The sequence below is a fragment of the Seriola dumerili genome, unplaced genomic scaffold (assembly GCF_002260705.1).
Source record: "Seriola dumerili isolate Sdu_G_001 unplaced genomic scaffold, Sdu_1.0 BDQW01001815.1, whole genome shotgun sequence".
In the NCBI taxonomy this organism is placed as follows: Eukaryota; Metazoa; Chordata; class Actinopteri; order Carangiformes; family Carangidae; genus Seriola; species Seriola dumerili.
Window position 1 is genome coordinate 139,072 of NW_019176070.1, and position 138,427 is coordinate 277,498.

Consider the following 138,427-nt stretch of genomic DNA (forward strand, 5'->3'; position numbering starts at 1 on the left):
GCGTACTGATCTGCTGCTTATAGTAAATGGTGAGATGATTTTTAAGGTTCAGAAGAAGAAATTCAGTACAATGGTGGTTCTCAGTCTGGGAAGGAGACCATGAGATCAACTGGAGGTGTAAAAGAATTATATATTTCTACCAGACATCTTCATTGTCATATTTTCTGGTTTTTCCATTCCACTTCTTACATTTATATCCAGTTTATGCTCTAAACCCCTCTTGTGAGTAATTAAACAGCACAATGTGCAGAAGTGAAATCCATTATTTAATCTAATTGTCCACCAGTCAGGCACCACTCCATTATAAGAGGCCAGGAAGCAAAAATAATTTAGAGAGCTACAAAAAGGAATGAATATCATGCCCTTCATTTCAAGCTGGATACCACCCTGGCAGAAAGATTTTCCTACACAGCTTGATTCTTGCACCTGCAGACAACACCATGGTCCTCAGACCTGTTTTGGACCTTAAGGGCATTTCAGATTGGATACCAAGGTATCGCCCTAGTGAACCCCGACCTGCAGACCAGAGTGAAACCTGTGTCTGGTGTTTGTTTCAGAGGACAGGAGGGAGGCGACGGGGGGAGAGGTGGGGTGTGGCGGAATCAAAGGGTTGAGACTTATTGTTTCAATCTGAAAAGGAGCTAATGGTCGACCATCGCAACTCGGGATCTGAAATCCACGGGGTGCCCCGGGGCCACGTCGTACAATGGCACCCCCTCTCCTCCCCGCAGTGCGTCTTCCTGCCGCAATCTGCGGCAAACGACTCGCGCTGGGGGAGCGCATCTGTACCGGTGAATCGACCATCCAGGCTTTTGAATGGCCACCGATCAAGGGTGAATGGAGAAGTTCACCTGAATGCTGTTGGTGGTTTTATGATTTAACTGTCAGGTTTTTTTCATTTATTGTATGGCAAGAAATCTAGAATAAAATCAAACAAATAAATAAATAAACCTAAATTAAAATCAATATGTCCAAATTCAGCCTAAACACATCCTGACAGTGGCAGGTTTAGTGGAACCATGGATCCATTCTGTACAAATATTCATCTTGACAAAGCAGTGTTAAGACTTAAATCTTGCTTAACTTGTTAAACGTGGAAAAACCCTGCTTTATCTGATGTAAAATAAACTAAATGACTCAAATACAAAAAATGTCATGTCAGCTTATCTGCCACCATCTTTCATGGGTGTAAATGTCTCCCGTGTGTAGTACATGATTTCTAAATAGTCCTACACCTAGCCTACATTTCATTCAGACATTAAAAATCTTTTTTTTTTCTTTTTCATGTGTTGCCTAATTCATGAGATGTAAAATATTCTTAAAACTCCAAATTGACATTGTTGTTGTTTCAAATTAACCTGACCCGATTAGTCAAGTTAATTTGTTCTATCACAGTTATCAACTCCATTTTATTTATTTTAAATGTAAAAATTAAGCCGAAATCGGTGACAGGGATTTTAATATCAAAGCCATCTCCTTAAAGACGAATGATTTAAACAACCCAGCATTATGATTCATGTATGAGGCGAGCAAGTTACAGTATGTATTTACAGCAGCTGTGTGACCCGTGCCTACTTAGCAATGTAAATATGCTTTTAATGTGACTTAAAACTGTTGAATTATTAATGTTGTCCTGAGCAATGTTTAATTTCACTTAGTAGCTTTAATTTCACTTTAAAAGCAAGAAACACAGTGGATCTGTAAAAGGCTCAAACTTTATGTGAAAACACGCCCACTACTTTGGGAGGAATCAAGGTCATTCACAAACTCACCATCAGCTGTGCGCAATTGTCTGCGCCAGCCAATGGGTGACGAGATAGGGCGCTCTCCAACACCCGCAGCTGTGATTAGGAAAATGTGTGGGGCATTGCCAGGAGAGAGCATTTGAGCTTGAAGGTGAGGTGAGTGGCGGTGGTGTGAAAGACGGGACTTCATGGAGTAGGCCGTAGGCGTATTGGTGGTTATGTTGCACAAAAAACGGTAACTGCTTAGGCCTTTACATTTTTGCACAAACTCTTCATCCAAAACGGACTTAACTCGGACAGGCGCTGTTTGTTTGGAGAGCATCACCTCTGGTATCTCTTTTGTTTTGGGTTTGTTCGAAAACTTGAAACGGATGAACACGTTTAAAATCAATCACCAATAATCTTTTTTTTTCTTTTTTTTTTTTTTTTTTAAATTTCGGGACGCGTGTTTGTTATCAGCCTCTCACACCGCTCGGAAGATGTCTGAAAGGTCGCAGAGTCCTGAGTGCCAAAGCAGGCCTTATGACTTCAGCCGGGTCAACCCGTGCTCCCAGGTTTTGGGTCAAGATGGTTTGGGAGCGCTGCGTCATTCCAGCTTCCTCACGGCGTTCTGCCAGACCCGAGTCTTCTCTACAACAAAACCGCTTACAGTGGCATCACACCGGCCACTGCGCAGACATTTTTCCCTTTTCCCATCCGTGGCCAGTGACTACAGGGAACCGACCTACAGGCTGGAGAGTTTGGGCAACCCAAGCACTGGTATCCCTTTGCTGCGCCAGAGTACACCGGCCAGGTACCCGGCGTAACTGCAGCTACCCAGCCTACAAACCTGAGTCCCCCCATAGCTGAGACCCGGGAGCAAATCAAACTGCCCGAGATAAAGACTGAGAAGGACACTGGCGATGACTTCTCAACGGAGATGAAGGGTCAGCAGTATCCGACACCGCCTGCCTCCGCCGCCATGCCCCATGGAGTCCTTCTACCCTGCGGCCTGGAACCCGTCCTTCTGGCCGGGGATCGCCCATATTACCCGCCCGGTAACAGTAATCAAAATCCCTCAACATCCTCCGCATCGTCCCATCTATGTCCCCTTCACCCCCGAGCAACGGGCTTCCAGGAAACGCGTTTTTCAGCGTGAACACAACCCAAGCTGCCCCGGGCCCCAGGCGCAGAACCCGGCCTCCTCCACGCGGAGCAGCGGGTCCTCCAGTGGAGGTGCAGCGACTCCGAGGAGGTAAGAACAGTCACTACAATCATGTCTTCAATGTATGAGTTTTAAAATTGTTTCCTTAGGTAAGAAAGCAATTGAGTTTGTAGGGAATAACTATGTCATCTAGGCCTAAATTTGTTCAAGTTCAAATTTCATGTTTTTGATTTCCCTGTCACGCAGGAGAACCTCTCCACTGAGGAACTGGAACGTTTGCCAAGGAACTGAAAACAAGCGCATTACTTTAGGTTTCACACAAGCTGATGTTGGCCTGGCCCTTGGTAACCTTTATGGTAAGTTATGTTCAGCCAAAACAAAAAATGCTGAGATGCTGTTTATCTATGAGGTACTCTAAAAACTGCTTGGAAGTCCATGGACATTTTTTGGTTTGTATATTGATACAGTTAAGCTTTTAATTGGGCTGGTGACCTGAAAGAAAAATGGCTTCTGATATGGATCAGTGTTGCATAAACTGTCCCAACAGATTGGGACTCCGTGTAGACAAACATTGCATAACTTAACAATTCTGAGTTTATCGCATGGGATATCTGATGTTTTCTTTGCATAGGTAAGATGTTCAGCCAGACGACCATTTGCCGCTTTGAGGCTCTGCAGCTCAGTTTCAAGAACATGTGCAAGCTGAAACCCCTTCTTCAGAGATGGCTGAATGAGGCAGAGACCTCAGAGAATCCCCAGGATGTAAGTCTGCAACCCCTGACATCTGCCAGCTACTTTTACAAGACAACAGATGATCACCAAGGCTCATGGATCAGTTGGTCTTTTCAGGCTGAGCTAACTTCCTGCTGAGCTAACCTGAACCAAAGCGCTCTGCTCGTGTGAAGTGTAATATGCCACCTATTGGCTGTAATTTAGCCTTTTCATCACCACATTAAACCTTATTTGACCCTTACATGACTTGCACAAAAATGGACAACAATCTGTTCCAGTACACAAGTCCTGTTAGTGCTTAACCATACCTGTATTGTACGGCATACACATTCTAATAAGAAATGGTGTATTTAACACTACACACTAATTTTTGATTCCACAGATGTACAAGATTGAGAGAGTATTTGTTGACACCAGGAAGAGGAAGAGGAGGAGGACCAGTCTGGAGGGAGCAGTGCGCTCTGCTCTGGAGTCTACTTTATCAAATGTCCCAAACCCAACACCCAGGAGATCACACACATCTCAGATGACCTGGGCCTGGAGAGGGATGTAAGTACAAAATGAAGCAGTTCGCCTTCTGAAGAATATGTGTCTACTTGGTCTCTGTTTTGAAATGACATGCTGTTCTCGCCAGGTGGTACGTGTTTGGTTCTGCAACCGAAGACAGAAAGGAAGCGCCTGGCTTTGCCACTGGATGAGGAGTGCGATGGCCAGTATTACGAGCAGAGCCCTTCCCACTGAACATGGCTCCCTCCCCCATTCCCAGTCAGAGCTACCCTTCTACCAGCTATCCTGGAGCCCCTCCTCCACACTGTACATGCCCCCACTTCATCGGCCCGACGTCCTGAAACAAGCCCTTCACCCCGGACTTGTGGTCACCTGACTGGATAAACGTGCTCAGGCACTCCCTGCCAAATCCATAGATTTCATTCTCAAGCCTCTCTGTCCAACCCAACTCTAGCTGCAGACAAGCCTCTGAATCCAACTACCCGATTGGCCGATAATATCGGTGGACCTCGGGATAAAGAAACTTTAAGGCGGGAGGCTTTTCTCGACTGCAGCAACGAGAACGAATCAAATTAGCTTCTTGCTCCTGTTCTCATGCGGAAACTTAACATATTGCCACGGGCCACATTCTCCAACCACAACCTGAAACTCCACACCAGCAACTTGCTTTGAATGGAATGTTAAATGTGCCTTTGTGATTTTGTGTTTCTTGGATTATTCATAGTAAGTTTATTCATAGGCTTTAATCATTCACAGTTTTCAAACAAAGTAGGATTTGGTGCTACAATATATAGTCCAGCTGTGGAAATGATGGTGTAAATATGATCAGGGTTAAAGAACCAGGTATTCCTTCACTTGTGCTAAATCCTGAGTATGTTTTCTCTGGTGCAGACGAGGAAGGATCTGGGGTAACAAGGGAATCGCCATGTGAGGAAATACCTCTTTAAGCAGAATTCATCTTTTGACAGTTGGGTCAACATTTGGTACGATACTTGTGTCCCATCTGAAAAGAGCAGCTTGCAGTATTTGTCTAAACTGTCTTCCATTGAAATGGAAAATATAAATTCCTCATTAGGGTGAATTTTTTTCCCATTGATTTTGCACAAGTTGCTTTTGTTATGTTGAATAATCTTTTTAAAAAAATGTCCTGTGTGTATACCAAACCAGATTTTCTCCTATAGTTGTTGGGTTGTCATTGCCATCTTGAGCAAATATTTTTAGCAGCAATGGGGGTGGGGTGAGATTCAACATAATATTTTGAAGAATTGTGACAAATGTCTTGTTACTCACAAATGTTTTAGCTGCTATGGCTTCCATTTGCACAATGTCAATATTTTCTCTAAATGTCTCAGGGTGAATGGCAATGAGAGAAACGTCTGACCTGACTAGATCAACCATTGTCAAGTTGACAACTGTATTCAAATACCTCATTTTGATTTTTATTGTAAAGGGGTTTTTTTGTGTTAATGATGAAATAACACTCGATCCTCACTGGAGTTGTATTTTGAAAAGTTGCTTTTTACTCGTATGACCATAAGTTTAGAAATGAAGGCATTAAATGTCACTTATTCTCCTTCACAATACCTCACATGACTTGAATCCCTGAGTGACCATGAAATTATTAGCAAGAACCAATTAAGAGTTGTCACTTACACATTGGAGTAATTCTTGCTAGCACAGAGTTGCTTCAGTATTAATGATAAGCCTTAATATTACCGACTTGAATATTGACTGAAAGAGTGCAGTCATAACTCGACAATTAGCAATTAGTTTTAATACATTTTCTCAGCGGAATGTAAATGGTTAATTATAATTTATTGAAACATTAGCTACACAGATGTTTTCATTCAAAGCACATCTCTTGTACCAAGTAACACTTTTTTTTTTCTTTCAGACATTTGCATGCAAACTTCTGAATTATTGTCTTTCACCCCAGTAAATCTTTGCACGTCCCACCAAAAGTAAAGCCTTCTTTGTTGAACCTCTATACTATTGCACCAGGCACTGTTGATTTACAATCAATGGTTAACACCTGCAGAAACCACAAACGACAAACTAAAATGATGGTTTCTTTGATCTCCATTGAAGCATGCTGGCAAAATGAGTCATTAGTCTAACTGGAAAATGTCTTCTGTTTGAACACGCTGGCCATTCGATTTAGTTCACTTGTTTTATTAGGAAGGAGAGAAAGCCATGAAATAAACAGATTGAGTTGAACTGACCAAACATGAAATTACAGTCTTTTGACATACTAAAAGACACATATAATACAGATGAAAGAAATCAAATGTAAGCTTTTTGATATCAATCATATAAGCAAATGTTTCATCCGTTTAAAGTTGGCTAAAACATGATGAAAGTCTAACAGCTTACATTTATTGTTAGTAATTATTTCATTACTTTCAGCACAGATACTGCAATTGAAGCAGTGCAAGGAATCATGGATCAATTTCAAGCTGAGGCTTTGTCCTTTTGAACAAACTATTTGTATTTTATTGGTCACCTTTTTTGTATATTCTGGGGGCAATTCTGTGATTGCAAGGAAGATGACGTCATAAGGTTTAACATGGAATGTGTCCATCAGGAATCACTCAGATTCTTCTGTTTGATGATGGGTAAGGATGTAACTTAATCAACTTATTAATTAAGTTAGTTCAGGGATTGTCGTGTGTCTTAACATCTGTTCAAGCCTGGATGGTAAGCACAGAAATGTGTTTATTTGAGTGCAATTTAAAGGAATAGTTAACATTTTGGGAACACTCTTTATTAGTGGTCTTGCTGAGAGCCAGACGAGAGACTTGATAAAACTCTCAAATCTGTATGATAGATGTGAAGCTACAACCAGCAGCGTTTAGCTTTAAAAAGCATAAGGATCTAGGCAGAAGAAAGCCTGGCACTGTACAAAGGTAACAAAACTATAAGCTAAATTAGCCAGCTGCTGGCTGCAGGCTCATACTTTACATTATTGTGGTATCAACCTTCTTCATCTTACTCTCAGTAAAAAATGTGAATAAGTGTATTTCCCTTCTGGCAACACTTTTGTCAACTGAGAGGTCAGGTGTTTGGTTTTAAAGTGCTAGGGATCTACATACTTGGGTCAACGTTCTTAATATGAAGTAGTTAAGGCATGATGTTGTGTTGGTTATGTGACTTATAAACATAGCTGTTCTAACTTTGCTCTAAGCTGTTCTAACTGCTGAGAGTTCATTCAATCATTAAAATAAGTTTAGAAAGAAACAAAGCTAGCAATATCAACAGACTTCCTGCATGCATTGCTTGAGTTAAAACTCTCAGGCCTGTCCTTTTTTGTAGTTGTGAAGAAATGTGACATTGTGTAAACTTGCTGTGTCTTTAATATGTGCAAAGGTTAATCTGTGTTCTTTTCATAATAATGAAAACCAATGCTAACTACAATAAGGTTTTAATATTGATTTCAGTCCCTAACCGCGCAACACTTTAAATTAACAAAGTCACTATGAACAGCCTTGCCTGCTGTCTTTGTACTAACTCTGGTACAAAGTGATTCTTCTGCTGCAGCTGTAAGTTTTTCATGTCAAAGAAAAACTCTTTAAAACTGAGGAGATGGAAAAGAAAAAGAAGTCTGAACTAACTGTCCTTGTGACTAAACAGTTGATTCAACTCTGAATACTTTTTGTAAAATAAGAGTTTTAATGTTTGGTTTTTAATAAATCGGAAAAATGTCTAAAAACATTGGGGATGGTTTCATGAGTCTAGAGGATGTATTCATTTTCTCCAGTAATATTGCCTTCCCCCTATTTTTTTTTTTTTTTTTTTACAATCTTTTCATCCTTTTTCTGTTCATCTGAATATACTGATTGCATATTATTTTACCGGCACAGTAACAACATAAAAAATGTATTACTAGTCATGAAAAAAAGGTTGTGCTAGTGCACAAAACAAGGACGTCATGTCCTGCAATGTGCCAAAAAATGTGGTTAAATTTCACAATTTGTCAATTACTGATAACCACAATAGTTCAAGCTCAAATGTTAGCTTTAACCCAGGCCTCTAGGTCAGTGTAATATTTCTGCTGAGGGAAACTGTTATACTGTGAGCGATCTTACACAGTCTCTCTCTCCAGTCTGTGTAAAGTTTCACTTTCCACTGTTGTTTCCACGTAAAATATTCACTGTAGCGTTTCCTGTCCTCTGCAGCTGCTGTAGATACTTTCCTAAATCTTTCACTGATGCAAACTCATCAACATGAATGAAAGAATGAGGCGGAGCTACAGTTTTGTAATCATAACGACGGTCCCAGGACAACAGGAACTGCCCCACCAGATAAGCCATTCCTCCATAGCTTCTGTGATATAATCTTTCGCGATCGAGTTCTCAAAAGCCAAATAGAAGTAGCAGCGAGAGATTGTAGGTAAGAGGGGCTCCAGAGGTGAGGTGTGCCTTTTGTCCAATCCCCGTAAACTTCACAGGGACTACGGCTTTGAGCTCATGGTACACTTCGCTTCTCTTGTGATGGCGTCAAGTAATTGCTGACCACCCAACAGACCAGAGAGCTCTTATTCAGCGGCATCTTCCCCACAAGAAAGATCTGAGGCATCTGGGGGGGTGGTCAACTAAATCCCTAGATACTCCCCTCACACATCTCCTCCTCACTGTATCAAGCTATTCAACACTGCCCCCCCCCCCCCCCCCACCCCCCCCCCCCCCCCCCACTCCCTCCCTCCTTTGGACACCCTGAGAGCGCTGAGCTCTGCTGTCCCTTTCTCTCTGAAGCCCTACCTAAAGTCTACCATCTCTCTTGCTGTCTGTCTTTTGCATGACAATTATACTCCCAAGTCCATGGCCCAGGACAATGCTTGTATAGCTGGGGTTTGATGTCTTTTAAGCTATTGACCAAGCTCTTGTGGTCTCCCCAAGGTTTCCTCATCCTGGATTTACGTGGCTTTATATCTGTGATAGCAGCGAGCGTACTGATCTGCTGCTTATAGTAAATGGTGAGATGATTTTTAAGGTTCAGAAGAAGAAATTCAGTACAATGGTGGTTCTCAGTCTGGGAAGGAGACCATGAGATCAACTGGAGGTGTAAAAGAATTATATATTTCTACCAGACATCTTCATTGTCATATTTTCTGGTTTTTCCATTCCACTTCTTACATTTATATCCAGTTTATGCCTCTAAACCCCCTCTTGTGAGTAATTAAACAGCACAATGTGCAGAAGTGAAATCCATTATTTAATCTAATTGTCCACCAGTCAGGCACCACTCCATTATAAGAGGCCAGGAAGCAAAAATAATTTAGAGAGCTACAAAAAGGAATGAATATCATGCTCCTTCATTTCAAGCTGGATACCACCCATGCAGAAGATTTTCCTACACAGCTTGATTCTTGCACCTGCAGACAACACCATGGTCCTCAGACCTGTTTTGGACCTTAAGGGCATTTCAGATTGGATACCAAGGTATTCGCCCTCAGTGAACCCCCGGACCTGCAGACCAGAGTGAAACCTGTGTCTGGTGTTTGTTTCAGAGGACAGGAGGGAGGCGACGGGGGGAGGAGGTGGGTGTGGGGCGGAATCAAAGGGTTGAGACTTATTGTTTCAATCTGAAAAGGAGCTAATGGTCGACCATCGCAACTCGGGATCTGAAATCCACGGGGTGCCCCGGGGCCACGTCGTACAATGGCACCCCCTCTCCCTCCCCGCAGTGCGTCTTCCTGCCGCAATCTGCGGCCAACGACTCGCGCTGGGGGAGCGCATCTGTACCGGTGAATCGACCATCCAGGCTTTTGAATGGCCACCGATCAAGGGTGAATGGGAGAAGTTCACCTGAATGCTGTTGGTGGTTTTATGATTTAACTGTCAGGTTTTTTTCATTTATTGTATGGCAAGAAATCTAGAATAAAATCAAACAAATAAATAAATAAACCTAAATTAAAATCAATATGTCCAAATTCAGCCTAAACACATCCTGACAGTGGCAGGTTTTAGTGGAACCATGGATCCATTCTGTACAAATATTCATCTTGACAAAGCAGTGTTAAGACTTAAATCTTGCTTAACTTGTTAAACGTGGAAAAACCCTGCTTTATCTGATGTAAAATAAACTAAATGACTCAAATACAAAAAATGTCATGTCAGCTTATCTGCCACCATCTTTCATGGGTGTAAATGTCTCCCTGTGTAGTACATGATTTCTAAATAGTCCTACACCTAGCCTACATTTCATTCAGACATTAAAAATCTTTTTTTTTTCTTTTTTCATGTGTTGCCTAATTCATGAGATGTAAAATATTCTTAAAACTCCAAATTGACATTGTTGTTGTTTCAAATTAAACCTGACCCGATTAGTCAAGTTAATTTGTTCTATCACAGTTATCAACTCCATTTTATTTATTTTAAATGTAAAAATTAAGCCGAAATCGGTGACAGGGATTTTAATATCAAAGCCATCTCCTTAAAGACGAATGATTTAAACAAACCCAGCATTATGATTCATGTATGAGGCGAGCAAGTTACAGTATGTATTTACAGCAGCTGTGTGACCCGTGCCTACTTAGCAATGTAAATATGCGTTTTAATGTGACTTAAAACTGTTGAATTATTAATGTTGTCCTGAGCAATGTTTAATTTCACTTAGTAGCTTTAATTTCACTTTAAAAGCAGAAAACACAGTGGATCTGTAAAAGGCTCAAACTTTATGTGAAAACACGCCCACTACTTTGGGAGGAATCAAGGTCATTCACAAACTCACCATCAGCTGTGCGCAATTGTCTGCGCCAGCCAATGGGTGACGAGATAGGGCGCTCTCCAACACCCGCAGCTGTGATTAGGAAAATGTGTGGGGCATTGCCAGGAGAGGAGCATTTGAGCTTGAAGGTGAGGTGAGTGGCGGTGGTGTGAAAGACGGGACTTCATGGAGTAGGCCGTAGGCGTATTGGTGGTTATGTTGCACCAAAACGGTAACTGCTTAGGCCTTTACATTTTTTGCACAAACTCTTCATCCAAAACGGACTTTACTCGGACAGGCGCTGGTTTGTCTTTGGAGAGCATCACCCTCTGGTATCTCTTTTGTTTTGGGTTTGTTCGAAAACTTGAAACGGATGAACACGTTTAAAATCAATCACCAATAATCTTTTTTTTTTTCTTTTTTTTTTTTTTTTTTAAATTTCGGGACGCGTGTTTGTTATCAGCCTCTCACACCGCTCGGAAGATGTCTGAAAGGTCGCAGAGTCCTGAGTGCCAAAGCAGGCCTTATGACTTCAGCCGGGTCAACCCGTGCTCCCAGGTTTTGGGTCAAGATGGTTTGGGCAGCGCTGCGTCATTCCAGCTTCCTCACGGCGTTCTGCCAGACCCGAGTCTTCTCTACAACAAAACCGCTTACAGTGGCATCACACCGGCCACTGCGCAGACATTTTTCCCTTTCCCATCCGTGGCCAGTGACTACAGGGGAACCGACCTACAGGCTGGAGAGTTTGGGCAACCCAAGCACTGGTATCCCTTTGCTGCGCCAGAGTACACCGGCCAGGTACCCGGCGTAACTGCAGCTACCCAGCCTACAAACCTGAGTCCCCCCATAGCTGAGACCCGGGAGCAAATCAAACTGCCCGAGATAAAGACTGAGAAGGACACTGGCGATGACTTCTCAACGGAGATGAAGGGTCAGCAGTATCCGACACCGCCTGCCTCCGCCGCCATGCCCCATGGAGTCTTCTACCCTGCGGCCTGGAACCCGTCCTTCTGGCCGGGGATCGCCCATATTACCCCGCCCGGTAACAGTAATCAAAATCCCTCAACATCCTCCGCATCGTCCCCATCTATGTCCCCTTCACCCCCGAGCAACGGGCTTCCAGGAAACGCGTTTTTCAGCGTGAACACAACCCAAGCTGCCCCCGGGCCCCAGGCGCAGAACCCGGCCTCCTCCACGCGGAGCAGCGGGTCCTCCAGTGGAGGGTGCAGCGACTCCGAGGAGGTAAGAACAGTCACTACATCATGTCTTCAATGTATGAGTTTTAAAATTGTTTCCTTAGGTAAGAAGCAATTGAGTTTGTAGGGAATAAGCTATGTCATCTAGGCCTAAATGTGTTCAAGTTCACAATTTCATGTTTTTGATTTCCCTGTCACGCAGGAGAACCTCTCCACTGAGGAACTGGAACAGTTTGCCAAGGAACTGAAACACAAGCGCATTACTTTAGGTTTCACACAAGCTGATGTTGGCCTGGCCCTTGGTAACCTTTATGGTAAGTTATGTTCAGCCAAAACAAAAAATGCTGAGATGCTGTTATCTATGAGGTACTCTAAAAACTGCTTGGAAGTCCATGGACATTTTTTGGTTTGTATATTGATACAGTTAAGCTTTTAATTGGGCTGGTGACCTGAAAGAAAAATGGCTTCTGATATGGATCAGTGTTGCATAAACTGTCCCAACAGATTGGGACTCCGGTGTAGACAAACATTGCATAACTTAACAATTCTGAGTTTATCGCATGGGATATCTGATGTTTTCTTTGCATAGGTAAGATGTTCAGCCAGACGACCATTTGCCGCTTTGAGGCTCTGCAGCTCAGTTTCAAGAACATGTGCAAGCTGAAACCCCTTCTTCAGAGATGGCTGAATGAGGCAGAGACCTCAGAGAATCCCCAGGATGTAAGTCTGCAACCCTGACATCTGCCAGCTACTTTACAAGACAACAGATGATCACCAAGGCTCATGGGATCAGTTGGTCTTTTCAGGCTGAGCTAACTTCCTGCTGAGCTAACCTGAACCAAAGCGCTCTGCTCGTGTGAAGTGTAATATGCCACCTATTGGCTGTAATTTAGCCTTTTCATCACCACATTAAACCTTATTTGACCCTTACATGACTTGCACAAAAATGGACAACAATCTGTTCAGTACACAAGTCCTGTTAGTGCTTACCATACTGTATTGTACGGCATACACATTCTAATAAGAAATGGTGTATTTAACACTAACACACTAATTTTTGATTCCACAGATGTACAAGATTGAGAGAGTATTTGTTGACACCAGGAAGAGGAAGAGGAGGACCAGTCTGGAGGGAGCAGTGCGCTCTGCTCTGGAGTCTTACTTTATCAAATGTCCCAAACCCAACACCCAGGAGATCACACACATCTCAGATGACCTGGGCCTGGAGAGGGATGTAAGTACAAAAATGAAGCAGTTCGCCTTCTGAAGAATATGTGTCTACTTGGTCTCTGTTTGAAATGACATGCTGTTCTCGCCAGGTGGTACGTGTTTGGTTCTGCAACCGAAGACAGAAAGGGAAGCGCCTGGCTTTGCCACTGGATGAGGAGTGCGATGGCCAGTATTACGAGCAGAGCCCTTCCCCACTGAACATGGCTCCCTCCCCCATTCCCAGTCAGAGCTACCCTTCTACCAGCTATCCTGGAGCCCCTCCTCCCACACTGTACATGCCCCCACTTCATCGGCCCGACGTCCTGAAACAAGCCCTTCACCCCGGACTTGTTGGTCACCTGACTGGATAAACGTGCTCAGGCACTCCCTGCCAAATCCATAGATTTCATTCTCAAGCCTCTCTGTCCAACCCCAACTCTAGCTGCAGACAAGCCTCTGAATCCAACTACCCGATTGGCCGATAATATCGGTGGACCTCGGGATAAAGAAACTTTAAGGCGGGAGGCTTTTCTCGACTGCAGCAACGAGACGAATCAAATTAGCTTCTTGTTCCTGTTCTTATGCGGAAACTTAACATATTGCCACGGGCCACATTCTCCAACCACAACCTGAAACTCCACACCAGCAACTGCTTTGAATGGAATGTTAAATGTGCCTTTGTGATTTTGTGTTCTTGGATTATTCATAGTAAGTTATTCCATAGGCTTTAATCATTCACAGTTTTCAAACAAAGTAGGATTTGGTGCTACAATATATAGTCCAGCTGTGGAATGATGGTGTAAATATGATCAGGGTTAAAGAACCAGGGTATTCCTTCCACTTGTGCTAAATCCTGAGTATGTTTTCTCTGGTGCAGACGAGGAAGGATCTGGGGTAACAAGGGAATCGCCATGTGAGGAAATACCTCTTTAAGCAGAATTCATCTTTGACAGTTGGGTCAACATTTGTACGATACTTGTGTCCCATCTGAAAAGAGCAGCTGCAGTATTTGTCTAAACTGTCTTCCATTGAAATGGAAAATATAAATTCTCATTAGGGTGAATTTTTTTTCCCATTGATTTTTGCACAAGTTGCTTTTGTTATGTTGAATAATCTTTTTAAAAAAATGTCCTGTGTGTATACCAAAACCAGATTTTCTCCTATAGTTGTTGGGTTGTCATTGCCATCTTGAGCAAATATTTTAGCAGCAATGGGGGTGGGGTGAGATTCAACATAATATTTTGAAGAATTGTGACAAATGTCTTGTTACTCACAAATGTTTTAGCTGCTATGGCTTCCATTTGCACAATGTCAATATTTTCTCTAAATGTCTCAGGTGAATGGCAATGAGAGAAACGTCTGACCTGACTAGATCAACCATTGTCAAGTTGACAAACTGTATTCAAATACCTCATTTTGATTTTATTGTAAAGGGGTTTTTTTGTGTTAATGATGAAATAACACTCGATCCTCACTGGAGTTGTATTTTGAAAAGTTGCTTTTTACTCGTATGACCATAAGTTTAGAAATGAAGGCATTAAATGTCACTTATTCTCCTTCACAATACCTCACATGACTTTGAATCCCTGAGTGACCATGAAATTATTAGCAAGAACCAATTAAGAGTTGTCACTTACACATTGGAGTAATTCTTGCTAGCACCAGAGTTGCTTCAGTATTAATGATAAGCCTTAATATTACCGACTTGAATATTGACTGAAAGAGTGCAGTCATAACTCGACAATTAGCAATTAGTTTTAATACATTTTCTCAGCGGAATGTAAATGGTTTAATTATAATTTATTGAAACATTAGCTACACAGATGTTTTCATTCAAAGCACATCTCTGTACCAAGTAACACTTTTTTTTTTCTTTCAGACATTTGCATGCAAACTTCTGAATTATTGTCTTTCACCCCAGTAAATCTTTGCACGTCCCACCAAAAGTAAAGCCTTCTTTGTTGAACCTCTATACTATTGCACCAGGCCACTGTTGATTTACAATCAATGGTTAACACCTGCAGAAACCACAAACGACAAACTAAAATGATGGTTTCTTTGATCTCCATGAAGCATGCTGGCAAAATGAGTCATTAGTCTAACTGGAAAATGTCTTCTGTTTGAACACGCTGGGCCATTCGATTTAGTTCACTTGTTTTTATTAGGAAGGAGAGAAAGCCATGAAATAAACAGATTGAGTTGAACTGACCAAACATGAAATTACAGTCTTTTGACATACTAAAAGACACATATAATACAGATGAAAGAAATCAAATGTAAGCTTTTTGATATCAATCATTAAGCAAATGTTTCATCCGTTTAAAGTTGGGCTAAAACATGATGAAAGTCTAACAAGCTTACATTTATTGTTAGTAATTATTTCATTACTTTCAGCACAGATACTGCAATTGAAGCAGTGCAAGGAATCATGGGATCAATTTCAAGCTGGAGGCTTTGTCCCTTTTGAACAAACTATTTGTATTTTTATTGGTCACCTTTTTTGTATATTCTGGGGGCAATTCTGTGATTGCAAGGAAGATGACGTCCATAAGAGTTTAACATGGAATGTGTCCATCAGGAATCACTCAGCATTCTTCTGTTGATGATGGGTAAGGATGTACTTAATCAACTTATTAATTAAGTTAGTTCAGGGATTGTCGTGTGTCTTAACATCTGTTCAAGCCTGGATGGTAATGCACAGAATGTGTTTATGTGAGTGCAATTTAAAGGAATAGTTAACATTTTGGGAACACTCTTATTAGTGGTCTTGCTGAGAGCCAGACGAGAGACTTGATAACACTCTCAAATCTGTATGATAGATGTGAAGCTACAACCAGCAGCCGTTTAGCTTTAAAAAGCATAAGGATCTGAGGCAGAAGAAAGCCTGGCACTGTACAAAGGTAACAAAATCTATAAGCTAAATTAGCCAGCTGCTGGCTGCAGGCTCATACTTATACATTATTGTGGTATCAACCTTCTCATCTTACTCTCAGTAAAAATGTGAATAAGTGTATTTCCCTTCTGGCAACACTTTTGTCAACTGAGAGGTCAGGTGTTTGGTTTAAAGTGCTAGGGATCTACATCACTTGGGTCAACGTTCTTAATATGAAGTAGTTAAGGCATGATAGTTGTGTTGGTTATGTGAACTTATAAACATGAGCTGTTCTAACTTTGCTCTAAGCTGTTCTAACTGCTGAGAGTTCATTCAACTCATTAAAATAAGTTTAGAAAGAAACAAAGCTAGCAATATCAACAGACTTCCCTGCATGCATTGCTTGAGTTAAAACTCTCAGGGCTGTCCTTTTTTTGTAGTTGTGAAGAAATGTGACATTGTGTAAACTTGCTGTGTCTTTAATATGTGCAAAGGTTAATCTGTGTTTCTTTTCATAATAATGAAAACCAATGCTAACTACAATAAGGTTTAATATTGAATTCAGTCCCTACCGCCAAACACTTTAAATTAACAAAGTCACTATGAACAGCCTTGCCTGCTGTCTTTGTACTAACTCTGGTACAAAGTGGATTCTTCTGCTGCAGCTGTAAGTTTTTCATGTCAAAAGAAAACTCTTTAAAACTGAGGAGATGGAAAAGAAAAAGAAGTCTGAACTGACTGTCCTTGTGACTAAACAGTTGATTCAACTTCTGAATACTTTTGTAAAATAAGAGTTTTAATGTTTGGTTTTTAATAAATCGGAAAAATGTCTAAAAACATTGGGGATGGTTTCATGAGTCTAGAGGATGTAATTCATTTTCTCCAGTAAATATTGCCTTCCCCCTAATTTTTTTTTTTTTTTTTTTTACAATCTTTTCATCCTTTTTCTGTTCATCTGATAAATACTGATTGCATATTTATTTTACCGGCACAGTAACAACATAAAAAATGTATTACTAGTCATGAAAAATAAGGTTGTGCTAGTGCAGCAAAACAAGGACGTCATGTCTGCAAATGTGCCAAAAAATGTGGTTAAATTCACAATTTGTCAATTACTGATCAACCACAATAGTTCAAGCTCAAATGTTAGCTTTAACCCAGGCCTCTAGGTCAGTGTAATATTTCTGCTGAGGGAAACTGTTATACTGTGAGCAGATCTTACACAGTCTCTCTCTCCAGTCTGTGTAAAGTTTCACTTTCCACTGTTGTTTCCACGTAAAATATTCACTGTAGCGTTTCCTGTCCTCTGCCAGCTGCTGTAGATACTTTCCTAAATCTTTCACTGATGCAAACTCATCAACATGAATGAAAGAATGAGGCGGAGCTACAGTTTTGTAATCATTCAACGACGGTCCCAGGACAACAGGAACTGCCCCACCCAGATAAGCATTCCTCCATAGCTTCTCGGTGATATAATCTTTCGCGATCGAGTTCTCAAAAGCCAAATAGAAGTAGCAGCGAGAGATTGTAGGTAAGAGGGCTCCAGAGGTGAGGTGTGCCTTTGTCCAATGCCCGTAAACCTTCACAGGGACTACGGCTTTGAGCTCATGGTACACTTCGCTTCTCTTGTGATGCGTCAAGTAATTGCTGACCACCCAACAGACCAGAGAGCTCTTATTCAGAGCGGCATCTTCCCCCACAAGTTCTTCCGCCTCCTTTGGTATCAGCTCGCCATAGGGTAAACTGACATCAGCATCCCTCCTGTAGGTTATGGTGATGTTGAAGATACCCGCATACTTCCGCAAGTTTCCGTTGTGCAGAGGGGACTCCAGGGACATCCAGGCCCACCTCTGGTGCTGCGGTCGTGGGAGGTCTAAGGGCAGCTTCTGGTGGCCCTCAAGCAGCTCTCTGTTGTGGAAGACCACCACATCAGCTGAGGAAAAGAAAGAGTGCTGGTCCACTAGTCTACAGTAAGGGATGCGGTAAAGGTCCCAGCACACATCACCCTGCAGGCTGTATGATTTCCTGAAGGGCCAGTACCACAGCAAGATGGTGGTCACATTTCTGCTGCTGCTGCTGCTGCTGCTGCTGCTGCAAAAGAAGGTGCTGGGATGTTTGGCTGCCAGAGTCTTTAATTCACTCGGCCATTTAGTGAAAAGACACAGCAGTACAACACAGAGAATGCAGAAGAGGATGCCCTTCTTCATTGAACTGAGTAGAGTCTTTTTAGTGTTACCCTGCCCCTGTCACAAAAGGGAATTAAGAAGTAGGATTATGAAGGTGCAGTGAGGTATTTGTGTCTTTAACTTTTGCCTGAAAACATGAAAAGTAGCCCTACACATTCAGGGACAATACTCAATATTAATTAGAATATCATTGTATCAAGTATTCATGCCATTTAGAAATGTACTCAAAGTAGATTAGCGGGGAACCACAGGAAGTATCAACACAGCTGATGAGCATGACCTTGTTCTGACAGTATATAAACAGGAAAAGACACCGATTCAAAAGGGGATTCTTGGGGTGTGGTAGTTTTTGCTTTTAAATGTGAAGTAAAATCACAAATATAAATACTAATTCATATCCTCAGAGTTATACAGACTGATGAAACACCTTTTAGTACAAGCCATGCATGTTTTATTCTAGTGTTTGCATAAACATCAGACATGTCTGTAATTTACCAACCAGCTTAAAATGAACAAGGAAACTGCAGAAAGAAGCACTCTTCAAACTACAGAGCTCATTGATGTTGTAGATAAGAGCTGATGATATACATTCTCTTACAAACTAGAACTTTCTTTCTTTCTTCGTATGTATTAGTTATTATAGCATTGCAATGATGACTCACCATCAGACACTCCAACAAAGCCTGTGACTGCCAGTGTAAAGATACCGCCCACTCAAATCAGAGACCATGACACGTTTCTGCTCCACCACAACTCAAGAGAAACTTATGTAAGCTTGTTTTTTCCCTATACAGAAAAAAGAAAGAGAGTATTTAGAGAAATAACTGCGCTAAGAAGCCTTAACTGCTGTTAACTGCCCCATCGATTGACATCCATCATTAAAATCAAGGATCACCCAGGATTCACTTTCGAAAAACAAAACTTCACTATCAGGTTATGGCACACAAGAATTTCATTAAATTTATAGGGTAACTGAGGGACTGTTTTTTGTAATAAATCCAAAAGTGTCGAGCGAGAAAGAGAAATAGTTCATTGAATGTCATCCAATTACAAAAAAAATGTTATTTGTGGCAGTGATAATTCTCTATCTTTTTAAAGTTGATTGGCTAACTGATACACATGTTTTTTCTATGGGTAAAGTACATCATGAAATGTGAAATCTTTAAGATGAACAGAGAGCCGCATGGTGAACCTGATCGCAGACTTCATACTACAGGGTTTCACTTTGCGTAAGACAAAGGAAAACTGAACTGAGTACAAATAAGGAACTGAAAAAAACCCAGGAAGGATGTGAGCAAAAGAAGCTTTTGACAGGTAGATATTTTTCTTTTTTGTAAGGTAGTGTATGAAAGTGAAAAAGTGAGCACACATATCAAAACTAACTTTAGTAACTTTCATTAATAATTTCATAACGACACATATATATTTACTATTTCAACGTTTGTGTAAACCTGTGGAAACTAATACAAAATGTGAAATAAATAAAGATGGAGATGTCATGGATGTCACAGATAAAATTAACCCTCAATATGTCTCTTATTTTATTAAGGAGCAACTTTTAATATCGTGCCCTTTATGAAATTTGGATGGGACCTGATAATTCAAACTTTTTATTTCTTATGACAGAAAACTGAATGGACTTTTCTGTCTAAAATAATAGAACTAGCAGGATCTAAATTATGTTTCATTTTCATTTAACCTTATAAATGATGTTGCTGAATACTTCATTCAGGCTGACTGCCAATATTGCTTAAGTGCACTCATTCCGGTTTGCACTGGTCTTTGCATTCTAATAGGGCAAGAAACAAAGCAAAACGTATCATCAGATTACAAGTTGCCATTACTATTATTACCCATATATGCAGCAATAAGTCCTGTGCAAATTGTGTGCTCTGAGGCAGTTAATACAAGCTCATTTGTCATGCCTTACACTATCTGAACACACAATAAACATAAAGAGCATCTGCTGCATAAAATACACAGAACCATGCTGCTAAACTATACAGAACAACACAAGAGAAAATCATAGCTACATTTTATTTCATTCCCCTTTACTCAAAACAACATCATTTGGTTGTTAACTATATAATGAGAAAAAGTAGTTTCTGATGTACAGAGACAGCCATATGTACGCATGTCTTTGTAGAATATGGTAACCAGAATAATTAAAATATGAGGGCCCCCAGATTTGATTTGATATTATTAGAGACATTCTTTTTGTAAGTGATCATGTACAATTGAGACTAAAAGACAATCTTTGCACAGGATGTGGTGAACAGTCTAGATTGGCAGTGGCACTGTTGTGGGGTACTTGATGCAAGTCTTACGCCAATGTACCTTCAACCCCCCAATGTATTTATTCACTGACAGTGCAAAGTGCAAAGAGTGAGCTCTGACATTTAGATTTTATACTTCTTGCCATAAAGAGAACAAAAAGAAAATACATTTCATATGTCTGACCATGATGACCAGATCGATACAAGAGACAGAAAACCCCAAGCTTCCTCCACTAACCTGTTCATGAGATCAGCGGTCTGTGCTCCTTCCTCAGTCAACACTGATATCATTTTTGGTCGCTGCTGGTTAGTACAAGATGTGAAGCCTGAGGCATCTAAAAAACAAAAACACGGCCGCTTTTAAGGAAGCTGAGGCGCGGTTCTCTGAAAAATATGATTTGAGCTCAGCATTGTGTTACCTGCTCCCTCCCTCTTTAGTTCCTGCCTTCTAGTAACTGTTTTTTCCTTTCCATTATCACTGTGGCAGCACTCAACAAAAGAGCATCATGGTATAATTAGTTCACTACATTTGTGCACTGGTGGGAAAACAGGAAACGTTGAGCATGATCTTGCGTGAGGATGGAAGTTACACACACCAGTGAGTCATCATCAGTGAATCTTTGGTGCAAAAAATAGTAGATAGTAGTAAAAATATTCTTTTAATATTATTGATATAGACTTTTGCTTTTAGCAGATTTTTTACATTACACATTTAGTCTCTGAATAAAATATTATTCCGAACCAGCCTGAGCAGCAAAAAGCCGTGTTTTGTTGTCTGTAGAGGGGAAAAAAAGCCAAAAAAAAAGTTGGATTTTATTTAGAATATTATTACATACTTGCATCTGCTTATCACATTGGGCCATCAATAGGTTGGCACCATTGGTGTCGGGTTTGTTAGCACTAAGAAATGAAATGAAATGAACAAGCAGAAGTCTCAGCAGCAGGAAACGGCAAACGAGTATTTCTCAAGAAAAAGGCTGATGTTACAGGTCATGAATGACTCCTCACTAGGTTTTAGCTTTACTGAAACACATGTTGAGGTTAACTTTTTTACTTTTACTTTTTTACTCTTTTACTTTATCAGCACAAATATTGATTCTTTTATTGTATTATCGGTCTCACACAACTCAAACATTATTTTGTCTACACCGGTTTTAATTTGTATGAGTTTATTCCTCTACTGGTTGTCACCTGGTTTCTGGGATTTTTTTTTTTGGGGGTGTGTGTGAGCAAATGTGCCTGTGCTGAAATGGCTTACTCATAGAGTCACAGATGCTTCCAAGTGTCTTTCTTTACCAGCTGACTTTCACGTCTTATGAAAACCTGATCAGACAATACAAAAAATCATCAGAGGCACTTTTCTACACCACAGAAACAGGACCAAATCATCTGTGCACCAGCTTCTTCAGCACATGCAATAAAAACTGTTTGTCAACCACATCCTAAACTGCAGATTACATTCATGTCAAGTTCACAGTTATGCTATATGCTGTAAAGGCCACAAGAGGGGAGTGTGCTACAGAGTAAGGCTGACAATGCATTCACATTGGACTTGGCAAGGCTGGATTATCAACTGGAGAAAATGAGTGCCCTGGGCTCCCAGAAGCCCCTTGTTAATGCAGGTTCATAGTTTGTCTTTTGCTTTTAGTAGATAATATGACTCACTGCAATTTCCTTTTTCTTTATTTTTTTTTTATTCTTTTTTAGAAATCCTAACCAATAAATTACAATAGTATCCAATGCATGGTCCTGCATTACTTTCCTTATCTTATAAAAAGCAAGCCATTGTTGCTGGTTCATTTAATTATCATTGGGCAAATTATTTATTTGTTATTTATCATTTATTCTGTTTCACTCTTTCTACACTATGTAAAGTATATAAAGCATCTTGGCCACAATTCTTTTTCTTTAGGATGGATAAAGTTCAATCTTATGTTACTATCTTATTCTGGTTGTGTGGGAGAAAAATGCATCGGTTTTAGTATATAAATTGCTTAAGCTACAATATTATCTTTGTATTTTGATGTCTATTGTATTTTATATCAACTGTACTGTTCCATATGTCCTTGTAATCATATCTTGTAAGTATTATAATGTCATTATGATGTATAATGTAAGTATTATACTTACCCCCCCAAATGGAAAGTTGCACTGAGTGAAACTCTCAGAATCTCCGTGAACTACATGAGTCCATGTCTATAGATGATTTTAATTCACTGATTAGGAGGGTTTCTGTGGCACCTCAAATAGTCAGACTGGGGACCAAATTCAGTTACGGTTGTGAGAAGTGCAGCTTTAAAATCAGAAGAGGGCTTAGGTCCAAGATAAACCACCACAGATACATGTCACTCCTGTGGTGCAAATGTAATTTGAATTTTTTTTCAAAACCCTTGAATTTTTGATTTTGTAAATCATTTTACTGCACAGATACTCACCAGTTTGTTTCATGCATTGTTAAACAGTCAACTCAAACAATAGTGGAGGAAGGTGACGATAATTAGCACATGCCTTTCATTCCATCATGCTTGCTCAGGAGATTTTGACATGTCAAAATTATCCATCCATTATATACTATTTACTAGAGAGTAAATGGCTTTAATTAACCTTGTACGATCTATGAATCTGACTTGTTCACAGCACAACGCCATTAATGAGTTACTGTCACACCCTTACACTTACAGCCTTGTATCTCTTTATTTCAGCTTTGCGTGTGTGTGTGTTTGTGTGCTGTACACTGCGTGGGTGTGTGTGTGTGTGTGTGTCGTATGTGTGTGTGCTGTGGCTGTGTGTGTGCTGGAGTGTCTGTGTGTGGGTGGGGGGGGGGGGGGGTCCTCAGCAAATACCTACTACATGAGAGCATTTTCTGCCGGTCATGAATGCTGATAGGCGACTGAAAGTAAACTTAGGGATGAAGGCAAAACAAACCCATCAAACTGAGGAGAAGACGGGCAACGATTCGGATACATCACAAACACAGAAACACTGTTGACACTGCAGAGAGAGGGGGGGGGGGGGGGGGGGGGGGAGGAATGGAGGAAGAGAGAGACATGAAGGCCGGTACTGGATACCAGACAAATCTCGTGTCCTCAGCATGACCATTTCCCCAATCCTTGATATTTTTCTGACATGATAAGACAAACACACTATGTTGCCACATACAAGGCTATTTTTATTTTAGGGCTATCATGTTTGGCTCATTCCCCTTTGTTCAAATTAAGAAACATCTAAACACTACAGCATACAGTGATACTTAAGAAAGGCTCGCAACTTTGTGGCAGCAGTTTAGGAGAAGCCAGTTCCTGTTTGAAGTATGACAGTGCCCTGTGCACAAACTAAGGTCCATAAAAAATACTGCCATTGTCTGAGTTTGTGGTGAGGATGAACTGGACTAGCCTGCAACATCAAACGCCTTTGGGATGAAACATCAACTTGCTGCTCAATGAGTGTAAATCCCTGCAGCCAGGTTGCACAAATCCTGTGGAGAGCCTAATCAGAAGTGTAGGAGCTGTTACAGCAACATATTATGGTTTTGGTGTGAGATGGTCAGCAATAAAATAGGACGGTAATGTTTGGTCATCAACATACTTCTGGCCAAATAATGTAAAAAGCGGTTAACTCTAGTACTTTAAGGAAATAAATTAAGTTGTGCTCTACAATCATTGTAAATGGCCATTTATTTATATGTACCAATGTACCTATACCTACTTATGTTATAGGTACACCATCTTTAAACTGAACTAAACAAAATGAATTTTGTTGTAAACATGCAATGTTTCTTATTTTTTATTTAATTTACTGGATCTTTATGTTGTATTTTCTGAACATTAAGTATTTTATATAACTAACATATTCTAGATCTTGCCTCATAGACAAACAACAGATAATTCTGTTAACCCTCAGCCTATAATAATCCACCTACTGACTAAACTCTTCAATTTTATGTAGAGGAAGAGACCGAGAGCAAACGGGGGCAGAAAGAGGCAAATTTAGACCAAAGTGGACAAACTGGGATAGTAACAGATTGAGAGTGAGATATGTCTTTCAGAGAATATGGTGCAAGGCTGAAAGGTTGAGAGGAGAGATCCAGATTTGCTGGTTAGACTGGAAAGTCCGGAGGGGGAGTAGGCTGCCTCTCAAAGCTTGACAGGTGTGGTGAGAGACGAACAAAAAGCAGACACAGCGAAGAGAAGAGAGGGAGGAGAGGGAGAGGTGAAACAGTGGAATTAAAAAAAGAAATTACAGGCAGAGCAGGCGCTGACTGTGACCAGCAGTGTGTGAGTATAAGCTTCAGTAATACATCTTAACACCAGTTTCAAGTGTGTGACAGTGTGTGTATGAGTGAAAGAATGAGAGTTATCATTACTTAGAGGTATAAACTTCACAATCACAGTTTGTTTTTTAAAATCTCTGTCTTGTCTTTGCATCAACCGTGACAGAAACAAATCCAGAGGAGATAGGTGGACATTAAAAGAGAGAAAAAGACAGACAGAGAGAAAGAAAGATGGCCGAGGCCCCGAAGATTGAACTCTTCGTTAAGGTAAGTAATACAATAATTGTGATGTGTTATGTGTTTGTTTGTTTTTTAAACTTTGTAAAGAAAAATTTTTAAATCTGTATGTGGATGAAACAGGCTTGTGAAGACTCAAATCAAATATAATCATACTGTAATGGCTTTTACAGTTATAATATGAATTATTTATAGTTGAAATAATACAGCTGAAGTGTCTCCTTTGTGCTGGACTGTTGTATTAGTTAACAGTAGAACCTGAAAAGAGGCCTGTCCAGTTTGGAAACCTGTGTCCTGCCCTTTTAAAAAATACCTTAGCTGCCACAAAAGCCTGTGACTCAGTAATATGAGGCTGTGGTGGAAAATATACACTATGATATATCTGAGATAGTAAGCCCCATTTAAATACTAGTTTGCTTAATCTGGGTGGGAAGCAGCCTCAGCCCTCTGTTTAAAATTCCTAGGCGGTTGCATTCAGACTGTCAGAGCAGAGCAGGATCGACAAGAATGCCTGTGCAGGTATTCACAGTTTAGTCAGATACATTACAACGCTAATGCCAAAACCAACGTACATACCCACTGTGCCATTTCAGAAACATATTTGCTTTGTTTTCACCTCACTATTTGCGAACAATGAAAAATGTAAGTGTTTATAACGTATAATGTGTGTGTGTCTGGCAGGCCAGTGTGGATGCTGAGAGTGTGGGGAACTGCCCTTTCTGTCAGAGACTCTTCATGATTCTTTGGTTAAAAGGGGCAAACTTTACTCTCACCACTGTGGACATGAAGAGGTGAGAGCACCTTTTTTTTTTCTTTCTTAATAAAGTATTCAGTCTTGTCTTTGAGACTGACAGGGGTTAGAGACATTAACACATAAACCTACAGTGTAGTGCGATCCGATAAAACATACTACCTTATTTTATATAATTTACCTTAGCTGCTTTCTGATGAAATCTCAACACACATTTCATTTTGTATTTATGGCAGGACGATTGTACTGTGTTATGTTTTAATGTGGTTCATCTTATTGTTCCCACACCCCTTGTTCTTCAAGGTGACTGTAAAGAAAGTGTTGAGGTTGAAAGGAAAAAACTGTTTAAATGTTTCATTAACTGGACTTCAGTGCTACAGCCATTAGAGTTCAAACACAGATAAGAAGCAAACTTTTCCAGCAAGATCAAACCCACTCAGTAGGTCAGATATATAGATACAGATACAGATATGGTATTAATTCAATTAATAATTAATATATTAATAAAGGATTTTTAGTTTCACATCTATAATCAGAGTGCCCAAGATATTTTTTTCTGACTGCCATTGCACAGCTTCAACTCTCATAAGAAACCTGGTTTCACATTTTTCTTCTTTACATTCTCCACAATACTGTGCAGCACTCTGCCTGTTTTTTTCCACTCAATAGGTATTAGAATGAACAGAAAAGTAAGAAGCAGGCATAGAAATAGTCATCACAAAAATAAGAATAAAACAATGAAAATTTTCTCAGACAGTAAAACTGTCCAGTTTTCAACAGTGTCCTTAAATGTTCAGGTGGAGTGTCATATAGACAGACAGGTGGCAGTTGGAAGTTGCCTTTACTAATTTGCAGTGTAACTGATTTGAATCCAAAGCGGTAGTGATATGGTGTTGTTCATTTCTAAGAAAAAACTGCAAATGACAATAACAAGAAACTCAAAAGACTATCTTCCGCCTGAAAACTAAACTTAGGAATTAGGAAATGCAGCTAGAGACAATTAAAAGGAAACTGTTCTTATTCTATTCTTATCATCGTTGGGGAAGAAAGAGCTTGAGTCCAGGATGTCTTACGCAGAGGATGTTTATTGAAGCTTGAGCCCAAGGAGAAAGGAGGATTCATCAATACAGGTTTCTGTGCATGATGTCACCTCAAATCTGAAGCAGGAACCCCTGAGTAGAGTCTTTATACACATAGAGAGATTACTATAGATAGCTTACACTCCATAATTGGTCAAACATCTAAAATAAGAGGAAGAAGAGGGATGTGTAAATACACTATTGGTTAATTAACCACAAACAAGGAAACATGACTATATACGCCCAAGTGCTGATTCTTAGAACACCCAGCCACTTGTTACTGACCATCCGAGGTCTGCTGTTATCAACCCTGGCACCAGTAGTATCAGTAGAAAACCACAGCTGTGTCTGCAGGAGCCACTTGAGCGTCTCAAGGCCTGTAAGATTTAAAGCAGTAGCTGTGGCTAAGAGACCCAGGGCCTGACACTGACCTTTCACCCTGAGTCAGTCATTCATTAGGTGGACAAGAGAAAATTCCCTCACAGAAACTGTCAGTTATTATGTAAAAGAGATGTTTGTGTTTGGCTTCTATTGCAGGGCACCTGATGTGCTCAAGGCTTTGGCTCCAGGCTCTCAACCTCCCTTCCTCATCTACAACAATGAGGTCAAAACAGACACTAACAAGATTGAGGAGTTCCTGGAGGAGACCTTAGCCCCACCACAGTGAGTGGACTGCATCCCGTTTCCGTTCAAACAACACAAACATAGAGACGCAAGCTGATAGTTTAACATATTTTCTGACGAGTATTTTTCAGTTATTGAAACATACTGAATATCTCATTCATACTGCACCGACACACGCTCACCAGCACAATAACATTTTTACTCTACCACTGGCAGGTATCCTAAATTGTGCTGTCGATACAAAGAGTCCAACGGTGCAGGAGAAGACATCTTCCGAAAATTCTCAGGATATATAAAGAATCCCAATCCTACTCTAAATGACAGTAAGGGCATTGGTTCAAAATGCATTTACATTACTTGATGTTTCATATGTAGCCACATGAGGGAGACTGTGACCTGGAGGGAGTATAACACCTCACTGTCTTTCAGTGCTAGAGAATAAATTTCTATCAACTCTGGTGAAGCTGAACATGTACCTAGAGACGCCTCTCCCTCATGAGCTGGACAAGAACCCGAATGCCACTGAGTCCTCACGCCTCTACCTGGATGGTGACACCCTCACCTTGGCAGACTGTAACTTGCTTCCCAAACTCAACATTGTCAAGGTGAGCAGAGTTCAACAGCACTCACTGTATAAAAACATTATTTCCATAGGACAGAAATCTCTTCTTTATCATCTCACTGGTAAAGAGGAGTGAAAAGAGGTTAATGAGCTGATCCCGGATTCAATGTTTTTGCTATTGTTAAAAGAGCACTGACATTTCCTTTTTCTTTTTATCTAAATTCCACCGGTGTGTTTTTGCTAATAATACAATCTTTAAACCCTTCCTCCCCCAGGTGGTGTGTAAGCAGTACCGTGACTTTGCTATCCCTGCAGAGCTGAAAGGTCTGACACGTTACCTAGATAATGCCTACAAAAAGGATGAGTTTCGCTACACCTGCCCAAATGACTCAGAGATCCTCATTGCCTACCAGTCTGTGGCCAAGTACCTGAACAAGTAGCTCAAGAGGCAGAGGTTAAGCAGCATCAGTTAGAACAAAGAAGAGGAGAATGAAAATGCTGACAAAAATGTCTGAAAGCTCTACATGATTTATGTTTTATTTGTGTCAAAATTATATGATTTTGGATAATGAACACTGTTTGCATTATCTTTCTATAAAAAGTATTGCTGTTACTTCAAAGTTGCTTAAAATTTGTATTTGTATATACAGTATGTACTATGGCATGCTCTGCTTGTACTGATGTGGATTTCTTATTCAGCCCCTGTCAGAGTGAGAAAGCACTGTAAATCCCACAGAATATTTATGTTATGTCTCATTGTACATGCATGTATTGTGTCTAAACATTTACCCAATATTGGTTGCAGAATAGTAATTACATTTTTGAGTGAATCAGGTGAAAAAGAAACTAAACTTACATGTTCTTAAACATTCAGAAAGTTGAAAAGAAATGTTTATGGACATAGGATACAAGGACAGAATCAATGTCCACATTTCCAACTTTTTAAGCAATTCAAAGAGAACATGAATGAGAGTATGTAAAAATAAAGAAGCAATGATATCAAGTAATAAAGTAATGCAAAAATAGAAAATATTGCAGTGAAATGAAATTTGGCATTTCAGTCTGATTATAAGGCTAGTTTTGGATGTGCGAATAAAGAAATAAGGAAGTGAAAAGATCATTTGTTTCAGGAAAGGCGCAAATCTGCATAGATTCTCTATTGAATGCACATGTGTGCATATGTCTGCACCTGTATGTGTATGTCTTTCCTTTAACCTTTTGTTGATCTTGTAGGAATGTGTTCCCATGTTTGTCCGCCCGAGAAACAGAAATAATTTCACACAAATTTAATAAAAGAGTCAGAAAAGTAAGAACATATTATCAGGAATCATAACATATCTAAAATATATATTTTAAACATTTATGTTGTAAAATAAACATTTTATAAGAGGCTACAGTATTTGTGTAATTTCTTTTAAACATTTCTGACAGCTCTCCAGTGGTTGAAAAAAGTATTCAGATCCTTCACTATAGTAAAAGTCACATTACTCGAAGTTCCACATTCAAATTTTAACAGAAATATGAATAGCAAAATGCAACAAAAATACCAAAAGTTAAATTGTTCATTAAACAAGCAAAATCGCTTCCGTTAATGTTTTATTGTTATGTATAGGCTGTATTATGTCATTGGATTATCATCACTAGGGCATTAACATGTAAGCACCATTGTAACTGGTCAAGGTGGTGCTAATTGTTACTACCTACTTTACATAGCCTACTGTTGAGTAGTTTAATTGATTTTAATCTCTTTAATTTTATTTTTATGCATTTTTAAGCATTGCATCAGCATTGTAGTTAGTACTTGAGTAAATGTACTTAGTAACCTTCCACCACTGCAGCTTTCAAGTTTTATTATAACAGTGCTTACAGTAAATGATATGGTCTCGCTGTGCTACTGACCAAACACCGTTAAAAGCCTTATTTGCTTTATTAAAACGTTAAGGTGCAGAAGATCCTTGTAAGGAGATCCCTTTCTTTGAATGTTGTAAACAGGAAGAATATAATCTGCCTGATCCGTTCCTGATTGGTCGTGTGCTGTGAGTGGTACCAAGGCAACGGCAGACATCCAAGACGCTATTGGTGGACTTGGAATCATAGGTGGGGCTAAGCAAGTGATCACATAGGCTACTGAAAACTTTGTTAGCTACCTGCTAACTTCGCTTGATCGTATGTTTGGAAATGTTACTGGCTTGAAGCAGCGCGAAGGAAATGCCTAAAAAGTAAGCCTGGTGTTTTCTGTGCAGTGAGTACAGCACAGTTGACTTTGGTTATTCATAATAACTGGTAAGACGGCTAACCTCAGTCAGCCAGCTGCTAGCTAATGTTATTTAAGCTAATATTAAGGAATAGCTAACGTTGGGAAAATATTAAATAATCCACTTGAAATCAACATGAACCGTCAGTTAATGTGTTGTTTGTTAATTATGCTAGCTTGTCTTTGACTTGTTATGTCATTATGTTAAATTTAAATGAAGACACGAAGCTATTAGATGAGGATGGATGTCGGAATTCTGCTAAGTTACAAATCCATGTTCTCCTTTTCACAGTTCCCCCTTTTTCCAACAACTTGTGACTTGGCCCCCACGATAAAATGTAACCTTCTCACATATACCGCTACTGTCTGTGCGATTCTATCCAAACGTCGCCTCATATGTGGGTTACAGGCGTAGCGTTTATAAACATTGTTGTCTTCCAGGATGGAGTGCCTCGCAGAGGATAATGGAGACAGTTCCGTAAGCACCATAGTTTCTTTTAAAACATATGTGAAACAACAGAACTAGCAGCTGTGACTTTGTTTGAATAGCCAGTTGAGTCAGTCAGACTCTGTGCTAACCTAACATGTGTTTTTAGGTGCTGCTGAACAGCAAAAATCACATCACAGCACGGGTGCAACAGTTTGTGGAGGAGAGGATGCAGACCACCATGGTATGAAATAACAGTCATGGACAGCCTATACTTTTAACAAGCTGAATTGGCAGATTGGGAGACTTTCCGTTGAGTTTGGCTGAGTTTGACTTTGATTAGTTTGGTGCGATTTGGGCCGTTTTCACTTTCAATGAAAGTTATGATATAATCCAACATTTAGCCCCCTCCACTCATCTGATTAGTATGATTGACAGGGCACTCAGTTCAGTAGGCATGGCTCAACTGGTAATGATGACTGATGACCGTCAAGACCAAATTTCATTTTAGTTTACTATAATTATGTTCAAACTTTTCCTATTCAAAATTTTCTTTGTCAAATATGAGATAAAAGAGTTGTATCTGTTCATATACAAGAAGTGAGGACTTTGAACCTCAAATATAAAGTTATCCCAAAGTCAAAAAACTTGTGCTATGTCACATGGCCGTAAAACATTGTGTTTTCAGTATCTGCTATTAATTATTATAGTATACAGTTATTACCAGTTAGTACACAAGAAATCACTATCATTCTGTACCATGTACTTAAAATCCCTATGTTAATGCCAATTAATAGTTACAAAAGTGCAAAGTGTTTTACCAAAGATCTAATATTTACTTGTTCTGTTCTATTTATTTGTTCATGTCTCGGTTCTTTGTTTGACTGTTCACAATGTGTTGTTTTTTTCCCAGCAGTGAGCAGCTCCATTTCCTTTGCATATTTCAATGTAGAGCAATATTGCACATCAACAACACACTTACATCTAGCTTGTTTTAGTATACTGTGAATTTATTTGATCACTTTTCCATTTTGAACACACTACATTTTCAAAACCTGTGTCGAATAAGTATGTAGTATAAAACAAGGATACAACTTTGGACATTGAAGGATAATGTTACTAAACCTGCAGTTCAAATGTCCTTCACTGTGTACAACTAGACTGCAATGCCTTCTCATGTTACCATACTATCGTTGCAATGCTCTTGTCTGTCTTCCAGCTCACCGGTGTACTGATTGGAGCTGCAGTTGCAGTCTCGCTGATTGGCATTGTGGTCCTGTTCCTTTACAGGAGATTCAAGCTTGCTCGTAAGTTATCCAACCTCTTCCTGAACTTTGTATTTATTGTAATGCTAAAATATTTATTTCATTTGTTTCTTGTGTACCTCAAATGTTAAGGCTCTTTAGGGAAATGTATATGTAGCCTCTTCAATTTTCCACAGAATGTGGTTTTAACATGACTTTATCTGCATTTTGTTTTTGATTGCATAACAAGGTGAACAACAGCCTGGTGTACCTCACTATCGCTTCAGAAAAAGAGATAAAGTGCTCTTCTATGGAAGGAAGATAATGCGAAAGGTTTTCTCTATTTCCATTTCTGTCTCACACTCACACACAAACATGTACAGTCAGGTACATTCATCTTTATACAAAATGTCTTTGTCTGCCATAACAAAAAAACCCAGCCATTTTTTAAATCTTGTCTGCGTTCTTATTTTTAAGGTCCAAACGCTGTCCTCGATTCCTCCCCCAACTTCCACCTCAGTATCAAAACAACCACAGCGCATCCGCAAAAGGACCAAAGTTCTGAGCATAGCTCGCAAGTATGCATTACTAATACTTGTTTTTTTTTGTTTGTTTGTTTTTTTTTACGCATGTAAGTGAGTTGAGCATATTGATTTGTTGGAATTTGTTTAATAATTTTTCTGTTCTTCTCAACAGAATCCTTAGGATCCGTAAAGACCCTCCCACCCTGCAGCCCAAGGAACCCCCTCCCTCGCTGCTGGAGGCTGATCTAACAGAGTTTGATGTGCAGAGCTCAAACCTGCCTTCTGAGGTCCTCTACATGCTGAAGAATGTCAGGTAGACAAATAAACAACTTTTGTACAGATTTCGCCTCTTCCATTGTTTTGTTCTTCTAATCTTTGTTCTGCAACTTTCTGTAGGGTCTTGGGTCATTTTGAGAAGCCCTTGTTCCTGGAGCTGTGTCGCCACATGGTGTTTATTGAGCTGCAGGAGGGCGAAGGTCTGTTCAGACCAGGAGATGATGATGATAGCATCTATGTGGTCCAGGATGGACGACTCGAGCTGTGTATCCAGGAGAACGTATGTGGATAACATGACGATTTTCAGTTGACTTCTCAAGCTAAATTTATTTATTTCTGTCAAATAGCCGTTTTTGTGCACTTTTACATTCCTTGGGTAACTCACCAATGATATTAAACGCAGCCGTTTGTTGATGCACAAAAATATCGAATAGAAAAGTTTTAAAATTGCTTCTACAAGGCTCTTGTTTTCCTGTCTTTTTTATTTTTATTTTTTTAGGATGGCACAGAACCACTGGTGAAGGATGTGCACCCAGGAGACAGCGTCCACAGCCTGCTCAGTATTCTGGACATCATCACTGTGAGCTCCTTATTTCTCAATCTTCACATCTGACTACCTTCCACTGCCTCTGTCCTCTTTTGCACTCTGTTCTGTCTGTGTCTCCAGCCAGGCTCCTCTCCACTGTTCATATTTCCATTCAAGCATCTCATTTAGAGGCAATTCTTTTTGTACTTCCTGTTAAACTCAATTTGTTTATCTATTACCCTCATACCCTCATATTTTGCTCAGGGCATGTTTTGTTTTGTTTCAATTTCCTGTCATATCGTCCTTTGCTCATCCATTCATATGAAACTTCTTTACTTAAAGCTGCATTTAGGGTTCGCCTGATGGTCAGGAACATGTATTTAATTAGTCCTCACCTTGAATAATTTGTATCTTTTTCAGACACTCGTATTGCTATTGCTCAGATCAGATTACATTTAACACTAACCCATTAATTCAAACTGTGAAAATTCAGAAATATAAAGAAATCTAAGCATAGAAAAACTATTACAGATTTTTAACACTAATCACAACATGAAGTGTTGTGATGTCTTGTCACTTTTACCAGCATGTTAAGGCAGTAGCATACTTTTATGTACATTTAATCTTGATGCAGGTTCAAAATGCTGCAAGCACTAAGTACAAGTTCATATACAGTTATAAAATTGAGAGGTAAAAATGCCTTCGTCCTGTTAATTACTCCATGGACAATTCTAATGAGGTGGCCATCAACACTGAGGTCAGAGGTGAGGTTTTAGTGCACTCTGTCTTTGCTTGTTTTGTAACAGTTCTTTTTGCCTTTGCCAGGGTTATCCAGCTCCATATAAGACTGTATTGGCACGGGCTGCAACTCGCTCCACCATATTACGTTTACCTGCATCAGCCTTTGAGTCTGTATTTAAGAAATACCCAGAGACGCTTGTGCGCGTCATTCAGGTAACAGATTGCCTAACAACAAATAACCAGTATGTTGCTTTTTGTTTTTCCTTGAGAAAATATTCCTCCCCCTGGAACACATCACAAAATAAATACAATAATTTTGATCTTATTTGGATGTCACTTCAATCTGATGTAGAATATGTTCTGCTCTGTTTACCTCAGTATTTGATTTGGTGTGTGTTACAGATAATCATGGTTCGCCTCCAAAGAGTCACCTTCTTGGCATTACATAACTATCTGGGCCTAACAACTGAGCTCTTCAATCCGGTAGGAGGGAAATTAATTAGTACACACTTATTTGTGTGTATACACACACAGTCACACAGAGGCTTACATTGAATACCCAAGCAGCAGTGGTTATAAATTTGTACATAAACAAGCACAGAAAGGCGCGCGCACACACTGGGTCACACATGCCAGCTAATTTCACAGAACATTAAGCACAGTATCATAACTTCCAGTCCTTCATAAGACTGAAATGAAAATGAATAAAAATGATTACAACCCCTCCACAGAAACAGGGAGACCAGCAGCCTTGAAACCTGGCTTGGCTCCGACTTAATGATCACCAAAAATATTTTTTACTGTTGTCCTTTTTGGGGGAAATATGTGGAAAAGCATTCACTTTCTTACGTTTTGAAGTTTAAAAAAAAAAAAAATTAATATTGATGTAGAAATGATAAGTTTCCAAATCCTCAAATAACTAATAAGAAAAGTTAATCTGAAAGTGACACCATCTTCCAGAGGATCTCACAGATTGGATATTTTGAGCAAAACTGATATCGCTTGGAAAACTAGTATTTGGATTTTCTTACTGTGTGTGATGGTCTGAACTGTGGATGTTCAGAAACCGCTTTCACACCAAAACTGGGCCACTTAGTGTCTGTTGAACATTCTTTCGAGAAGCTGTTTTACATTCATTTTTAATAGCTGAGTCTCGCTGCATTCTGCTTATTTTATTATTTTTTGAAATTGAAATCAAACCACCTACAATATCAGTGGTTGTTACTGTGCTTTACCCACACTTATTTTTTTTTTTATAGAAATTTGTAATTTGCTCTTAACCCAGTGATGATCTATATATGTCAGTTTCCCTTTGCTTCAGTTCTGTTTTGATTTAACATTTTTAGGGTTACTGAAATTTGACTGTAGACCTGACTAACTAAAATGTGGACTGGTAACTGATTCTGTTTTGTTTGCTAATTGACAGGACAGCCAGGCGGTGCCCTTGTCCAATATAAACAGTGTTATGGGAGAGGCAAATTCTGGGAAGACAACTCGTCGTCTGCATTTCCAGGACGAATTATCTGGTGGGGCCACAGAGAGCCCTGCAGAGACAGGTCATATAGTCACACAGATATAATTACAAACATACGCCTTACACACAGTTAAAATTTTTGTGTTGTCCTGAGACTGATCGAGTGCTGGCACTTCACTTTACATTATACAGATAGTGTAAAGGACAGCCCTCCAAACAGCTACAGGAAGCTACGTTCCGTCTCGATGCCCACCGACTGCACAGGTGGGGGTCAGTGTCTCGAGCAGAAGCGATCCCAAATGCCATATGCCTGTATTAATTTCCTGCACAGACTTATCACTGAACTGAACGCAAGGACACACACATACTGATGAGCGTACTTAAACTCATAATCCTCCTCCTTACAGGTAATGACCTCAACATGGCTTGTGAACGAGCTCGGGTGACTATAGACGAGGCTCCATCCAGTCCTGTCATTCAAAAAGTAAGACTTCCCTGCCATGTCATCCTGTTACTTTGCACCAGATGTTGGCTATGTAGATGTAACACCATATCCCAGCATCCACCGCATCTGACGCTACTGCTTGTGTCGTTCGTCTTTATTAGTCACTCTCGTATGTCTGTGTCTCTAGTCCAGTCTGAAGAAGAGTGTGACAATGCTGCACACACCCTCTGAAGTGTTTCACTACACGGACAGTGGAGGGCACTCTGATGCCATCCACCTCAGTAAGAGCGGCACAATCTTCCAGGCTGCAAAGAAGGACCTGCTGGGAATCATCCAGCTGCAGGTGGGAGGTTTATCACACAAAATTAACATCAACTGGTATAAATATGTCAGGGATTACATCATTTCAAAACAAAGCAAATAATACTTTTGCTTTTACTGCATGCTGTGTAATGTGACACATTTTATAGGAAATTCCTACAGCAGGTATACATCAGGACAGCTCAGTGTCTTTTTTGATGTTATAATAAACAGATATTCTGGCTGTTTTTTTGCAGGATCCAACTCTGCTTGAGGGTAGAGTGACACTCCATCACGTCAAAGCTGGTTCTGTGGTGGCTCGTCAGGGAGACCAGGTCAGAACAACAACTTGAAAAGCAGTTCAGTTTCAGGATATTAAAGATTTAATGTAAGGGTTTTCCATTTTCACTCATGATAGATTGATATTATTTAGAGCTGTGGTTCTTATAATTGTCTCCCCTGAAGGGTATAGAGGCATTGCAGGGGCAGTAATGCCTGACTAGGTTCACTGGAAGAACCTTGTGTCTTTTATGTATTTATTGTATTTTTGCACACTTGTTAGACTTAATTTGGCAACATGAAAAAGTAGATAATTATTGCCCCAAATTACATGCTTAAAGGTCTCTGCAGAAATTCAATATTATTTTTTATTTTCTCCATGTAAGTCTGGTGTGATAAAATTCTCATATCAAGATATTGCTCTTCACAGTTCTCATATCTAAATGAGATATTAGAAAAGTAAAGCTAATGCTGTCATAATTATTGTGAAATTAATTTTTGATTAGATGACTAATCAAGGTGTCCTATTAGCACACCTGTGCCGAGTCTTGGCATTCACCGTCAGACTTTTAAATCTTTGCTCTCTTTTGCTCTTTCTCCTCTTGATGCTTTAGGAGGTGAGCATCCAGTTTGTGATTTCTGGACTCCTCCACGTTTACCAGCGGATGATTGACCGAGAAGAAGAGACGCGGCTGTTCGTGACGCACCCCGGAGAGCTTGTTGGTCAACTGGCTGTCCTGACCGGAGAGCCCCTCATATTCACTGTCCGAGCCCAGCGAGACTGCAGCTTCCTCTCCATTTCCAAAACCCATTTCTATGAGTCAGTCATGTTGACATATACGTGCACCCTCATCCATGCAAAATACTATATTCATACTTGCACCTAACGACAACCCTTAAAAGAGCAGTGAGAATGTTTTTTTTAGTTTTCTTTTCTATTGACATTTGTCTCTTCCTCAGGATAATGCGCGTGGAGCCAAAAGTTGTGCTGAATGTCGCTCACACAGTGGTGAGGAGGATGTCTTCTTTTGTCAGACAGATAGACTTTGCTCTTGACTGGATGGCCGTGGAAGCTGGCAGGGCCGTCTACAGGTATTTTACTGATGGCTTTGTGTATTTTGAAAAAAGGTTTTTTTTTAGAAAACAAGACCAACACTACAAGGACTTCTGCATTCAAGTGGGAGCACACAGTATTTTTTAGATCCTTTCCAAACAAGTCAACAGTGGTGGCAACTAAAACTCTTAAATTTCGTTCTGGATCACAAACTTGTTTACAGACGTGCATGAATTTATCTGTATATTTTGCAGGCAGGGAGAGAAATCAGACAGTACTTTCATAGTGCTGAGTGGTCGACTGCGCTCTGTAATCATGAAGGAGGATGGCAAGAAGGAGCTGATAGGAGAGTATGGACGCGGTGACCTGATTGGAGTGGTAAGGACCATGATAGCAAGGGAGAAGATGGATATTGGACAGTGGGTGAAAAACTATGAATATCTAGTGTGTGTGTGCTATGTTGATATTGTTTTCAATTCTAGTATCTTCATAAATATTAATGACCGTAGATCAGCATAAACAGTGTTTTCTGTGTTTTTCTTCAAGATCTATCAAAAATGTGCATATTTGAATATGCATCACGGAAGATCATTTAATTAACAGTAGTTAATCATCACAGTCATAGCATATTCAGTGTGGGTACATACTGTTGACAAAACACAGGCTGCCGGTGTGTGCATGGCCATAAGACTACCACCACTGGCAGTAAATAAAACAAATCTTATGAAGTACATGTTAGGAATATGTAGGATAAAAATGTAACTCGCCACTAGTTGTAAGCCATCTGAAATGGCATTTAACTAAAGATAATGAAGATAACACTTAATCTGTATCATCTTTACATACTGTACTTGCAGATGAATAGGGAAAAAGAGTGAACAACATGTTTTCACTCAGAAAATTAACCCCCTAAATTTGAACTTAAACATTACAGTTTACATCTGCTTTTATTCATTTATTCAGAATACATAATTAAAAAACACTCTCAGGCTCTTTTTGAGACAACTCCAAACACATTTAGACAGATGTTTGCACAAACATCAGTAGTCAGTCTTCCGGAGGGAATGTGGGGGTGCACAAAAAAGTTGTCTAGTCATTTCTCATCTTGTTTGTTTTGATTAAATCTTTGTAAGAAGAAATTCTGTATCCTGTTAAAATATCCAGCATATCAATACATTTACCAAGCATATAAGATGTGTCAATATACATTTCCCAATGCTGGTCCTCAATCAGTTATAGATACTTCTTTGAATACTAATGGATACTAGTGCCAATATTGATAAACTATGTAAAGTTACTGTTGCACTTTACTCACTTTCTCATTGGCTTTTGTGGCTGGTCTCTGCCACAATGCTTCTAATAAAACCTGGGTTGATAGGTACTATGGTTACTGTTACCTGGAGCGGGGAAGCTGTCGATGAAGCTTCTGTGATGGTGAGAATAAGATTTTTAGAGAGATGGCTAACATTCAGAGACATATTTAGCACTTCTGTGCTGACGTCAGGTCTGGATGATGAGATGGAGAGATCTTATTTATAGCTTCTTCTTTTTTTTTTCTTACATGAAGTTAACTGAAATTTTACAAGTGACAGTACAAGGCTCAGCGGTCGAGGACAATTATAACTTAACACTGACTTAAATCTAAAATTACATTACAAATTATTATTCTGCAAATTATTTGTATCTATTATTTATTTAGATTATAATGTGTTGTAATGTTTAGGAGTGATTCAGATTTCTTTTTACTTGGGACCAACCTTTTTGTTTTCTGACCAAGCTAACAATGTGATGTGGCTTTTGTTTTTCTGCAGGTGGAGGCCCTGACCCATCAGAACAGAGCCACCACGGTGCACGCTGTACGAGACTCTGAGATGGCCAAGCTACCAGAAGGAGCTCTCAGCTCCATCAAGAGGAAGTTCCCACAGGTAGGGTGAACCTCAAGTGTTAAATTAAATTCAGCAAATGTGAAAAAACTATTTATTTCTCCCGAATAGACATCTAGGAAAACAAATGAAATTGATTGCTTTAAAAATGAGTTGATTGAGCTTTGCCTTGAACAATGGGCAGTATGAATAATTAAACTTCAGATAGACAATAATGTGGGTAAAGGGTTCCCAAAATTATTTCCATTTGTCTTCAACATTTGGATTAAAATCAAGATTAATTTGCTGTACCTAAATTACATGTTAAAGGAAGAATTGCTGTACTGCTTGATGATTAACACAGAGCTGCTAAAATGTTTGTGCATCTCAGGTTGTCACCAGGTTGATCCACTTACTAGGACAGAAGATACTCCAGCAGGTCAATGGTCCTCTGACAGGTGTGTGCGTCTGTGTGTGCAATGTTGTCTATAATGTTTGGTTTTGGCTTATCTTGTTGCAACACATCTGTGCACACGCTGTGTCTCGCCAACACTTCGGGTAACTTAGGGTTGTCCCACTGGTTTTGGTGTTTAACACCACTTACTGTTGAGGGAGAGGTTTACTAATTTGTGCTTCATTCCCCAGCTCGCAGTTTAGCCCGCCACACTCCAGGCAGTAAATGGGATGCAGGGAACCAAGCCTCCAACCTCTCCACTGTGACGGTCCTGCCTGTATCAGAGGAGGTACCTCTCACTGCCTTCACCCTGGAGCTGCAGCATGCACTTATCGCAATAGGTAAAAACAAAATAAAAATAAAAAAACAGGTACTAAAATTCATCAGGCCATCCTATATTAAAAGGTACTCCATGCTATGACATCACTGCTATGGCTCTTCCCAACAGAAGATTTTACATGTCCTTTACTTCAGTCCCTAAATTGAACTGGGACTGATCCCTCGGGACAGTTCCTTTCTGCTGACTATAAAGCTGTGTGTGCTTTGGGTCAAGTAAGACAATACGGGTTAATTAACAGTGAATTAAGGAATTAGGTTTTCAAAACAATGAGCAGTCTTTCAGGAGTGACTGTAAGAGGGGTGATGTTAGACATGTCGCCTGTCTTACCTCAAAGGGAAACTGATATGATCTTTCACATACAGGCCCCACTCTTTTGCTGACCAGTGATATTATCAAACAGCGACTTGGAGCTGCAGCGCTAGACAGGTATGTTTTGTGGCAGAAGTTCTCTTCAGCACACACCAAATAAATTATATAAGTAGTAGTCTTCAACAAACATTTGAACATCTAATATTTTCCTCTGTCCTACTGCTGTTTGGTCCATTTTATTTTTTCTTTGGGCTTTCTCTCTTTCTGACTCATTAAATTCAGTTCAAGTATGCTTTATTGGCACAACAGGAAAATGGATCTACTATGTGCTGCCAGCCAGGCAATGCCGCCAGTCATTAATGGAATCCCTTTCTCTTCAGTGTCCATGAGTACCGTCTGTCCAGCTGGCTGGGCCAACAGGAGGACATCCATCGCATCGTTCTTTACCAGACAGACTACACACTGACCCCGTGGACACAGCGGTGCATCCGTCAGGCCGACTGCATTATCATCGTGGGACTAGGGGAGCAGGACCCTGCCGTTGGGGAGGTGAGGTGTTAGGGGCGGGTGAGAGGAGACGGTATATTTGAATTAATTACAAACTTAGCTATTTATAATTAGCTTTAGAAGTCCAGCCTTTGTTAGGGCTGCAACTAATGATTTGACTGGAACTGTACATATATATTTTTACTTTAATTTTCATTATCTGAAACTGCTGGGGACTGTGGCTTTTAGTCAACACTCCACAAACAGACGTAAATGCTGTAACTGTTTAGGACTTTTTCAGTGTCAGATTTGAAGATAGTGAGTATTAAATGCAGCAAGACAGTGTACAAATAAACTATAATACCCATGTTTGTCATATTGAAGGAACATGTCACCCAGTGCAACAATGTGAATCACTGATGTGTTTTTAATTGTTTTAGTACAATTGAGTCTGTGACACAGAGCATCAAGCCACAGGCTTTGGATACACAGACAATAATTGCTAGAATAATCAATTCAGTATTGATTTTGATCTTTTCATGGGATTTGTTGACTACAAGGAAAATGTGAATATCACTAGACATACTCTTTTAATTATACTTAAAAGTATCACCTTATTTGGAATTTTCTCTCCAGAAAAATCATCACACCAATTATTTTGAACTGAGCTCTTGTTCACTCTGCACACTGCAAGAGTGTTATCAGGCAGGAATCTTGGTAGAGCAGTTCTCTGTCTGATGTGATATTAAGGTCAGTTCTGATCATTTTCCCCTTGAATAATGGTTATACCCAGCGGTTTAACCAATATAATGGTCAAACAGGATGTGAATGGTTTGTATTTGACCTTTGGGCATGGGAGAAATGAGCAAAGGGTGGATGGATGTTGTGAAAGAGTGGCGGTTTGCGAAAGACAGGAAGTTCACATCCAGTGAAGGAGAAGTAATTGCCTTCATGAAGAAAATGGTCATAGAGAAAAGAAAGGAATATATGCCTGTTTAACAGGAGATGGTGGGAGAAATGAAAAGGGGGATCAATATTTGCCCAGGCAAAGAATGAGTTATTGCTCTTGGTTGATTTTATCTTTCAGGGCACATACATACACACACCCTCTCACCTTGCACATACTCTAGACCTTTAGCAGAGGGCCCATTGACTGTGTGGCAGATTTGACCTTGCTCTCAGACTATTTAGCCTTTTTTTTTATTTTTTTATTAGACTGCTCATTCAGGGGCGTCATATAATAAAATGCCTCAGCTGGGAAATTGCACTTGAAAAAATGTGAATGAAATACATAAAAATGTATTTAAAAAATCCACCTCTCAAATAACCATTTTGCTCTTATTGCTCAGCCTGCTACTTATAAACCTCAAATATAAATATAAATACAATGTAGCTGCTGTTCACATAAAATGGTAAATTCCAAAATAACAGTCCTGGAATTGAACCTGGATTTATCCCTGAAAAGACACCTGAGATTATTCCCAAACATAAATATGGAATTGGAGTCGCATACCTGTACAAGTGCTGCTATTGTGCACTCTCAAGTCTATGTGAGTAATGAGTTTGCAGTATTTTTCAGGGCTAGTGTTAAAAATTCTCTTTATTCCATCCGTGCAAGCACTGCACAAGAGGCACTCTGAAAACAGTGAGGAGGATAAAATGTTCTCAAATATCTGTCCTCGATGGCTCCCCCTCTAGCTGGAGCGCATGTTGGAAGGAAGTGCAGTGCGCGCCCAGAAGCAGCTGGTGCTGTTGCACAGAGAAGACGGTCCCCCACCCAAAGGAACTGTGGACTGGCTGAACATGCGAAGCTGGATCTCCAGACACCTGCACCTCTCCTGTCCCCGAAGGGTCTTCTCTAAGAGGAGCCTGCCCAAACTGGTAGGAATGGGAAACATGGCCAGATTGTTGTTTTTATTTCTCATTTGCAGATCAAAGCAATTTACTTTGTTCCCTTCTGGGTGTTCCCCTCTTAGCCTCTCCATTTAGTATTTCCTCATGATCTCTTATATCTTATTCAGCGTCTTCATATTTTTTGGTCATCCAATTTATTCCTTGCCAGTCTCTCATTTCCTTCTTTCTACTTTTATTACAGTCATTTCCCTTCTTTTTCAGTTGGAGTTGTATCAACGTGTGTTTGAGAAGCCAGCAGACCGCCACTCTGACTTCTCCCGCCTGGCTCGAGTCCTCACGGGGAATGCTATTGCCCTTATCCTGGGAGGAGGAGGGGCCAGGTAACGTTCCGGCCACTGTTTGTGTTCGTTTCTAAATTCATATTAGAGTAAACTGTAATCTAGGACAAGAAATTATATATATAATTTGAAATATGATACCTTCTTGGCCTAATGGATTTTATAACTATCAGAGGCTCAAAGTGTCACCACAGAGATTTTTGGTTCTTAATCTCATTGCTGGCTGCATAGTTAAATTTCCCTCTGTCCCTCCATGTTAATTTCTCCACCCTCCTGTTCAGGGGTTGTTCCCAGGTGGGGATAATGCGAGCTCTCTGCGAGTCCGGCATCCCTGTGGACCTCATTGGAGGCACTTCTATTGGTTCCCTGATGGGGGCACTGTATGCTGAAGACCGCAGCCACAGCCGCATGAGGATGAGGGCCAGAGAATGGGCAATGGTAAGAGTCTTGTAATAAACACAAATATTAAGAGCCAAATATAAGAGCTGATGATAGTTTGATCTGCATCACAAATTGTATCTCACTTATCCTCAAGTCCTCTCTCCAACTCCGTATTTTTTTTAAATTTTTTTTTAGGGGGGTGGGGTTTATTCTTTCTTTATTAGTCAGCGCACAATATAGTTGTGACAGGAAATTAGTGTAGAAAAATGGGAGCTCAGTCAAATGCTACATGACCTTGATATGACATCTTTAGGATGTTACATAACATCATGCAGCTGTGTACAGCTTGGCCAGATGACCAAAAGGCATTTTATCCCTACATGGCACATGTAGGAGAACATCCCTACATCCCTACATCCCTACATTTCTAATTAAATGTAAAAATCCATCCAAAAAATTGTGACAAAATGGTTTGAATGGGATCATTTAGTAGATGAAAAGTGTTGTGTTACTCCATATGACCGATTGTCTCTTGGAAAAAGGAATATTTTCAAGCAGTTTCAATTTTCTGGTTTTCGACTTTCCACAATGAGTTTGTCTTTGAGAAGGTGATTCTTTCTAGCAGAAAATGATTTAATTCTAATGTAGTTTAGACCTTAATTCTGCGATCTGTAGTCGGGGTCTGTAATTAACCATGCTGTGCCGCTTAACCATCAAAAGTAATGAGTTTGTGTTGTACTGACAGCTCTGGATGGCTTTCACATTAAACTCATGACCAGAGTTGTGATATGAAATTCATCCTCAGGTTTTTAATACTGTGACCATCCATGATGGCTAATTTGAGACACCTGCTCTGTCTGCAGGCAGAGCATGTGGTAGGATTTATCCTCCCACAGTGTATCCAGCCCCTCCTGCTCTGGCTCTGTCCTTGGTTCTGAACCTTCCCTGTAGAAGCAGCTGGCTGGCTCACTGCTCCTTTAGTATCAAATTAAAGGAACCACTGTTGCAAGAAAAAAGAGTTTATCCTTATCAAAGTCACATGAATTAAGTCAGAACAGAATACGCTGATCTGTTGAAATAATCATGCTTGTTATTGAATTTATTTTTAGGAAAATTTATTAAGTGAAGCAGGTGAACACACAAGGATGTGTGGAAAAAAAACTCACACAGCCCCCACAAAAACATTAAATCAAAGTCCAGCAGATCTTCTTTTGCATAAAATTAAATTCAAATTTTGATGGATTAATTCTGCTTTGTACTTGAGGAAATGGTACATCTCGCAGCTGTGTGGAGTAGAGAAACCACTTGACCTTTCTTTTCTCTGCCTCTCCCTTCAGGAAATGACATCGGTGTTTAAGAAGGTTCTGGATTTGACGTACCCAGTCACCTCCATGTTTTCTGGTGCTGCCTTCAACTCCGGCATCAGCAATGTCTTCAAGAGTAAACAGATTGAGGTGGGTGAAATGAGGTTACCAAAGACCCAACAGAATCACAACGCAAATGGCGACTAAAGAAGAGAGCGCAGAGATTGAACAGATGGCACTGAATTAGTTTCAGCTGATTAAGCTGCAGAAAAATCTGGTTGTGGTGCTAGATAAGCAAATGTATCGTGAACTTACATGATTATGTTGATATGTTTCGATGTAACCTTTTGTGTATGAAGGACCTTTGGATCCCGTATTTCAATATCACGACTGACATCACCGCCTCGGCCATGAGAGTACACACTGATGGTAGGTACAGCGTTATATCCTTTTCCTTTTTTTAACTTTTAAAAGAATCATTTTGTTCTTGCTTGCTTAAAAGGTCAGTTCAACCAGTTTTTGGTCATAACTCAAGAACTCATTTGGTAATTGTGACAAAATTCAACACAAATGTCAAATAGTATAAAATGATGAAGTGATTACATTTTATATCCAAACGGTTGGCGGAGGTGTACAACCACAAGGCGGCAATTCTAGCTATTTGAGATATCTACCTATGAGAGATTTGCCACTACTGTCCTCATTGATGAACTGACCCTTTCATTAGTCTCATGCATTAGTTTAATTTTCTCTTGGTTCAGGTTGGTTGCTTTCAATTAAGTGCGTAGTGCTTAATAGGCATAAAACTTAAAAGAGTTGCCCGTTTGCTGTTTTAGGTTCTCTGTGGCGGTATGTTCGTGCCAGCATGTCTCTTTCTGGATATCTGCCTCCTCTCTGTGACCCCAAAGATGGACACCTACTGATGGACGGAGGCTACATCAATAACCTGCCTGGTTTGTTACACTCTTTTCACTTTTAGCACTTCATACCTCCCTTATCTGTGGTGAATTAGTTGGTTCATGTCATATTGTCAGTTTTACCACCCATACTTAATTGAGTTTTTTATTTTTCCTCACAAAACCTTATCCTTCCCCTGTCCAACCCCTTTTTCTGTCTCCTCCCAGCTGATGTGGCGCGCTCCATGGGGGCCAAAGTGGTGATAGCTATTGACGTGGGCAGCCGGGATGAAACCAACCTCACTAATTATGGCGACTCACTCTCAGGCTGGTGGCTGCTATGGAAACGCCTCAACCCCCTAGCTGAGAAAGTCAAGGTAATGGATTGATTAAAAATAAAGACGCAACATACTGTGCAAGGATGTGTTTTAAAAATAAATGAGTCCTTTGAATACCAATGAGGATATTATTGGAGGTGTTTTTTCAGTGATACATATGTTCAGCTCTACACTTGTGGTCTTAGGTGTTGAACATGGCAGAGATTCAGACTCGGCTGGCCTACGTGTGCTGTGTGAGGCAGTTGGAGTCTGTGAAGAACAGTGACTACTGCGAGTATATCAGACCTCCAATCGACAGATATCGCACGCTGGAGTTTGGCAAGTTCGATGAGATTGCTGTAAGTTTAAGAAACACTGTCTTCCTCTTCTTATGATTCTGATTTCTATTTTGTTTTCTCCTCAGCTGTCGGCTGTTTCTTCTGTTTCTTAACCCTTTGCTTTACCCCTACTTTGCATTATTGTAAAAATGTTGATTTCAGGAATAAATGTCAGACAAACTGAATCTGAAATAATTTATGTTCTACACTTTCTGGTGTGTTTGTCTGTGTGATGTAGGAGGTGGGATACCAGCATGGCAAGACTGTGTTTGACGTGTGGGGTCGCAGTGGAGTGGTGGAGAAAATGTTGAAGGACAGACACCAGGACTTCCACAACACCCAAAGCAAGAACAGCGTAAGGAGGAAGGGAGGGAAAACTACATGGGATAATATATGTAGAATGTGTGACAAGAAAGCCATTAGGAATAGTTACACGGAGCAACAACAGAGTCGGGACTTTATTTTCCTTTTCAGTTGCTATTTACTCTAAATTCTGTTAAAAACTTTGTCACTGTAAATCAGAATTTTTAATTTCACCAACGGAAATGCATCAAATGGTCATAACTGAAATATCATGTGTTTAGGGTTTAATGAAAGCTGTTTGAAAGGATCTAACCACAGGGTTGCAATTTAATAGTGAGTCATTACTGAACCTTTATCAGGATATAATTACAATTAGGTCATTTCTTATAGAAGCAAGTACTCACTCAGGCCTCAGCACAAAATACACATTTTTTATAGCCAAAGATTTTAAGTCAGAGCTAACATGGAAAATTTGTTTTGCATGGTTGCACATGTAGAGACAATGGAAATTAATAGAGCAAAATCACCGGTCTGCAACAGCATCCAGCCGAGCCAAAACAAGCAAGTTAAGCATTATAACAATATAAATCATAAAAATAAAAATAATAATAATAATAATAAACACCCTCACAGTGAATATTTAATTGCATACTAATAAATCCACTGTTAAATTGTAACACATTTCTATGCAACAAAAGTTATATCCTCACCAGAAGAGATTCTGTAGAACTTTAGATATACTATCAGTAAGAAGCCTTTTATTAGGTCTCACATCAACACAATAGTAAGTGTAAATCCCTCACAAAGTGAACAAAGCCATTAACAAGCAGAATCCACCAGGAAATTGTGGCTGAATTTGACAATAATTATTAATTATCTTTAAAAAAAAAAAAAGTCAGAAAGTCAAAGATAAGTTTAGTAATCATACGTGCTTAATGCAATATCAAATAGATGAGCTCACTTATCTAAAATGTCTGACAGTTAGCCATTAAAACCATCACATCTGCCAGACAAATGCCAGTTTCCTCAGTATCTGTCTTCTCATTTGCAGTCTCTGCATGTGTAATCGACCAAATGGTTATACAATATTGGTTGCATTTTCTCTCATTGTTATTGTTTCTACAATATATCCTAATTGTCTGCCGTAGTTCATTGATAACATCGTCATATTTTAAGCCTTGGGCTACACTGCCGTTAAAGTAATAACATTAAAACTATGAATCAGTCTGCTCTTGAAGTACAGAGAAATAGATTTACCGTGCACCAGATTTGTCCCCCAGCAATGTCGAAGAAAGAAAAAAAGACCAACTAAACAAGAGAAACGACTGACTAATGAAGAAAGATGAGATATTTACCCGTAATCTGAGCAACAACATGAGGGGGATGAAGGGAAGAATAGCAAGATTCATACTGAGAGGAATCATGATAGTAGCCCTAAAGAAACAAACCAACAAATTCACCTGAACAACAGTGGAGAGAAGAATAACAATGATGCTTAACACTGCTTTATAAATAAATCCAATTGTCATTCTTTAAAGCAATAGTCTTCCCACATTGGCAGTTAATGAGTGCCTTTCTTTTCATCTTCAGATGCTAGTGTGGGGTGCAACTCTCAGGGGAAATTCATCTCTTCCTGTGATGGATTTTACATAGCAATATATGTTCAGTAGAGTCGCACGAAATTCAGGACAAAAAAAAAAAAAAAAAAGACCCGTATCAGCAGCTAAAGATGCCATGGAAAAGTGATCAAATGATAAAATGTGACAAACAGTATCACTTTATTGGGTCCCTAAACAATAATTACATTTCTATATAATATACTCTAAAGGTGCATTTAAAGTAGAAAAACCAATCCAGCTCAGATCAGATGTGCTTGACAGAAAGAAAGTGAAAATAGAGGAAAAAAAAGATCAGCATCAGAGTCTGCATCACAACCTTCCCTAGTTTCCTTTTTGTTGTTTCCTATAGTGATTGCTATCATGTTTTACATTGTATAGAAGGTTCTCAGTCTGATGTTGTGGTGTGGTGTGGAGAGAAACTTTGGGGATTTTGTGTTTTTTTTTTTTTTTTTTTATCCCTTTAATGAAAAATAAGGACATTTTCACAATACAGTTCAAAGGTGTGGTACATCTGCAGAGTGTTGCTTGAAAGGAGACAAAAAGATTTCATCCAGATCAGCTCCCTCTCTCCTTCTCCTTAGTGAAACTGCTGGCTGCTATTTATGCTTTCATCAGTGTGCGCAGGCAGGAATACATTACAGCGCTTTAACAGATGAGGCGTTGACACCTGGCAGCTGGCGTAGCTAGAGCACAATTGGTTAGTTATCTTAGATTATAATTGCATGACATCAGAGTCCCTTTAACTGTTTGTTGGCTAAGTCTATGTTCAGCATTTTTTTAATGCGTGTATATGTTACTTCTGTCAGGTGGTGACATGTCCCAATGCTTCCTTCACTGACCTGGCAGAAATTGTGTCCCGCATCGAGCCTGTCAAACCTGCCCTGGTGGATGGTAAACCTTCCGACACACACTCCAACACTCTCACTTTCAGCCAAACCCACAAGCATTTTTTTTTGTGTTTGTACACACAGTGTCTGGGAGAAGGCATACTGTCACTGTTTCTCCTCCATGTTTGTCTTTCCAGTGCTTGCTCTTCTTTGTTTTTCGATGGGTTTTTGTTTTCCTGTCACACTCTATTAACAAATGAATCTGTTTCACATGGAAGAGGGGATGGATTGCTGCATCCCCACTGTAGCAGAAATTTTAGTATGTCAATTATGTGTGTTCACCGCACACATGCAGGTCGTAACATGCTGATGGAAAGTAGAGCCTGTGCAAATTTAACATTTTAAATTAAGCATTTGCAAACAAATGGAAACAATTAGCATATTTAAATTATATTTTATACCTGCTTTAAATTATGTTTTCCATCCATCCTCCTCTTTCTTCTTGCCACCTCTTCTACACTCCACGCACTCCTACTTATTCACCTACAATGTGCTTTGCCTCCTGTCGTCCACACCTTCCCTTCATCAGAGGAGTCAGACTACCAAACTGACTATGAAGAGGAGGCAGTGGAGAGCGCTCTGTCTGACATGGAGCTATACAATCGATATGGAGAGCACACTGAAGGGGAGGAGACTGCAGACACGGTGGGGACCTCTGGTTACACGTGTGGACACTATGGGATCTAATAATACATAAGATAACTTTAAGTTCTAGTTAAGAGTCAGGGCTCGAGAAAGATGTAGGGTTTTGACTTTGAGTCAAAAATGAAGGGATTTTCTGTATTTAGGCCAAAAATTTATTAAGCCTTGTGTACTCTTTTCCAAATCAGACAAAAAATAAAAAAACATAACACATTCTTAACTCAATTTCTTTCATAGCCGATAGTAACTATATATTTTCTTTCTCACAAAAAGAGGACGATTTGATCCAAAATTAAATCTGCATCACAGTCCATTAAACATTAAAGTCTACTGGAATCCCTGGGTTTCACCGGCAAGCACAGCTGTATTGTCTGTGTAACAGAACAGAGGTGTCATGTCTGATATAAATTAGATAAAATCTATAAAACTAAACTTTGCCAAAAAGAGGTGGAACTAATTCCAGCTGTTAAGACTGACAAAAACCGACACTGAGAGTGAGCCCTTCAGTAGAAGTCTTGTTATGCATTTCTGAGAAAGTTTTTCTTTATAATATGATTAAATGTGTAGAATATTATTTTGATGTCATTTTTAAGTCCTCATCTCTTAACTCATGCCTGACCTTGCGTCTGATTCTCAGGATGAGGAGCTGGAAGGGAGACGTGCTTACAATATTACCTCACTCACCAGGAGCCAAACTCAGTCCCCTGCCATCCCTGACACTCCACTGGACGTGCCGTCAAACCAGGAAGTCCTTTCTAAACAGTCGATTAAGCAAAGACTGGTCGAATAAACTGTGCCCAAACAATTAAACCTAACTGTCTTTGCCACATTTTACCTTCCAATCTTTCCCACGTTGACGCAAAACCTATTCCCTGCCCTGAGACTGTCAGACTAACCGGGATTACCATTTTGCCCCCTGTTACCTGGCCTCATTAGCTGTGTGGTTGATAACAACTTGACAGCCCCTTTAAACAATCTCCGTACAGGCATCACAACTCAGCTGCAAGTCCAATGCATTCCTAGTCTAAACAAGAGCAGCTGCAATCCCGGTTATTTCTCATATTGAGATGGTCAGCATTAGTTTCTGTAGCTTTACATGAATCACACCCGTCCAGTGGAAGATGATGAGAAAATAGAAGAGGTAAGGAGATTAGATCCATGAAATATATATCCCATGAAAACTATGACTCTTTGTTAATTATACCTGGAAAACAGTGTAATCAATTTTTATTTACAATCGTGAGGAGGGTAGAATATTAGACACCTCCTTAGAGTATAATGCAGTCCAGTACAACACATCACTGACTATGACCTCAATGGTAAAACATTATTGATGCTGTACCAAGGGTACATTAAAGGATAGGGTCAGATTTTTTAAAATTCACTACTTGCCTATATGCCTATATGAATGCTGAATGGTATTAGTTGCTGTAATCCTTCTTCTCCACCATGCTGGCAGCAAATGGATGCCTTTCTAGTATTGTGGGAGGGTAAATAGAGATTGAACTAAAAAGTTATTTGTTAACAGGCACGTGAACCCAGTGAACTGCATCTCGTAATATGCAACTCATGTCTTAACTGCCCTTGCAAAGTGCATAGTGATGGGGTGTGAAGAGGGCTATTTCATTCACCAAATGTGCCATAAAAAAAAAAGAAAAAAAAGTTAAAATGGCTTCAGCAGTCTGAGTTTGACAAATGAAGTGGGTATCTTCCAAGGGTAAAGTCTTCAGTACAAAATCCCCTCTTAGTGTCTTACTAAACAGCGTTTCATTGCCGAGCTAATTACAGCAACCGAAAACTCTGTGTATACAATAGGCATCTGAGTTTTGTACTGATGTGTAAAGGAAGACTGAAAAAATGAGAACCTATCCTCTAATGTATTGTATGCTCAATCTTTGTAATGATCCTCACCAACACTCACTTGGCAAATAACACTAATTTAAAAACAGAGGAGCGCAAAACAAGCAGCACACTCCACGGCCATGGCTGTCAGCACAGTTTTGTCATAGCCAGCGTGCCAGGGACATGGAGGGAAGTAATGATTGCGATCCACTTCAAAGCACTAGTTTCCCTCTTGGCTGATGAGAGCCCCCCTCCCCATCTGTTTTCTAGTTTGAATCTATCAGACACAGACTGAGCAGCAGACAGTGGGTGAACTCTGAAGCTCCGCTCATCTCAGTACAGTTTATGCACAGGGGCTATTTGCAGCAGCAGGGCCGTTCTTCACAGGAACATGATGAAACACAAATTATTTGGTTCATCAAGATGTCTTTGAGCTTTTTTCTTTCAAGTGATTTAGATCTACTTTTTTTGTTTTGACACTGCAAACAAAAAAGTTTTGTAGCATCTTGACATTGAGATGATTTGATTTTTTGTTCCATCCATATTTTATAGTTAAACAAGTGAATGATTGAATATTTTTCATATTTAAACCAAGAATGTATGCAGCCTAGATAAACCGTAGATCATTTTATGCACAAGTCACGACAGCTGGACAATCATTCCAGAAATGCAATGCAATGCACAATGAAACTAATAACTCGTTACATAACCTTGATGAACATGCTACTATACTATTTTTATAGAATTAACTTGATCTCAATCGTAACTACAGCTGTACTAATGATTAATGTGATGATTATTTTTGTAAGTTAACAGTAAATCTTTTAGTCTATAAAATGTTTAAAAATAATGAAAGACAGATATCACAATTTCAGTCCAAAACCCAAAGACATTCAGTTTCTTATAATGTTACGTTACATTTCTTTATATTACAAATGACATGTAGAGAAAAGGAAAAAATCTTCACATCCGAGAAGCTGGAACCGTCAAATGAAAAATGACTTAAATAATGAATTGATTTTCAAAATAGTTTGATTAGTTTTCTGTTGATCTACGCATTGTTTCAGCTTTAATCACAGTATTACCAGTCTGACCCTGAGCCTGACCAATACTGGATTTTAATGTTGATACCAATAAATACTTTTCAAAGTTTAAAAGTGAGATAACAGTATGTGGGCAGATATATGCGTATTTTAATGTAAATGCATAACAAAACATAATAAATGACTGAGAAAGACATTCAGCAGTGGAAAAATAATCTTGCTAGTGCTCTCTGGCAGACAAACAATATAATGGCGACATATTTTTGGCATTTCTGTACTGCAATTTACTAGTTACACACCAGCCGACACATACTGTAGAGCACGATACCAATACACCATGCAATAAGCTAATATCAGCTGCCCAACTAAATGGTCAAGCTCTAATTATCACTTCATCAATGCAACTTTCTAATACTTCTTTTTTCTTCCCACTTGATGTATCACCCTGTGAGCCTCACTGGCACCAGTATTTTCAAAGATCACAGCACATCACACAGTGCCTGCAGCATTACATGTGTAGAGAAACCCTGTGGTAAACATGGCGGAGCTTCCATATGTTGTTGGTGAAACGGAGTCTGGACGCAGAATGTGTGAGCAAAGTGGAGATAGGAAAGAGTTTGCTGTTTACCAATAAGGTGATGGTGTTTGCACTAGTGTTTGTTGTACTTTTGGGTGGTTTCCAAAAGCCGAGCACAATGAATTGATGTTGTCTGGCAGAATGAATGTTTCAGTACTTTATTTAATGGGACAAGGTGATGGATAACGTGCTTATGTAATGTGTGGAGCTTTGCCATGAAGTTAATGTAACAAAGCCTTAGATGACCCGTACGGAAAATCTACCACTCGTGCCCTCGTTTGACATTTGTTTTGATGATTAATATACAACGATGAAAGAAGTTTACCGATAAGCCTGTATTGTATGACATCAATTACTTATCTATATTTATGTTATTTGATAAATATTATTATTGATAATCAATTGTTACTAATAAACCACTGTTTATTATTGTACTTTGTGAGTCTTTTATTTTTTCATTTGCCTTCTGGCTTTGCAGAATAGAAATGTGACCATTTAAGGCTGCAAATAATGATTATTTTCATCCTTGATTAAACTGCCAATTATTTTTTCAATTAATCATCTGGTCCATATAATTAAATTAGTGAAAATTACCTTCACATTGTTTGTTTTGTCAGTCTTACATTTTCAAAAACGGCAAATTTTCACATTTGAGAAGCTGGAAACGACGAATATGAGATAAATGATTTGTCAGAATTGCTGCTGAGTAATTTTCTGTCAATCCATCAACTCATCGTTTCTGCAGCATGATCATTTGCAGTTTATTTGAAAGAGAGAACTATCAGATTTTAATCAAGTTTTTACTTTAGTTAACACCATAATTCAGAAATATGCTTAGCGCTGTTTCCTGCAGGTATCTCCAAATTAGATCATACCTTAATGACACACACCTGAGTGAATAAAGTATCATTAAGAAAATAAGTAAAATATCAACTAATGAGGAATTGGTCCCGTTGGGTGGCCTGATTGTTAAATGGCCTAAAGTGAGAACAGCCTGAGCTCAACTCTGGAGTTGGTGATTATCCACCCTGCAGTCCAGTTCAACAGTCCAGCAATAAATCTCACCTTCATTACAGTCATAGTATTCAGTGATTGGTGAAAGTCTTAGAGAGGTTTGTGGAGCTGCTGAAGTGTACTGTATTATACTGATTATACTGTGTCTACTGTATCAGACTTATCTAACAACTTTAAAAAAAAAAATTTAAAACAACTGTCCTAGAGGGTATTTTGCCAACTTTAGGATACTCCAGTACCCTCCCAACCCCAGAGACGAAGAATAACAATAAGCATAGAAACACCTCTCAGTAAATAAAACGTAAATGAGAAAACAAGTGAAATATAAACCAGTGAAGAGCGTGGTTCAGCTGGGCGACTCGTCAGTTAAATGTCCAGTGGATCACACAAACCGACAACAGCAAAGAAATCAACGTTGTAACCTACATTCAGGTACGACTGCTCCCGCAATACAAAGACTTGAAGCCCGGGTCATTTTGAAACACTAAACTGCCCCTTGATGAACGATGAGTAAATGTTTGAGAAAGACTCAGATTTTCAGAAGAAGAAATACCGACTGAGGAAACAATATTTGTATTACATTAAACTCAGGGGAGTGTGTGTATGTGTGTATGTGTGTGTCTGTTTGAGATTATCATAAATAAAGAACTATCACACCTGTGGGCCTGCTAGCTACACATACACACATACCAACAAATGATTAATCCCACCTTATTGATGTGTCCTATAACGAGCTTTTCCAATCTCCCACCCTCCCTGGGGAATGCAGACTTTCATCAGCTAATTAATGAGCACACAGGGGGGAATTTAGGTCACAGAAAGAGAACGGCAGAAGAGAACGAGAGGGGAATAAGTGGCGCTGCCTCCGATCGATACCATCACAGGGAAGAAATCGGAGGGCCAAAACATGGGGTGAATGAGTGCAGGCTTCCAGGAAATTAGAGTCTTTTGACAGAGAAGTCAAGGTTGACAGTGAACAGGAGGTGTCACCGTGCTGGCGTGTTGGCAGACAATGACCCCGCTCTGGACTGAATTACTGTGACAGGCAGCAAGAGATTTGAAGAGCCATTTATGGAAAATAAGGGAAGGGAGAGGGAGACAAGGGGAAGTTTCTGACCTTAAACAGACAGACAGTTTGATTTATAGAAGGTCATGTGTAACAGTCCAGAGCCACACACTGTATATATCTCCTCTCTCTCTAGTTTCCCATCCATACAGCACTGCTCTTTTCCCTTCCTCCCTCTTGTTTCACTCTCCTTCCGTTGCCTCCAGGCTTTTGGAAAACGGGGACAAAAAAGACTGAAACAGGTAAGTGGGTCACACTTTGTGTTGCTGTGGTGAAAGTACTTCTGTGACGTGTGAATACAAAAATAGTGTGTCAACACACAGAAAGGTCTCCTTCCAAAACTGTGTTGGCACCGCTTATTGAACCTAGAATGCTAATTTTTCAGATGCCATTCACCTCAAAAACAACTATATGAAGGTGACAAGACAATACGGAGCATGGGAGTCAATTCATCGTCTTGCAAAGTTGAAAAGAAAAATAAACAACAATTTCAACAAATTTTAAATTACACTTAAACAATTTCCAACAGATTAGCCACATCAGTCCACCGCTTTGGTCAAGGCTCAAATATCTCAACAACTGCTGAATGGACTGCTCCTAAAATTTCATAAAAACATTTGTGCTCCTGAGAGGAACCTGCTGACAATAGTGATTCTCTGACTCTTCCTGTAGTGCCTTCATTGGGTCAAAATATCAGTTTGTCTGAAACTTATGTTTTAAGGAAATGTCATTAGTTTTACAGGTATTTGGTCATAAACCAAATAAACGTACCATGGTGATCACGGTAAGCATTATACCTGCTAATTACATTAGCGTGTTAGCCTCGTCATTGACAGCATGTTGCTAAAATTAGCATTTAGCGGAGAGCTCCAGTATGCCAAAGTACAGCCTCGCAGACACCTTAGCATGACTGTAGTTGTTCCACATTCACTTTTTAAAAATGAGACGACTACTCCAAAAAAATCAATACATTAATCAATAGTAATAATAATAATCTTCAGCCAAAGTACACTCTATACGCAAAAAGAAAATATATATTAATTTTTGATCTCCATCAACTAATTGCATTGGATTAAATTTTCTGTGTCCCACTGCAGCTGGTCAGTGATCAGACAACAGTCAGGAGGAACATACTGTATCCATGAATTCTTTGCAGGTGCTCAGGAACAATTAAATGCACAAAAAACGACCTGCATGTAGCTTTCTCACTCTCTGCTCTTTTATTCTACATGGATATGACAATGGTTAACCCACAAATGGAAGCAGTGTGAAGGTATTTTTTTAAGTCTTTTTCTTAGACGGACACATTCCTAACATAATCAATCTGACTACACGGCTCTCTGTGTTTACATCTTGAATGCGGAGTTCAGGTCTGACCACACTTGAGATTCTCCACCAAACACCACAGGAATCATTTCCGACTGACCCCGATTCCGAGGCCTGGCAGGTGAAATGATTCTGCTGCAGTCACTTCCCTTCACTAGCCTCGAGGTCGGAGCTCTGTCAGCCCTGTAGCCACCGCTTGTGTAAACCTTTCCCTCTCAATCTGTCTCTACCATCCATAACATCAGACGTGTGCTTTGTTCCAGCACAGAAGCAGCAGCCGATCCCAACACAACTCCCTCCTTAGTGAACAGCTCTTGATGGATGTGATTCTTCTAACTGCAGCACCGAGACTCATTTGAGGTAAAAATGTTTGCGTGACTGCAGACTAATTTCTGGAACTGTCTGTCTCGGAAGTGTTTTATTGCACATAATCGGTTTTGTGTGTGTTTGATGTTCCGGTCTGCAGTTCAGCACAGATGCAAATTGAGTGTTTTCAAGAATCTGTTGTGTGTGTGTGTGTGTGTTGTGTGTTTGTGGTGCTTGATGTAGTTTCTCAGTGGCTACACCTACTGGGGAGTTATATATATTGTACATATAATAAATTAGCTCATTATATCTCAGTGTTGTGTGGAACAGTGATGTGGAATTTGCATTTAATGAAAAAAAAAAGATGTCTATTCACTGGGTTGCTTCAGCTGCAAATGAGGGAGCGTGCATTCACATGCGTACATCACAACAACATGTTTACTCTTACACTTATACCTGTAATTGCCAACAGACACCTGCTGTATATGTCTTATTCAAGTGTATTAATTTAACTATTGGTATACTGCCAATGACCATTGCTGTCAAGAAAAAGTGCAAATAGAACAGGCCAAATGAGACAGATCAAGATTCATCATCACATCTCAATGTGCTAAGTATCTATGGTTCAAATTATTGACTGATTAACCAATGAATGAGTCGAGTCAATCAGAGATTTCACGAAGAACAAATTTGATAATTAATATTTACCCCATTTCATCAACAAAAAATACCAACCACTTGCTGGTTCTGGTTTCTGGAATGTGACAATGTGCTTCTTTTGTCTGCTGTTTTCTTTGCAAGTGTTGGTCAAATATTTGAGGACTTCACCTTGAACTCTGGGAAGTTGTGATGAGCATTTTTGCTTTTTCATGTTTTACAGACTAATTTATTCCTCAATAATGAAAAATACAATATTTGTAATATCAGTTGGAGCGATGGTTGAAATCTGGTCAAGGAATCGCTTAAAATCAAGTCTCTCTCTCTGTCCAATAATACTCTATACCAGGGGTCCCCAAACTACGGCCCGCGGGCCACATCCGGCCAAAGCAATTGGAGTGGCCCACTTAACGATCCCAGACAATCCCTCTAAACATCAACCAATTTTTATTAAATTGCATTTTCCTATCATAACATCATAACATATCCGTACTTAAAGGTTGGCATTCTAATTAAAATTGACCATAGTTATGAGCTATTTATAGTTAATAGTGGCTCATCTTCACCTCCTCACACAATGGTATATTCTGACGTGACTTTGATCGTGACCGAGCCAGCGTCAAGCTGCAAAGTTCTGAGGTGGGAATCTGTCATGAAGGTGGTTGTGTCCTGCATAAACTTCATCAGAGCAAACGGACTTAAACACAGGCAGTTCCAAGCCTTTCTCTCCGAGCTAGAATCAGCCCACGGAGACGTGCTTTACCACACTGAAGTCCGCTGGTTAAGCCGGGGCAGCGTTTTGAAGCGTTTCAACGACCTGCTACCCGAAATCAATGCCTTTCTCCTGACAAAGGGAAAAACTGTCCCAGAGCTGATCAACACAGAATGGAAATGGGACCTCGCCTTTATTAACAGATGTGTCAGAAATTTTAAACGGCCTCAACTTGCAGCTCCAAGGCAAGGGAAAACTAATCTGACATGTATTCCCACATCAAAGTATTTGAGCTTAAACTAGCGCTGCTTATTGGACAGGTGCAAAAACAAGACTTCACCCATCTCCCTGCTACTCGAAGCCTCTCAGCTGAGAAACCGGCGGTCCCGTTCCCAACCGAGAAGTGCAAGGACGCAATGGAAACACTGAGGGTGGAGTTCGGTGTGCGGTTCCGTGAGCTTCATGTCCACGTTAAAGAAATCCGCACATTCCAGAACCCTTTTGCTGCCGACATCAACGACAACGACACCCTGCCTTCTCTTCAATTTGAGCTGGCTGAGTTGCAGACCTGTGATGTGCTGAAAGACGTATTCAGCCCCAACAGTCTGATCAAGTACTATGCCTGCCCTCCAAAATGAGACCTAACCCACATAAGAAAGCACGCAAACAAAGATGTCTCACAGTTTTTGGGCAGCACATATATCTGTGAGCAAACTTTTTCACACATGAAGCTGATAAAAAATCCGACGAGATTGAAGTCTCCACAGATCAACACCTGCATCAGTCTCTGAGACTGGCTGTAACTGGAATGGAATTCTGACATCGATCTCCTCACCAGTCAGAAGCAAGGCCCACAGCTCACACTGATATGGTAAGCCTACTGATTCAATAGCAATAGATATTAAAAAATGTCGTATTATAGTAATGTCTTTTTTATAGGAACATGTTCTACCTGATTCTGACCACTATTCTGTATTAATATTTATTCACTACCTGTAAAGACAGGCACTTACCGTTTTATCTCAACTAACTGTACCTGTTTACAAAATCAAAATCACATCACCTCATTCTTACTTGAACATTACCATCAGTTTGTGTTGTTCGGAAGGGAGCGACTCAGAAGGCTGGGGCTGACATATGTTACTCAGCGTGACGAGCCGAGTCCGTAGACACCAACTTGTGGACTTTGGACAAACTTTTCCGTTGTGACATTCACACTAGTCTTAATGCTGTGCACCTCAGCATATGAGAGATTACCCATGGCAGGCCCGCCGGCCCCCCCCCCCCCCCCCCGGCACAGGCATTGCGCCCAGCAAGCAGAGCTAGCCACCCGGCGGCCCAGCGGCGCCGCCCCCCCCCCCGGCACAGCATTGCGCCTCAGCAAGCCAAGCTAGCCGCCCGGCGGCCCGCCGGCCGCCACCCCCCCCGGCTAGGCATTGCGCCCAGCAAGCAGCAGCTAGCCGTCCCGGCGGCCCGCGGCGCCCCCCCCCCGCACAGCCATTGCGCCCAGCAAGCAGACTAGCGCCCCGGCCCGCGCGCCACCCCCCCCGGCCCGCCGCGCCACCCCCACAGCAAGGCATTGCGCCCAGCAAGCAGAGCTAGCCGCGCCCGGCGCGCCCGCACGCGCGCCCCCCCCCCGGCCACAGCCATTGCGCCCAGCAAGCAGAGCTAGCCCCAGCGGCCCGCGGCCCGCCGGCGCCCCCCCCCCCCGGCACAGCCATTGCGCCCAGCAAGCAGAGCTAGCCACCCGGCGGCCCAGCGGCCCGCCGGCGCCCCCCCCCCCCCGCACAGCCATTGCGCCAGCAAGCAGAGCTAGCCGCCCGCGGCCCGCCGGCGCCACCCCCCCCCCGGCTCAGGCATTGCGCCCAGCAAGCAGAGCTGAGCAACCCGGCGCCCGCGCGGCGCCCCCCCCCCCGCACAGCCATTGCGCCCAGCAAGCAGAGCTAGCCACCCGCGGCCAGCGGCCGCGACGCCCCCCCCCCCCCGGCATTACCATCAGTTTGTGTTGTTATTTTCTATAAAATAAATGGAGTATCTGTGGTACTTCAAATAAACACATGTGAAGACTTTTTATTACTTTTTTTTTGCAAATCAACAGGTGGTGCCAAAGCCAAACGAAGGGCAGCTACAACAAATTATCATTGTAATCTCCACAATAATACTGGTTGTCACCCTGGCCCATATCATTTCCTGTTATAGACTAACCTCAACCCCCATCTCAGAAAGGAAAGTTGATGTGGCCCCCACTGAAAAAAGTTTGGGGACCGCTACTCTATACAATTTCCAATAAAGATGAAAAATTAAGACTGCAACTGACAATTATTGATTGTTCAGTCAATTTTTATTTGTATAGCGTCAATTCATAACATAAGTTATCACTTTATAATATTATCATAATATTATGATCAGTCTATAAAATGTTAAAAAATAATGAAAAAAATGAATTCATAATTTCTACGGTGATGTCTTATATTTGCTTATTCCATCTAATCACAGGCCCTAAACCTAAAGCCATTCAGTTTACTTTCATATATGACAAAGAAAATCAACAAATCTGCACATTAAGAAGGTGGAAGCAGGGAGTTTTGTCATTTTTGCTTGGAATATGACTGATATGATTAATCAATTATCACAATAGCTGCTGATTAATTTTCTGTTGATTGCCTATCAGTGAATCAACTGATCAGTTCAGCTCGTGCAAAAATATCTATTCAACTACATTTCAGGCTTCAAGCAGAAGCTAATCCTAAAAGAACCAGAGCGTCATCCGCACAGAGAGCCAAATCTAAACTTTCCCAAAATATTGACATATTGATAACTTCTTTTGTTGTATCATGCACAGAAAACAAATGCCAACTAGATTTATTTTGTGTGAGAGCTGCAAGATCGAGTAAAGTCATTTTTCACTAGAACTTCGTATCCAACAACTTGCTCCCTCATCTCTGGGCTTAGTAGGGTCCAGTAATTTAGGGTTCTGTGCTTTTTCCCTTTTTTATTTTTGTCTGGGCTTCAATCTGTCTCAGCGTGAGTCAGCTGATCACTGCCTCAGGCCTGTACAGGACGGAGCGATAAGAAGAAAATGAGATTGTCTGTTGTACCGGTACAGACACCATCAACATGCAGCTGTTGCTGCCAGGGTGTTTTTTTCCAGCAGTATGTGGGCCCCAGAAGTGATGATTCATATTTTACTTTACATAACACATAGTTCGACTCTCAGAAATAAATACTTAAAGGTTTACAGTAAATGTGATGGAACACTTCAATACACTGCTGAAGCACTCCTGTACATAACAGGATTCAACCTCTGCATGACTCAACTGCTCTCATATACAGTACACACCCTCACACTACTGCAAAAATCAGTCAAAACACACACAAGTGCACACTACTAAAACACTCAGTCAGCTATCGCTGATTACCTGATTACCCATGAGAAAATGCTGAAATATAATTGAGATTTGCTGGCTGCCTGTAGGAATATCATTGTTGTAGGTGAGTGCTACTGTCTGAGAGGATGAATTCATTTGCAACCAGGGAAACAGGACATGAGAACGTAGGAATAACCACAAAACATTCGCCCACCACACAGGTTTCTGCCTTTGCTATGATCACAGGAGAAGAGGAATGTTTGAAGGAAGAAGTATCTGGTCTGAAGGGAAAATCTGAAACATAAATAATCAAGAATCAACTAAACAGGAGTCAAAACCAATACAGAAAGACTTATTTAATTTACAGAATTCCTTTAATACATATTTATATTTTGTTAAGCTAAATTCTGCTGGGATTTATAATGGTATAGAGCTGTTGCAAAATGTGCTCTACATATATACTATGGGTTCCCATTCTTTTCTGGTACTCCCTACACTATATCTCCACTGAAAAAAACGACAAAAAACTCACTCTTGCATCTTTTATCTTAGACGTCCTCTCTTTTCCTCATCTTAACATTAGTAGATATTTATGTCCAGATTCTCACAAATATCAAATTTCAGGTTTGAAATTAAATGTGTGGTTCCAATTGAGCTGTTTTATAAATTTGTACTGGTTTACACAAACTAAACAACACAAACTCTAAGCTCTTCAGGTAATGACAGCAACAGTTTAGGCTTCAGCACCCAAGCTAGACTTTAACAGACAGGCCTTAATGGAAAAACAGCCTCAGAAGTCTCCTGTCACTAATCACCAGAGATGAGTAAACTCCTACCAGCCAATCTAAATGAAGACTTCTCTGACCTGGGCATTTGATTCCATTGCAATCATGGAAGGACCAATTTCTAATTTGTGCAGAAGGGTATTAATATAACTGCGTCACAATGTCTGTTGTGTTTGAGGAAATGTCCGTCAACCGTAAAGTAATAAACCACATGCAAGACACATTTTAACGTAGAAATTTCACTTAAGATTTACTTACTTTACCACCTGATGCCAAGAACTATTAGGAAACATACCTGAGAGTCACACATTTCAACACCAAGGCACAGAGGTGCTTTGAGCTAAATGCCAATGTCAGCATGCCACTATGACAATGCTAACAATTTGATGTTTAGCAGGTATACTGTTCACTGTCTTAGTATGTTAGCATGCTAAAATTTGCTAATTAGCACTAAGCAGTGCTGTGGAGTGTGATGTTTTGCAGGTATTTGGTTGTAATCCAAAGTATAGGACAAACTAAAACTATAACCTGATGATGGCTCAAGTCAAAAGATCAAGTGAAAAGATCATCAAAGTGAGTGAGGGGGACATCAATGTTTCTATCAAAGTATTGTTGATTCAAAACCAAAAAGGTGTACTTTGTGGTGGCGCTAGAGGACGGAGGAGGTCAGAGAATCACCACACTCATTAGGATTGCATCCTCCGCAAATGTCTTTACAAAATTTTACAATAATCCATCCAATCGTTGTTGAGATATTTTAGTCCAAATTAAAGTAGTGGCCGACTGACTGACCAACAAACATGGCCACTAGTGTGTCTACAAACGGGTCATTTTGAGACTGGGAGACCGACACTTCTACTGTTCACTCAAGAGAACAAGCCACAATGATTTATGCACCATTAATCAACTTTTTTTAATCAACTTTATCCCAAAATCTCTTGCCAGTGAACACTGCTGATTAAATACTGTTTACTTCTAAATCATGTCTCAAACTGCCCCTTGAGCACAGCTTTCAAGCCTCACTAAGCCAAATGCAAGAGGAATAACAATCAATATCAACTTTCCATGTGGATTTAGGGTAGAAAAGAAAAGTACGAGTTACTAATGTTGCCAGCTCAAAATAAAATCATATACACAAATGGCAGTTTATGTGGGCCTGGATATGAGACTGCAAAAACCCAGTGAGACTAAGAATATGGCTACAGATTTGTGTGTGGGAGTGTGGGTCCTGTGTGCTGTGTAGTACGTTAGCAGACACATAGCCATGCGAGGTCAGGATGAAAACAAAGATTGAGTCACAGCTGCTGGTTGATCCAGCATAAGGTCTGGGCAGAGCTGCTGCTTTTATCAGCTCTCTGCCAGGCTAATAATATCCTGCTAACGCTGCTGATTGGGAACACGAGGTGAGAGAACCTTGCTGTCCAAGTACGTCACCGGGGTTTGCAGCTGCTAAAAGAAGAACAACTTTTCCCCCCATAGAAACAGAACTATGGGTTTTTTTGAATGTTCTCTGCACATCAGAAATACTCCCACGTACCCGCTAGAGCCTAATAAGAGCGAATACAGTATGCAGTGACGTGAATAATGTATTTTTACACCAGGCTTCTTCAGGTTTGGTCAGGCGTTTGTATTTTGGGATTGGTACATTTAAAATAGTTCTGATGACTTTTAGTGTGGTTGCTCACCCCTACAGAGGCTTTGACAAATACACTTTTACCTCATTGCCATCCTAGTTAGGTGGATAAAGTGTTCTTTTTTTTTAAGTCTTGTGTTTTCTTATTATAAATCATTTTCTCTGCCCGCTTGTCCCTGTTCTGGTTCACAAGTGAACACTGAACTCATCTCTTGTGCGGCACATAGCAAACACCTAAACGAAAACTCTTTTAGATCCCTGATTAGGACATGCTACTCTGTGAGAAGAAACCCCGGGAAACATGGGTAGATTCACCCAACTTGCAAAACAACATTTGTATGAAACGTCAGGATCCAGTTTGCCGTTTCTGAAGCCGGATCACGTAAAACTAGCTGAGAGCTGTGATTTCAACAAGCAAATCACGAGGGAGAGATGTGTAGCAGTGGGATCATGGGAGGAGAAAAGTTACTGAATGATATTTGACAAGAAGCAGAAAACGATGAATGGGAAAGCACACTGATGCATTTCACTGGATGGATTCTGACTGTCAAAGAAAGTTTTTCCATTTGATGTTTTAGACTCCATTTTTCAAATATGTATTTTGGTAGCATTTTTAAGTAAGTATTATGGGGATACTGTATTAAGGCATAAATACCTAGCTCCAAAATTCTAAATGTCACCGATATAACCTCCATGTTTTCTCCAGACTGTGTTCAACATTTGTCATTCGTCATAAATATGGCTTGACTGTATGTGTACACTCTTTTACCGAGAGCAACACTGTAAACACGGATCCATTTCTCTTCATGCTGTCATCGACATGTACTGTAGCATCGCCCTTCCCCTTGAGACTGCTGTGTGTGGAACTGTGTGTATCAGTGTCTTGGGGTCTAAGGGAGTGCACAGTCTGTCAGCACCAGGGTCTCCCATAGCTCACCCACCCAGCTCTCCGATGACCGCTCGTTTATCACTCTCTTCTCCCGTTTCGCTCGCTCGCCTGTCCGTTCGATTCTGTGCTGGATGGGCTGTCACCGCCAGCCCCCCTCCCCTCCATCTTTCATTTCTGTATGTACTCTTCACTGGATTTCACTCTCTGTGCCTTTTTTTGTCCCCTCTCTGCTCTGCATTAGTTAAAACATCTTCCCATTCAGCCACTTTTCAATCTCATTATAGTTTACTGATCCAGGCCTTTGTTGCACCTTGTCACCACCTCCTTCCCTTTTTTTTTTTTAAACTTATCCTTGCCTTCCCCCTCTCTTTTGTTTTTGTTGCAGGAAAGCCACTCTACCCACAGGAAACTGTGTCTCTCTCTCATTGTTTGCCAACCCATAGAGATCTGAGGTGTTTTGGCAGGGCTGCCCTCAGAGGCATTAGGCCACAGTGAGTGAGAAACAGAGTCAGAAAGAAATGACCTTTTCCAAGCCAAGCGGCGAGACAGAGCAGAGAGGTGGGAAGCAAAGAGGTTTAATCAGATCAATGTGCCCTTTGTCATCTCGCTGTCTGCCCTGTCAGTCTGTGTATCCGTCTGCCATTTGTTGTCTGTTTGTTCCTCAGTGTATCCATTTTCTGTGCACCATCCATCTCTGTCCGACTGTCTTCCTGCCTTTCAATCTGCTTGATTTGTTTTACCTGTGACACCACAGGTGTCATGACAACACTATTTCTACAGCACCTTAAAAACATTTTTGGCATCTCTGTTCTGAAATTTCTTGTTACTCATCAGACAACATGTGCCAATATTGATGTATCTCTGATAAGCCAATACAGGACTAAGGTTTGGCGATAATTCAAAATCAGTGTTTATTCTCTTCATCAGAATCATTAAATGATAGAATTATGTTTCACGTTTTAATTTTACAACTTTTTCTTGTTACAGCTTGCTATAATGGTCCACAGCCACATAAGTAGCTCTGTGAGGATATACTTAGGTACACTGGCTCTTGGAGCTAAATGCTAATATCTGCTAACATGCTAAAAATGACACTCAACACACTAATCTTAAACAGGTGTAATATTTTTTCCATGATCACCAGTTTAGCTTTTTAAATAGCACTAATGAGTAGTTAACACAAAAGTCACGGGATCACCAATGTCAGTAGGTTTCATCCCCAGAGCACCATGAATGTCTGAAATATCTCGACAACTATTCAAATATTGGATTCAAACCTAGTACAGTCAGTATTTGAAGTTTATTTCTCAATGAGAGGTAAAACATTCTGCAATTTATATTCATTTATTGAGCCAAACCTCTGGTCAGCAAACACTTCAAGCATCACGTAGTTTTGTTTGGTCTAAAACAATGGTCAACAGATGAATACGGTTCACTGGTTTGTACATCAGCTTGATTTATTTCAGTGAATCTGCATACATCTGTCATATCATAATATATACTGAAATTGGAAATGACCCTTCTTAATTATTTATAAATCATGGGGCTGCTGCATACAGTGACATGCAGCATATGATGCATCTACCCCACCTTATTTATTTGTTTAGTCTGATTTTTTTTATTTCTATGCATCGCAGTCTGTATGTGTGCCTGTTTTGATCTACTTGTCTACTTGTTAGTTCACCAGTCTCCTCCAAACGTCTGGTTTTCTTTATGTGTGTCAGCTGGTGTGTGTTGTTACACATTCCTGTACCTCTGCTCGTCTCTGCCTCTGACTGCCTGTTAGCGGTTGTGCAGGGAGGAAGGCTGCAGCAGAGGACAGACAGACACTTGGTGGCACTTTGGCTTCACATTCAGCTTCAGCTTCCCCGAGCAGCAGTAAATCACTACCCTCCCTACAAAGGACACATTGTTCCTGGTGGTTTTTGGTATGCACCGAGTAAGGGGTGGTTTGTTTGCGAGTGTGAGCAGGAAATCTGCTGTCAGTTGATGTCTGGTGACATCACCGAGATTCCGTTTTACAACCTTAGCATTTCTCCCTCCTTCTGTCTTTTGCATACACACTGGAAGCAAAATGAATCGAGCAAGGGCGCGTTCGTCTGGGTAAACAGACACAAACAGGCCTCCATAATTCATCATTCAACCTCTGGGAGGACAGCCAGCGCTGGCTTCAGTCTTTCATTCATCTGCAGAGTAACACCACTGTAGTGGAGCTCCATTCACTTTAGGCAAAGCTTAAATATACCCAGTGGATGCTTCCTGAGGAGCTGCTCACATTTGTTTGCATTCTAATACCTGCTTACTCTGCAGGAGTTACAGCAGAAGGCGACCACTGAGAGAAGAGAATAACACATTCATGCTGTTGTAGCATTTATACTGACAAACTAATAAGCCTTTTTATGGTGTCTAAGATTGTTTTGTAGTTTTATATGATGCAGACATACACACATCACATCATATTCATGATTTAACAGAGCTGTACTATTCCCTTTTCTATGGCTTAGTGAAGTTGTGGCATGCACCTCTCTACCTCAAGAGGGGACTTCAAGTGCTCTTCATGCCGCTGAGAGCAATGATCATGCCTTAAAATGTTCCTGAGTACCAATGAGACAAGATTTTAGATTTGGCTGCCAAACAGTGACATTTTTACTGAAAGAAACAACCACATTTATATAATTATCCTTTCACCAGTCTCAATGTTAGTTCATTTGTGATTTTCCTGCTTAATTTACAAAGACTGTGTGATAACTGGAAAGATCTACAGCTGAAGTGATTAGTTGTTTAGTTTATCAGTCAATTAAAAGTAATCTGCAACAATTTTGATAACAGATCAAGACAGTTATTTAGCAAAAATGTCAAACATTTGTTAATTCCAGCTTCTTAAATGTGAGGATCTGCTGCTTCTCTCTTTTATACCAAATTGAATATCTCTGGCTTTTGAACTGTGGTCCAGACTGAAATATCAACAACAACCATTGGATGGATTGCCACAAAATCTGGTACAGACATTCATGGTCCCCAGATGATTATTATGATGATGACGACAACTTTGGTGATCCCCTGATATTTCCTCTAGTACCAGCATGAGGTACATTTTTGATTTTTAGTGAAGTGTCTTGACAACTGTTGGATGGATTGCCATGATATTTGGACATTCATGGTCCTCAGATGATGAATCCAAACAACAGGTCAAAGTTTTCACTTTTCAAGTGAAATACCTCAAGAACTGGATGGAGTGGCACAAACTTGTACAGACATTCATGTCTCGCAGACAGTGCATCCAAATGGTTATTTGGTGATCCAGTGCCAACATAAGGCCAAATTTAACCTAAAATTACAAACAGTAACTGTGTGTCACTTGTGTGTGTGAACCAAATTGAATCCTGCACAGGAGTGGTGGCCTCTGCCACTAACAAAGGAAACCAATATACGGGGAAGTATTTACAGATTGTACATAAATTGAGTGGTTATTGCTGAAAAAACGCTGACCATAAATAATATCAAAAATGGGGTTTCAGTTTCTGGAAATGTGAGGGATTTTAATTTCAAACTACACATTTTTACCTCCACCACGGAGGTTATGTTTTCACCTGTGTCTGAACCGATTTGCAACGAACTTGGCGGAGAGATGAGGCATGGGTAAGAACCCATTACATTTTGGGGCAGATCCGAATCATTTAATATGAATTTGAATTTTTTTCTCTGAAGTCTGATGTATGTTGTTTAACATTGGCCTTGGTGGGGTCTCTGCTCTCTGAGTGCCCTGCTAGTTGACACTGTAACTTCAGACATAGCCAAGAACTGCACTGGACAGTAAATCCAACCAAACAGATTCAAGATACAAAGTGAAAGAGTTCAATCCCTCTTTCACCTACTACCTTGGCCATGACTCTTATCTCCTCCTGCAGCTGCCACCCCAATCTCCTTTGTTTTCCATTGCACATTACCCATTTCTGTTTCTCCACTTTTGCTCCCATTTATTCTCATCTCTTCCACTCTCTTCTCTCCTTCTCTCCTCATTTCACACCTTCTCTTCCTCTCATCAGCTTTTTCCTCGTCTCTCTAACCAGTCTCTCCTTTACCTTTTAAAGAATCAAACCACTGCTCCTCAGCCAACCAGCGAGCGCAGGAACCTATTAAGCACCATAGTGGAAATATGTCACCTGGGAGCCGATGTTACGAGTGATTTAGTAAGGAGGTAAGGATGAAGAGGAGGAAAATGGAAGAAGGGAGGTGTGCTGCAGTATCAAGGTGAGACAAGGTGGGGATAGGCATGGGTGTCACGTACAGAGAAGGCCTTCCCTCTTCTTTCACACACACACACACACACACACACACACACACACACGCAGACACACACACACACACACACACACACACACGCAGACACACACACACACACACACACACACACACACGCTGTGGTTGAACCTCAAGAGCTGACACGAATGTCATTAGTCTCAGAGGTGATTCTGGACCAGTAATGAGATTGGAGGGCTGCCCTGTTAGAGTTATATCACCCTTTAAAACACCATAAATTCAATCGCTTACACTGCAGTGGGCAGATATACACGACAACTCATCTCCCGCCACGTCTAAATAAGAGCGACTTGATTTTTTCAATTTTCTTAGATCAGATTTTTTTTGTGTTGTACTGGATGGTTCTGTGTGATATAGAGCCAGTGAATAGAAGTACTAATCCATCATTCTATTCAAGAACAAAGCTTTGCAAACACCAAACTTTATAAAGAGGTCAACCACTTAATGTATTGTTAATACATTCATCTGTTTTATGTTTTTACCATTAAAAATCCCATGAAGATATTTTTCCCCAGTCAGTTTCATGCAACCTGTACACACAGTTTTCTGCCAAAGCTGGAACAGTTTCGGTATTATGTATTGGTACTGGTTAACTACACTTAACCAGGGCCGTGTGTGTGAATTAACAACCTCTGCTGTCAGAGAGCACTGCAGAGCAAGATGTAACTGCTTGACCGCATAGCTGAAATAGCTTTGCTCTGGCTCTTCTTGGGAAGAGAGCCTGCTTTTATTCAGGAGCATACAGATGACAGAGCTGACAGTGATAGCTGCCTTTGTAGAGCAAAGGGCCATCTCATCACTGTCAACACCATGCAATGCTGCAGGATGAAGTACTCACGGTGCCGCTGAAGCAATTCACTGTACACACTGGGGAGGAAAGCTTTGTATGCAGCTGATATCAGGTGTTGAGTAAAAACTCAAGAAATCTGCTGTTGAACTGGCACAAAATGCTCGATCCTAAGTGAAAAGATTAACCCAACAAATTTGTACGTTAATGATTAATTGATTTCAAGTTTCAGGTCAGAGGAGAATAAACTGATGACTGAAAAAATGATCAAAAGAAAGAGGGAAGAAAATAATGATAGATGGGATGAGCAAGTGCACTGTCTGTGCGGTGGTCCCCCTCATCACGCCAATGAATTAAGACCTTTAATCCTCCACATCATCTACGGGATCCCATGCCTCATTTATCGCTGCTGCCTGAATGTCACATGGGCGTGGGAGGACGATGTGACAGCGGGGATTCCCGTTAACTGGGGAGAATGACAATTACCATCCCGCCACCTTTGACCAGCAGAGAAGAAAACGGACATGGTGCGATGGAGGATGAGTCACCAGGAGAAAGAGCATGGTTTAGCCCTCTAATGAAGCTTGTGTCCACTCGTGATAAATAATGAGGGCTGTCCTAAGTCTCTGGGGAGGTAAGGAGGAAGTGGAGGAGGGCACGGCTTGTGATGCAAGTTCACTTTTTAGACATGGTGTACACATGTGCACACTGGAGATAGCCACCCCCTTTGTGGGGTACAGTTATATTCTCTATCTCTCTTTGTCCAACATCTTATTTCATTAGTCTGTTTCATTTCCCCCTGGCCCTCTCTACCTCTGTCTATTAAATTTGTGTTTCCCATCTGCCCACTTAATGTCATCTATTTTGAAGTCTCTCTTCTCTCCTTTCTGGATTTCTCCTTGGGCTCATTTAGGGTCAACCATCTTTTTCCAAGTCTCTGCCAAATGTTCTGTCTAGGTCATTCGCAGCATTAGTATTCACAGCAGTCATTTGCCTCAGTGGTTCTCCTTCTAGTGTCTGGTTACGGCACCATGGAGAGCTACACAGGCTTACTTCTGTCTTCAGGACCATGGACAGTGAAAATGCTTCATCTACTGTACATCAGGCAGACAGACAAGGATTTTTACAACCTCATTTTGTTGATTTGCAATAGGTTACACACCAGCAATGCTAAGGAGGCCTCTAGCAAGTCTGGTGTTATCATGTGAGGATACCAGTACCACACTTGCAGTCCATTTGGAGGTTAAACGCAATCCTTGAACAGTAATTCGAATATACACTTTGCAATTTGCTTCTCTGCTAGCAGCACTCTTCAGCTTTTCCAATTTAGAGAATAGATTAGGTGTGGCATAGAGGTGCACAGAGTAGCCGGGGATTTACAACAATTGAGAAAATAAAAGAGAAAATAATAAAAGCTGCTGATTTTGGCAAGAGGTCTAACAATCAAACAAGCCACTTTCACATGCAGTTTTTAAAGAACCAACAATGACATTGAATGATTCCAAAGAGGCCAAATGATTTGTGGCCCCAACTACAACTACTACAGGTGCCTCAGTCCAAAAAAACTGCAAAACCATTGAATATATAAATGAAGAGACAGACTCCCATCTGCCACACAAACAAACTGTCGACAAAGATGAACAGCAGTCAGAAGTTAGGGGATCAGACCAAAAAGACCAAAACAAATAATATGTTCATCCTGCTAAAGTATTACCTGTCTACCCAAAGCCTGATATGGCTTATTCCCCTTTGCCATAGACCTTTTGTGTTGTCCAAAAACTGCCAAAAACACATCAATGAGCCACATAGTTGCACAGTGTGTGTGTTATGAGTGTTATTTTCCTTCATTATGACGAACATGGGCTCTGTGGTATTCTTTTGAGTCAACCCCTACATACACCATCCTGCTGCAGGAAACACTCACCACAGTCACAGCTGAAAATAGTCCCCAACAAATGCACTGCTGATTTGTGTTTCAGTAACATTTGCTGAAAAATCTACAGAGACCAGCTGTTTTTTTTTTTTAACAAGGCTAATGGACAGCTCACACATATGGATTCAAAAAGCTGGGACAGAGACAGCTGCTATTCATTGTGAAAGAGACGAACCTTTGCAGCCCCCAGACCCTATCTTCTGATGCAGTGTGAGTTAGGCGAGAGCCAACCACGATTAGCTTGTTTCTAGCAGAACTGGAAGCACAGAGTTGTTTTTATGGCTAGGCTCCACTACACGCTAAAAAATGAAAGCATATATTTGTGACCTGTTTTCAAAGATTTAGATCTTCAGTGCTGTAGACAGGGTAAGGGGGCGAGGAAATATTGAGAGTAGAAGGAGAAAAATATAGGTTATTGCCAGCCTTATCCTTTAAAAGTAACAAACTGGGATATGAACGATTTAGTATATCCACACCTTAGTAGCAGTGGCGCTTACTTTAAAGTTTTGGTCCTTTCTCATGTTATTTTGTCTACGCCCTACATTCCAATCCAAATGGACAGCACACCTCCCTCTGCATGATGATGAATATGAAATAATGATAAAATGACATTGTCATTTTACATTGAACAATTTGTCAAAAGCCACATTAACATAATTCTCAATTACTTATTTAGACAGACCAAACAGCTCATTTAACCTTCTCCTTGGCAGCTTGTCTGCTCTGTTTAGCAGACGAGCACAAGTTAAAATTCGGGTACAAGCTATAGTTACAGTCCTTGATAGGGATCTGCTTGTATGGCAGCTTATTCCATGCACAGCCTGCCTGCCTGTGGAAGTGCTCATGGTTCGTTTATCAGCTACAGAGAGTGTATGTGCCATTGTAATTGTATTCACACAGGCTTCTTAGGGCGAGATTGATGTGGTGGCTAGTCCATGTATGCAGAGGGGATAAATGTCTCTTAGCTGACCTTGTTTATTTGCCACTAGCTCTGTTGGCTCGAGCATGCTGGAGAGAGGGTGGAGGAGAAGTGAGAGGAGAACCACTGTACCTGAAAAAATATGTGGTTAGGATTTTTCCAGAAACGTGGGGATGCTTGTTGTGACGAAGAACAATATATCATAGTTAGGTCAAGAATAGCCATCACTGCATTTTAGTCCTCTAAGTATTTACAAGGACAAGTGCTGACAAGAACACCGTTTGGCGTTGGCAAGCTGCAGGATGAAAATACAACCACTCCAACAGCTTTTAAGTCATTTTTCTCACTATTTGAAAGGAAGTTCTCCATGTTTTTTGAAGTTGTAGTAATGGGATGCAAGATAATTTTCTAATATATTCTGATCAGCAATCTAAAATGAGACTTGAGACTTCTCAGCCTCTCTGGTTACCTCTGGTAAAACCTGAATCACATACACAAAACACACACACTCAACCCCCCACCCCACCCCCCCCACCCAGGAAGTTCTCCATGTTTTTTGAAGTTGTAGTAATGGGATGCAAGATAATTTTCTAATATATTCTGATCAGCAATCTAAAATGAGACTTGAGACTTCTCAGCCTCTCTGGTTACCTCTGGTAAAACCTGAATCACATACACAAAACACACACACTCAACCCCCCACCCCACCCCCCCCCACCCCGCCCATGGATTGCACTATCCATCATCTGCCCATGAAAATCTCTCCCTCTCCACCAGCACACTTCATTTCTGTGCCTCGCTTTCTGTCACTTTACTGCTGCCATCCATCTCCTCTCACCCCTCCCTGCTCTGTCAGGTACGCAGGGTCCTCACTTACACAGAGATAAGCAGCAGCTTTTTTGATTCTCCCTCACTGAATAGAGACAGCGACTCAAATTTAACCAGTACCTTTCAATTCAACCTTCTCTTGGGTCCATGATTTTATCTCCTCTTGTCTCTTTTTAACCCTCATCTGCTCTCCAAACTGTATTCCTCTACACTTTCTCCTAATCACTATCATTGTAATCTCTCATCTCCAGACAACATTCCTGCCTCAAGAGAACTGGGTTTACAGCAGATTGATGCACAAATCAGTAGCTTATTTTCTTTAAGAGTTATAAAGGCTTCAGTGTTTGTATTACATTTATGCAGGAGTCACATGACAGCTCTTGCTACACCATAAACCGGGTGGTGGAAGTGGTAATAGTGGTACTTGCAGTGTTATCATTCACATGCTTGTCCATCTCCTCAAATCAGCACCTTACTGTTTATTGTTTTAAGGATAAAGAGTCTACAGCCATGCTATCAGTTCTGTGAGGTTATACTGAGACAGTCCTGAGTGATATGTTATTGGTTTTGCAAGTCTTTGGTCATAAACCAAACAATATTGGCCAAGTTAACGTTTTCATCTGTTGATGAGAGCTGCATGTGGTTAATTCTGTGGGAAATAGAGTATGCATGTTCATACCAAATTCCATGGCAATCCATCCAATCATTGTTGAGATATTTCACCTAAAAGCACAAATCTGAACCTCGTGGTGGCGATTGAAAAATATAAAATATAATAATTGAAAAATATGTCCTGCTGAAAGTCAGATGATCAGAGATGCAAAAGATCATCAGGATTCACCCTGTGGGAACCTTAAATGTCTGTACCAAATTTCATGACAATCAATTTAACAGTTTTCAAGATATTTCACCAAAACTTTTAACCTCATCGTGGCACATTAGATAAGTGAAAGGCTCACCAAAGTCAGTACGGTTCATCCTCTGGGGACAATGACTGTCTGTACAAACATCAATAAACCCAATATGCATTTATTTTAGATATTTCATTCTGGATCAAAGTGGTGGACTGACTGACAGGACTGTCCCTAGAGCCATACCAATAATTTGCAAATAGCACTAAACTGTATGGCAATCCATCCATTCTTTGTAGAGATATTTCAGTCTTGAACAAACTGGTTGACTGATTTATCTCCATTGATATTATATTTGAAATTTACTATAGAGCATCTTTTGCCAGTAGAATATTGACAAACTCAACATACATATAAAATACATATAGTCATTAAAATGTCTTCAAATTAAGAGTATAATTTAAAAAGAAACCAATATATAAATATAAGTATATACAAAGTATACAGTGTATATAAAGCATCCTTTGTCAGTAAAATCTTACGTAAGCTTATTGATACATAATTGACATTAACTAGAAACAGCCTGGTGTTTGTGATAAACATATGCTGTTAATTACAGGAAGAACATCTAAGAGCAAGAGAAGCAACATGAATAATTAATTTAAACAGAATTTAATAACCTCTCTCTGACTAAGATGAGGATTCTTAACATTATCTTTAACATATTCAGTTGACGACAAAAACAAACCTGCGTCGATCTAAATGATTACAAGCACGAGCTGCCATTTACGTGAGCTGCACAAAATTGAGAAAAACTGAGACCATAAAAGTCAGAAGAGAAGCATTTGCTTTATCCTTCTACCAGTAAAATGATATCTCATGATAATGGACAGCTATACATCACTACAACCTGAGAAAACTACAGCTGCTTCTTCTTGCACTATGCTATGTTTTATATGACATTTTCAGATCTAACAATGACTCATTAAATGTCTTCATATTGTGTCTTGTAATATATAATCTTAATTTAAAAAAAGAGGTTGTGACCTACTTGACTGTGAAGCTTTGTGCCAACTGTCCTCTCTAATGATTATGAGCATATGACTTAATTAAGTGGTCAAATATAGCAAATGAGATTATAATGCACTATCAAAGTTCATTACCATTGGGAAGCATAATTCTTTAATGTGGGTTAGACGCCTTAAATCACAAAACGTAAAAACCATATATTTGAAGAAATACAGATTTCTAAGAGGTCAGTGTTATTAGCAATCCCTAATGTAGATATCAAAGTTTAATATTATTGTCTCACTTGAAGCCTATCCAGTTTTAGAGTCTTAATCCGCTCTTTACTACTACCCACTATACCATCTACACACGCATTCATCATCCCCACCATCCATCTTCATCCTACAATTTCCTCAATGTCTCCAAAAGTAGGACAGGTTTGACGATTTGGTTTCTCATGTTTACAGATTAAGGTGGTACGGTGGTGTAGTGGTTAGCGCTGTCGCCTCACAGCAAGGAGGTTCCAGGTTTGAGTCCCGGCTCGGTCGCGGGATCTTTCTGTGTGGAGTTTGCATGTTCTCTCCGGGTACTCCGGCTTCCTCCCACAGTCCACAAACATGCAAATGGGGACTAGGCTAATTGGATACTCCAAATTGACCATAGGTGTGACTGTGAGAGTGAATGGTTGTTTGTCTCTGTGTGCCCTGCGATGGACTGGCGACCTGTCCAGGGTGTACCCTGCCTCTCGCCCGAAAGGATGCTGGGATAGGCTCCAGCCCCCCCGCGACCCTACTAGAGGATAAGCGGTAGAAAATGAATGAATGTTTACAGATTAAATATCTGGACTGACCAAGATATAAAGTCACAAGTCATTTTCACAATATCTCACTTCTTCAGCCCTGTCACACAGGTTCTTGCTTTGATGGTATTTTTATCAGCTGATTTGCACACATTTTCTCACTGTCAGATGGATTGATAGTGTGTGGCAGCTAAATGTGTACAAGTGAAATAAAGACGATCTGAGTTGTATTACATTTTCTATACTTTGATCCTCTAAAGTAAAAAAAAAAAAAAAAGTCAGGCAGCCAGTTAAATGCTAAAATTAGCATGCTAACACGTGCACTATGACAACCTTCACGTCCATTTAGTGTGTTAGCATGTTTATATTTGTTAATTAGTAATAAAGATGAAGTGCAGCTGATGCAGATGGGAATGTCATTCGTTTTGCACGTATTGATCATAAACCAAATTACTGGGTAAATTAAAATTTTGACCCCGCCTCCTAGAAATTATGTCCATATATATTAGTAAATATTTGCCAACATACTTATGGGTTGGATTATGTTCACAGGGATTTTTTTGAATGAATGAACGAATGAATGAATGAAGCACGGCATTTATTTCCTATCACACATGGTTCTACACTAAATTATAAGGGAACATAAAAGCAATCAGGATTCATCCTCTGGGAACCATGAATATCTGTGGCAATCCATATAGCAGATAATGAGATACTTCACAGGATAAGTGAAAACTTTGACCTGCTGGTGGTGCTAGATAAAAAGTCAGGAGATCACCAATGTCAGTAGGATTCATCTTCTGGAAACCATAAACATCTAATGGAAATCCATCCAATACTGTAGTTGTTGACGTATTTCAGTCTGCACAAAAGTGGCAGACCAAACAACAGACTAAAAGACCAACACTGGCATCCCTACAGCCATGCCACTAGCATGGTTAAAAATGCATACTGGTATATGAAAAAAACATTTCTCAATTTAACCAGTGGGACAATCATTGAGAAGGTATGGTATGTTACATGACACTTACACATAGAAAATTACATTGTACTGCATTCAACTTGGTTTCATTGTTTTCCTAAACGTAATCTACGGATAAGAAAAATCAGATTTGAGAACATTGAGCCCCCTCACTGTGACTCTCGGCCTACTTGGCTGGCTGCTGTTGTAACTGTTGCAGACTCAAATATCGATCTGCTTTGCAATCAATCAAATGGTGAGTGCTTGTCAGGGTCATAGGAGACACTAATATCTTTGACAGATGTGGATTTATGGCTGCATGTGTCTTTCTTGTCCTCCCATTTTCACTGCCCCTCATCTACTATTTCATCTCCTTTCCTCCCCCTTTTTCAGCATATTTTCAGCTGGTATCCCAGTGTGTTTGCTGTACTCCTTTTATGGAATGAAAAACTCTTGTCTCTCTTTTTTCATTCATCCTTGTATCTCTCTCTCTCTCTCTTTGTCACTCCTCTGCATGCTGTCCCCTCTCTGCCCCCTATCTTTTTTGGATTCCTGCTGTCCATTCATGCCTCCATTCATCCCTCCTCCTCTTTCCATCATCTTTTCTTGTGTGAGGAGCTGCACTGTCCTGTCCTCTCTCCATTCATTCATCCCTCCTTCCCCCGTGCTGATCTAAAGTCTATCCACACACAACCCCTCGCTCTCGTCAGAGCTGCCTGGAATTATTTACTGCTTAATGGCCTACAGCAGCTCACACCAGCCCAGCGGTGCTTTGCTTTATTTATCGATTTTCATTCCTTTTGTCTTAGTGTGTGTGTGTGTGTGTGTTTGTGCGTGTATCTGTGTGTGTGTGTGTGTGTGTGTGTGTGTGTGTGTGCATGTGTAGGAGAAGCACATAGCAAAAGATATATAAAGCCCAAGGACGTCCTGCACATTCGAGCTGCTGGTGAAATGACCTGTGGATTGAAAGACTGATTGATTTGATGTTTGAAGGCTAATCGGCCGTTACAGGGCGATTTGTCTGCTGCCTCGACTTCTATCTGTTTATATGATGTGTGCATGAGCCCATATGTGCATGTGTGTGCATACACCACTGTGACCAGCACTCACTTATCTCCTACCGGTGATTGGTGATGAATTGTCTCTGAGCGGTGTGAGTTAACAAATTTTCTCTACTGCTGGGCCAACACTGGTTGAAGAAAATCAAGTTGTATAACATTCCATTACATAATAAGGTATTTTGCATATGGTATTGATCTGTAGTGCTATTAATCATGTTTAAGATAATGTCTTTTAAATGGGCAATGCTGTCAGAATGGTTTTCTGGCTTTTAGTGCAATGGTTGAAATAAGTCTATAGATCCTATTTTAACAGTTAGAAGGCTGATTTGTATCTTTCTCTTTTACATTTTATGATACTTACTACATGTATAAATTCAAATACTGACTATCTGTATATTGTCACATTTTGTTATTACAGTTTAAACCTTAAAACACTTGTTAAATCACAAGCTCCCACCACACCCAACTCCGTATGTAGACTTCCACTGCAGGTTTGAAGACACTGACAGGAAGTTATAAAACCCCAAATCATGACTGAGTGCTAAACAGAAAATCTATCATAGTTAAATTAAGAACTTTTCACCCTCATAATTAAGTTGCTTAATATTCCACCAATTTGTGTGTAATTTAATTTAAGTGTTTAATTGATTTCAGATTAGATCCATTGTTTAGTGATGCCTGAACATGGAATGGTTAAAATAGTTTATGGATGCACATATTGATTTAAGTGAGGGTAATAATGACCTGATTTACTTTAATACAACAATTCAGTCCTTTGTTCTGATTTGAACCATTTTCTTTATACTTTGTACTTTTCAAGTCAACCATCCATCCTTGACTGACTGCCACTCTAATAAAGGGTGGGAAGGGCTTTGAGATCCTCTGGTTAAAATGTTTATCATACACCAAATGCTCACGAACAATGCAAACTGTACTTATTTCAGCACCGGTTCCTGACCTTTTCAGGGTCCACTTGTGACCTCTCATCACAGGTTGTCGTTCAACCAAACCTAAGTGATTCTAACTTCTCATATTTTTACATTTAAATGATTTTAGGGACCAGAAGAGTTGAAAGTATTTCATAAGAAAACAAAAGTATAGAAAGGGAGAGAAGTCAGAAAAAATATACATAATATCATTCACCAGACATGTTTTTTTTTTTCTACCTTTCCCAAGCCGCAGGTTATACTAGGGGACAAGAAAGTCTTCTAAAGGTGGAAATTGACAAGTGCTTGAAATAAAATTTGATATACAAGTATGAGGGTTTTTTTTATGTTGTATCCCACTTTCACTTAAATCGTAGACTATCACCTGTTTTGGATATCAAGTCAACCATAATTACTCCCAATTAACCAACCACAATGACCTGACAGTGACAGTTCGAGCACTGTTGATCCGTGACTGAAGAAAGAAACAACTCATTAGAGTGCTCATCAGTAACCACACTGTAACTCTGTAGGAGCAGCCCTTCATGATCCATCAGTCTATAGTAGCCTACTCCTTTGAATACTGATAACAGTGAAGATCCTACCACAATGGCTCAGGGAGAAAAAAACATCAGAAAAACAACACACTCTCTAAAGCTATTGTTATCATGATACTGTTTGAAGTGATGTTCACAGAGCACTGCGGCGTCTCAACCTCACTGTTCCCACTGTCCTTGGCTGTAGATGAGAGTCTCTACATTTCAATGTGTGAGTGTGTGTGTGTGGTCATTTTTACCAAAATGACCGATTATATAAATGAATAAAGATAATAGTCAAAATATGGTTGAGATGAAAAGCAGAGGTTCCTACATGGATGGCATCAGTGTCCCTCATACAGCACCTCCACAACCCCCTCCCCGTTGTGATGATGATGATGATATGTTATATGGCCAAACCCTATCATTGTATTTTCAGATGAAGGAGAGAGAGGGAGAGAGAGAGAGAGAGAGAGAGAGAGAGAGAGAGAGAGAGAGAGAGGGGTCTGTGTATTTTCAGCCACACGCTGACAGCTGTGCAGTTACCCCACGTAGGTGCTCATATCCGGAGAGACACGGAGACAGAGAGGGAGAGGGGGAGAGAGGCTGACGTCCCTCCCTTTTTTTGGGCATTTTTTTTTTTTGCTCGGCAGACTCGTGTGTGACCTATCTGCTACCGGATTTCCCATTAACTTTTTTAAATTTTTTTTTTTATACACCATTTTCATTGTCGCATCCCTCTGTCCCTCGAGTCTTTGGAATGAACTGTTTTCCTGCCTGCGTCGTTTCCATGTCAGCATGGGAACTGCCGTGTCCAAGAGGAAGAATTTAAGAAACGATGCGATATCTTCTGTGGCAGCAAAAGTTAGGTGAGTGACACCCTGCAGCTCTCCGCCGTTACCACCTGATTTACAGCAGCCTCGGGAAGTCTTCGCGGGTATTTTAGCCTTCGCGTGCGAGCCGTGTGAAGTTAAAACGAGTGGCAGCTGTGTGTTTTTGATGAATTCAGTGCGCTATCCCGGCTACAGACAGCCGGCTCTCTGCGATGCGCAGAGAGGCTCTTTGCGCTTTCCGCACGTCCGCCGACTGTCCCGTCTAGCCCGGGGCGTGCGGCTGAGTGCTGTGTGTTTCAATTGCCCTTTTAATCTCTCCAAACTGCACCTGTAATGAGCAAATGTAGCCTGCCTGGACGGCTGCCCTGTAATTCCCCAATCCCCTTCTTTTATTAGGACTCAATGAGCTGGAAAAGGATATTTGCCTCTGGCCCGTCGGAGCTTTTACTGTTATTGTGAATGAAGCAGCGTTGTGTAATGGAAGTCATGCAGATGCAAAGCAAAGGGATGCTATGACTCACGGTAACCCTGATACACTTTCTCAGTTTGCCATCACCTAAAATAACCTATCATCATGTTGTTAAAAAAAAAAACAGCCTATGACTTGATTTCTAATGTAATTCAAAACAGAAACGGCTTTCTGTCTGGCCGCATCGACCCGAGCGGCCGGACAGGGCGGCGATGAGGCTGCTGCCTTCACACCCCGGTGGGCAAATGATCCAGCTGTCAATTAATCAATCACAGCAATCGATTCGGTTGTTTTGCAGTGATCACCTATCACTGGTAGTTATTGGGGCAGTCACAGAGGACAGCGCCGGTGAGCGGCTGTTCATTTATTCAGCCGGGAAAAAGCAGTGGGACTCAGACTGTTTGGCCGGAGTCCAACCCGTTAAAAGCTGTTAACGACTCACTCGTAAGAGGCGCACAATGTATATGAGGCTGTATGGATTTTTTTTTTCTCAAATGACCAGATCCGCATCCAGATGTTTTAGCATCATGCAGACACAGCAATCTCTATATCCATCCTGTGCTGGCTCGCATGTCTATATAAGTGAGCTGAAGCTGCAGTTTGTTGAGGAGCACGTGTGGCTGTGTTCATATGTCTCTCTACACATGAAGTGCAGACATTGAGCCACGACCCCGAGTCAGATCCCATTGTAAATTCAGCGTTTCCGTGCTCCAGCAGTCTCCTCACAGCAGGCCCCGGTGTGTGATTTTGATTCAGTCAATGAATGACCTTGACTTGTGCGTGCAGACTCCAGCATCCCCCAGATGTGGGCTGATGTGCTATTACGTCATTTCTCTCACTGAATGTGTATGTGGTCCTTACTTGCATTACACCGCCTATACTTACAGGCTGGCATGTGTGCCGTCTTTGCAGTTGTGTGTGTGTGTGTGTGTGTGTGTGTGTGTGTGTGTGTGTGTGTGTGTGTGTGTGTGTGTGTGTGTGTGTGTGTGTGTGCGCGCCCGTGCGTATGCCACCTTGAAAAGATGATGAGAATGTGATGCCCATAGAAAATGGAAAGTGGCTACAGTGCTGAGGAGTCTTAACTGTAAATGTGTGATACTCACTCACTCACTCACTTTTTGTTCACATCTACAATTGAACTACTGAAATACTGCATATCTTACACAACTGGTAACTACAGAGCACACACACACACACACACACACACACACACACACACACACACACACACTTATCTTATTCCACCTTCATCCATCTCCCTCCCGTTCTCTTTCTCACACAAGCAGAAAAGCCCAAACACACACATGCGAGTCAGAGTTTAATTTCTCAGAGTTAATGGCAGAATGGACCTCTCCTCCTGCAGCTGAATCACATCCAATATTCATCAGTCTTTCACCTGCACATGACCCCATGAATGTGGAAGCGAGCACTCCGAAGTGGGTTCTCTCCATCTCTCCACCTCACACCCATAAACATTCAAACATATCTAAATGCATACAGTCAGGCACGTGTGCAGTGATTTGCTCTCTCCATTTCATCTGCTTATGCTCTTGTTTCCTCTCCTCTGTCTGAAGAGCCTGGGCTCTCATGAATAGTAAATGTTAGAGCTCTGTCTGCAGTGTCAGATGTATCATCTCTTTTCTTTGCCATTACAGATATTTATGTAGCAACTTACATCCACACTAACAGATTTTACCTTTGAAACACAATTTCATTTTTTACAAGGATCCATATACTGTACATTCAGTACCTTTTGTGATCTGGTGTCATGTATGCCAGAATACACTAAATAGGTTGAGTGCACAACAGTGAAACAGTTGGAAACAACTACAATGAGTAGCTGCTCTCCCTCTCTCTCAGTGCAGCCTACTGAAAATCCTGCTGTACATCAAATCTGTTCAATCCCTCTTTCTAACCTTCCCTCTTTTGGATATACTTGACACACAAAAACGCACACTTTCACACACACTTATTGGGAACCTCACAGGCAATTTACATTATGTGTTTGTGTCTATATGAAAGTATGAGTCATCTTCTTAACACTTCCGAGCATAGACTGGGACCAGTGACAGTAAACACATTTGTATCTAAACTCTTCAGTATTTACACACACAGACACACACACCCACACTTTTGAATCAAGAAAACCTGACAATTCCTGTCCGTAACCACTTTATGCATAGCCTTAACCCTTACATTGACCATAATGCAATCCTTCTTCCGGCATCGACCATAGGCAGTACCAACCCAACACCATCCTTTCATTTAAACCAAATAATTTTGAAATGTCCTCACTCTCATCGGTGGAAACATGTAATGAACCATAACCTCGTTTGTCATTCACAACTTTGTAATTTTATTCTCGTGCATAGACTTGCTCATAGACTGTGTGACACTTCAATTGTTTGGGAGAGCAATGTAAGTGCAATGAATACCACAGAGTGTCCGGAGGACAAACCTCATGGTGGCGCTACAGCGTCTGTACAAAATTGGTTGTTGGGCTAGTCCAGTCTAGACTTAAGCGTCGGACCAACTGGCCGACCAACACTGCCATTCCAGGGCAATGCCACTATCCCCCCATCCATCCATTACCCATACCGCTCATCATTATCCGACACATCGAGACAAACAACCACTCATTCACACCCCACAGGAGATATTAGAGGCAATGCCACTCGCATGAATTAAAAAACTTGTACACCTTATTTTGGAAAGCACCGTCAGATGACCTGTTTTGTCACTGAGGCATGAGGAGTAGCTCGAGGAGACCACGCAAATGTGAATGACCAGATTCATAGGATTACATACGAACAGTATGTAGGAAACACTAGAGAGACACAGGCTCCTTTGTACCTGGCTCTCGTGTGTGCCTGTGTCATCTTATGCATGCTTATGGATAGCTGGTTATGAAACAGGTCACACTCTCCCCTTGAGCAGCTCATGAGAAGTAGCGAGCAAGTGAGAGCGAGAAGAAAAGAGAGAGGAGAGATTACCTCCAAATTACACACCAGTATTCTGCGACATTGAGGGATAAAAGCAAATGCTTTGATCTCCCTGTCAGCTGGAGAAGAGGGATGTGCTGCGGTTCGGCTGAAGGGCATCGGACAACGGCGTGCACAGAGGTGTGGGGGTGTGAAAGATGGCGTGAAAGATGAAAGGATTGGTTGTTATACTGACGCATGCAAATGAGATTGTTTCTTCGTTTGTCCAGGACAGGTGCGACTGTATTTGTCGTAGGCCTGCTGTCACTCTGTTCATGGGTTCAAGGGCTGTTACGTAATTGGTTGTTTTTTTGTGTGTGTGTTTTTATGCCGCCACGCCATTGTCAGCGGTGGCTGGAGGCATTACGTTTTCAAGTTGTCCATCCATACACCCGTCATACTCTTATGAACGCAATAGCTCAGGAACGCCTTGAGGGATATGCTCATTATGACAACAAAAAAAAAACAAAAAAAACAATACGTTTTATTAAGTTCCTTCAGTCTTCACTACACATTAAAGAAGTCTGGACGGACATTGATGTAAACTACATACTCAGATTCACTCAAGCTCAACAGAGGGAGACCGTTTTTTCCTCGTAAGTTCTGAGAATCCGATCACTCTTGGCTAAAATCCTACTTCATTGGGCTTTCTTACTTCCTTTTTTACTCATGCATTTTAAAAAATATATAGTATACGTGATATATTTCTAAGTAACATGTTGAGTATTGTCATTTGAGCTCATCCATCTCCCTCTCCATCTCTTTCCCTCCTCCTTAGTTGAATCAGAGAGTTTAATTCTTTGCCATAAATATGCCAAATGAGGCAGATTTAACTGAGTACAGTCTGAGTGATGATTAAGACTCCAACAGTGTTATCTGATTGTTTGCCTGTGTCTGTCTGCTATCGTGCGTATTCTTTATTCTCTGACAAAACAATATCGACTCAACTCTTCTCAGTTGCCGCAGAAATGTAGATGTTCAGATTTGATGAAGAACTTGTGATATGGTCAAAAGCTCGAAGGCAAGTGTGTAAGTGGACTTTGAGAGACAATTGTAGGGTCAGCTGCTGTTTCCAAGGTCATGAATGGACTGTTCATGTATCTTTTTCCTTTTTTTCACAAAATACACTTTGACAAGCCACAGCAGGAAAAGCACAGGGACAAATAATTAAATTAATGATGAATCCATATGTCCATCCCAGCTCACTGTCAAACTAGTAATGTTTCAATCCAAATTTAGCGCAATTTGTACAGAATTTCCAGATTATCAGCAACATAAAAAATGTGAATTATTGCACGTTTCCATCAATTAATGTTAAGTGAATATCAGGAGTTGGCTGCATGGAAACAAACAGTTGATGGCGCTAATTATCCAGTTGGGTTCCATGAAATCATTGCAGGGGAAGTTTTACTCATACACCAACTTTTTCTTTACAAAGTGTATAGACTTTAATTTCTGACGTTTTTTACTCATACATGACGCATGCCTGTCAAAATGTGTGTGGAAAAGGCCAATCATCCAGTTAAAAGTTGTGTGTTAAATACGTTTAGACGACTGCAGAGAAACAAAAGAGTGCTGTGTTGTGTCAGTGTGTGTGTCTGAATCAGCTGCATCACTCAGTGCTCTATGTGGCTGGGGACGCTGCGGTGAGCCACTAGTGTACTGAAATTTTAATCAGCTCCCCGATCAGTTGCTTCGCTCCCACATGTCCCATAATGCACCGCACTTTCAAGACTGCAATTAACATTCCAAAGTCCCTTCGGCCCTCAGCACGCGCAACAAGCCTCTCAACAGGTCCTCATCACTCCAGCTGTGCAGTTGTGTGTGTGTGTATGCACTTTGGTGTGTGCGACTGTAGGAAACCCAATTCAATTAGTCCATCTGAGAGGAGGATTTGATTAAAGAGCATTAAGAGTGAGGAATCTCTTTGCTTGGCAGCCCATTGTTTACAGTGGAGAGACACCCAAAGAGGCATCAGCCCTGATGATATTCAGACCAGTGGGAACACTGCCAAGGGAGCGATGCCCTGTTTTGAGCCAGCTGAGCTGAGCTTGTCCTCAAAAGATATATGGTCACAGTGTTAAACGGAAACATAATCCACAGGGAAAAGACATGGGATGATTGGATATGGGTCAATAATGGAAATACTGTATGTTGTAATATGTGTCTCTCTATGAGCACCGCTAAGTCAATTGATTAATCTCTGAGGATCCTGTGAGTCTTCAGGGTCCACTTTGTAGCCATGGAGATACTTTGCTGGTCAAAATTACATTTCAGGACAACAAGATTGTTTTATTTAATGATCATTGATCCCTTTCTTTTTTATTTGATTCATTATTACTATTTGACACAGAATGAATTGTGTGATGTGACAGAAGACATGACAAGACATGGACATGAACGGCTCTTTTGCTCTTGATAAGAATTTCTTCTAGTGGTAAGATTGTTATCGATGCCATTTCCTTGTTATATTCATGCATTTTACATGTACTTTACTTTCCCCAAGATGCAAAGCTAAAACTATTTTATCAAAGAGAAATGAACAAAATGCAGCGGAAAAAATAATAATAAGCAGTGTTGTAGTACCTGAGTACAGGACTTGGACTCAAATCTTGATTATTAGGACTCGTGACTTGATTTGGACTTGAGCACTGATGACTTGGGCTCGGACTTGTGCATTGACTGAATTTGGACTCTGAAACTGGAAAGGAGGACTCAGACTTTTCTTTTTAGTTTCAGTGCATTCATGCTTGTGCTTGTGAGTGTATCTGTTTGGCTGTTTGCCACACACATAAATACTCAAAGTATATTTTATATATTACAATATATATAATAATACTAAGTAAACACAGTCTCAGAAAAATTAGTCAAATACAGGAACACAGATTAAATAATCAGTGTTATCATCACCATATTATCTATTTATCTGAATGTCCCATTGAAGTTAAGATTTTGATATTCTACATACATAAATACAAGTGTTTTTTTGTTTTTTTAGCAAACTGTGGTTTGGGTGATTGGCAGCTATCCAAATGTTGGTGGACATTTTACATCTGTCAGAGCAAACTCAACCATGAAAAAAGTTTGATTGAAGGGTGTTCAACAACGTGGGTGTAAAAACACCCATAAAAACAGGACGATCAGACAAAAAAGTCAAATAAGAAGTGGATAAAGCAGCACTGGAATAAGTTGGAATAAGCAGAAGAGTGAGAAGAAAAAAGGGCATGTTTACAGTTGTGTGATGTTCCCATCTATCAAGTATCTAGTTATGCATTGTTCGATCTAGATCCACTAAAAGAACTGAAGTGCTGAGGTGTGTCTTCCTGTTGTTGAGGATCCTTTTATGCATCTGCAGAGTGGTTAGTGGAGTTTGTGGCAGAATATGTTCCAGAAGTGGAGTGCGTGTAATTTTGTCTGACTCATTCAGCTTGTGAAATGCTAAGTACGCTACAGTATCTATTGAACTGTAGACCCAGACAAAAGGCGAAATACACTGATGTTCACTCTCACTCGCTCACTCAATCACTCAGAGGGAACAAAACAAATGACATTACACCCATGGAAGTTAATGTAACAGGATTAGAGCTACTCTTGGAGTTTCGCTCTGTTTAACACATTGGACCGTAAATTTTTCTTTTCAGCAACTGTTCAAAAACGACATGTTTGCGTTTCAAGTGAGAAAGCCCTCTAGTGGCTGTAGGATTTGTGAGTATCGTCACTGCAACATAACAAAAGAGAATGAAATTTTTTCCAATAGTGATTTTTGACGGTTTTGAAAGTACTGACAAATGATGTCCTGTTGATACGGACGTCAGATTAGAAAACGATAATGTGCGTCATCCTGAAGTGCCGTTACAAACAACAATTCAGGGACTTCTTGTGTATCTGAGAGTGACAACTGTTCCAAAACTCCTGGTTGCTGTGTTCAAGGACACTGTGACATCTGAAAAGCACTGCATCCACCTGTGATGTTGTCAGGACATGTAACCTTCATGTAAGACAAACAAAGCAAACATGGACATTGTGAAATGGATAATGTGACTTTGGTAATTTCTTGCATTAAACGCTTGCACTAAGAATATTATTATGAACATATATCGATATCCTTTTGGAAAGTGTGCGAAACATCCCATCATAAAAATAATAGAGGTACAAGGCATGGCAGAGTATACAACTGAAGCCTCAATAGTATGGTGTCTCAAGGGGGTATGTTTTCTTCGGTTCTCAAATCCCATTTCCCCACAAGTTCATGAACGTAACATGGGGGATAGTTGTCAAAACACACTCTAAGTTACAGTAGAGTGAAATGCATGGGGATGAAATGCTGCTTCAAAGACTGAAAATCAATCAAAAACCGTCTGTAGTAAAAACGTATGTGAAAGTTGCCTCTTTTTGGTTCGACCTATCCGTGTGACTCAGGCCGCTTGATATGATCATCTAAAAGACTATGATCACATGGTAAAACATTATTAATAATGGTTGCAAAAATCATTAACAGCATCAGTGACAGTCAGTTTAAAGGCTATTCATGTAGCCTATTAAATGTATAATATTCATTATTTAAAAAGGTAAACCGTGCAAATTTAGATTATTCGGGAACATTATTTCAAACAAGTAGCCCTCCACATTATTCTTTACCCTTAAGCTAGCTCTCTGTCTCAAAAACGCTGGTGACACCTGCTTTAAGGTTTAAGATTTATACTCTCACACAGCCGGTGTCCTCCACCTCTCCATCACTGTCAAAACACCTAATTTGATCTGATCTGAATCCAGGACTGAACCTGAACCTGTGCCAACCTTGCTGCTCCCATTCGACTAGTGTGCTTACACTGTTCCACTCTAAAGTAACATAAAATTTTAATCTCTCAGCAACCTCCATAGGCAGAAAACTGCATATTTGATAGTGTAGATATCACACTTAATGAGCACCCTAAGGGGTTTAATGACACTAAGGGTTTTAGGGTTGAGCTGATTTTCAAAGATGCAGTTGCCCTGAAGACGAAACTGAATCTGTTGTCAGTTTTGTTTCTTACTTCCTCATCATCTTGACTGTGCTCTCTCTGCCTCCGTTTCCTCAAGTTTACTCCACTTTTCATTTTTAATATGCCCCCATTTTATTTGTGCACTCCTTCTCAGCTCTGCTGTAATCACATCTCCCCTTCTCAGAAACTCCCCTCCCTAACTTGTCTCTTTCGCCCAAAACCCCTGTCACATGTCTGAAAGCATGCGGGATGAATTTCAAATCTCCTTGTCAAGCTCTTCCTCTTCTTCTTCATTTTCACCTGCGCTTAGGGTATCTCTTCCCTGCCACCTCACACCCCATGACGTGCTGTTGTGCTCGCATATCACGTATGGAGCGATTGCAAAACAGCAACACGAGACGACACAGCAGAGACAGAGGTTTTGTTTAAAGGATGGATTGAGAAGCGTTTTGGTCCATTGGCTTCCAACTCAGTTTCCTCTCATGTATAATGGATGATGTGAGCCTCTTGAAACATTGTTTGGTGATTCTAATCAGAGAGCCTGGCCTGTTAAATAATAAAACAGGAGGGCAAAATGAACATGTCTGAGGGACACCTGCTGATTAGAGTGCAGGCTGTATTTATCTCAACTGTCCTTAACAGGGGTTGTTGCTTGTTACATCACCGCATGTAGACAAAGACACAGACACAGACACACACACACAGACACACACACACACACAAACACACACACGCGCACTAAGACACAAAGGTTTCTTATCTTTTGGTTCTTCTGTCCTTTCTACAGAGACTCACGTGCATGCACATTCAACAGAAGAAGTAGAGGATTTCAGGGAAGAGGATGCAGCATACCAGAATTGCAGTGACATGCATGATGAGCTATTTTTAGAAGTATAGTGAAGGGAGCTGGACCGTGTCTCAGCACGTGCGGAGCTTCTCGGTCCTCAATAACACCCCCAAACTCCGAGGGAGTCTGGTTTACTTTGGCTGTGGTCTTCACCATTAGGAATAAACAACAGAGGAGCTGAAGAGAATGACTGCAGGCACAGAGAAACATTTTCATTTGTACTTTACGCACTACAAAAAATATAAAATTTCAATGGATGTAAAAGCTTCAGTAAGCTGTATTTTCATGCAGTAATTTCCCAGTTTTACCTGAGGAGGTTCTGCAATTTAAAGTGTTACTTAATATCTTTGCAGCTCTAGCATAGCAATAAGAAACCCTCCTGAACTGAGGCACAAACTGTTTAGGGGAATAAGTGGTTGAGGTTAAATAAAAGCATGATCATTAGTGTAATGAACACTTCACCATAGTACACTCAAGCCATATGCACAAGGCTGAAAACTGACCAAAGTGGGCAACTTTCAGCCCTGGTTTATTTGATGACACTCATGGTTACTGGCGGTAACAAAAAAAAGTGTGGTTTAACACTACAGCAACATCAGCAACCCGTGTTTCTGTTTGCAGTGAAGCCAAAACAAACTGACATTGTTTTAATAAAGAAGTCAATCAATTGTCTGCCTATTTACATCACACCATGAGCAACTGCGGTCTGATTTCATGCTGCGCACAGCAGCAGGACACAATACAATGACCTGATGAGGATTTGGATGCAGCTTGTCACCTGCAGCTCTTTATCTAATAGCCCACTGTGGCTGAACATGATACTGACAAGAAACTGGCACATGCATTATCTTACCCAATGCTGTAACACAAGCAGGAACCCTGATTATTACAAGGAGGTTATGTTTTCACCTGTGTCTTTTTGTTTGTCAGCAGGATTACACAAAAAGTACTGAACCGATTTGCACTGAACTTTGTGGAGGGGTGTCATGGGCCAACCTAACGAAGAACCCATTAAATTTTGGGGCAGATCCAGATCATTTACTATAAATTTGTATTTTTTTACTCTGAAATCTGATTTATGTTGTTTGACTTTGGCTTTGGTGGAGGTCTCGGCTCTCTGAGTGCTCATAGTTGTTCATTTTTGTCTTTTTTTGTCTTTCTAATGGGGGTCCACACTAGCCTCAATCCTCAACTTTGTTGAGTCTCACAGGTCTCCACCACAACTTCATATTGATGATATGTGCATTCCCAAAGGAGCCGTCAGTTCTAAGCAGGTATAGTTAATAGGGCAGATTTTGAAGAGGTTAATGTAACTTATGTAAGAACATAATAGTTCCATTTATAGGACCTCCTCAGGTCAAACATGTCTCATCATAACTGTGCTGTTTTTAGAAGATCCAGTAGGTAAAATCTGCTTCGTTGAACTGCGTTGGAACTAAAATGAATAAATAAGAAACTGAGCGGAAAAGAGAACGAACGATGGTGCGTCAGAACAGTGTTTGAAAAAAGTTGGTTTTTGCTGCACTCTGTGTGTGAGTTTATGCCTGGTGTGTTGGACAGGCTTTAATAATTGACAGAGCTGGCAGGAAGGAGGCGTACACCCACAGATTTCCCTGTATACAGGGGGTTCTGCTGCACAAATGTGTGTGTATCTGTGTGTTTGTGTGTGTGTGTGTGTGTGTGTGTGTGTGTGTGTGTGTGTGTGTGTGTCAGCAGTTCACCCCTGACATCAGCTGCATTAGGGAAACATAACCACCAGGAGCACAGGCTATTTTGCTGAATATACTGAAAGCTGTAAACACTTAATTGGCCCTTGATAGTGTAACTGCCACTGTGAACACATCAGGTTATTTTTTAGGATCACATCGATATGAACTCAGTAAATTATGCATAATGCTTTTTACAACAGATTTTTTAAAAACAAAACCCACTGATTCTTAACAGGGTCTGACAGTCTGCCTTTCCAAGTGGATCATTAGCGATGAACCCATTGAAATCTCAATGTTAAAAGTCTGTTTGCACAAAGTCAGTATTCTGTAATGCAACACTACAGGGGTCCGTTGTTAAATAACAAATGAACGCTGCAGTACTTCTTCTGAAAAGTACTAGAGGGAAAGTAGTAAGTCTCACAAAATGGAAATTACTGTTACCAGTGTCACAAAATTATACTATAAAATACATATTATTATAGTAAATGTAATTTGTAATTTGTTAGACAATAAGGCACAGTCTCTTTCAGTCAGGTGGGGGAATGACAATCTCATCATGATCCTCACTGTAGGAGTGAATGCATATTAATAGCATACAGTGTTAGCGTTACTCACATTTTCTCCTTTCTTCTCCTCTTATTCTTAATTACTATCATGAATCATTATTCCTAATAGTTATTGCTGCGGTACATTTCCTCTCGGTGAGTTTCCATTTTGACATTGAAAGCACGTCTTCAGAGTTATCGGTCTTTCTTTTACTCTGTCTCTCTGCTCCTTTTCCACTCCTGTCACACACTGACTAGAGCAACAGAAGGAGGTCAGTGTCATTCAACCACGAGACCTTGGGCCATTTCATTAAAAGGGATAAGATATTGAGTTTTAGCCATATGTGGCTGGATGGTTGTCTTTGGAGTATTCTTCTTTTTAATTCTGTGTGTGTGTGGAAAAAAAGGCAGAGAGAAAATAAAAATAAGATAAGAACCAGATGCAGTGCTGAGGCTGTGGAGCTCACAACATCTATTTTCAGTACATCTCCAAGCAATCTCGTTCAGTTGCTGTCGGGGTTAAGTATTCTTCTAGACACAAAGACAAAGTATATAGATCCACACATACATTCTGTGTGTGAAACAAGAAAATAAACATACTTATGGTCTGCTGGCAGCAAATACATCCACCAACACAAACTGAGGTCATCCTGAGAAATTAAGTCAGCCTAAAACAATCCTCTCCATCTCCTCTTGCTGTCTCGTACTCTGTCTTTCCCTCAGTCTGAGGCTGCCTGAAGTATGGAGATAAAACAGCTGCATCTTAATCTGTGGGTGGCACAAGCCTACAAAGAAGGCAATTAGGTTTATAATTTACAATTCCCTTGCCCTTCTCTCCCCTTCCCCTTCCTCTCCTTTCTCACTCACCCCTCCTTTCCACCCATGAATTAATGTCTTTATGTGTGTCATGTGTGTGTGTCCCCACAGAGCAGCGCGAGCATTTGGAGAGAACCTGTCCCACACACACTCTGAAAACCGAAACGGATCAGGTCAGCGTCTCTGCCATCCTGTCATTTGTCCATCCCTCTATGCTGTTCTGCGTATTCCTGTGTGGTCTTTAATTCTTCCTCCACCTGCTTCACCTTATCCTCTGCTGACGTGCCAGGCTGCAATCATTAGTGTGTGACTACAACGGCTGATAACCGAAGGAAGATGATGATATTATCCTCTGTGTTATCGTCAACTTGACTTCTTCTTTTTCCTCTTTCTCTCTTTTCCTTGCTGCTTTAGCATCTTGGTTTATGGCGCATTCTCTGACATTCGTGTTTTGTCTTTATCTCCGACATTCTAGCTCATCTTCTGTGTGAAACCTTGGTGGGTCCTGACCCAGAGTCTCCAAGTGACAGGATTGGCCCTAACAACAACAACCACCTCCATCCCTGCACCAACGCAACCAAAGGCTGTGAGGACAAACCAAAGCCCAGCCTGGTGAAACAGCCACTGGGCTTGCTCCAGCCACCTCCGCCCTCCATCACCATTTCTACCAAGCCGACGCGGTTGTCCCTCGAGCGCAGCTTCTCAGCGGAGGAAGACCAGCAGAAGTGTGTTGAGTGCACCCTGCAGCCTGCCCGTGTGTACACCATCACTACCCAGCACGGATTGCTGATGAGCAGCGGCCGGGGCAGCAAGGAGAGCCTAGAACTGGACGTCCTGAAGGAGAAGTCGGGGAGTGGCGGGGTGGGATCCAGAGGTGGTTTGATCCAGCCCTCCACTTCCCCTTCCTCGACCTCTTCATCTCCAACACAGTACCACCACGCCAGCAGCAGCCGGGGCACCGGCAGCTGTGGAAGCAGCCACCACCACAGTAACCATCACCACGGTAACCATCACCACGGGAAACACGACCACCACGCCATCGCGGGCACCAACGCGCCCTCCAGCAGCGGAGGAAGTAGCGGGGCAAGTGGAAGCAGCGGTAGCAACCAGCAGCAGCAGTCTCTAAACATGTCCGGGTCCCACTCCCATCATGGATCACACCACTCCCACCATCACCATCACCTGTCTCAGCCCCCGCTGCAGACCTCCGTCAGCGCCCACAACATCCGCAGCTGGGGCGACGGTGGAAAAGGGGAGGCGGAGTGCAGCGGGCTGGCCTGTGATTCGTGCAGCGGGGCCCCCTCGCGGAGCCAGGGCTCCCTGGACCTGGAGAGCGCTAGCCGAGAGGCAGGCAAGCAGCACAGACGCCTAGAGCGGATGTGGAGTGTGGACCGGGTGACTGGGATGGAGAGAGGTGAGAGGGCGGAGGACACAGAGGAAGGGAAAGGCGCTGAAATCCAAACAAGGGCGGGAGGGGGAAGCGGGGGCTGCACCTGAGGCCCTGTGGCTGGGACTGGATTGGTATCAGACCCGAGATGAAATAGCATTTGACTACTTTTAATCATTCACATGAGAAATACTCACGGTGAACATGCATGAGGGCACTGAGATCTAGCCATTTCTTTTTTTATTGAACGTAAAGGATCTATTTAATCTTGCTTCCCCATTAGTCTACTGTTTGTTTCAGTTTAATTCTATTTATTTACAAGCAATATCTCCAGCCTCTTTTTTACGTTTTAGCACCACTTCAGTGAAAAAAAACAAAAACAAACTTCCTTCCATGTTTATTGTTATTGATATGCACCAAAACACCAAGGCAAATTCCTTGTACGTTGTAAAACCTACTTGGCAGTAAACCAGATTCTGATTCAACTTAGCAGTAAACATTTATTGAGGAATAACTAAGAAACTGTAATAAATCAGTCCAATTAAAATCACTCACACATAGATAAAACATACCTTAAAGGTGAGCTTGAATTACATTTAATTGTTTCGACACACTTTTTCAAATCTATATCTTCTCCGGTCTGGTGGGGATTGAGGGTTTGATGTTGGATGTGACGTGGTGGTCTGTAGTTCTGACTCTTCGTCTCCCCCGTCTTTCTCCTCCGCTGTCTCTTCCTGTGTGTCTCCCTCTCTCCATTTGTGGAGTAGTGGACTGTGAAGTCGGTTTTGTGCTTTCATATTTCTTTATTTAGGACATATTCATTTATTAGGACATATGCCAATATGGCAGATAGATTATTTTTCCCTTCACTTAACCTTGGTTTCAACGACTTTTTCTCTCTGATTGCAGAGGACACCAACTGGTTCCCCAAGGAAAACATGTTCTCCTTTCAAACTGCCACAACGACCATGCAGGCGTGAGTGTCCAACCTTACATATACACAAACATATATACAGGCACACAGTCACATTAATGGTGTATGAAAGGTCAGACTTGTGTGTCCACAATCAAACTAAACGGACCATACCCATGTTTTTGCATGTTTAGGCCATTAACTGTAAATTGCATTCTTTATATCACCGCCAAACATTCACTATAGGTTTTTAGATCGATTTCCTCCCTTCCAGACAGCTATTGATTTTCAGTTCAGTAAGCCATAAAAAAAACCCTTAAGGCTTGCTCAAGGAGGACAGACCATCAAAGTGAATATTGTGTGAATTTTCTTTTTGGTTAAACAATCGATGCATGGTAAAGCAGAATTTGTTTTGAAAGCAGTTCTTGTTGGTGGATTGAAGGACCATTTGACACTTTTGACAATTTGTCATCATCACTTCCACAACATCCAAGTTTGACTGTTTAACATTAACATTTGATTTTCCATTAAATTTGTAATTCAAACACAGTGCTAAATTGACAAGTTTCAAGTATCTGCAAGTTGATTTTGTGTAACCGATTATTCCCTAATTAGTAATCAAACCCAAAAATATACACTTGAAATTGCATGGCATTAATGTCAAATAGATGCAGTTTGTAACTCATGGGCTAAAACAACCAAAATCAAGTCTTATACACATAAGACACATAAATATATATATATATAAATATATATATATACACACACACACACACACACACACATTTATGAGAGTATGTGAGTGTGAATCTGAGTGTGTGCTTTGGTATAAAAGTGCTTGTGAGCATGATTGCGACCTGAGCCGCTGTCTTCAGATCACCTGCAGCTGTAAAACGTATCTAAACTGTCACAACCACTTCACATCAAAACGTACACTCTCCAGCAGTCTCCTCCAATCGGTTTCTGCCTGACTTTTATTTTCGTTTGATCCCTTTTTAAATGTAAAATTTGCCGTTTCACCTTTCATCTTGTCTTAGATGTTTGTTAGACAATGTTCAGAGCGCAAAGTCAGACTCGGTCAATATAAAAACGGATGTTCATTTGGCCCATTAAAGACGCACAGAGCAGGAACAATTATGTGATGTTATGAGTTTACATTTATTCATGGAGGTCACAGAATGACACACCCTGTCTCATTACGCCTCTCCCAGTTCCTTCCTCACAGTTTCTTGGACTCATTGCACACTGGTGTCTGAACTGTGTTTTTTTCTCTCTTCTCTTCTTCCATGGTAATTAATCTTGGGACACTCAAACAGGATATCGTGAGTATTTTTCCCTGCCTGCTTTCTCTTTTTTTCTTAGCTCGCTTACCTCTTGTCCATAACTGCTGTCCCTTAACTTAATGTCTACCATTTAACCTTCATCCTTGGGCTGGGTGTTTGAGTAACAGCAGAAGACACACTAATCACAGCAAGATAGATGAAGGGACTTTACAGTATAGAGGTCTGTGTATATATGTTTGTGTGTGGATGGATAGGTAATTGTGAGTTGTTTGCAAGAAGTTGCAACTTGTCTTTTCTGCTGGCTTATACTAACCACGACTGCAAATATAATGCTCTTACTGATATCGTAAAACCTGTGTTTGAAAGAAAAGTATGTTTTTCAAGAATCATTTTCTGATTGACAGTTATGTATCGTCAGGTAGAAGCTTACTCAGCACAAATAATGTCTTTAATTCAAGTAAAAAAATAAAAATAAAAAAAGCCAAAAGGGGAAAAATTGAGTGACAGGATGTTCATGAAACAGCAGGGATAAATTCCAGTGTAATCCACTGCAGCTGAGCAAGTCTGCCAAGCTCAAGTCAGGAAAATGTCTGTCTGTGTGTTGGCTGACCTAAACCCTGTCAGCTCACGTCCAGCTATCCAGCTAGCCCCTCTGTCAGTTTGACACACACACACACACACTTATATGTTTCTGAGGACAGTCATTAACATCATGTATTCTCTAGCCCTTTACCCAAACAATTGAATGCCTAACCCTAACCCTGACCTAAACCCAATTGTAACCCTGACCCTAAAATGAAATCTTAGCCTTTAAATGTCCCACAAAATGTCCTCACTCACCAAAAATGCCTTCTCTCTGTTGGTCCTCACAAGGTAGCTTTTACAAACACACACACCCCCCCCCACACACACACACACACACACACACACACACCCACACACACACACACACACACACACACAATACGGACACAGCATTGGATAGTTTGGCCCTTTAAGATTTTTGTGGCAGTCATGTTTGTGCTCTAATCTCACTCCACAGACAGCACTAATTATCACTAAATCTGTATTGGCTGACTTTAGCCATGTTTGGCACTGACTGTGGCTCTAGAGGGATTTATCAAAAACAAGTATTTATAGTGCCAACATGTGATCCTTGGTGGCCTCTGGTAAAACTATTTTATCAGCTGTAGTTAAAATGAAATCAGTTATCAGTCAGTTTTCAGCCATCTATTCAATAAGTCTGATGAAACCTTGGTAGATACGTATGCAGTATATGAAATTTGTTGCATGCAAATCGCTAACTTCTGTATAGTTGGTTGAGCAATCAGATGAATGCTAACATTGATAACACTACTAGTGTATCGCCAAGCCAAACCTTGACATTTCATACTGCACACCCCCTGCTCCAACCACACCTTGCCTAACTAAACTCAGCTAACCCTAGCTGCTCTTCAACGCTGATGGTTTCCAAGTTCTTTTTATTCTGTTGACAGAGCTAACCACTGCCTACTAGCTCAAAATAAAGTTTTGGGGCTTATTCAAATTTTATTTACAATCATTAAGGGATTAGTCTGGTGATATTCTATATTTGTTCTTAATGTCGTCAAATCAAATCACGGAAAGACCAAACCAACAATGAATTGAACCTACTGACAAGTTTTGTCTGTGTATCCAAAACCTGATAGAGCTCATTCCTCTGAGCCATAGAGCTCCACTATTGTAGAACGACACTGATAGACCACTGTACTGTACTTATGCACAACAGTAATATGAGCTAACGCTAGCACAACATACCCATAATGACAATGCTTTGGCTAACTAAGCTGATATTCAGCAGGTACAATGTTGACCATGTTTATTGATGTTTATTGCCTTAGTTCATCATTAATATTGAAGTTATTTGGTCACAAACCAAAAGAACAAATTCAAATTTGTACTGGCAGACTAGACGACTGACATCCCCTGCTACAGAGTCACACCGCTGGCATAACTAAAGTATTCAACACAGGCTGCATCAATGAGCCATGCCATTACTCTGGGTAACATCTTCTTCCATTATGATGAGAAAAGGTACTGTAATGCACTATTTACTCCTGTTTGAATACTTACTTTGGTCATTCATATAGGCTATGAAGCCCTGCTGTCTCAGGTGCTTATGTAAACTTTTCTGAAGCTAAAACTATATTTGTGACAAGTTTTTAAAAAATGCATGCCTTCAGTTCGCACAACAGGGCTTGAGGCTAAGTGCCACAGACTGGGAAGGGAAGTTTTGATAGATGAACTAATGCATTGGTTTTGGTCTTTTTATGGGATTTGTTCAAACTGAGAAAAATACAGAATAAGATCTTTTTTTTCCATTATAGGGAAATGTTGTTTTGGGGGAATTTTACTAGCTATTTTTACTCTATATTATTTAGAGTCTAAGTACCCACTGTGGGGTATCGCTGAAGACACAAATCATTATGTTACTATGGTTGGAGATGCTCTATCTCTAGCTCTGTCTCTGTTAATGGACAAATATTAATCAGCTTCACAGGATTGTTGGGTCACACCAACAATCCTGGGTTAATGACAGTTAAGTCTGCTAAAGACATCACCACGCGTTGAAAGTGATGCATTTCACACCATGTTTGTACTTTGACACATGAAGGTCCAGCATGAACCCAGTGGAATCACTTTCTTCTGGCAAGTTTGACAGTGGCTGACTGGAATGAATGGGGGGCAACAACTTTGCCCTCTTTGCCATATACATCTTGCAAGTGGATTCTAGCTTTATGTATGTATCCATGAAAACTGAACACCAGGCTGTCAAACGGATGTATCAAACCCACAGCATTGGAGAATATGCACTTTTTTGAGTGGAGCTCCTAATTGAGCCCACAGACCTCCAGATGCTAAATTAAGCTAGTGTAAGCTCACAACTCAACATATCTTTGAGCGCAACGCGAGGATATAAAACAAGTATCCATGACCGATTCTGGGAAAGGATGAAGAATTATAAAAATTCCCCAAAAACACACTATCCCTTTAAGAATTACAACTCAAGTGGAACGACTGAAAAGACACATTAGGTCATGAGATCATAGGTTTCTATTGTAAAATGGATTATGTCACATGCAGAGTGGCACATTTGTTGCAGGGATGAACAGAAAAGACGATTTGAGCTGGTGATGTGATTTGACTTTCTGGTCTTTATAAGTCAAAGCTAGCTGCTGCCTACCTACAACAGCCTCCCCCTTCACAGCCAAATAACCCTGCAGCTAAAAGCCCTGGCATCAGCTTCCCTGCACTGTCCTACCCCTCGCTACGCCAGCATTCTCCCTCTCTCATCCCTTTAATACTGTGCCACGTCCTGGCAGGGCTTTCCGGGGATTTGTGCAGAGAAAAAGGAGAGAGAGGGAGCAGGATTCGGCAGAAGTCATCCAGAGGTACGAAGCGTCCCCTGCCAGGCTGTGCTTTGCTTGACTGCAGTTCAAGCTCGTTTCTGGCTACAGCTCCGTCGTCACTTATTTACAGCCGTGTCTAATCTGACTAAGCCAAAGAGTCAGAACGTGGCACTTGAAGGTGTGAGGACGTCAGCAGCATTCAATAGGAGTGAAAAGGATCTGCTTACTGGATGCCCTGCTACAGTGCCCCAATTTCTAGGCCAGATTTGTACTGCCAACCACGGTGAAGTGGATTTTTACTCCTAGACAAAACTGACAAAGATCAAAATGGGTACATACTGTACAGATAGTTAAAAAAGCTTTAAAAAAAAAGAAAAAAAAAAGATAACTGTGCTCATATTGGTTGATAAGTCACACCCAATCTGTACAAACGAAAGCCATTGGAAACACAGAGTGAGATTCTGTAACACTTGTAGTAATGACATCAGTGACGAGTTCAGAAACCATCCCACTCAGGCCCAGATGTCCTGTCACACAGAGGCAGATGGTCGATGTGACAACATGCAGTACATCTCAATTCCTTTGGCATCTAAGTGTCATCCAACTGCAGCGTCAACATTATTAATGTTGTGTGTTACTCAAAATATGAACCTTTGGGAAAAAAAGAGCAGAACAAACTTTTAGGAACAGTCGTGCCTCCTTGTACTGAGATCCACTGGAAAACCTCTCTTTAAGAAAGATTATATCTAATCAGGCTAAGGCCACGTCTATCTCAAGGCAAAATGCATTCCATTATGGTCTTTTATCCTCAATAAGCTTAGTGTTTGATCACTTAAAAACACATTAAAGAGAAAGACCAGTAAAAAAAAAAAAAAAAAAAAAAACACCATGGTCTTGTGTTCCAGTATATGGATCAGGGAAATTACAAATAAGAGCAGAGATTTCTTGATGATACAATATATGATGCATTCCTGGTAAAACGTCTTTTCAGAAGGCACAAAGCTTTTGTATTTTGTGCCATTTCTAGATGGCCAACGTTAGGGAAGTACTAAAAACGCTGGTGTGGATGAAACACAAAGTTTTCAAGGTATCTGCATTAATATAGACATGGTCAAAGCCACATAGCTGTGCAGAAATTATTTATTTCATACAGAAGCAGTCTACAGACTGGGCATCTGTCAAGTGAAGACAGAGGATGATCCTCATTCCCTCACAGATAAGACTCCTGCTGTGTTTGCATTGGTGGACTTTATGTACTTGGTTTTCCACTGTGTGTAAATCCAAAATAATAATGAAGACAAGTTTAACTCTAGTTATAAACAACAGCAATACCCAAAGAAAAAGTAAAAGAGCCATTTCAGCAGGGCTCTTAATCACCGCCTGTTATCTCAGAGTGCGTTTCATCATCAAAAAGCAGATTTTCTCTGAACTCTTTGATGTGAAATGTTCACTTTCCTTTTTATCATGCATTACTATTGCTGAACAATCTGGTTCTTTTCTCAGGATTTTTTGAAGTCTGGGTTTCTATAGGTAATGCCTCTCAAACTGCCAGTCTAGCTGCTGCCGCACATGTAGTTCATCTTATTGTATTTTTTTTCTAAATGCATCACTCAGTGTCCTCTTTATCAAGGAAGAGATGCTTTCTCATACCTGCACTGTTTCACAAACTGAGCATTGACTGCATCACTATAATCAGTTCCTGGCCAGAAATACAGTTGCTAACCAAACATATTTATACAGAGAATTACATGTGTTGTGAGTACTACTTCCACATTCACAAAGTATACAAAACCCAAGGCAAGAAGTGAGACATTATTAAAGAAACGTGGAGGACTAAGAGAGAGTCTCCACTTCATTAAAAGTAAGAGAAGAAGGAAGAGACAGTAAGACACACATAAAGAGTGAAAGGAGCAAAAACAGGAGCAAATGACTTGTAAGGAATAGAAACAATGCAATGAAACAATGCAGGTGTGATCATGTTTTTTTATTATTCAAATAAAGCTGTTGAGAATATTAAAGATGGCTGTAAATATCACCGTTAGAATATTAATCCCTATTTCATCTTATTAATAATTTAGGGGATAGTTCACTTAATTGAAATTGTATTATAGTGGTAAGGCCATAGTAGAAATAGCAGATGGAACAGGAGTAGGCCGTAGTAAATGTGCCAATACAAGAATAAAATATGGAACATGTAAATAGGTAAAGCAAAAAATAGATGGAAATGAGTTACAGAGAGCGCTGAAGCAGAAGGGGGAGGGGGGGGGGCTGTCAGATTGTCTTTAGATGGAGGTGGACATGGTTTTTCCTCACATGTTCTCTCTCTGTCTAAATCTCATTAACAGTCTCCACACCTCTCCACTGTGGGCAACTAAGGTTTAAGCACAGGGCAGTCAGTGTATTCAAGTGTGTGTTTAAGATCTCTTTATCAAAGTATAAAGTAAGTAACTGTGATGTTGCTCATTTGTAATTAATAGTGCTATTTTTGCTAATTCTTTTAGTCATGTATTGGCATGATACAATTAGTTTTGCTCATAGAATTAGCAGTGAAATTCATTGTTTGATGTTGCATGTTAATCCTTGTACTATTGAAATCTTTATGGGGGTAAACCAAGGACAAATAGACTCCAAAGACTATTTTCTTCCTTTTATGTTGCTTCTGTATTTATGCGCTTCTTTACCGCCGGATAAACCACATGCGCACACACGCACACACACACACACACACACACAAACACACACACACATGCAGAGATCATTAATCATGAGTACAGACTGGTAGCTTGGTGAACCACTTCAGTGTGTAGATGTGACATGGGAGGGAGGCAGAGAGATGAAAGGATGTTTATCTGGGGCTCTTGCATAGAACATCATGTCAGGACTAGCAGCAAGTCACAGAGAAAGAACTATACAAACCCTATTGGTTTGTTGGTATTAAACACACTAAATGGATTCCGGGTGTAACATGGTAATGCAAAGCCTTTATGTCCAATTACCTACAGACTACAAATACATAGCTCTGTGACATGTTTGCAAAGAGGTTTACTAAGAAAAAAATGATCATTGTTGTATCATTGTCTTTGACTAAATAGTATGTTTTTTTTGTAATGTTGTACATTACAGTTTAAGTTTTTGCACATTTAGTAGTGTACATTCTGAGGAACAGTCCCTGAGATGAATCTGATAAATGAGTAAAACACTGCTGACAGCAGCATAAAATTGATCTCTAGCAGATACAATCTCGTTCTGTCGTTCTGCATTCTGAATATGGATGTCAACAGAAAAATATTTTCCTTTCAGAGCCTCATTAGCCAATGATTAGCCTCACCGAAATATAGTCTAGATTCTCTACCGCTACATTTGAATAATTAAGATAAGAAAAAGCTTGGTTTGTGGATCCAAAGGTTTTTCCTTAAATCAAGACCGGAAAATTCATGTACAATCAGGTAACTAATAATGGATTCAAACAGAGCCTGACCTTTGTTACTGGCTGATAATGTCACAGATGTACCAGTATCTGTGTATATTGCCAACACTATTGCCAGACTGCAAAATCCTGCATTACGTTCAATGACAATGTAAAATTCCTCCCTTCTACAATATCCCTGCTTGGCAGCTATTGTACGTTTTATCCTCCATCCCTTAACATTTCACCTTGCTACACAAAAGACACACTGCTTCCCGTGAGGCAAGGCACTGGATGTAAATCATGAGGAGAGGATTTGTCAATATGGATGTAATTTCAAAGGATATTGGGCTGATGTGTTGGTTTCACTTGTCTCACTCAGTATATACTGTATATCTTATTCACTGTTCTCTAGTAATCCAATCTGAGGGCTTCAGGCTCTAGACTCATATAAATGAAATCAATCAGGCTTGGACTCGTTAGCCAAATGACACTGCGTCTACCACAGACACCATCAATAAAGCAAAAACTCATCTGCTTGGAAAAATAAAGAAACAAACTAATGTGTACCAGTTTGGCAAAAGAAACTCCCTCTAACTTGGCCTCTGGTGTAGATGCGCTCAGAGCAGGTCCTTCAAAACCTACTAAACACAATACCAGGGTTTCCCTTTGCCTGTTGTTACATGAATGAATCTCAGAAATGTACACCATATGAGCCGATGAAACAAGATATTTTTGTATTGTGATACATGATACCCACACCACCCTTGTGACCAGTATTTTCCACTCACATTGACACGGAAATGTGTATATTTACCTATAATTATCTCCTTTTCAACATTGTAGAAATAGAAGCTTGACACTAAACTCCTCTCTTTTTGTCTTGCCTGACTTTATTTCCCACCCACCCCATCCCTCCTTCCTCTTTCTCCTCTTTACACTTTGGTTCTTCCTCTGTCCGCGGTTATCCCTCCTCCACTTTGATATCTCCACCCACAGGAACTTCCGGAAGCATCTCCGTATGGTGGGCAGCAGAAGGATTAAAGCACAGAGTGAGTCAGATATGCGTGTTTGTGTGTGTGTGTGTGTGTGTGTGTGTGTGTGTATGGTTAATGTGTTTGCTAAAACTGACTGTGATGTTGTTCACACCACCATCATCTGTGTTTTCTTTTTCTGTTCTCTTGTGTGTTATTGGCATGTGTGTGTGGCACCGAGTGCTGCTGCTTTGCTGGGATTTTGTAACGCTCTGTGGTATTTCCTCAAGGATTCTATGTTTATCAGTGTGTTTGACAAGCCAGCGGTACGGGTCTGTGCATGTGTGTGTGCGCATGTGTGTGCGTAGTGTACGGGTGTGTAAGCCGTAGTTGGTCTTTTGCTGTTGCATTGCTTTGAATGTTTTTTTGGGGGTTTCGTTGGGTTCATTTTAAAGTTTAAAAGACAAGGACACTAAAATAGCAAAGTGATGATTGGTTATTGATGGAGAAATGTGTGTCTGTGTGAGTGTCACTGCACATCTATAACACATCAGCAGGAACGCTCTGGATTATATGAGAACAGAACACTCCAGGTGACCAATCTTGAAAAGCTCCGTTTCTTTAATCAGATATATGGTACTTGACCTTTTGCAATGAAAATCATTTGTGAATTTGTGAAGTTTTGTCATAGTCATTATTCTCCAGACCAGAACTATGAAGTCAGATTGGAAATGTGAGTAAAAATGGCTTATGATTCTGTCAGGTGTGTAAAAGTTTAGCAAAACAGACAGACCTTATTGCATTATTTTGAATTTGAAAACCGAGGTTGTTACTTCAAGATGAGAGTCGGACCCAAGCAGAAGTAGATTTTGTTTTGACCATGACGACCCTGAGCCCAATTAAAATGCAAATATGTCACCTATCACTGCATAAACCAACTCCCCAAATGTGTACCTTGGCAGATTTTTGCAATGTAGACATTTACTAAAATCCAAAGTCTTGTTTATTCTGACAGTAATGTCAAGTTGTTCCACTTCTCAGACTCAGACCCCTGCTGTGAGGAGGAACTTGTTCTCCTGGAGCTAATTTCCTCTTCAAATTATACATTCTTCTTGCATCTCTGCATAGCTTTGGGTGAAATGACATTCCCCTCATGGTCACAGAATTTGGTGGCAAGGCTGCAGTGTTTCACACATCAGTGAAGTCCAGTGGCCTGCGGTGACTTCTACAGATCAGACAAGCAGAGCTGAAGAGCTGAACCAACTAGCTCATTTACTTGCTATCGATACGTCCTAACACTAACACTAGAAAATGCAGTTTCCACAAGCATCTGCGCATGTGTATAATAATGTCTGCAATATCATAACTGATCTCAGAATGGTGGAAGCTGAGTCATAGCTAGTCATCCGTTAAAGATCCCAGGATTCACAATGCACATGCGCAAAAGTCCAAATAAAGCTGCTCCCCGTTGTGCTTGACAAGCGCCATCCTTCATCAACTGGACATGGCCACGCCCATGAAAATGACAGAAATGATGGATGCAGCTGCTGGGAGTCAGATGAATGCTATGAAATGAAACTGAAACTGGGCCAAATCAAGTCTGAGGGAATTAAGACCCCATATGAATCCAGTCCTGACTATATACTATAAATCAAACAGTATATATCACAGAGTACTGGTGATGATGAGATCACACTATGTTATTTCTACAGGGAAATTTGTACTTGAAAAGAACAAGTTGGTGTCAGCAGCAAAATGAACAGAGAAGCGTTAGGGAGGATACAGCGGCAAGAAACTACAGAGGCCAAAAAAATATGGCACCTTGAGGGAGTGTTGATTAACTGTGTCAAATACTTTAAAGTGGCTAAAAATATTCTAAGAGCACAATGACTACTGTCCAAAGCTGAGCTGATCTGATTTTATCGATGAGTTGTAGCTCAGTGGGTCTGTGAAATGAGCGCAGTCTTTTTAAATCCATACTGATGATCATATAGAAAGGAATAAGCAGCAGGATCCTTTATATGTTTAAGATATAGGATTGTTAGCGTACTGTACGTGTGTGTTTGTTGGACAGTTTGTATATGCAGGCATTTGTTGTTGTGTATTTGTGCAGAGGAGGGATGGCACTGTACGTACACTATATTTGTGAACTTGTAGCTGCATCCGCCTTTGCACTCATATGTGTGTTTTAGGTGGTGAGTGTACAGAGGAAACAGCCAGTTTGCGGGCTTGTTGGTGTGTGTGTGCGAGTGTGCGCGAGTGTGTGCGAGTGACTATCTCTCCCCCCGCCTGCACTAGCGTTCGCTGAGCGTAGATCGAAGAGTTTCAGCCGTTCCTGGAGTGACCCCACCCCTGTCAAGACTGACTCTCCTCATGAACCCAGAGAGAGTGAGTTAACACAGACTCACGCACGTGCATGGACACACACAGGCACGGACACACACACAGCCACACAGATGCTGACACACATAGTTTCTTAAAACTGCAGTGGCTAGACAAAAACAGGGCAAATTAAGGCTTTTAACACTCAAGTAACCAAACCACATTTACAATAGTACAGTATATGCATGTTTATTAATGTGCTTTTAAGTGAACAAGGACAGAACAAGTTTTTAGCGCATGCAAGGGTAACCTTGTGAAAGTAATGTTTCAAATTTGCAAGAGGAATTTCATTAGTAAATGTGAGCAAGAATTTTTTGCTTGCTAACCTTAGCTTGCATTCCTAACATGCACACTTACGCTGATCTGAACCTGTAAGACCCCACCTGTTAAGTAACGTAACAATACTTCCAAATGTGGTCAACTGACACTTATGTAAACTAAACATCACCCACACTGCCACATACAAAAATGTCCTGTTTAAGATGTCTATCAAAAATGGCTGAAGGGTCTTCTCATGTTCTCAAGTGTTTATGACCTGCCAGACCGGCTGCAGTGAGAACTGTCGGAGCACATTTTGAACTGTACTAAGTGTGGAGTTATAAATTACTGACGTGTCCCTTTGTTCCCTCACATCTTGACAAGCAGATTGATTACAGCTCGACTTTGCTCTGTGCTCACTCAGTACTTTTGTCATTAATTAGTTTCCATACACAGGTGGCTCATACGGAGTCAAAAGCCACTTAGCAGCATTCGTCAGCCAAAAAGAACGGGCTAGGCATCAACAGTTTGATGTACGAGCATGAGCAGGATTAACGGTATAGCTGAAATTATGCCACTGTTTCAATGCTCCTCATCAAGGTCCAATAAAAAAATAAAATGTGTATAAAAAACATGTTGTACAGGGAAGTACAGTGTAAAGAGTGACAAATACTGACAACTGCAAAGGGTAAACTAACTTTGTACATGGAAGTACAATTTTGAGGTACTTGTAGTCTATTCACTACTTTTATTCCACTACATGTCAGAACTGGAGCAGTTTTTCCCCTAAACAAAAAACACTTTTTTTTTTACAATTATGCACGTCTTTCATTTTGATATACATCTCACTGCTAATATGACTTATACTTTTTTTATTGTAATATTGCTAATTTCACTGCAATTATATAACCGCAATTAGGCTACTTCTCACAAGAACCAAGACTGGAAAGCAACTGACACGACCTGTTAATAATGTCTTCAAGTGGTGATTTAGTTACTTGAAAGTTTTCATAGTGTTTGCCATTTTGTCTGCAGCCTCACAGACACATCCCAAATAGGACATGTGATATCACAGAACACTGTACTGTATGTACTGCATACTTCCCTGTTGCGCAGAGGTGACATTTTGTCGTCACAGTTTCACAGCTCAGTTCCCGGGTAAGACGAGTCAAGAACAACTAACACTGAAAATCTGCGGACACTTGCACATGAAACACAATCACACGTACAAACTGACTGTCTCTGCTGTTGACTCTGACCCTGTCCATCTGTCTCCCTATGACCGTGGGTCTTTCTTCAACTTTGTGATGCTCTCTCTTTCTGTGAGTATGTCTTCCAAACTGGAGTGTGTGTCCCAGTCCGAGTGTGTCCGCTGGTGCAAATGTTAATGCAAGGATCTGTGTGAGGCACGTCTCAGTGTTTCTAAAAGGCTTCGAACACACACTGTTTGCATGTGCTGTTTGTCTATGTCAATGTCTGAGTTTGTGGTTTTATGTTTTTTCTTCACTTCCATCGTCAGTGTTTCTGTGTATCAGAGTGTGATGAAAGATAAATGAACTGTTGATGACAGTCTAATGGTGTGGTTGACGCCTCAGTCTCCCTCTTTCCTCAGGGAAAGGTATTGTTCTCTGGAGGAGTGACATTAATTGTTAGTCTCGCTTGTCATTTCCATTTTTTCATCTACTGTTCTTCTTCAATTCTCCTTTTCGAACTGCTATTTCCCCTCGGGTACATACAGTGTTTTATTATATTGCACAGGGTACCTATTGACCAATGTTTGAGCTAGAGCTACTGACACTGGAGTTTTGAGGCAGATACCAACATAGTTATTTGAGAGTTTAAAAATCTTCTGATGACATATTGGCCAATCTTTTTTTTTTCTTTTTTTAGACATAGAACATGAACAAACATTTTTATAACAATCCTTCACATTTAGTTATATGAGAATGGCTTCATACTATAGCTTCTTTCTAAAAGACTATTTTACAGGCAGGTATGGGCTGTGTGAGAAATGGTAAAAATATGAACAAATACAGATTTATTAATAACACAATCTAACACTCCAACACATGTATATAATACATGGTAAAGCACATGCATACAGCAATAATAAATGCTGTAATTATGCCATGCCCTCAAATCACATTGTAATTAAACTACAGCATTGGAAGGTGATTTAGTTAATTAACATTCGATGGGAAAGCCCTTAACCTAGCAAGGATTAAAACTATTTACAGAAACATATGTGAAATAATTAATGAAGAGAAGAAGTAATAACTGCATCACACCATTCAGACAAGATCAAAGAAATGCTGACAGCTCTTGCTAGCAAACACCTGTTGCTTGTTAGCCGAAACACTTAATTGATAAAAGGCAAACTGAACGTCAAACTAATTCAACAAAACAACAACAACAACAAGGCACAGCTACATGGAAACAACAGACACAGACGTAACCCACATGAACTACAAGCTCGAGGGGTCGACTTTTTATATCCACCAGTTCACACCCTCACGACCATCTCAACCACCATGGCAATTAAGGAATTAAAAACAAGTAGTCTCAGTTCAGCCACACAGGTTTTCTGACACAAAAACTGTCCAATAAAATAAGCCACGACAAAATATTGTCTGGGCTCTGCTTTGAGGTGCCACATTTTTTTCATTGTGTATCTCTTGGTGGTTCAATGTCAATCACTTCTTCAGTGGTTCTGTCGTCATTGTAACGCTGAGTATGTCAGTGAGCATCGTTAATATTATTAGTCACAGCTGCGTTTTCCTGCAGCTTTAACTAATTAGAAATGTAAGTAATGTAAGTTTTGAAAATCGGGTCAAGTTAAATTAACTTCAGAAAACAAGATGAATAAACTTGAGATATTAAGTTGAGTCGACTTTTTTGTCACAGTCTGTTCCTCATTTGACGTGAACTTACAGCTGCAGCTGTTGAAGCCAGAGTCAGTAGGAAGACAACACACAAGTCCAATCACTTTTAAATTATAAGTGTATGGAGGTATAGGGACTGACAATAACTCTCCTCATGTTTGGCACTGTTTCCATTATTACGAAAAGAAACAACAATGTCATACCTTCACATGAATTAAAGACACAGCAATTACAAGATTAAATCCTCCTCTAGGTATGAAATAAATCAGCTGCTGGTTTAATTAATCTGAGATACTAATTAGTTGATCATTTTTATAACTTTTTAAAATATAAATACAGTGTGTCATATACATTATGATAAAATGTCAGAGAAACATGACCTGATGCTATATAGCACCTTCTCCTATTACAATAGCTGCCCTCTGATCCCAGTTAGGTTTAATGTACCCTGGTTGATGCCAGAAATCCTGCTGTCACACTTACTATCAGTCATTCTTTTTTCTGCTCCTGCCAGCTGTCTCTGCTTTCTCCTGTTCCATCTGTCATTTTCTTGTCACCACCATTATTAACAGCTCCATCTGTTTTCCTCTCCTCTACTCTCACCTTTCCCCACTTCTTGGACACATCCTCCCTTCACTCCCATATCTTCTCTTTCTATGTCACCTTTCTTGCCTCCAACTCCAATCCCAACACTTTAGCCCACACCCAATTAACTCAAGTCCTCTCCCTCACCGGTGCGTCATATTCTCTCCTAGGCGGAGACCTTCAGACCTCCTGTGGCACCCTGGATGAAGGAGGCCTCGATGACAATATAGACTGGGAAGAGGAGAGGGAGATGGAGCGGCTCGCCTGTGAGGGAGACGACTTTGTACCTCCCAAAATCATGGTAGGAGATTGAGATCGCATTGATCTGCAGATTATTTCACAAATGCAAACGTCTGTAATTGGGGCATCGGATGAGGAGTCAGGACTCATCAACCGTAATCTGTGAAATTACCAGTTAACAGTTTGATGTTACAGTAAATCCTTTGCAATCTAGGTGATTTCGGCCCCATGTATATACACTCATAAACAAAAGTGATGTTTTATCCTTACCTTTAGTATTGTTTTACACATTATGATGGAGAACAACAATCGCATTCTTCAAATTACTTAAAAGTATAGACCGGGGCGTCGAGTGGCGTAGTGGTCTAAGCAGGCGCGCCATGTGTAGAGGCTACAGTCCTCACTGCAGTTGGCCCCGGCTCGAGTCCCGCATCGGACGGCTTCTGCTGCCCTCCCCATTTCCTGTCTCTCTACTGTACTATCAAATAAAGGCATAAAAAAATATACTTTAAAAAAAAAAAAAAAGTATAGACCCATATAAATCCCACAGAAAATTGTATAAATTAATTTGTTTTTTCCCATCTTTAGTGAATGAGGCACAACGAAAATAGTCATTTTAGAAAATATGTTAAGGATTAAATACTGATGACTGGTCTGAGCTAAAAATAGGTTTAGTGTTTGCACTGTAACATGATATTCAGATGAATTACCTGAAATCTATCTAGCGGATTTTCTACCTTAGTACTGTGAATATCATATAGAGCTCTTCTATCCCCTGTAGGCATGAGGATGTGATAGTTTGCTCTTTTCCCCTTTCCTCTATTTTTTTTTTCCTGAAACTCTGCCATTCTCTTCTTTTTCCCCCTCTTTCCCCAATCTTCCTGACATCCCACTTAACCAATCTTTCCTCTACCTCTTCTGTGTCTACTTCACCTTTAGCTGATCTCCTCTAAAGTCCCCAAGGCGGAGTATGTTCCTACTATAATCCGCAGGGATGACCCCTCCATCATTCCCATCCTCTACGTGAGTCAAACACAATGAAACGTAGACATGCTACACAATACAATACATGGCAACCCTGTCTCACAGTTATAGCTACATGGACTAACCAAGAATATAATTTGTTTCTTTTAAAGAAATGTTTCTCTGCTGTCTTCATATTTTAAAATATCAAATGATCATGTTTTATGTGAATGCCTTTTTCCTCAGGACCATGAACATGCAACCTTTGATGATATTTTGGGTGAGTAGGCTTGGATCTGCCTTTTCCACCTGTATTTATAAATACCTTTACTATTTCCTTTTCTTCAATAAAAACACAACAAGTGATTAACATACAATAGTTAGACTACTGAATAAAATAGGAAGAAGAATATGCTATTGAAATATAATTATGGCTATATTAATGGAAGACATGAAAATGGCAATGAGAGTTGTCATGAAGAAAACATAAAGAAAACAGAGTTGAACTAGTAATAAGTAATAATCGACACATTGTTTAATATTAAAAATTAGAGAGTATATAAGATGATACCATCTCCCCCCTCGGAAAAGAAAATCTGTCACCTCTAGTCATGACGCTGAACTGTGCAGCAGCTTGCCTGAGGAGTGGAGTCTGAACTCTGACTCGTACTGTGGGAGTTAAAGGTCAGGAAGACAGCTTGAGGCTAAATCTTACCTGCAAATCTCAAATCTCCAAAAACATAGCTGGCTAGAGAGCTGGCTTATATGGTCTGTTCATTTATAACCAGTTAAAATCCTGCAGAATTACTTAAGTTTTATTTATTATTTTTACTTTAGATCATTCTGAAAATGATCCTCTGTTGTTCATAACAAACTCTGTATGGCATAAAGTTCACACAGAGTAATTGAAAGTAAAGGCCAATGAATAATTTACACATATAGATGTCAGCTTTCCATTTTACTGCCTTTCAATGACTTGTTTTAGTTTGCTGTGACATTTCCTCCTGCCTCAAGTTCACAGTTGAATTTAATTTAAACTACATCTTCTGTTAGTGTCTCTGTTGTCTACTACTACACCTCTACTTGAACTCACCCTCCAGAGATGAGATTTACTTTTTGTTCACGGTTCACATTTATGTCTCCATCTCTCTGTACATTGTTTCTTGTTCTTTCCATATTCCTGTCTCACTTCATTTTTGGTCCCTGTCGTTCACATCAATCCAAAACTTTTTCTCTCACACAGAGGAAATAGAGAAGAAGCTCACAGCTTACAGGAGAGGAAGCAAGTTCTGGAGGATGCTCATCTTTTGTCAGGTGAGGAACAAGGAGACGAGGGAAAAAATAATAGTGTATTCCTTGTAGAATAGGGTTTATTTGGGATGGGGTTATATGTTCGTTCATACACTGTATATAGGAATTTGGTGAATAACTTGCAAGACTGCAGTAAATATCTTCCTTTGGGATCTAAGCTCTTAAAATCTTTATTAGGAGGAGGCAAATAAGCAGTTGTGATAATGTGTTTTACTCTTGTGTGCGTTTCTTAGGGAGGCCCCGGTCATCTGTATTTACTGAAGAATAAAGTGGCAACCTTCGCTAAGGTAGAAAAGGAAGAAGACATGAGCCAGTGAGTCACCGCTGGAGCCCTCACTTGAAGCCCTAACCACAGTGTCAAATATCATGACAACACACATTTTCCATGTCTTATAACACACAGTGATGTTACTTTACAAGACATAGAAAACATGACTGGGAACAAGCAGCATTTCATTATTGAGATACCTTAGCTACATTTTCACGGGGCCTTTTCTTTCATCAATAATCAGAATAAGGGCTGAATCAAATAAAAGTTCAACACCTCTATCAGAATAAGCTGGCTCTTCATTTTGTTTCAAACTGGAAGGTTAAACCTCTTCATTATGTGTTCAAAGGATCACAGATCCTGAAACAGATTTGTCATCGAAATGCTCTTTGCTATATTTTCAGAATATTAATACTTTTTCAGTGGAAGCTCTCCCATTTGGTTAAATCAGACTTTCCACTGGGACCGTGCAACAGCGCTCCCCCTTCATTTGTTTTTCAGTTATGAGCACAATCTACTACTTTGGAGTGATGCATCTCTCCCAGGGGGACCATCTTTGAATGTGTGATGTTTACTTGTTTCAGCAATATAAACACAAGGTTCACAAGCTGTTCCATAATTCTCCTCGCACGATATTTTGTTAAAACAGTTGCTTCAGTGCAAAAGCACAGCAGTACGCCAATAAAAAGTGACATGTGCTTGACGCCGAATATTTTAAAAAGTCATGCTTGGAGTTTGTGTTTTGGATATGCGTTTTTTCTGAGTGCTTGCTGTGGTGCATGTGAAGAGGAAAGGGTCATTTTATTTTTGCTCTTTTGTATTTAATTTCATGGGAACTGTCAATCAAAGAAAAGAGTTGGCCCATCCATCTAACTGCCGCCTTTGTCTTTGTCCAGATTCTGGAGGAGGCTCAGTCGCTTCATGAGCAAAGTCAACCCAGAACCCAACCTCATCCACATAATGGGATGTTATGTCCTGGGCAACCCCAATGGAGAAAAGGTATACAGACACTAATGCACAACACATACCGTACACTCACAGTAAATGCACAGAAAACTAATACTTAACTCGCCATTTCCCATATTAAAATAGCAGATCTTCACCAAACAGGACTGAAAAACATTAAAGTTCATTTGAGCACCACTTTAATCTAAAGCCATATTACATATTAAACATTTTACATTTTAAGGACCCAGTCGAACCCGCATTTGAAACGCCTGCATTTCTTGGCAAAGTACTGATTGACTGCGGAGGTCCACCTTGGTATTTTCACCTCTGTGGGGTCATTGTCAAGGCCATTTATGTCACTCGTTACTTAGCGCTCCTCACTGTTGTAATGAGTCAGTCACCTGAGGCCAAGTGTCAATGGTTGTTAAATCTCTTGCGAAGGGATGGAAGGACAGCATTGTAGGTGGGGGATAAGTGGTGTTGTAGACCTCTTCCTCTGTTGAGGGATGGTTCCTCTACTTTAATGCAGATAGCCTCCTTCAGTCCTCACTGCCTCGGACTGCATAATGTGCAATACATCTGCTCAGTGCGGTGGTGAGTATATCAACACGGGTGAAATTCCTATGGCACCTATAGTGTCACAGCAGTACACTGTGACTGAGTGTATGACAAAGTATAACTCCACCTTAATCATAATAACTTGTTCAAAATCTAGGCTTTATGTGCCAATCAAACTGATTTAATAACTAAGGATGCCCAAAATTTATAGAGTTTTGGTCCCCTGTCTTTTATCATTACACTTCTTCATGCTCACGCCTGCCCAGTTTTGTCTCTGCGTCTCTTTGTCCTTATTTCCCTGTTTGCTGCTCTCTGCTTTCATATTTATGCTCACTGTGTCTGTTTCTATCACTGTTTGTCTGATAATCAGCACATCATCCTCCAGCTTCTCTCTGTTTCTCCCACTTTCTCTTTCTGCACCTGTGTGACTATCATCTCACTCTGAGTAATATTGCTGGATAAAGCTGAGTGACGCTGCACCTCTCTCTACCTGGCATGAACAAATAATAAAAAAAACACCCACAAGACAAAAAATTATTATTATTATTATTTTTATTTTTATTTTATTTTTTTTTTTAAATCACACACACACACACACACACAAACAAGCTGGCAGATACACATGCACACAAAGATAAAACGCCATAGCCAGCAGTGTTTGTGTGACCCAACTGTCTGTTCCAGTCATGTCTGCCAAAATGCTTTGTTATATAAAGTGGATCTCTCCGGGGCTGATGGACAGTCTGGCAGTCTGGAAAACAGACTGCACATCAGTGATATCTCCACCCCTACAGAAAAACACAAATGCAATTGTTTCAAGAGAGCATGGATCCAAAACAATCAAATGGGTGTGTCTCTTTTTTTCAAGGGTTTGGCCCAAGAGTGATATTTTCACACTTGTCAACTATAGTATATTAGTTTAGTTTGTGCTGTAATATTTATTACAGCACAGTTAGAAAATACAATTCATGAATTTCACTTGAAACTCTGCAGAAGCCACACATTCACTTTTTTAGGATGTACCTGAGTTGACCTTGTTGTTGTGCTTTTCATTCTGGTCGGCTACAAACTTGTTCCCTGCTGGTAACTACAATAAATGGCCAAAAATATGTCATTTAACTTCTTTAACGTGATGTATAACCACCAAATCCACCAAACAAATGCACGACAGCACGCATCGCTCGCATCTTGCCTCTGTTAAGCAGATTCCCCATCCAATCCATTTTTAAACAGCTCAAATGCTGCCAAACGCTGCACTCCAGACAGCACAAAACAAACGGGACATGTTGAGCTAAATCTTCCTAAACACACATTTGAAAGCTCCTCTAAACTTCATACATACACACACACACACACACACACTGACTGATGTATGTTCATATACTGCATACAAATATGTGCAGTTGTGCTTGGGGGCGCTTAAATCCTAATATAATGTAATAAAGTGTAGATTTAAGCTCATAAATATTGACATGAGCCTGTAGCGATGCTAGAGTGGGTTGACTTCATCAGAGAGGTAAATTAAACCACCCCCTCTCTGTTTGAAAAGTAAAATCATAATGCATGATTAATAAAAATCATTCAGCAAATATCAAAGGGATCTCATTTGTTAAGCACAACAAAAGCTGATTTTGTAATGTTAATTCTCTCTGTAATATTGTCTTGTTCGGAGCCATTTTCATTGTAATCCATGTACCATGCTGTCATCACATTTAATACTGTATTTAGTCTGTTTTGGATTTCAGAGGAGTTCGTTTTACATGAAAGTGAATGTGATGGAAACAGTATGTGTTAAGGTAAAATGAACTAGCTGATAAAAGAGAAAAAATGTCGGTGCTGCTTTGAGATTACTGGAAAGCACCATTAAAATTGCCATGTGAAATGTCGACTACAAGTGTGCAGCACTGTTTTGAGACACAGTGTGGCGGCTGGAGGAATGGAAACAAAAGCTGGGGATTGAGAACAGCAGGTGAGCAGGCCAGAGAGGCAGTGTGACCCAGTTGTCAGAAATTTCCTAGCATGTTTTGGTTTTGTCAGCACAAAATATGAATCAGTCTTGGCAATAACATCCACTAAGAGCTTGTAAGAAGCCACCCAGGACAGAAAGAAATTTACCCAACATGCAACACATTACTTGAGATTTGTTATTTGCCTGCAGCTCTCTCTGCACTACAGACGAGCCATGCTGCCTGCATCTCCCGAACCTCCACATCTGGCAACTAGCCATCTTCTTTTATCTTTTTCAAAGGACTGCGAACACAAGGAATGAAAGCTGCTTTTTTCTTTACCACCTCCATTTGAACAACATAAAGTGAAAAACAAAGGTGAATTTGGCCTTTGATTTCTCTGACAGGGAGGTATCGAGATCCCTCATGACTAAATCCAAGCAAGAAATCAGTGAGCTTCGATCTTAATGTGCATGACAATGCGTCAGTAGCAATAAACTGCAGAAGAGACAACTGAAAAAAAATTGTTGCATATTGTTGCAATTTTTTTCTTTCGTCTGGGTTAGTTTAAAAAATGTCCATCACAAGCTCCTGGAGCTGAAAGTGATGTTTTCAAATTGCTCCAAAACCCCAAACTATTCCATCTATAATGTGATACAGCTGAACAAAAATAAAATAAATAAACAAATTCTCTCATTTCAGAAGCGGGAACCTACACGTGACGTTTTTATTTGATGAATTTTTTAACTGACCAATTATTTTAGCACTAAATGTGAATTTCCGTCTTGGTGTTGGGACTACAAATGCAAAATTCCAGCTAGCATCTCAACTTCTTCCATTTTACAGCTCAGATAATTGTTTGATTTTAATCTTCTTTCCTGTAATTTCCTGAACATGAGACTCTTTATTGCGAGACATCTTCCTCTGCTTTTGACGAGCCATGTTGCTGAAAATACAGAGAAGTCGTATGAAGCCAAGCAGGAAAACCGAGCACCTTTGCACCTCTCCTCTCATTTCCCGTCCTCTTTGTTACCTGCACAGGAAGAATGAGCACATGTCGCTTTGGCTGTAATGAGCTGGATTCATTGTCGTTCTTGTACGTCTCTGTGTTTGTGTATGTGTGCGTGTTGTGTCTGAAGATGCGGGCTCCCCTGCTGCGAGCGTATCCAAGTGCAGTGGGATTAATTGGTGTTTGCTTTCTTATCTCGGCCCAACAGCTGTTCCAGAAACTGAAGAATCTGATGAGGCCTTATTCTGTCGAGTTCGAGTCACCGCTGGAACTGTCTGCACAGGGTGGGTCTGAGAAAACACACTCAAATATGCAGATCACAAGGACACATACACTAAATTTAAAATGACGCAAGCAAATACCATATGTCCAGCATGAACACCTGCAGGAGGAATTTTACCCAAACAGCTGTTCCCTTATTGAAAAATCAAATTTATTTCAACAATGTGTCAATTGTAGTTTCGTCCTTATTTCAAATATGTTCATACTGTTCTTGTTTACTCACTTGCTCTCCCTCCTCCTTATCCGCCTTATTTGGGTGCTGCGTCGATATGGTATTTCATATTTCGGTGTGAATTTTTTATTTTTTATTTAATGCAATTGATCCAAGTCATTTAGACTTCACACTATGTGTGCAACAGCCATCACAAAGGAGAAAGTAGTCTTGTTACTTTGTACTTTTTTTAGACCCGCTCTTCCCATCCCCAGCTGCAGGGAGGAGTAGGGACAAACAGTCTGCTCTCTTCTACACAATAGTCAATATAACAAAAGACTACTCTTAGTCCAGGAAGACCTCAAAACTCTTGTCTGTTACATCCAGATCCAAACTTCTTCTTCTTTAGCCTCTTCCCTTTTATCAAAAGTTCACCACAGAGACATGTTCTCCCTTCCCTCTTGTACTCTTCGTACATCACCTGCTAACTGTCCATTAAGAAGGCACCAACATCTGCACTCCTGAGGATTTACAAATTAACTATGATATAGACAGTAACAACAAAAAGAAAATCAATTTGCACAGGTAAAAACAAATCACACCCAAGGTTTGTCCCTACATTTGCTAGACAAGAGCACTTTGCTCGTTGGGAAAGATCATGGCTGCGGTTAAAAACATTAATTGCAGGTCTGTGACGAGACCCTAGCTCTGATCACTCACACGAATGTCAACCCACAAAGCATAGATAGTTGGATTTAAAAATGTGCACGCACGTGCACACACATACACACACACACATCTTTCTGTCAGCATCTGATGCTAATCAGGAAACCTCATACTACTGTTTTCGTATTATGTGTTGCAGCGTGTTCTTCTTTGCTGGTATAGTAATGGAATCAGATTGTTCTGCATTGTTTACTGGATAAGAAAGTGATTCTGCTTTCTAAATGCGTAATTCAAACTTTTCCTGTCTCATTTACCAATCAAGGCAAAGAGATGATTGAGATGTACTTCGACTTCCGCCTCTACCGACTTTGGAAGACGCGCCAGCACTCCAAACTGTTGGACTATGAGGATTTTTTGTGACGAAGACACCAGGATAGTGGGTGCAGCGGAGCCCTCCAGTGCCACGAGGAACCTGTTAAAACTGATCCAATGACTGAACATTGCTCAACTGTAGTGCTCGACCCAACAGCTCAATATTAAACAGTCATACCTGCTTTCATCCTGGAGAGGGCTGGAAGAGGAGGGAGAGGGATGGCAGGCCGAGGAGGCTGAAGACAAACTAAATCATGCTGCGCCTCTGTTCTTCCTCATTTCAAGAGTAACTTTCAAAGACTAACAAAAAGGGCCGAAACAATACAAATAAAAGAAAAAAATGAGGAAAAAGCAGAGACAACTGGACTATCTCTGCATCTTGAGTTTGAAAGCAAAAGGGGAGAATCAAAAATTCCAACATGTACAAAAAAGAAATATCATTTTAGTCACCTCTGTTGCAAGGACATAAAATTTTTGAGGCTGAAGTGCTTCAGAAAAATCGCTGAAAGTCATTCTGTCATAATATGGTTCTGTGTTTTGACTGGACCTCTTAGATAATCTCAGACCCCGGACACACACATATACATTAATAATCCATATACTGATGTGTGTATATATCACATGAATATATTAGCATAGCTTTAGTCATGCAAATAATACTCTATATGAGAATAATGATGCATCATTTATTTTTGATGTGCATTGTTGTGCAGTTTCATATGGAAATACTTTGGAATAACTCAGGTTTTAGCCATGAAGTAATTAATCTGTTTGTCTATTCTATCAAGATATTGTAATCTCCGTCGCCATCGCTTGGAATGAATGTATTATCTCCTTAGAAATGCATCTTCTGTTTGAGGAATTGAGCTTTATGTTTTGGTAAAAAAAAGAAAAGAAAAAAAAAGTACAATGTGCTGATTTTGTGTGAGTGTGTGTGTGTGTGTGTGTTTTCCATGTAAAAAGGAAAAAAAAAAAACATGCAGATGTGTTGTGTATTTTCTCTATCTGCTCCTCTTTTGAAGCAAAAAGAATGATCACCTTCATCCCCACAATTATCTTTTTATCACATACACATGGACAGTCTAGTATGATTCATGATGTCAAGAGGGATGTAACAGCCATCCAAGTGCGCCTACCCCTGTAGTGTAGGAGTTGCCCTGTTGATCCCCTTTGCTCTTTTGCAGAGGGTTCAGGCCACTTAGCCGGCCCCTGTCAATAGAGCCGGCTGCTCTCACTCCTGCCAAACACTCTTGGCTTCTCTTAATGGCAGCCAAACGAGCTTCTGCCACCTCTTACTTCACTGGGCTGTGATCCAGTCGGAGGACCGGAGCTCTCTGAATTAAACAGATCTGCCAGAAGTTTAAGCTGTTAACAGCCATCTGCTGCTCCTGCCAGGTGTCAGCTAGTTAAAAGGCCAGAAATATGTACTGAGTGTGTGTCTGTGTCTGAGACGATCGCACTGGCCGAGTGACCTGAGCTTTCACAGACCGATTAAGAATTGTCACATGTGGAGAGCAGCAGCTGAGCTGGACACCAATCTGAAACAAATTGCAAGTGCTCACACACAGAGACACACACAAGTAAAACAATAGGGCTGGGACAAAAAGGCATTTTAACAAATCATGACAAAATTAACATTTAACATCGACAATGTTATAATTTTAAAAACAGCGTTCAAGCTGTCAAATGCTTCCCTGTTTTTCAGATGCAAGACAGGTGCACATCTACTAAGTGAAGTGTGTGCTCTGCTAGAGTCAAATTAACATATAAAATGGCATAGAGGCACTCAAAGGACAGAAAGTCTGCTGTTTAAACTTGGTCCAAATGGCCAGTGTCCAAAGTGGAGTGAAAAGGCTGCTGTTATAAAAGAGGAGCAGGACGTGATGTGTGAAACAGCACACACTTACGGACAGTCTCCTCTGGAAGGCATTCATGGTGTGGCGCTTGGTTGTAGACAGCCTGTTAAACGATCTTCATCCGAAGCATACTGAGGACGTTAAGCCGACACATTTCAGCAAAATGAAGGCTTGTTTATCTCAACCTAAGAAATAAAATGGTAAACTGAGGCCAGAGTATTGAGATTTTTTTTTTGTGCCAATATTCTACTTTTTGTGTGCCTGTAGTTTTTGTTAGTGCTAGAAGGAGCAACTAATGTAAGAGCATTTACTTGATGAAATGAATATAAACGGTACCATTTTTACAAATGATCTTAAAAATTGCTTGTGTTATCTGAAAGTGTTAACATCGTGTTTGTTGTCCTGCTTCTCCTCCTCAAAATGCTGTCACATTTCAGGCAAGGTAGAGAGTAGCAATGCAAGAAGACATAGCTCAGTCCCACCACAGCTCACGGCTCAGATAATCACAGCGGTGCGCATCGACTGAAACAGTGCGTCCTGAAATTACAACACCTCCTGAATGTCATACAGAATCACTATTATTACTAACCAATTACTGTTTGCATAAGTGGTCGGCACTGAGAAAGTTTATAGTTTTTTTTTTCTTTTAACAGACTTCACTCGAGATGGTCGAGTGGTCCCAGCCCTAGCATGTCCACAGACAAACATATTCAAACAAACAGTAAAAAGTATTCTCTATCCGTGTAAGGTAAATACTTTTCCATTTGTCATTGTTTGTGTGGATGTGTTAATATTTGGAGCATTAAGTGCAGAATTCTTTTTGTGTTAGAGTCAACCAATCTCACTGGAGTGTTCTCTATTTCTCTACAAGCAGGACTCTGGTTTTTATTTGCTTGTGCCCTCTCTCTGACATTGCAGTGCTGGCCTACGGTTTGTCTGGCACAGACGAGTGCTCTCTCAGCCTGAGTCACGCATTACATGTTTTCACTACAGATTTCAAATTCAACCGTTACACAACTCTTTATGTCATTGAGCCATTTTAATTCCAGCAGAAGCATTAAGCTGCCAAATTCTCAAAGATGTTGCCCTTAACAGCTGCTGGGTTTGTTTTTTTCTGCCATAATTTTCATATCCGAGAAATGGACGCTGGTCAGTTTGAGGCAAAGTTGTGATTGGATGGATTCTGCCAATTCAGGAAGTTCCTCTTTAGAAAGGTAACCGTACATCTTGTGCCACAGAAAATATAGAAGAAAATCTCATATGCAGTCTATACAGAAATTACTGGTAATCAATGTTTTGTTTGAACTTATTGGGCTGAACTGAACATGATGTGAAGAGCACTCTGACTCAGGAGTTTGAGAGAGCTTTCTTGTTTTCCTCCTCACCGGAAATCTAATTAAAGATGCAAACATGTCCTTTTGTCTGTCTCAGTCTGTTGCTTTATTTGCCGTTTCAGTTCAGATGACATAATGGGAAAAATCAAACAAAAGAGAAGCAAGGTGTTGCTTGTAGCTTTTAGAAATGATTTTTTTCTCTAAAATGCATCAAATTTGAAGAAGAAAAAAGAATAACTATGAGCAGCAAGATCTCTGAAATCTGACCTTTTGTTTGAAGAAAATGTGTTTAAAGGACACTTAAGCTTAAAACCATGGAGACAGACTTATTGCAGTTTGATAGAACTGCAGAGAAAAAATAATTTTGCAGCTCATTTCTCATTTCAATGACTTACACTCCCCACAATCATCCAAAAGAAACTCCACTATCACACCATCATCACTACTCTGTATCACATGAGTGGAGATGAGACTGAACACGGTTGGTGAACACTGACCATTAAGTTGTGAAGTCGTCTTGGCTGTAACAACCTGATAAAACAAGACAACTGCCCACAAACGGGGATGTGCATGACACATCCTCAGTGGGTGCAAGTTTCTGCATTACAATCCTCTTTTTAAGTTTCATAGAACTTCTTATCACCATGATCACACTCCTGCAAATTAGTCCAACTCCTCCAGTGCTATTTAAAATTGCATGAACACAGTTCATTTCATGTCAACTTCCAAGAAGATACAATTGCCATATCAGGACTACACAAGAATGAAAAGTCTGACAAGAAAAGCTAGTTTACTACACAGCCCAACCTCTGCCAAGTGACTTCCTATATTATAGACCCATTCATGGAAAGCAGAACAGAGAAAGGTGGACAGTAGAGGCTACTTTGAAATGAAGAGTGGAGAATTAGAAACAGTCCATCGTGTATTAAGAAGGTGGTTTAACTTTCTGTTGATTTCCCTCTGTTCACAATAAAACTCTTGGTTCAGCCTCAGCGCCAGAAATAAATTGGAAGCACAACGAGAGCGAGAGAGAGAGAGAGCGAGAGCGAGCGAGAGAGAGAGAGAGAGAGAGATAAAACAACACGTTTTGAATTATTTTGTTTTAGGTGAAACTTAGCATGGAAAAAGGCAGATAAGGCAGTCCTGACACTCAAAAAGTTGTTTCAAAAGGTGCCTTATCTCCCTGTCCCAGAAATGCCTCGATCCCTAATCTCCATGCCTTTCATAGACTCTTGCATCCTGTGCACTGCTTTTCCACCTCCACCTCCATTTTTATTTCCCCTATTTAAATTAGAATGGGGAATTAACATCGAATTTGATATGCAAAATGTGGTTTGCAAGTATCTCACACAGTTTGTTAGTATTCAACTGCAAACCATTTAGCATAATCTACAGTATGTCCAGCGTGTCCAGAGATTGTAAATCCACTTCTTTCCGAACACCAACGTCCCTTTTCAAAAATTTCCCTTTCACCTGTTAAACCTATCCCTCGTGTGTGGCTTTGACATTGAGAAAAACTGAGTGAAGATGCAACATGTGTGTAGAAAGAAAAGGAAGACATTAATCAACACAGACAGCTTATAACTGTCTGCGTTGGCATCCTACAGTAGGAGGAAAGACGCTCTTATCTTAAGCTGTTCTCCAGGGTCGTTCAAGGTCATTAAGTATCTCTGATTTGTTCCTCCTGAGGCCACAAACTGCAGAGTGCATGGAGAGGCCGTGCCTGGTTTAACATTGATGAATATGGTACGAGGACAGATTTGTTAGTAAGACGTCAAGAGTCATAAAAGTGTTGTTTGATTCTGCACTAACCTGTCTGAAATGGGTATGAAAATATCCTAAATTGAATAGTTACATTGTATTGTGTACCACTGTTATCTTTGGAGCCCCAAGGAGATCAATATTAAATAGATTAAGTAATCACGAAAGATACACTCACTATGCTCATTATTAGGAACACCATACTAATACTGGGTGGCCTCAGTTGAAAACATTCCCTTGAGATTCTGCGCCATGTGGTTTACATCAAAACAGATACAGCAACGAGAACATGTATTTTTCCACGCATGAGATATTACATTTGATCAGACCAGATGAAATTTGAGTTATCTGAGTTGATTAGAGTTGGAAAAACCCTCAAGAAGACCAGACCCAGCAATGAAGAAAGAGGATTCGGATGCAGGAAGGTTTAGATCCTGAGATGGTGGAAGAAAAAGATCCTCCCAGTTCCAGTGGAACATTTGGATGAGGCAGTCAGGTCAACCAGCGCTCACTTGATATCTATTGGCACTTCAGACATCATGTAACAAAGTCTGCTTTATAAATTGTCTTCACATGTGTTCAGTTTGTTGTTTGGTGATCTCACCACAGATGTATGACAACTTGAGGAGTGAACCTGAGGAAGTTCTGTGTGAAAAACAACACTCCAAAAACCTCTTTCATACCATGTAAATGAAGAATTAAACAGAATAAATATAGAATTATTTCTGCTGTCACTAAAAGAAGTAAATTACTAGTAAGATCAAAGAGAAATAGTCTCATCTGGTAAAAGCACAACCTTCTTTTTTTCTTTGATTAACTGGTGCCAAAATAATTTAGCTAATATATGCTAAGACTACTGTCATGTAACCACTGTCCAAAATAAGATCCTATGCTAAATTGATATCATTGTTTAGGTTTGAAATTGCTGCTTTTATTTTCAAAAAGGGAAAAATGCATTTTCACAGTCTGGAGGAACACACAGTCTGAAGACATTCAGGTGGTTTGTTCAAATATCAAGTTTTCAGACTGTCTCTGTATAAAGCAGGACAGAGGAACACACCATGTCTGGCCTCATGTTCATACTGAAAAAACTCACTAAGCTCAGAGCTGCTGCCTCAGACGACTGTCGTCACTAAAAGTTACTTCAACACTTTTTCATGTTTTTAAATTGTGAAAATTGGTCTCTAAACCAGTGGCTCCAAACCTGTGGGCCATTTGGGGCAAACAGGACACCTGGTGGGAGCTTCATGACAAGTAGGAAGACGAAAAAAGTGAAATTTCACAGAACTGAGCATTCACATAGTACAGTTGATATTTTGCATCAAGGCTCTGACCCAGCCACAAACATACAAACATACACCAAGCTCAGCACAGAAGACACTGGAGAGTTTCAAGAATAGAATTCCTCCCCAAAACTACAAGGTACAGAGACTGCCAAAATGTTCCAAAACTGTTGGCTTGAATGTGGGTAAACTTTTACCACAGGCATAATCACTCAATCATCCCAATCATGATTTGACTGAAACAGTCACACGACAAATTCATTTGGAAGACAATAAAATAGGTGCAACATGTACAAAATATACAGCTTGCCCTAACTGTGTGTGAGCATGCGGGAAGGGGTGTCACGGTTCCATCTTCCAGTATCTCGATACAAGATCATAGGCATTTGTATGGAGGTTTCAGTCTCCATTTCAGAATCATTACACCCCTAGTTAAGAAGCAGAACATTTATATATAAAAATAAAAAAATAATCATCACATAATCATCAACAATCAGCAACATAGGGAGCAACAAGCAGACAGACTCTTGTGAAATGTTATGTTGTGTGATAAGCAGCAGTATATGCACCATCACTACATGGATGAGCTTACAGTTGGCAATCAGAGCAGTTCAGTGCAGCAGCAGAAAAAAACCACAAGCTCAGACATTATGGTATGAAAAGCTGTAAAGCCAGCTGATAAAGTGTAGTTGACCAAACCATTATGTAAATGGGATATGCATATCACCAAAATCAAAGGCAACAACCAAGGGAGAAACATGCCCTGAGAGCATCTCGGGCCATAACACTCAAATAATAATGAAACTCAAACATGAATATTCATACAACATATATTCATATCTCCACGATGGATGTCAGCAACATGAAAGCATCACATGCCAAACAACAACCATGATAAAACATAGGCCAGCCACTCCAAGACATTAATCATCGATTATTACAGATGCAAATCTCGTACAGAGCCAAATGTTCACAGCGGAAGAGCAGAAATTTTCAGCCAGCAGACACAAGACAGCTCAAATAAGCAGCCAGCGCGGATACCGAAAAAACAAAACAAACAACAACTGAATAGAGCCACGAGACGTTATCTCAGATGTTAACAAAAAACAGCAGGGACTTAGCTTTGAGAAGGTAGTCGTGATCTCTGCAGAGTTAGCTCTTTGACAGGTGCTGTCCACCGCAGGCCTGGAAATCACCGTCGGAAACTTGAAGTGTCGTCCGGGCCAAGTTGATCGCAAAATGAGGCAGCAACAGCGGGAAATATTCATTCACAAAGACGTGCTGGAGTAACATGGTCTGACACTTGTAGGTTAGCTTGTTTAGGTAGTGTTACATGTAAAGTTGCAAAGTTGGCGCCAATGTTTCCAGCAGTGTTATGTTAGCTAACAACGACTACTAAAGCGGAAGTGGCCGTTTAAGTTGCCCGCCTAATTACGAAGGGTGCGCTTACTACTGCGCACTTTAGCTAATTATGATGGTCTGATTCATACTATTTAAATCCATTTCAATTCCATGTCATATTTTAAAAACCAGTGGTGAAAGAAGTATTGAGATCTTTTAGTCAAGTAAAAGTAACAATACCACATTTTTTACATATAAAATCACATATGTACATGTACATATTTTGTATTATTAATCTGCAAAGTAAAGTTGTCAAATAAATGTGGTGGATTAAAAACTTCAATATTTTCCACTGATGTAGTAGAGTAAAATTATAAAGTAGCATTGGATTGAAATACTGCAGTGAAGTACATGTCACACAAAACCGTAGGCTTCTTAAGTAGACTATGGGTAAATGTGCTGATTTACATATTTCCAGAAAATGACTGCCGATGAAGCCTTCGGACTCCCTGGCTTCATTCAATTTATGACACTAACATGCTCTTAATATGTAATTATCCTTTTCAGACGGCAACAGGCTCTATATGAACCAGTGTAGAAAACTCGTCTGGATCCAAACATGAACTGTTTGACATTTGGTTAGAACATGTACTGTACACAAGGCTTTTTCATTTGTGAAGTTCATAATAATCAAGTTTATGTACCATTTCACATCCTCATATTCCAGTGGATTGTATTTGGATTAGTATATCAAATATGGCCCAGATTTAGGTCAACTGGCTACAGAATTTCCCATCTGCTAACAATATGTTTAGTATGAACACTGAGGTTGTGTATATTTCCACTGTATACATTTTTGTAACTATAATTCCTAACCTTCTGTTTTTGCTTTTTGGAAAAGTCACTATCATAGCATCTGATGTGCATCTAGATACACAAACCACAACATACTATATGTCAGCCCTGTAATCTTTACTTAAACAACCATTGAAACATTTTTAAATTGATAGTTATAAGACAATTTACTTGAAAAACAGTGCATGCATTGCATGCACCCTATGAAAATACTACATTAAGAAATACTTCATTATTCAAATGTGAGATGAACAAAGCTTGACTATGGTGCTTCACACTATTCATTTTTATCCAGGAGCAATTTTCAAACTGAGATTCTTTCTGCAAAACTATATCTTTAATTTTCATGACTGGTGTCAAGTTCCTCATTTGGGTTCTGCCTCACTTTAAAGACTTTTGCAGCATAATTCACCCAGTCCTTTAATCTTCCCAAGTGCAGCATTGGCAGGAAGTTAATTTGGTTTCATTCTGCTACTAATTGAAAGGTGCTTTTTCTCTTTATTCTATTTTCTTTAACTCCTTAAACATTCAAACATTCTTTGGGAGCCAGAGATTGCCATCAGCTTTAATTGAGCACACTACAGATACAGTATGATGAACAAGGGAAAAGTAGGTCATCAGAAGAAAGGGGTGCCACTGAACTAAAACATCTCACCTGCAGACGTAGATCTAAGCATGCAGTTTTACACAACGCTGAGCAAGCCCTTTGTTTTATTGTTTAAGTGCATTTTTTTGTTCTTTCGTACCTCTGGCAGCCTCCAGCAGGTAAACAATTAACTGAGCATGATGGGTGAAGGCTCAGAATCTGACACAATCAGCAGTTCTCAGTTGCTGATGTGGGGTTTTAGGCTCCCTTATGTACCCCGCCGCTGGGCAAAACACACCAGTTCAAGACCTGAAATAGCCTCTGAACTGCATCTACGCTGTGTCTTACATGATGAACATTACATTGTTCTGCAGTGAGCCTAATTTGTGATAGACTTCAGCCTTGGAGACCTGACCAATTTCAAACCTGCCCTTTTGATTTTTTTTTATGCTGATGTTTTGATGTTCACAGCATATGTAGAATGGCTGATGTTTTTTTAAGATCAATCTGTGTTGTATAGGTCTCCACACTTAAAATGAGTTTCCTGTCTCACTGATTGACTGTATGAATCAAACAGCAGGTTCTTTTGCAATTGTATTTCCTTTGGATTTAGATTTTAGTACCAGCATTGAGATGTCTTCTCAATCAAGCAATGCAGATATATCTTTTTTTCCCCTGTATTTTTCTGGTAAAACATATAATGTGTGGTGTATTTAATTTTGTTGATGTTTATATTATATCAAAGTTGATATTGATATTCATCTGAGCATAAACTTCAGAAAGACAAGGGAAAAGAAAACCAGAAACTAAATTAGTAATTTCTTAACTCATGAAGAAACACTTCATCTTTCAAAATTATAGAGAACCTGAAAGTTATAAGTCATTCCTGCCAGTCTTTTCCCATGGACATAGGAACTGCAGCGCTATGAAATTAGCACTAGAGGTCAGTATGACACTTTATTTTCCAAGATGTGTGAAACCTCCACTGACTGTGGAGGCTGAAGGTTAAATTCTTGCATGTTGACTTATTTTACACACAAAAAAATTGACAAGTGTGAAGCAACAGAGGTCACAAAGGATAATAAAATCAACATAATGTTTATCAACTTTAATGTAAATATCATCACAGAATATTCAGTAAATACTTAATGAAAAGGCTGAAGGAAAACTATTATCTATTAGGCTTTGAGTATTTTATTGGAGTTTATAAATCTTTTTATTATTGGTATATGAATGGTGACTTTATCAACTATTACTTTTTACCATTAAATGGGGAAATTCTCAATCTTTTAATGACACTAAATTATTACTTAGACCCCCCTTTCATACTAAAATATTTTCTAAATGGGCACTGGCAGCACTGAAGTGTAATATAAATATGTTGCATTGTTACTAGGAAGGAAAATTGACCTTAAATGTCAATTCCTCAGCATCTAGTGGCCATTAGAGGAACTGCAGCTCAAGTCACTAAGGTGTTATCTTCTGCATGTTATCTTCACTTTCTCTTGAGTAAACACAATTTCTAAAAAAAAACAAGCGACCACATAAAACAGTCTGTTTAAATAATGAGTCTTCCTCCAATTAATCTGTACTTATTGACTGTAGATGTTTAAGTGCATTACATTTAAAGCAGCCAGATGTTGAAAATTTGGCATATATAAGAAAAGAACAAAATGTGATATTCAGGCTCTCAAGAGCAGCCTGCAGCTTCAGAAATGTTATGGTGCACAGCACACTCTAGTGTTCCGTTTCTGGAACTTTAAACACAAAGCTTCATAAGATTCAGACCAAAACGTTACAGAAAGGCAATAATATTTTATTCAAATGATGAACAAGATACAGTATGTATAGAAGAATTCATTTAAAGGTCTAATTTTGTTGTCAGAGACCTCTCATGCTATGACAATACAGTGGTATGTGTTCAGTATGTTGGCATGCATTTAGGGGAAAAGAGCCCCCAAAGCTCTCAATAAAATTAATGACACTATAGAATTCAAAACCATGTGAACAATAAAGGTTAATCACTCACTGTTGCCTGGCCATTCTGACGAGAATGGGCCAAGACTGCATTGAAACATACTACAAGTTTAAATATTGTATGTATAAAATATTTATCATACATCTTTTTTTGTGGCTTGCACTGTCACCCAAGATTCAGACCCAAACTGTCCTTCGGTTCATTCCTGTTGGTCATGGAGGGAAAAATATTCTCACAAAAGCCTAATGCCTGTTCTTATTTTACTCAAGGTGAAAACTTACATAGGTAACAATAGTTGATAGCAAATGACAACATATCCTAATATGTTATCTTTCATAAATGTGTAGAGAGCAAAATGTTTAAATGAAAATTCAAAAGTTCAGCATAGTAATTTTATGGAAATCTAAAGCCGGATTGGTTGTCTCTGTTTGCAGCACTCCACAGTGAAGAGCACAAGTTAATAAGACTTAAACCTTGGGTAAGCAAAGGTGAAAAGATTCGGTCAACCTCATAAAGCCCTCTTCATCCATCCAGTGAGTTTGCACACTGTATGTGACAATCTGACAGAGCATACCATTGCACCATACAGAGAAAGACACATCATATGCATAGTACTAGTCTTAAAAAACAGACATATAGTACGTACAGTTCAGAGTGACATGCAAGTAGTAAGGTAAAAAAAAAGAAAATCCAAAGTCCCTTTCTCATAACTTTAGCACTTAAGTGCTGAAGCTATTAGTGTATGGAAGCATTAAATGTTATAATCAATATTGTGTCAATATTCTATGTTAACTAGAGACACATCATGTGACTTTATCTATTCTAACTCTAATGTCTTTGAGAAAATTAAGAAATTGAAGAGTAAACAAAAGGAACAGAAGTGGGGAAATGCTGATTTACTACATTGGGATCATCTAAAATGAAGGACATGAATAAATAAAAAAGTACTTTATAATTATTTAGAAATATTTGCAGAGTGGCCTACTCCTCCAACCAAAGATGACAACGGTTTTTACAACAGTTCAACACTTCTACAGATATGCATAGATTTGTACAAAAAGTCTGCAGCTGCACTATGCTTCCATCTCAAAACCTACTGCGGTAGCCAGCTCTCGTAGTTCAATAAGAACAAATAGTTTAAAGGTTTGTTTGTAAGTGACTTAACAACATTATACATCACTCAAGGTTTTTGGTGTCCTGAAAATGTGCGGTTTTAAAATAACATCAGTAATTCTCACAATACAAAACAAAAAAAGTAAGAACATTAACAATTTTAACTTGAGGTTAAATTGTCACCGTTTTCTGTTTTCAGTCTACACACAAACATCCACTTTGAGAAGAGAAACAAATACATGACACATCTGAAACATGTGAAACTCTGCTGTTCCTCTGCCTCACGACCTTATTTGTCCAAACAATTGGAGAAAACTGATTTACAGTTTAAACATAAAAAAACTGTTTTAACCTACAGACTAATTTTGCACCAACACATTCTGTTTTTCTCATATGCATCAGTACCTTCATTACTCAACTTGGTGCAGCCCTATGAATTAAAAAATATATAGCAAACACCTAAAAATCATATGATTGCTCACTTAAAAAAGAGTCACTAGAAGCAAAAGCTTTGCAAAAGAATAAAATCCCATTTTTTCCTATGCTATCTTGAATGCAATAATGATGAATTTCATTGTTCACAAAGCACTGTATTAAGTGTTTTTAAAGCTTTCTACTGATTGTTGTAAATAGGAGACTCAATAAAGAGCCACTGGTAAGACTGAAAAAAGAAAAATTGCATCAAACAATTGTGTCTATGAGCGTGCCAGTGTTTATAAATAGCTTATACAGAGTTGCATTGGGAAAATAAACACATGCATTCAATGAAGTAAACATTTTATCACTCCCCTTTTTCATTTCAGGAAAACTGTACACATTATTCATATATTACAAAAACTGGGCACTGCTACTCTAATGCAGAGTGAACCAGACAATCATCGTCAGGAAACCTGCTGTACTAAAGACTGATGTCAAGGTGATGGTGAAGACAACCATCCCTCCCCACAAAACCATCATCATCTCCTGTTCCCATGCCCTTGTGTACCTGAAAATATCCTCAAGTAAAGACAAGGAGAAACACAAGTGGCTACACTACAATAAAACACAAAACTGTACAGTTGAAGCCTGAGACAAAGCATGCTAGGGCTATCAATGCATGCAGGATAAGAGGAGGAAACTGGGTTAGGTGGTAAGAGCTGCAGACAAGTTCAAGGGTCAGGAGGATCCTCTTTTGGAAGTTTCCCAAGTGACTGTCACAAGTCCCACGCTAAGCCTTATGAAATGGAATAAAAGCTTAGCGGATGGTTTTCAAAGTGCCTTAGATGCTCTAATTTCTCCCTTTTTTTCTGCATCTAGCACGCCTGTCCACCTCCCAGGAAACGTACATAGGTGTAGGCTGCCAGTAAAAAAATGTGAGTAAAGGGATGTCGTGCTGTGTGGTTGCAGGCAGGCAGATACCAGTGTGCATAATAAACACTCCGCATCAGGAAAGAGCCTCATCTTCTCCCACGTAGGGCAGGTCCATACTCCTCATGCCATCACCACTCTCCTGCTTCCTAAGTAACACACCAGAGACACACTATTAGTCAATGATCGGGGGAGCCTGCTGTCAATCATATATCACTGAGCAGAGAAATACATACTGTTAAGCTCAGGTTAGGAAGTGAAACCAACTACTACTATACTTTTTACATAATGCAAGGCAGCAGGCACTAAGGAAACCTGGTAAGCTGTTGGCCAGCATCCATCATACACAAGGGGGAAGGCAACAAAATAAGGGCAAGGGAAGAGGGGAAAGGGGAACAGAGTTGTATTAAAGATATCAATCATTTTTGTCAAGGAGAGACAAAGACATTAATTTACATGTCTTTTGGATACTTGTGCATGCAAGGAATGAGTAACAACTTGTCAAGATCAATGGATGCTCTGGGCTCATGAGTGTGGACAATAATGCCACATTTGTTTTGATTGTGTCAGAGAAGTATTCATTTATTGATACATTTTTAAGGTTAAAGTTTTATTATAATGGTGGGATTTTGTTTAGCCACATTACACATACTCATAATATAATGCCAATCAACACAACACAACATCAAGTATTACTGCAAACTTGTATCAACACCTCTCTGACACGGTTTCAGCTAAAACATTAGATTGTGCAGGTGCTAATGATAATGTCCACCACCTGTATTATATAATTCTGTATTATATTATAATCTGTAGTATTTAACCACAGCTCACTCACAAAGTAGCTTATGTGAATCAAATTTATTAAATTTTGTTAATCAATTAAATGGGATATTCTGCACTATACAGCACATGCTTCACCAAAAGCACCCTCAGACATAAGAAACAAAATATACAGAAATATATAGTAAATCTTCTTGAAATACAGCTGCTTCTATCATGCCAGGGGTGTTTCAGTACACTAGCTACCACTTAAACACGCAAAACTTGTCCTAAAGTTATTTACCTTTTTTGGTTACAATGTATGTAGCAGTATCTCACATTGCCTGCTTTGCCTTTCCTGCAGGGCAGGAGAGGAAGGAGAGAAATAATAACAGTCTACTTGACAAACATTGGCTGGCTGCAGCTCTAAGTGAGAATATGGTAGTGACAGCACAGTGCTACGAGTATTTTGTTTGCTAATATCAGTGCGAAACCTTAGAGACAGAGTTCAAAGCCTGTTGTGTTTCTGTAAACAACCCTTACGTGAGCGTTTGCCCTGCAGCACACAAGCTGCTGCGGTCCTCTTTACGGCCCCAGTCAAAGGGGTTCCCGAAGGAACGTTTCCTCAGCATGGTCCTCACCAGAATCTGAAAAAGAATAGTAAACAATAATACACAATAATATACAAATCACAACATTATGCTGAGAAATACAAAGAAGAAAAGCTTCATTTCCATTCTGTGTTTTGTTGTAACGTAAATATGGTGACTTTTATTTTGTGATGTGAATAGATTATAAGGCTTTCTATTACTTTGCATGCACTTTACAGCATCTAACCAACATATCTGCTGTATCAATGTTTTTACCAGACGCCAAAATCTATCATCCTGCAATACAACAGACAGCACGCGGCCTTAACAAATCCGAAATTAAAGCATATTATTTTGGTCAGATATTACATTTAACTTTTCGGTGAGCAGGTGTGTTTATGATTCATGCTGTATCTGCCCTTTCAATTTAAGAGCTAGTTATAGAAGTTCACAGAAGAAACAAAGCACTGAAAGGCTTTTAATTCTTCCCAAACTTTCATACCTCTGGTAATATTTGGCATTAATTAATTAAACTTATGAAAATAAATTGAAAAGACGAAATGAGTCAAACACCTACTCTAGCACAAAGGGCTGAGAGGCCAGTCAAATAGGTGGTAGTAGTGTAGTAAGTGTGTTGTGTGGTGGTGCAATGTGACTGAAATATTGAAAAACAGATTAAATATCAGAACTTCAAAAATATCCTTTATGTAGGATTTAGGATTCATTCTCAGTTATTTCACTTCCTGACACCAGATACCGAAAACAAATCAGGCTCAGTGTGGCTGTGATATTCCTCAATGTGACGAAAACAAGTTCATAAACTCACCACTGTAGCCAGGCTGGGGATGTGTTTAACCGAATTCTCCACCTCCTCCTCGGTCACCTCAATCAGCATACAGCAGTTGTCATCCTCTAGGGGGAGGGGCTCGGCCCCGTGCCTCGTCACCCATGGGTGCACCTGGACACAAACACGAGAAGAACAAAGGAGTTCTTTATGAGTGCCATTCTGATTCATTCGCACACAGAGGCAGTGTCTTTTGGAGACGCACCAAGACAAAAATTTATAGAACTGATGCAAGTGCAATGACTTTTCTAAAGTAAATCAAGTTAAGCTGTGCAGGATACACTCTCTGGAGCTGACAAACAGCAGCGTTTCAACATTAGGACACATTTTATCCTCAAAAAACAAACAAACCAAAAATGTTTAAGATCCATCACAGCACATGTGAGTCAGGTATCAGTATCAGGACATGCTGGCTCATGTTTTGTATCAGGTGGCTTATTACTGAACATCAAATTTATTTATGACCAAATATTGGACGTCGGCGGATCAATTGAAAGAGAATGATTACCTTAATCTGTGCGACTGATATCCTGGTCTCCGGATTCTTGTCCAACATTTTCAGCAACAAATCTTTGAGATCATCTGATATGTCGGCACTGTTGAAACAGGAAGAATCACAGCTGAAAATTAATTAGTAATTACATTAATAACTAAATAAATTAGTAGCCTGCAAAATCCATATTTGATGTATGACTTTTAACAAACAGCCATTTAATTAAATGAACAACAGCCACTGGGCAGTGATGATAAATCTGCTGCCTCCCTGGCTACTCATTTCAGATTTGATTACTGTTCATTACATGATTGTAGTGGGATCTGTTCTACCTTTAACAGACACTGGACACATTTTTTAAGGGTGGGAATAATGAATCATCTCCTTCTAACATCGACCATGTCTCTCTTAATGTAGCTATTATCACTACTCAATAAGTGAAGTTTCCAGTTTTTACAATCTATATATTAATCACATTATCTAATCTTTAACTACCTGCGATGCACATTTGTATGTTGATGATACAATGCTATATTGTACGGCTAACTGCACATACAACCAAGTTTATACTGTTCTCTAGAGCTAGAGGCACTGGAAAAGGTACTGCAAAAACTTTCATGTTTCCACTGTTAAAGGATCCAATACTGAGAGTTACAGAACATAAATACCCTGGTATTTGGATTGATGACAAGCTCATATCAAATATCATATAGATTGTTTTTTGTACAGAAATAATATTAACTATGCTCTGTAGGAAAATGATAGCTGAAGCTGTTTTTCTCTCTCTTCCACATTATGCTGATGAGAGTTGCAGGCACGTCTCTGCTTCCACTCTTAAACCCTTGGATGCTGTTTATCACTCTGCCCTTAGGTTTATCACTGGTGACACTTACAAAACTCATCATTGCATCCTGTATGGGAAAGTTGGGTGGTCCTCTCTGTCTCATAGACATGTTTGTTTACAAGGCTCTAATTGGGAAGATGCCTGCTTATATTACCTCTATGTTGGGCTGGAATCCTGCAACGTACCAAACTCAGTCTTATGACTGGCTTTCCCTGCAAGTCCCACACATCTATACTGACCTTGGAAGATGTTCTTTTGGTTTCTATGCTCTGACCACCTTGAATTTAAACCCTAAAAATAAACTCCTTGTCATCTGATTGATAAGTGTTTTTACTGATCTGTTCTTTGTATCTTTTCTTGAATTTAATGAATTTTTTTTAATATACAGCTGTTTTATTTCATTGTTTTCTTTCACAGAGGGTTATTTGTGTCTAATATTTTGCACCTTCAAGTCTTAACATCACTGTAAATGAGAACCAGCCCAGGATTTAAATAAAGGCAATATATATGACAGGAGGAGCAGAACTGACTGTTCAGGTAACACCACTGGTTGTGTCTTGATTTTCTGATGAAGACTGAGGATGCGCTCATCCATAAATGGACACTGTGAATGAAAGAAAAGTGTTAGTTTTAATGGAAGACCAGCAGATTGTTACTGAGGAGAAAACTCTAAAATGACAAACAACAGCACAGACTCACCACTCCAAAGGCGAAGCAATAAAGCGTCACTCCCATGGCCCAAACATCTATAGCCTTCATCAAAAAAAAAAAAAAGAAAAAAAAAAGAGTTTAGTGTATGTACCAAGAAAAAATATGAAAACTAGCACAGTAGATCATATATGTATACCAAGAAAATCATTTTTAAAACCAAAAGGTCCCTGCATTTCTGAAAATCATCCCCAGAGGGCACTAGTAAGCTGAGTACCTTTCCAGAGAAGTTCTTCCTGGTCTCAGAGAGCGCTTCAGGGGCGAGGAAAGCAGGTGTTCCCACTGTGCTTGTCAGGAGGGCATCAGTTCCCTCAAACTGGTTACTGACTCCAAAGTCTGCAATCTTGATGTGTCCATCCTCTCCCACCAACAGGTTAGAGGGTTTGATGTCTCTATGGATGATCCTCTGGTAATGCACTGATGAAAGAAAAAAATATTCATTATTACAGCAACACATTCACATTTGTAAAAATCTGCTTAAGGTACGAGATGATAAATATTCTCTTAAGAAGTCTGGGCTGTGAGGGGGATCTTAAAATAATAATTTCGCCTTCTGAGTATTTGAATATTTAATTTTGAACAAATCATATGTTGGCTTAATGAGGAGAAAAAAAATGAAAATAGCTTGGGCCCATGTGGAGAAATCTCTGGCAGTGCACTTCAACAGGAAGTTGGATAAACATTTCAGCAATTAGAAGAAAGGAACACACGCACAGTTCCTGCTTCAGATATGGAAAACCAAAAAATGTATCTGTTTCGACAAGACTTTGGACAAGCAAGCCTTTGTTCATTTTAGAAATGTGAAAAACATTAAGATTCTGGCTGTTTCAGTGTCCCTGGTGCAGAGCCCTCCCTCTCCCTCTCAGTACTAGTCTCCTAGACGACACTTCATGCAAAACCTCTTCCCCTGTGCTGAAATACATTAAGAGCCACAGGGATGATGTGAAACGAACCCTGTGGGTGGCAAGAGTCAAGTACAGCACAGAGGAAGGACTTGTGTAAATGGCAGGGAAGAACTGTAGGATGAGGGCAGATCTTGATACTTGCAGTAAGAGCCTTCATCTTGATACCCCAATTATATAATTTATATTTAGGCATTCTCAACTCTATATATAATATATAAAGTCTTTGTGGCACCTCAGCATATGAGAGATGACCCATGGCGGCCCTTCGGAGGGGAGCGACTCAGAAGGCTGGGGCTGGCACAGCCATTGCGCCCAGCAAGCAGATTAGGCGCCCGCCGGCCCGTCCCCCCCCCCCC

The 138,427-nt window shown here is 40.2% G+C and overlaps 6 protein-coding genes and 2 pseudogenes across 12 annotated transcripts in view; 5 read left to right on the plus strand and 3 right to left on the minus strand.

Moving 5' to 3' along the window:
- The first annotated feature begins 2,193 nt into the window (after positions 1 to 2,193).
- LOC111238931 lies at positions 2,194 to 4,512 on the plus strand (annotated as a pseudogene).
- Positions 4,513 to 8,131: 3,619 nt separating this feature from the next.
- Positions 8,132 to 8,676, minus strand: LOC111238940 (annotated as a pseudogene).
- Positions 8,677 to 11,285: 2,609 nt separating this feature from the next.
- LOC111238932 (POU domain, class 5, transcription factor 1-like) lies at positions 11,286 to 13,609 on the plus strand. The gene is made up of 5 exons (XM_022768661.1): positions 11,286 to 12,075; positions 12,232 to 12,343; positions 12,619 to 12,749; positions 13,099 to 13,263; positions 13,349 to 13,609. The coding sequence occupies exons 1-5, from the start codon at positions 11,317 to 11,319 to the stop codon at positions 13,607 to 13,609; spliced, it is 1,428 nt and encodes a 475-aa protein (XP_022624382.1). The 5' UTR covers positions 11,286 to 11,316.
- Positions 13,610 to 15,362: 1,753 nt separating this feature from the next.
- Positions 15,363 to 21,150, minus strand: LOC111238933 (alpha-(1,3)-fucosyltransferase 7-like). Its single transcript, XM_022768662.1, has 3 exons — positions 20,811 to 21,150; positions 18,959 to 19,082; positions 15,363 to 18,353 (listed from the first exon to the last, which is right to left on the minus strand). Exons 2-3 carry the CDS (start codon positions 18,959 to 18,961, stop codon positions 17,250 to 17,252), a joined length of 1,107 nt encoding a protein of 368 aa, XP_022624383.1. The 5' UTR covers positions 18,962 to 19,082; positions 20,811 to 21,150; the 3' UTR covers positions 15,363 to 17,249.
- Positions 21,151 to 24,734: 3,584 nt separating this feature from the next.
- LOC111238935 (chloride intracellular channel protein 4-like) lies at positions 24,735 to 29,485 on the plus strand. The gene is made up of 7 exons (XM_022768664.1): positions 24,735 to 24,846; positions 25,009 to 25,109; positions 25,761 to 25,870; positions 27,447 to 27,572; positions 27,750 to 27,856; positions 27,963 to 28,138; positions 28,371 to 29,485. Exons 2-7 carry the CDS (start codon positions 25,074 to 25,076, stop codon positions 28,533 to 28,535), a joined length of 720 nt encoding a protein of 239 aa, XP_022624385.1. The 5' UTR covers positions 24,735 to 24,846; positions 25,009 to 25,073; the 3' UTR covers positions 28,536 to 29,485.
- A 744-nt stretch (positions 29,486 to 30,229) lies between these two features.
- Positions 30,230 to 53,847, plus strand: LOC111238928 (patatin-like phospholipase domain-containing protein 7). Of its 4 annotated transcripts, XM_022768653.1 has the most exons (37): positions 30,230 to 30,314; positions 30,642 to 30,687; positions 30,791 to 30,827; positions 30,946 to 31,020; positions 31,996 to 32,083; positions 32,271 to 32,353; positions 32,498 to 32,598; positions 32,717 to 32,857; positions 32,941 to 33,100; positions 33,320 to 33,400; positions 34,172 to 34,300; positions 34,490 to 34,570; positions 35,514 to 35,643; positions 35,754 to 35,831; positions 35,969 to 36,045; positions 36,194 to 36,349; positions 36,564 to 36,641; positions 37,200 to 37,405; positions 37,546 to 37,677; positions 37,894 to 38,017; positions 39,451 to 39,564; positions 39,893 to 39,959; positions 40,147 to 40,296; positions 40,658 to 40,721; positions 40,985 to 41,153; positions 42,789 to 42,971; positions 43,206 to 43,324; positions 43,564 to 43,720; positions 45,001 to 45,117; positions 45,327 to 45,396; positions 45,804 to 45,920; positions 46,092 to 46,240; positions 46,387 to 46,539; positions 46,757 to 46,873; positions 49,247 to 49,331; positions 49,857 to 49,972; positions 50,607 to 53,847. In XM_022768653.1, coding segments are annotated over exons 2-37 (4,059 nt in total). In that variant the 5' UTR covers positions 30,230 to 30,314; positions 30,642 to 30,685; the 3' UTR covers positions 50,760 to 53,847. The 4 variants fall into 4 exon arrangements, with proteins under 4 accessions (XP_022624374.1, XP_022624372.1, XP_022624373.1 ...); XM_022768651.1 differs by lacking the exon at positions 30,642 to 30,687 and having other exon boundaries at positions 30,250 to 30,314; XM_022768652.1 differs by lacking the exon at positions 30,642 to 30,687 and having other exon boundaries at positions 30,250 to 30,314; positions 35,754 to 35,825.
- Positions 53,848 to 80,914: 27,067 nt separating this feature from the next.
- LOC111238957 (NMDA receptor synaptonuclear signaling and neuronal migration factor-like) lies at positions 80,915 to 119,519 on the plus strand. The gene is given in 14 exon segments (XM_022768694.1): positions 80,915 to 80,985; positions 93,410 to 93,471; positions 93,774 to 94,712; positions 95,595 to 95,667; positions 104,676 to 104,728; positions 106,949 to 107,038; positions 110,928 to 111,058; positions 111,937 to 112,020; positions 112,207 to 112,240; positions 113,204 to 113,274; positions 113,505 to 113,584; positions 114,436 to 114,538; positions 118,209 to 118,284; positions 119,422 to 119,519. Coding segments are annotated over 14 exon segments (1,965 nt in total).
- A 10,763-nt stretch (positions 119,520 to 130,282) lies between these two features.
- The window catches only part of LOC111238941 (calcium/calmodulin-dependent protein kinase kinase 2-like), a 23,549-nt gene continuing 15,404 nt past the window's right edge, over positions 130,283 to 138,427 (minus strand). For 3 of the 4 annotated variants that reach the window (XM_022768671.1, XM_022768670.1, XM_022768672.1), the window contains exons 11-18: positions 137,384 to 137,583; positions 137,158 to 137,211; positions 136,989 to 137,062; positions 135,630 to 135,717; positions 135,104 to 135,235; positions 134,231 to 134,334; positions 133,992 to 134,045; positions 130,283 to 133,074 (exon numbers count right to left, since the gene is read on the minus strand). In XM_022768671.1, the coding sequence (XP_022624392.1) occupies positions 133,002 to 133,074; positions 133,992 to 134,045; positions 134,231 to 134,334; positions 135,104 to 135,235; positions 135,630 to 135,717; positions 136,989 to 137,062; positions 137,158 to 137,211; positions 137,384 to 137,583 (779 nt within the window). In that variant the 3' untranslated portion in view covers positions 130,283 to 133,001. The remainder of the gene's footprint in view (positions 133,075 to 133,991; positions 134,046 to 134,230; positions 134,335 to 135,103; positions 135,236 to 135,629; positions 135,718 to 136,988; positions 137,063 to 137,157; positions 137,212 to 137,383; positions 137,584 to 138,427) is intronic. The other variant, XM_022768673.1, reaches the window with a different exon arrangement.

Excerpts from the sequence above, each read along its gene's own strand:
- LOC111238932 (XM_022768661.1), top strand. The coding sequence starts at position 11,317 with ATGTCTGAAAGGTCGCAGAGTCCTGAGTGCCAAAGCAGGCCTTATGAC. Across the intron at positions 12,076-12,231 it reads GGTGCAGCGACTCCGAGGAG|GAGAACCTCTCCACTGAGGA; the intron begins GTAAGAACAGTC and ends CCTGTCACGCAG. Across the intron at positions 13,264-13,348 it reads ACCTGGGCCTGGAGAGGGAT|GTGGTACGTGTTTGGTTCTG; the intron begins GTAAGTACAAAA and ends TGTTCTCGCCAG.
- LOC111238935 (XM_022768664.1), top strand. The coding sequence starts at position 25,074 with ATGGCCGAGGCCCCGAAGATTGAACTCTTCGTTAAG. Across the intron at positions 27,857-27,962 it reads CAATCCTACTCTAAATGACA|TGCTAGAGAATAAATTTCTA; the intron begins GTAAGGGCATTG and ends ACTGTCTTTCAG. Across the intron at positions 28,139-28,370 it reads CCAAACTCAACATTGTCAAG|GTGGTGTGTAAGCAGTACCG; the intron begins GTGAGCAGAGTT and ends TTCCTCCCCCAG.
- LOC111238928 (XM_022768651.1), top strand. Across the intron at positions 33,101-33,319 it reads AGCTGTGTATCCAGGAGAAC|GATGGCACAGAACCACTGGT; the intron begins GTATGTGGATAA and ends TTATTTTTTTAG. Across the intron at positions 35,644-35,753 it reads AGAGAGCCCTGCAGAGACAG|ATAGTGTAAAGGACAGCCCT; the intron begins GTCATATAGTCA and ends TACATTATACAG.